Genomic DNA, 144,179 nt, shown 5'->3' on the forward strand with positions numbered 1-144,179 from the left:
AAGTTCTGGGTAGTGTTTCCAGGGTTAGTTAATTCGAGAACTCACATCATCAATCATCCAGTTTCTTTCCTCTCTTCTCTGCCATCTTCAGCTGCTGTCTTCAGGCTTCTCTGTCAGGATTCCAAGAAGCGATTGTATGAAATGTTAGTATCACATCATCAATAATCATCACATCCTATATCACAATGTCCTTTTTAAAGAGTAAAGAAACTTTTACAGGAAGTCCCCCAACCCTCACCCAGCAGATTTTTCTTCACATTAGAGCATCTAGAATTGGATCATAGATCCACTCTTAAACCAGTCAGTGACAGGGGTGGGACCCTTGGGAAGTAGAGGGTCAAGATTTTCCTGGTCCTTAAGGAGAGAGGAACTGACCATCAGAACGCAACTAGAACTCTCAACATGGAAGAAGGGTGCTGGGTGTCTCTGTGAATGTTCTTCCTCAGGTGCAAGTTGATGTGCAGAGAGAAACTTGCCAAAGACAGAACACGGGCTTGTTTTCTCCTCAAAATAATCTCTTCAGGCATGCTGAGGCTGTTCTTCAAGCAGTGCCATTGCCCATCCTATTGTGATGGTGTCCGCCATGTTGTCTTGGGGCCATTATTTCCCTCCAAAGATGCATCTCTTTTCAGATGTAATTAGCCCGTCTATTTTCACATAGAAAAGTGATACCACACACCAGTGTGTGATTACCTTTGACCAATGACATTGGTCATTACCTTTCTCTCATAACCCTACACAAATGTGTCCTTAGGGAATTACCTCTCACCCATTGAAGGACAACTTGGTGGGACTATACATCAAGGTTTCTTGCCCACCAGCTAAGGGGTGGCACGTGACATGAGCTAGGTCCATTTGACCCTCTATTTTTAAAATATATTTTATTAATTATGCCATTACAGTTGTTCTATTTCCTCCTTCATTCCCCTCTACCCTGCACACCCCTCCCCCACCATTCCCCCCTTTAGTTTACGACCACCACTTATTTATCTTTATAGGGGAAGGGAAGGAGAGAGAAGGAGAGAAATATCAATGTATGGTTGCCTCTCCTGTGTCCCCTGCCGGGAACTGGCCTGCAACCCGGGCATGTGCCCTGACTGGGAATCGAACCATGATACTCTGGTTCACAGGCCCGCACTCAATCCACTGAGCTACACCAGCCAGGGCTAAATATATTTTATTAATTATGCCATTACAGTTGTTCTATTTCCCCCCTTCATTCCCCTCCATCCTGCACACCCCCTCCCTCATTATTCCCCCCCTTAGTTTATGACCACGTGTCTCAAGTTCTTTAGATTCTATATTTCCCATACTATTCTTGCCTCCCCCCGTCTATTTTCTACCTACCATCTATGCTACTTATTTTCTGTACCTTCTCCCACCTTCTCCTTCTTCCATTCCCCTGTTGCTAACCCTCCATGTGATCTTCATTTCTATGGTTCCGCTCCTGATCTAGCTGTCCTCTTAGTTTGCTTTTGTTTTAGGTGTGGTTCTTAATAACTGTGAGTTTGCTGCCCTTTCACTGTTCATCTTTTTCATCTTCTTTTTCTTAGGTAAGTCCCTTTAACATTTCATATAATAAGGGCTTGGCGATGATGAACTTCTTGAATTTGATCTTATCTGAGAAGCACTTTATCTGTCCTTCCATTCTAAATGAAAGCTTTGCTGGATAGAGCAATCTTGGATGTAGGTCTTTGGATTTCATGACTTGGAATACTTCTTTCCAGCCCCTTCTTGCCTGTAAGGTCTCTTTTGAGAAATCCACTGACAGTCTGATGGGAACTCCTTTGTAGGTGACTATCCCCTTATCTCTTGCTGCTTCTAGAATTCTCTCCTTCATTTTAATCTTGGCTAATGTAATGATGATGCGCCTTGGTGTGTTCCTTCTTGGGTCCAACTTCTTTGGGACTCTCTGAGCTTCCTGGATTTCCTGGAAGTCTATTTCCTTTGCCAGATTGGGAAAGTTCTCCTTTATTATTTGTTCAAATAACTTTTCCACTGGTGACTGTTCCTCTTCCCCTTCTGGCACCCCTATAATTCGAATGTTGGAACATTTCAAGATGTCCTGAAGGTTCCTATGCCTCTCCTTATTTTTTTGAATTCTTGTTTGTTCATCCTCTTCTGTTTGGTCATTTTTTTCCTCTTTCTGGTCCATTCCTTTGATTTGAGTCCCAGTTTCCTTTCCATTACTATTGGTTTCCTGTGCATTTTCATTCATTTCAATTAGTTTAGCTTCCATATGTTCCTCTAGTTTGTAACTAAAATCAACCAGTTCTGTGAGCATCCTGATCACCAGTGTTTTGAACTGTGCATCTGAAAGTTTGGCTATTCCTTCATCGCTTAGATTTATGGGCTCTGGGGCTCTGAGTTGTTCTTGAGCCATGTTTTGATCATGCCTGTTAGGTACGAGGAGCGGAGCCTTAGTTGTTCACCAGTGTGAGGCCACCCAGGTCGCTAGTTTGTGACACTGTATGTGGGGGCGGGGCCAGAGAGGGACAATGGTGGTTCTCTCTGCCGCTTTCCACCACTGGGGCCTGCGCGGTCCGTCTCACCACCACTAGCTCTTGGTTTATCTGCGAGAATGTGGGACCAAGGTCCGCCCTCAGTGGGTCCAACACCTTGCGCCCTCAGTGGGTCTGCCCACTACTCCACACCTGGGATCTGCCCACGGCTGCTGGCGCACCTGGGTTGCGTGCAGGGTCAGTCTGGTGGATCTTTCCTGCCTGACCCCGCTCTGCTGCTGGCTCTGCCCCTCTTATCGGTTTGGCTGAAGGGTTCGTTGTTGTCAGACTTCCACATATTTCAATTTTCTGTGGTTTGGCTGCGTTTTTGTTGCTAAAACTTTGTTGTTTTTAAACTTGGTTGTGTGAGAAGGCGAAGTGCTTCCACCTACGCCTCCATCTTGGCGGAAGTCCAGTGACCCTCTATTTTTGATTTACAGGTTCACTGACAGGAGGGTGGGAAAAATGAGTGGAGCACATTCATTCCAGCAGCAGAGTTGAGTGGTTTCTGCTTTCAGATATCACGATAGATGAACCCTATGGCCACCACTCTGCCTTGGTTTTGAGCCTGTTCCTCTGGCCTTCCATTTGGTTCTGTGAGCTATCATTAATATCTTTGTAAAAAGATCTTTTTCCTGCTTAAGTTTCTGAGCTGGTTTCTGTTGCCTGCTGGATACAAAATTTATTATAATTCATAAAGTCACAGGATGTCTCAGCTGTAAGAAACTTTATAAATCATCTGGCTACACTCCATTTTTTAGCCGAGGAAACTGAAACCCCAGGGGTTGAGAGTTTTACCCGAGATCACATCACAGAGTTTGTCAGTGACAAAACTTTGAAGAAGACAAGGTCTCCTTGGCCCACGGGTCTCCTCTGCTTTTTATTTTAATCCCTTTTTGGTATAAACCACAGTCTCTGTGTCCATCTCTCCCCACCCACTACCCACTGCAAATCTCAATAGAGAGTAGTGACTTAAAACCTTCATTTTTTAATTCCAAACTGACAATTTGCTTTGTGCACTTTAAAAACTTGTTTCACAGATTGTCCTTTCAGAGATTTGGCATTTGGCAAAGCCAGGCACCACTTTATATCCTTATATGGAGCCCCGATTCTTTCCAGCTATCTTTACGTGTTTGGAAAGGATGTGGCGTGCTCTAGGGAAACATATGGGCTGGGGTTCTGACAGTGATTATTTACCATTTCTAAGTCTAGCTTCTAGCTGTGTGCATGTGGGGAGAACCTTCTGGGGCTCACACTAAAAGATATAGATGCTCTATGTTTTTTTTGGTTGCTATAGGGGAGTCATAGCTCATACAACCAACTGCCAAAATAGCCTGGTGTCAGAGTAGAGGGGGTTAATGATAATACCATCATACTTCAGCACTCGTTGGCTTCAGAACTCCTCAAACCTTGTACTCGTTGCATTTTGACGAGAAAAAGAATGTTCCATCACTCATTGCCTGCCTGGTACTCATTGGTTTCAGCACCCTTCGTGCATTCTGGAATGCATTAACCATGAATACCAAGGTACTGCTGTAGTACTAATTGTGTGCCAGCTACTATTTTAAGCACTTAGCAGTTTAGTTTATTTTTACAACACTGGTAGATAAGTACTATTATCATCATCCCAATTTACAGGTGAGGAAATTAAGGCAGAGGAAACTTAAGTAACTTGCTCCAAGTCACGCAGCTTTTAAGTGGTAGAGTTGAGGTTTCAACCCAGGTGGTCTGGTTTCTAAGTCCATACTCTTACTCTTAACTTTCTGTTCTGTTGCTTCTTAATCACAGAAATGCTCTCTATGGAGGTACAAGTATATTACTACTACTACTTCTAGTATCATTTTAGGAATAAAATGATTGTCCCCAGTGCCAACACATGGCTTTTCATAATTACTTCTAACAGCGGTCCTATATTATGACTCCCTTGTGCCCCAACAATGGTTGGAGGGTGTATACCTACAAACAACGATCTACCACAACTCTCCTACACCACTGCTTCTCCTCTCTACTCGTGTAACAAAGTATCTATAAAGACTCAATTATTTGAGGGTTGTAAGAATTGCACAGAATGAAGCTTTTTGCCCTGGATGCTCAAAAAATAGCATCAACAAGTAATTGTTCCATAGACCATTTAAAAGAGTTTAATTCTTTTAACTCATGTCCAGATCCCATGTAGTGAAAGATATTCATTCCAATCTAACTACACCCAAATATTGATGAGGAAAGGCTGTAAACTGAGTACCCAAAGAGTCCCTTTCTGCCTAGTAGGTTCAAGACACATTTTTCTACTTGAAATTAGCTAAAGGGAGACAGTAAATCATTTCTATTCCCATCCTATTTGGCAAACAGACCATATAGGCTTTATTTTTAAGCAGTTTATCATAATAAATTTCCAATATGTCAAAACAAAGTAACCATGCTTAATGATTACATTATAGTAAGATTTGCCTTAGTATATCATTCTTTATTCAGAGTGAAAAAAAGGTATTTAAAAATTGTCTATTTTATTACAGCTGTGTAAATAATAGACTAATACTAGAAAGTCCTCCATTATTCAGTAATTTTTTAATAGAATAATTAGACCAATGTGAGCAAAAGGAGTTCTTTCAATGGCATGTTTTAGTGGCAGAAATCTCATCAGAGGTGGAGGCCGCCTAGGCCGTGTCCTTAGGCCTCGGCTGCTGTGGCAGGGTGGTCAGTGGTGGGGGAGCAGTGGGGAGGACAGAGGAGGAGGTCATTCTGTCCCCCCCTGGGAACCAGTTGTGTGGGCCCTGGGAATGGAGGCCTCCCTACCCCCCCGGGACCTGGTTGGCCCATCCGTGCCCCAGAAAACTGTGTCAGAGACTTTGTCTTCCCTTCCTGCCTAATGCACCACCACAGCAGCCAAGCAGTGCTTGACCTCCCTTATCCTCTCAGTACCCAGGCTTGGTTTATCAGCAGGGTTTGTTTGTTTTGTTTTTCAGTGAAATCTAATTGTGGTTCATTACCTGTTAAAGCCTTAGATGGGCTCCCTTTTGATTATTAGCATATTGTTGAAATGGAGGTCTTTTATTTATCCTTTCATTTGTTAATGTGATACCCGCCTTATGCCAGGCAGAGTCCTATAGCAGAGACGGGCTACACAAACAATAATTGTGCACTCTGGGAAGGCCTAGGCTGGATCTTCACTCCTGAGAAACTGGTTTATCCATCTGTGAATTCCCAGACAGGTACTTCATATAGAAATAACCCAAGAAGCGTTTGTGAACTCAATGAATGTTGCCGTGGGAGCCCTGGTGAAGGGCACCCAAATCAAGGGGGAAGACAAGTGAAGAAGGACTTCCTGTCCCGGGTGGAAGGAACACATACAGAAAAGGGGATCTTAATTCAAGATCTATGTGTCCTCCAAAACACACGCACACAAGGGTGGCTCCTGACATGCAGGAGACAGAAGTAGGCTCTCTTTGCAAATAGTAATAACTATGCTCTTCTCTCTTTCAAGGACTTGCAGTAATTAATGGGTAAGAAATGAACCTTGTTAAGCTTGAGAATGCCAGCATTCTACAGGGGAAAAGTGACAATACTGTGATCTATTGTGATATTTTTCCACACTATATAATTTGGGCTTGTAACTGATTAACCAATTAAAGATTAAGCAGGCTGGCCTTAAAGGCTGCTGCACAACTGAAAGAATGATTTATTACACACAAGGTTACTGGAATAGAGGAGAAAGCCAGACTGCATCCAAAGGGACACCACTGTAGGTGGCTATAAACCGGTGCTCCAGATCAGGCTTCCCTGTTCAAGCCGGAGAAAATCGGCACCTTAAATCCCCCTTTGAGGGAGTTCCAAGGCACAGTTACAAACTAAAAAAATTGGAAAATTCCTTTAGGGTTTTAAAAAGTTTGCTAATGGTTAAACACACTTCCCAGAAAAATCTTTTTTCCCTTTCCAAGCATCCCCTAAATACCAGTTTTTGAATTGCTGTAGTAAAAGAAAATTGAGACACTGGAGGACTGTTGGAATTTTATTTCTTTTGGGGAGTTATACAATAGCTATTTAAAAAAAACAAAGATGAATTTCACTAAGGCACAATTTTATTTTGTGTTAATGTTACTATACAGTAAGTCCTCACTTAACATTGTCAACAGGTTCTATGACTTAAAGCAAAACGAGTATAATGAAAACAGTTTTATCATAGTCTAATTGATATTAGCAAGAGTTAAATTCTATGACATTTCGTCAACATTATAACAAAATGGCATTGAATCTAGCAATGTTATTGAAAGACCTGCTGTACTGATTTTAGGGATATTTGGTCTATGACATCACTAATACTGTTGAATCTTTGGATTCATACTGGTCCTTCATGGACTCCAATAAATGTATGATGGCAGCTGCATAAGTTAAATTCCCACCACATGGAGATGAGGGGGAACACAGTGCAAGGGGCAACCCATAAGGATTTCTGTGGGTTTTGCCCATGAGTTGATGAGGAATTGATGAAGGCACCTGAATTGATGGGAGAAATTGACAAGGGTGCCTGAGAAAGTAGGCTGGGACCAGACTGTAAAGGACCTTGTTTGGGGATTTTCCTAAATGCTAGGGCCCACCAACAAAGAGGAATAACCATATCCGAGCTCATAGAGTCTGTGCCAACACTACCATTCTGGGCAATTAGAAGGGACCTGACACAGTGCCGATACCAGGTTTCCACTGTAGGGGAGGAAAACTAACCTACCCTCCTGAGTTCTTAACTGAGACCCCTGTAGTAAAAGTTTAACAAGAGAAAAACTAATAGAAGTTTATTAACATGTAACCTCTAGGGGGATAACCTGGGAAAAATGAGTAACTCAAAGAGGTGGCTTAGAATTCAGGCATAAATACCATCTTCATAGACAAAAAGGTGGGGATGCAGACGCCTTGGGGGAGAGTAGACGATTTTTAGGAAAGATAAATGGGCCCTTAGAAAAACAAATGGGAGCATAATAGGCCGTGACAAAGTCTGTCTGGGTGTGGTGTCCACTTCCAGTCTCCTTTCCTGCGAGAACAGTCAGTCTTCCTTGGCCGAGAAAACTCCCGGGGAGGAGATCAATGACAACTGAGTTCCGTTTAGGGGATCTGTCTTTAGATGTGTGGGAAGTTCAGGGAAAGTCTCTCTCTGCGTTTACTGGTTTTCAAGCGCCTACGGCTCAAACCAAGCAATACCAAAGTAGCATATTTAAGGGGGGGCGCATGTCCTAAACTCCTACACTCATAGGGCATCGGGCAGCATATTCTGCTACCTTTGAGCATCTATTACACTAGTTCACAGGAAAGAAGTGAAGAAAACAAAACAAGAATGAGGCAATGGGGTGGAGAATGATATACAATGAGGAGGTAATTGACAGCACTAGGAAACTGATTGGGTGTTGAGGATGAAGAAAAGCAACAGCCGAGGGTGGTAGTGAGGCTTCTGGCAAAAGTAACACCGTGCATCCAACTAAGACAGAGAATGTAAGAAAAGTGGGAGAATCATGAATTCAGTTTGGACACGTTCGGAGTAAGGTTAGAGGGAGACTCAAATACCGAGGTATAGTTGTCTGGTAGGAAGTTGACTCTATGGCTGAAATTCTGGAGTGCTGTCAGAACTCCAGGTGGAAGTTTGGGTGTCATCAGCATATACGTGGGTGGCTGCAGAAACCATGGATATACCTGGTAGATTTCTTTGCTCAAACTGATTTATACAATTTTGGATGAGAGACATGCAAAGTGAACTTCATATTGAGCACTGGTTTATTTGGCAAAGTACACAACAGTTACATGTTTGTGGACTGATTGGATGGATATGTGGATGGATGGATGGGTGGATGGATGGATGGATGGATGGATGATTGAATGAATGAAGAGTTCATAAAAATCTATAGATATTCTCTTTTACTTTATCTCATGATTTGTTTCAGTATTAGCTCTGGAAAGAAAAAAATGTACGACTACCTCCAAGAAGCCAAAAGACAACACTTGGATGTCTGTCCAAATCAATGAGCCTTTCATTTTTTTTTAAGCCAACTAATTTCAGAGCCTCTGATGTGTTGTGTATTATTCTCATCAGGTCGCGGTACCCCAGCAGGGACTGACCAAGTGGTGCCTTTGCAGCAAACACAGATGGAGGTGACCAGCTGAGTGACAGGCTGGGTACTGTTGGACAAGCAAACATGTTATTTTAAATATGACTTTTCTTGAATAAACATATCTTTACATTCCTTGACAGAGACCAAATGTTTTTTAAAAAAAGAGGCATAGAGTACCAGATACTGGCGTGTTACACCTATGTCTTACATAGATGGTGATATTTCAGTCCCAGCGGCTGTAGACTACACCAAGCCTGTAAATAATCAATCATACCGCCATTGGGACATACAGGGCACATTGGCAACAAGTTTCCTGTTACCACTGATGGATGATTTTTACTTGTCCAGGGAAAGGTATTTCTGACCCTTCACGAGTCATTGAGGAAATTCTTAAAATGCACTGTTGTGGCCCAAAAAAGCTCAAATGTTTTTGCACTGCAGGCACCAAGTGATTTGGGCAACACCAAGTAAATCACAAATCTATATTGAAGCTCAGAAATGTCCTTAGGACTCAGATTCGTTATCTGCTGAGCCTTTTTTTTTGCTTTCCATTTATTACCCTCCTTTGAGTGACATGAAGCTTAGGCGTAGAGCAGAGACCTCAGTTCATTCGACCTTGACACATTTTTCGTGTCTACATTTCTGCCGTAAATTTGGAGACAGAGAGACAGAAATTGCAAATGCAGGTATTAAAATCCCCTTGTGCTCCATTTGTCAAGATAAACAGATTGTAAACTGCCTCTTGCAAATATGATATGCACCAAGCTAATAACGCTGAACCACAAACTTATTCATCTGTGTGGTGTTTTCCTCCAGAAGTTTCTGAAATTGCGTCTGTGTCATCACACACCCCAGAGCTGTTCAGGGTTAGTCAGAAGGTCAGAGGGACTATCTGGCCGACAGAGTTGGGGTCCTCCTCCAAGGAGAGAGAAATGACAAGTTTTTCTGTTTGTATCACTGCATCAGTCTTTACAAACCAGACATTTGAAATGCTTGGTTTGGGCTTTTCTGAGGAAAGCAAGAAGAGATTTGTAGTCATCGGAATTGTTTTAGAACCTTATAGGGACATTGATAAGAAAGAAATCCAAATCATTTTGATTCTTACCCCAACTCTAGCTCTTCTACATAAAAATAATCTGTGTATTTTCACTTTAAGTCTCTGGCAGGGCCCTATCTTCTTGTTTTCCTGATCAGAAGCAATTTTCTTTGGCTTCTTGTTTTAACGTTTAACATTTCAAGAGTCATTTATTAATATTTTCATTATAAAAATATCTAAATATTGCAAACCACACTGGAGTGCCCTTCAGTTGGTATGTCAAATTCTGACATTCTCTCTGACCCTTTCTGTCCTGCTCGAAAGCACTGTTAACAGTTCTGTGTGTATTTTTCCAGGTCTTCTTCAACTGGGGGAGTGTGCATGCATGCCCAGGTGTGCATGTAGTATATTTGTGTGTGTGCATATGTTATTTTAGGTAAATATACTACAAGTACCATACTGTAGCTTTCTATTTACAACCAGTGACACATCTTGGGCTCTGTTATTACAGAGATTTCATTTTACTCCACAACAAATTGATTTCTCACTCTCTCTCTTCCCCCACCTCTGTCTCTCTCTCTCTCCTTCCTTTCTCTCTTAAAAAAAAAACTCATGCTCTACACAGGTAGTAGAGGGTTAAAGATTTTCAGGAAGGGTAGTGATACACAAATGGGCTTCCCTGGCACCAAGCGGGGGGGTGGGAGGAGGAAATGGAGCTATTTTAGGAGCAGCAAAGGCACCTGTGAGACAAGGGCACCCCTGAGAGAAGAGAGGGGATGCTGTGTTGACGATGACCAGGAAGCTGCTTGATGCACGTGTCTGTGAAGCGGTGGAGAGGCCTGTGGTGAGAACAGCCCACGGGCCCAATAACCTTGCATGGCTTCCTTCCGTGTCTCTTTAGTCCCAGCTTGTTCTTAGTTTCATGGCAACAACTGAAGCTGATGACCAAATCTTTCAGCTATAAATCCACCTCCCAGCATTAAGAGAGCTAAACATACAAGTATTCAGATGTCTCCAAAAATAACACGACATATTCCTCTTTCATTAGAAGACTCTGTATAAATGTTTAAAATGCTAGCTAGTCAGGTCACATGGACCCGGGTTTGAATCCTGGCTTTGTTTCACTAGTTTCATAACATTAGGTGAGTTATATAATTTCTCTGGGTCTCAATGCTTTTCTTGTAATAATATCTACCAGAGTAGGTAATTATGGAAATGAAATGGAATAAAACATATAGATCATTCAGCATAGTGCCCAGCACATGGTAAATACATACTAATTATTATTATTTAAGTTTTTTGGATGGAATGTTTTCTGGTGAGGTAAATGGAGAAAGGATAATATAAATTATAGAGAAAGAGAAGAGGAAGAAGGGATATAGAAAAGAGAGGCAGGACTTTACAAGCAGACCCTGGAAGAGAGGCACTTAATGATTGTCAGAAAAAAAATACCGAGAGAGAAAAAGGATAAAGATGGCAGGGGTTCAAAGGCAGAGGCTGGGCTTTGCTCTCTGCCAAGGTTTCATCCATCTGGCCTTGGCTTCTACGCTGGTTTTCCCCTCCAAGTGGCAGCTCTGGAAGCCTGGTGCTGCAATGCAGGTCAGGGTGACATGGGGTTTCTGAGTCACCCTGAACTTCTGTGCTCTGGGAAGGCATGCAAGAAACGTCCTTGTTCTGCTTTTGCAGTAAGGCATTCCTGGGAGACTAATAGCAGAGACGGGCCTGTCAAGTGAGTCGGCAGTGACCACCGGTAGACCTAATCCTGTTTCTTTTTGGCTGACAGCTCATGCAGAGAAAAACACTCTTGGAGCCAGACAAGGTAAATGTAGCTTAAGTCCCAACCCAAAATCCCGACCTTGCATAATCAGCCTCTCTTCCCGGTCCACGGTGATCCGAGATGCCAGAGATACCAGAAACTCAATCAACACCTTTCTCACTGTTGGGCTGTAATAATGTAATCATTGCTGAAGGCAGAGTGTTCCAAGGGTGGAGTAAGTCAGATTATTTTGGGGGCACAAAAATAAATTAATAAAAAGAACAGAATGATGTCTTTCCCCAGTTTTGTTTATTTGCAGATATTGAATGGAGCACCTATTATAGATGAGCATGTGGAAAAGGAACATAAACCTGAATAAGTAATAAGATCTCTAGGAAAATGAAACAAATGGTTAACAAAAGTTTATTTTTTTTGTCTGAATCCACTCCTACAGCTTTCCTTATTCTAATCAACTACAAAAACTGGGCAAAATTACAGTTCTCGGAGGAATTTTCAGGATGATTCCTTCTGATGCGCCTATAGAAACACGAGGATTTAAGTACCAAGTTGGAGCTGGATCTGAATATAAAAATGTAGGGCACACTTGAGAGGAAGATCAAAGGGCAATTTTTACATTATAAAAGTTACCTTAACCCCGAAGAGCAATTGCTTTTATAAAATTAAATAGAGACTGAAGTCATGTATTATGCTCTACCCCACCTGTTCCGCACACACACACACGTACATAAAGTGTGTACACATTTATTTGGGGGGGGAGGAGAGAAATATGTTTATTTCACATTTTTGCTAAATTACTTCCCTAAGACACATTACGTTTTGGACTTCTGGGATGACTGTCATTAGAATCTGCCTGCTTTTGTTTCTAACTGAAGTGAGCATGGCTGCCTGTGTTGAAGGTGACTTTCCCCACAGGTGAGCACCTGGGGCAGCTGAATTCTAGACAGAAATGCTGTCATTTCTGGGTTCCGATATCTACCCAGTACTCAGCACTTCCCTTCAGGCTGCCTGAGGCCGGGGCTTCTTTCATCTCCTGTGAAGGCAGCTCAGGTCCCTGGTTCCTGAGTTGGAATAAGGAACACAGCTCAGCCCTGCCACTGCCTCCAGCTACTCACACCACTCATTTAACCATGCACTTGAAGTGCAGCCCAGTGTGAGACCCAGAGAAAAGAGAGACATCTGTTCTCAGGAGGAGAGGCTGTTTAAGACGAGACCCCTGCTTTCAGATTTGGGCCTCGATCTCGCCCTTTAGCAGCATGTGTATCAATACCCTGAAGGAATTTTCCTTGGACACATTTTTGCTTTGAGTTTGAAATAGGCTTTTGATGCTTTTTATTTAATAAGGCACAGGCACAGAGCTACATTCATTATTTACACTAGAACTTATTTTGCACTCGATGGAAGAAAAATCTGGCACGCTTGTTCAGGGTAATTGCACAGAGTGAAATGAACCCAATTTATATACAGGATTATTGAAGGAATAGAAAGCTTTCAAAGTAAGCCTGCTAAATCATTCATTCAGTAACTGCCCAACGTTTTGCCCAGATTGGTATCCTGTGCTTTGCCAGCTTTTAAAGCAAAGCAAAGAAGCAATTATTTAAAGTGATGGTGAAAACACAGTACTGAAAAGGAGAAATCCTGGATGGTGGATATATAGTGACTGAGTATTCTCTTTTAGTTCACAGGCCATGAAGCTAGCCCTGGGGATCATCTCTCAGCTCATATCTTTACCTGGCAACTTTCAATATTCAATTAAAACACATGAAAACGCAACATAAACGATGTCACCCACTTCTAAAAGAATAATTATCTCATTCTTCTACAGGTTTCTATTTTATTTTATGACTAAAATTTTGGTATGCACTAAATGGGTGCAGTTAGGGTTAAAGTCTAATTCTGGAAATCTAGCTTCCTTGAAATGATTTGTTTCTTTGGCATTTCCAGTGAATGTCTATAAATCTACCCGATGCTAAAAAAATCTGATGTGAAGAAATTGTGCAAGTCCTTTCCTCTCTGCTCCACACATAAAAAGTCTAAAATTTCTGAAGAGGTAGAACATTTTCATTAGTTAATTTCTTCTAGATTTAATAGCAGGAACATTTCAGGCAATCAAAAAGCAGTGAAAAAATCTTTAATTGACTCCTTGAATGGTGTTTTTCCAGACTGTAAATAAATTGTTTTGAAGTTTCCTATCTGGCCATTTCAGGGTTCACACCAGTGAAATACACAACACAGACAAAGGAAATGCCTTGTGGAACGAAGGCAGTCTTACTCCATCAGGGGAATAAAAGCAAATGCAAAGGGGGGATTTCCCACGCTTGGGGAAAGTATAGGCTTTATTTGTCCTAAAGAGAGCCCCTGGGAGAGACATCTTGCAACTGCCTGTAGGGGCATCTGAGAGAGAAACAAGATAGGGCACCCCACCCAGGGCAAGCATGGGGCCTTCAGGAAGAGAAGTGTCCGTGGACAATGCCTCTCCTGGCTGCAGGCTCTTCTGTCCAGCCCTCCCTGGATCAATATACCAGTCAGGCAACCCACACACCAGCATTTTCGGCCCCTTAGCAGCACTGATGATGTTTGCTACTGGTGAGAATGATCTGTGCATTCATAAAACAGCCTGATTCAGCTACAGTAGATTTAAAAATGCAGTCCTAGGAGTCTACTGAGTCGAAACCCCTTTGATTTTCTATTTGAACACTTCCAAGATTTGTAATTGTGCTATCGTGTATTTATGGTCATAAGGAGTCAATTTTAAACTAAATCCTCTTTCATACATATTTTCATACTCTAAACAAAGTTTGGGATAGAGTTAAGAAAGGGTGGGAAAATACAATAAATTGAAGAGTAGATGTTTTTAAAACCATGAATGTACCTTGTTCTTCAAATATTTCAAGGCTTAAGAAAATTTATTAGTATTTTAATGCAGTTTAAGAATTATATAAACCCTCTTTCAGAATACTTGTTTTTAGTGAAGTGAGATCATATTTTTCTATTGTGCACAAACAGGAGGAAGTCAATAAATGCTTGTTTCAAGAAGGAATGGCTCTAAAGAGATACTTATGTTTCCCTTTATTATAGCTAAATCTGTAAGTAGTGTTATCTTTGTCCATGACATTTATGTAACAAAACTAAGTTCAGTATAGGAGTTGACTTAAAGTAGTACTCTAAGAATAGAAAATTTAAAGGTGGAAATTTAAAGGATTAAAAAAAAAGTATAAGGTTTGCCCACGAATCTCCAAGTATAGCATGCCTGACCAGGAAAATGGCAGTATTTGTGAATGAATTTCAGATGAAAGAAAATTATCAATACAAAGCTGTGTACATTTAAATTAACACCAAGAAAACACAATTACTTGTAAAATAACCCTATACATGAAGAGAAGTGATCTTCTCTTTAAACTTGCATTCTCAATACTGTCTGTGCAAAATTGCTTGTAGTGTCCTCAAATGGGTGTCTGTGGCCAGATGCGTGGAAGACATCACCTTCAATGATACGTATATCAGAGCAACATGGCCTGCTGTTTCCTCTAATTGAACGGGGTCTGGCCAGCCAGCTCATGGCTGTGCTTCTGAACAACTGGCCTGGATGTGTGAAACCTGCAGAACAGGCAGCAGCAGCTGGAAAGCATCCTGGATGTATGTCGTGCTATTGCAGCCCTGAGAGGGGACAGAAATATGGTTAAGGGGTGTTTTCATAGTTCAATTCTGACGAATCTTCTGATATGACAATGTTCCCTCTCATCAAGCCCCACAATATTTTATAGCATTTTTCTTGTAACATTGGTGGCTTTTAGCAAATGTAAACACATCCCTCGGGATGGAATGTGTTTAGCTCTTAATGATCCATATTAACAGAGAGAAGAATTCACTCAAAGTGAGGCAAGCCATTTCCATCAACTTTGAGGACACATCAATGTGTTATTCACGACCTAATACGTCTAGTCATCACTGTTCCCTTCCCAGATAACTATCCTCACTGTCTTGAAATAACACAAAGCACAGTATGAAGAGGGCTCTAGTTTGCCCTAACTTATAGATGAGTGAGTGAGAACCATCTGCATAAAGCTAACTGGAAATACTGTGCATTATGTGTGGCAAACCTTGAACCCTAGCATCCTCCCATGAGCCTTGGTGCCTCTACTTGGTTTGCATATTTGATGTCGCCGGGCAGGTTCTGGGGTGCTCCAACACACAGCGGCGTTAGAGGGAGAGGCCATTTAGAGTTTCAGGCGACTAAAACATGAGGCAGTTCCACTGGGAGAGTGAATAAGTACTTGGCCTCATATTCTCCGTGACTGACACAGCAAATTAATCTGCTGATGCCTTCTGGGTGGCAGGGGAGAGACTTCCTTGTTCCATATTCTGCCTCTGATTGCTTGGGTTGCCTCTTAATTGTGTCTGTTCCCGGAGAACCTGCCCCCACACGTCTCGTCCTTTCTGGTTGACTCCATTCTGTACGTGGCTCTGTCCTATACAATAAATAACACCGGGGGCCACCACTTTGTTACTTTTTTGGTAATACCTCGGTAGTTTTCCTTAACAGTAAAGCATGACTCCTCAAAATGTTGCTCTGTATATAATAGGTAGCCCTCTCTTACCTGAAGTTTTGTAATTTCCAAATTTTGCCATTGACACCTACTGCAAACTACAAAAACCTACTGTATATGCATGGCCCATGTTGCAACTTAACTTGTTAGTCCTTTATGGCATCAGCTGGGTGCCCTGTGGCTACAGATATGTCTGCTTTGTATTATGTAGCCCCTAATGGAAGGCTCTTCCCCGCCAACCACAGGTAGAACGCCGTGCCTCCTGACTCAAGAATGTCTCTGAGCCTTTCTTACATCACTCTTTCTGGCAAAGCCATAGAGGTGTCAGGAAAGCCTCCTTCTCTACGCTACAATGTCCTGGTGAGTGGAGAGGTCACGGAGCAGTGCAGAGGATGGTGCCTCTGGTCACCGAACAGGCAGAGGGTCAGCTCCACTTGTCATTCGGCCAGTCTGGAGCTTAGACCCCGTGAAATAAACCACAGATTATTGCGAATGAAGGGAAGTGCCCATTTTTAGGAAAATCACAGTGTCAAATCTGGTGTCAAACTCAGCAACAGAAATCTGCTTCTGCCAGAGAAAACAGCACCAGGAATAGCATGCAAACTTTGCGTTTCTCTTTATCGTCAGGAATTCTTGGAAATTACATATTGTTGCTTCACAGGAGGGTTTACAGCTGGTTGAGCTCCACAAATGTACTCAAAAAAAGACTGCTGATGATATGATTTAGAATCATAGTAACACTTGCTGCCTGGGGAAAAAGCGTAGCTCTAACATTTGCTTTGATTCAGAAGCACGTTCTCCCTGGGGACACTTACCTCTAACAACACACTATTGATCATGGGGTTAAGGACTTCAGCCTTCTTGTCACTCTGCGGAATCAAAAGGATGAAATTGACAGATTAGGTGCTTATGCTGCACGGTATGCCACACGCAATGTCACACACCGACTCTGCTGAGGGACAGAAAGGACAGGAGAAGTGGAAAGGGTGCTAGAGCCCGGGCTTCCTACTTGCTGCGTCCCCTGGATGATCTCATTTAATTTTGACAGAAATCCCAGGAGGTGGGTACATAGGTACCACAACAACCATAATTTAAAGATGAAAAAACGGCAATCAGGAAGGCTGAGTAACTTGTTTAAGGTCACAAAGCTAGAAATTTAAACTCAGACCTTTTGCACTGTGGCAGACTTGCAGCAGGTCTGGGCTTAGGCTGAGGGGAGTGAGGCCGAGATGTAGCAGTGCAGGGCGGGGCCCGTCTTTACTTAAAATCGTTTGGCATTCATTTTGATTTTTTAAAATATTGCATTAAATATTTATCTAGATGACTGAAGTTGTTTCTTTTGGGGGAAGCCCCCTTAAATTCTGCAGGTGAGCTAAGTACTTTAATTACCTACATTAGTTCCAGGCTGGTTCATTAGTCTTTTTTCCCCCACTTCTTCATGTAAATGCAAAACATGGACATTTGGTTATAAGATGTGTCTTCCAAACCAGCAGCAAAATTAAAACAACCTTAAATGTAACTTGTAAACAGGTCTGCAGATCCCAGTTTTCGAAATGTAAAAATATGCAAAGCACAGAATACAGAGCCTGATATGAAGTAGGTTTTCAAAAATGAGAGCAAGCATCAGTATCATCATTATCATCTCCACCATTGGTCCACCCATCAACAGTCTTCTATCTAAAATGTTCAATCTACTCTTAGACAATAAATAATTAAAGGGACTGGAAATAGAGACGGCAATCTTAGTAGACAGTTTTCCTTACTGTACCCAGAAGGCTTTATGGTAAACAAAAGTACAATATGTAAATAAAATACATCTTCCCAGAACAGCCCCCTTTTACTGACATTACTCTACTGGGGAAACCATAATGAAATTTTGGTGAGAGAAAAAAATATTAAAAAGCCCAGTCATTTTAGTAAGTAACCAGAAAATCCATTATGGTTTTTGCTTTCATGTTTACTTGATCATCAATAAACCTCTAAAATATAATAAAAATGAGGGCAGTAAAATGCCATTAGTTTTCAGAATCAATGAGATGCACAAGCAATTTTCACAGAGTCTGGAGAGCAATATACACTCATTAGCTTCAAGTTATGAGTAATGGCCATTGTGGAGCACAGAAAGAGGGACTGGGTGTGAACGACTCATCACGGCACAAGATGAGGGGGGCTGTTGTGGGGAGAGGCAGCTCAGTGAGCTCCATTTAGACTTAGCTTTTCCTTTCTCCAAAATCGCAACTTGTGTGTTTCTGATTTTGTGCCTGTAAACATTTGTACACATGTGTACATGTACAGTTGACCCTTGAACAACATGGGGGTAGGGGGCTGAACCCCCAAACAGTCAGAAGTCTGTGGGTGACTCTTGATGCCCCCAAATCTTAACTACTAACAGCCTACTGTTGACAGAAAGCCTTACAGCTTATGTAAATAGTCAATTAACCCATATTTTGTACATGATATGTGTTACATACTGTATTCTTATAACAGAGTAAGTCAGAGAAAATAAAATTTCATTAAGAAAATCATAAGGAAGATACATTTACAGTATTTCTTGGAAAAAACCCACAGATAAGTGGATCCTGAGCAGTTCAAACCTATGTTGTTCAAGAGTCACACATGCACACACACACACACATACACACAAGCTCAAGTACGAAGCCTATCTGCTGAGCTTTGCTACTCAAATTGTGGACTGTGGGTCAGAAAAGTTGTTATCATGTGGGAGCTTGTCAGAAATGCCAGACCTACTGAATCAGAATCTGCATTTTAACGAGATCTCTAGGCGGTCTACTTGCATGTTCAGGTGTGAGAAGCTCTGTGCTGGAGCTACCATGTGTGAAGAAGAACGGAGAGCAATTCTGTGACTATTCCCTGGAGCTGCTCGAAAACCCACCAACATCCCAGAAGCCTGAGCTGGCAGCGTCAGGGCTAAACCCAGTCAGATGAGAACCTGAGCTGCCTGTCTGTCCTTGGAGACAGTGCTCCGTGCCTAGTTTTAGCAAAGGTCCTGGCCGAGCTTCTGTTTTGTGGAGCTACCAAGGAGGCCCTGGATCCTCCACTTTTGACAGAAGCCCCTCGGAGACCCATCTCCCTTAAAAAGGTGAAAAAAGAATCGGTATTACAATCTTACCCCAACCGTGGTTAAGGAATTTGTAAACTTCTTTGATAGGGAGGCTACTTCATTACACATTGCAGTAGTTAATCTGAAATTAAAAAAAAAAGTGGTTTGGGGATTTTCAATAAAGTAAAGTAATGTAACCATCAAGACAATCACTGACATTAATACCATAATCCACTTAAAAGAATGGCACACAAATTTGAAGATGCTTTGTAGGAATGTTTTTCTTAATAACTTTCCATGATTCACAAGCATAGTTTAATCTAATCCTGGGTTTCTTCGCATGCTTAACTGAAGATAAATCATCTAATGCAGCCTACCTCTTTTTAAAATCAGGACCTCAGCAATAGAATACCTGCCAGTCTCGAGGGCCACGTGTAAAGGGGTTAAGATTTTTGCCAAGTGGCTTTTCTCTAGCTTTTTGATGATTTTCAAATAAAAATGAACGTAGATTGAGGCACTATGTTAGGTACTTTTGTATAAATAATCACATTTAATCCTCACAGTGACCTTATGGATAACATTATTATTCCCATTTTATAGACTAAGAAAATGACACTTAGGGACATGGAGTATGGATAACTTGCATAGGGCATGCAGTGGGAAGTGACAGAGCTAGTATTCAAACTCAGGCATCTCATGATACCTTGATTGTTCTTATTAGATACTTGAAGAGAAAGATCCCATAGAATATGTTTTCAAGATATATCAAAACTCAAGTTTATTCCAGCCATTCTACTTCCAAGACTTTACCCCAAGAAAATAACACAAGATGGACACAAATATTTCACTAAAGCAATGTGTTACATTACAGATGATGATAAAAACTGAAAACAACCTAATTACCTAACAACGTGGGTGCTGTCTGATTTTCAAAAATAATATATATGACTTTCATGAATAGTGACTAAAATGCTATTAGAAAAATAATAACTCAAAGTTAAGAAAAGATGTAGTGCAGAAAATAGATGTAAGCTTTGTTCTGAGACATAGGGGTCCTTGTCTCAGCCGGTGCTTAGGTTTGCGGAGCAATATTCATCTATCTGGCCATCTGGCCATCTATCCATCCACCAGAACTTCTCTGCAGAATGGGTCAGGAGTAAAGCTAGGAGATGGCCCAGAGCCATTCTGCCTATGTTCTTAGGCATGTGGGCGGAGAGGCACTTATACAGACAGACGTGAGGTCTGAATACCCTTTGCTGTGCAGCTGGCTGAGGGTGATGATGGGGACTGCAGAGCAGAGGGAAGCCAGGAGCCAGGTCCTGCTCACGTCGGAACTTTAGCCCTCCCCTCTCAAGTCAGCACAGCAAATCTAAAACAGCACCTGGGTGTTTTCATCAGTATTTTGACCTTTTCCTATTTTGCCTTTTCCTCTTCCTTCTACACATTGAAGCAAGCAATATTCTTTTCAGGGCATATTAAAGATGGGAATGTAAAGTTCTTACATCTTTGACTTTCATGTGAATAGATATGAAAATCTAGAATAGGTGACACATACTCACAAGTGAGGAATTGCAATTGACTCGTATGGACTTTGTGGAAGATCCTTCCACTAAAAATTTTCTCCCCAGCCTATAATGCCAAATGCAGCGATGAGCAAAGACCAGTTAGCTACTGAAGTCAATGAGTGAGTTGAGATGTGTGTGTATGCAGCCAAGTATTTTTAGGAGGCTCTTATATTTGGCTCCTGTGTCTGTCTAATAATGAGATGATGTTCGGACCTGTGCTAATTTTCTATACCACAACACACAGCTAGGTGTATAAAAGTGAGTGGCTTATTTTTCCACTCTATGCCAATTATTTTAACAAACTCCATACCAACTATTTTCATGTATATAAAGTTACATACATACATTTTATTTCACTAGATAAAGTAATACTAACTTGTATGTATTCGAGAATATAACATACACCGGCACATGTCCGCATGCATGCAGTCTACAGTGAACCTGTAGCGACCATCGGTGACAGGATTCAGAGCATTCAGAGCTGAGAGAAGCCCCTGGGCACAGTGCTGGTGTGTCTGCACATTGTTGTGACGCTTGCTGAGAAGTCACATCAAGGTTTCCTTGCAGTATCTGTGTGGTGTGTTGAAAATGTGATTACCCTCAAAGGTCTGTACTTCCAAGACTTGGTCTATTAAAATAAACACTTACTGAGCTCTGAATGTTTTCCCTTAAATCTCCTCATAAATTCCTGAAATGTCTAGTTAATTATTGTTATCCTTGCTAACATTGTTCATTTCTTAAGACAATCCTTGTTCCTTAATGTGAACATAAACACTGGAATTATTTGACTTGAAATCTGAATCTTTAGTAGCCTGGGTGTGTGTGTATTCAAATGGCATATACATGTAAAATTGGAAAAATAAGAGTTTAAAATAACATTTACTTTATCAGAACTTTTGCTTGGTCCTGAGCTGGCTTTTCCTCTTCTTGCCCATGAAGAATTAACTCTGCTACTTTATGCAGCTGCTCAATACAGCGTGCTGTGACTTCTGCCAGGCTTTCGATGGACAGCATGTACACGTCCTGGAGTGAGCAAGTGCGAGAAGGAAAATTATTCACTGAGCAGATGCTTTAAAAAAACCCTGTGGTATTAAATATATATATAATTCTTTTAAAAAACAAATATGACCTGAAAAGTTTGCCCAATGATTCAAAGACGTGTCTAAGACTTTTCTAAGTGGAAGCACTGCCAGATGATGGGAGTGCCGCTGGGTTCCCCGGGACATGGCAAGCCTTAGTCACAGCTATGTCCCTCGTCCCCAGGGCAGTGCTGGGCACACAACAGGCAGGTGCTCCAGAAAGCGTGTGAATGGGTGATTGAATGGAATAGGCCTCAAGGGGTATTTTTCTCAAATGAACTAATTTTAAAAATTAGTTCCTCTAAAATTAGTATCCAATGTGAGATAAAATGATTGCAAACTCCTTTTTGAACACAGGCAGGATATAAATTATGCACATATATATTTATTAAACTAAACAATAACAACTACAGTGATAGAATTTTTTTGGATAAAAGCTTCAATTAGCTAATTATGAGGCATAAGGACATTTTATGGTTTCAAATTTTCATACAAGATGAAATTTCACCCTCAAGGTAAATCAACTATATTCCTTAAGATCTGGTGTTTTTTCCCCATTTTAAATTATAATTGTAGAGACATGAAGAAAAGCTACCACACCTATGCTAAGTCACAAGTTATCTTGGCATGGAGAAATTTTAGTGTTTATTATAGTAATACTCATATTTCTATAATAAAAATGAAATGGATTTTCCTCACTTAAAATTAGGCTGCTAATAAAATTAACATAATATTACTGCTCTACAGGTGAACAATGTAAAATAAATTTACCTCCACGGTTTTAGTTCTCCTTTCTTCCTTTTTGTCTTCTTCAGGGTTTTCCGGTTTCTCTCCCTCTTCTCCCTCCTTAGTTTTCTCCTCTGCCTCGTCCGTCACACCTACTGGCACGATGGGTTGGTCATCTTCCACCCAGTCACGGGCCTTTTTCATGGCCTGCGAAGGCCCCCCAGCCAAAGCAAGACATTTACTGTGTGAACATGGAGACCAAGAGATTCCAGTCTCCAGACCAGGATCAAGTTGCCCTACATGGTCAAGGCTGGTTCTCTGTGTATTTGAGGAACGATGGGGCAATTCTGTAAGCTCCTTCCAAACACCTTGCTTTCAGATGAACATAAAGTAGGAAAAGGGGACAGAAAGTATGGAGAGAACTATACAAGCCTGGAGGGGTTTAAAAAAAACCACTCTAACATGACACTCAGATAAGAAAAAAATGACAGTCACCTTGAAAGAGTGATAGTACATTCTTCACTTTTCATGACCAGCTATAGAAGAACCACAGTACTTTTTTAATATATAGGTTGGAGATTTAGCCAGGGTCATTGATAAAGCAAATTTCCTCATCCGCTACGTCCTCACGAAGCCCTCAGTGTTTCATGAACCTAATAACACACCACGCCGGGAAGATGAGCGATGGCTCTAATCTTCTCTCGCCGTGCTGGGTCTTCCAACCTCACGGGGGAAGGGAGTGGGGAGAGAAGGGCTGTTGGAATGACCAGGTGCTGCTCTGTGACTGGTTAAATTTCACAGGAGTGCCTGAAAAATTAAGTCTAAGCTGGACAAGTGTAAACCACCCTTCCTACCTGCTTCTCCCTGAATTTAGAAAGGAAGCTTACACATCGAACGTTTAATATGTCAGAGGGTCGAATGGCAAGTTGATGGTGTAGAGATCTGGGGACCCAGAACCCAACAACGCTGTCCCTGGTGCATCTGTATGGAGGCGCCCAGGTCTACCGACTACGTAAATAACCCGGGAGCCCACACAAGCTCCTGGAGCGCTGGCAGGTGCTGCTCGGAGATGAATGAGGCAATTTCCACTGTGTTCAGGTCACTGACCTGACAGAATCAGTGACCTCTTTCAGAGACAAAGAAATGACTCATCTTCCCTCCTCCCTGCCTCACTCTGCCCTTTCCTCACCCACCTTGATAAACGAGGGCCAACTCCTGCTGGCTAAAGAGAAGAAAGGGAAAACAAAAAGAGAGGGAATAGGACAAATGACACAGTTTTAAGTAATTAGTGGTCAGTGTCCCCCTTAAGAAACTCCGTGGCAAGACCTTGCACTAACTGGCAAAGCCTGCTGTGGGACAGGCAGAGGAACCCAGACACTCGCAGCTGGGATGCTCTGGACCACAGCTGTAGCCCCAGCACTGCAGGTGGGAGGGCACATGGGGCTGACCTGGCTGCCCTGCTTCTTTCTTTCTGCCTGATTCTGGCCTATCAGGAGGGGGAGGGAGGGGGGGAGGGAGGTGGCATTTGAAAAAGCCCCTTGGTGTTTCTTCTCTCCCTATGCCGGAGAGAACCACTGCTCTAAGATAAAATTCTATTTTGAGGAGAAGTGACTTGTTCAAGGTCATAAGGTAATTACTACCGAGTTGCAACTAAAACACAGGTCTCCTGACAGTCTAGCCTCTTCTCTACCATCACACTTCATTATGCAGCCTCCTTGGAGCTTAATTACTGACCGCAGACTTCCCTCCACCCATGTGATATTTGGGGTTTTTCCATTTCATGTGGATCTCCAGAATTTTATAACTCAGACCTTCCTCTAAAAGGCAAAACCCCCCATGCCAATGGTGCTGACCTTGTTGAGTTTGTCAGGCGTGGCTGCAACATGTAATTCAAAGAGAAGCTCTGTAAGCATGCTAGCAAATTCTCCTCCCTTTTCTTCTGAGCCTAGAAACAGAAAGTGACAGAAGTAAGAAGCACGATTTAGTTCTCATCTTTCAGAATGTGGCAGCTCCCCCAACCTACAGCCTGCCCTCCAGCTGCCAGGCAAAGATGAGTTTCGCCTACTCATGACACTGCAGAGAGGCAGCGTTCTGCTGCTGGGCGGGGGCTGCTGGGTGCAGGGGCTGCAGCTCACAGCACTGGCTGGGGAGCCCCAGGCTGCTCCGGAGGCAACGTGAAGAGAGTGGGGGACATACCTGCCTTATTTGCAGCTATACGCGGTCAGCAGCTATTCAGTGAAAGAATGGCTGAATGAACAAATGAATGCCCTTTCCCAGGCCTGTGTGACCTGAGACAACACTGCATTTATGACTTAGAGTCTTGTAAAGCCTAGCATTGCAACCCCAATGCCACCCAGGACGCCCTTTCCTGTCCACAGAGCCGCTGTGCTGAGGAAGCCGGGTTGGCCTCAATGGAAGAAGTGGGGTGTGGACTGAGCCTTCGAGAATGAGAAGGCATGAGTCACACACACAAAGGGAGAGCTGGGGGTGGATGGGATGGAGAGAAGTTGGGGTGGGGAAGAAAGAGAGAGACAGAGAGAGAGATTTCATCAAAAGCCGAGAGTCTCTCTCCGCTGGGCAGAGGTCTCAGTCTCATCCTCTCTAGGTTGGCAAAGTAAGAGGGACACATCTGAGCACCCACAAGGTCTCATTCCCAAACCGCCCGGCCCTTATTCCGTGGGAGGCAGTGTCACCAGGTAGCCTGCACCTGGGCTTCGCAGTGTGGGTTCCACCCAGGCTCCAGCATTTAATGGGTCTGTGGCACGAGGCCAGTCAAGGGGCTTCTTAGCTTCCAAACCCTCCTCTGCACACGCAGGGTAATAAAAGCCACCCCTCTCCTCTCTGGCAGTGCTGCAAGGACTGAATAATAGAACAAATGCAGAAGCATTTTGTAAACACTAAACTTTTATGCAAGGATACTGTTAAGTGCTACAAAGATACAATGTTAGGAGATTAAAAGTATTTAAGAGTAATCAATAGTAAATTAGGAATTAAGTACTTTGCACAGCCCCAGCTTTTAAATGTTCACTCATTTTATAAAACAGGAAAACACACCAATAGCTTCTGCCAAATATTTTTTAAAAATTAGAGAAAAATGGAAGTAGACAAAAACAGATGATAAAAATGTTGCAACAAAGAATACCTATTACTACAACTCTTAGTCTATGTATAAGGTGAGAAAACCTTCTCCAAGGCAATAAGACTAGAAAATAGCCTTTCCAAATCCCTTCCCAACAGTGGTAAACCAAATTAAAGACCCATGGTGGTGTGGTGAAATTATACTTTGCTGGGAAGACAGACATGTAAGTCAGTAGCTAACATTATTAACTGCCAGGGAGATTGATATTCAATTTATCTAAAAATGACAGTTTATTACATTTTTGGAGACCATTGAATACATTATTTAGGTGTTAGGAAGCTTTTAGGAATGTAAGTGCTGACTAGAAAAACACTGATGGCAAGATGGCAACGTTCTAGCTTCTTCCCTAATGCCTCTCCTGGATGGTCTGTTCCGCCCCACTGATACCTTGTAATGCTCCGTCATAACTTGATTGATTAATGGCTACCCTGTTACTCTCTTCCCCAGGTTCTACTTTAAGTGTTCGAATACCATTCCTTTATTAAATTAATTAAAATTAGTAGTAGTTTGATCCTCTGGCGATGCCCTTTGGGAAAATGGATTTGCTATGGGAGATCTGCTGAGGAGATCTGATCTACCATATCTTACACATGCTATTTATAACTTCAATTTTTTTTGTCAGATTAAAAAGAATCTCGATTTACTGAAAGTCTACACGGAGACTGGAGCACACTGCTTTCTCTTTGACAGGTTTGGATCAAGGTTTCTCCCCCAGAAGCGGCACTAGTTGGGGCAGCAAGCTGTCCTTGACCTTATGGGGAATTGGGGGTCCTCTCTTTATCCTTTATGAGTGAACCCCTAATAGGACCCTGGCCTACCTCAGGCATCAAGAAACTGAAGAGAAACAGCCTGGCTCTTTCTGGTGACTGTTAATCTGCAAGACAGGCATCTATAGTATTTCATCCTGAGTCCAGAACACTAGCTCCATGACCTTGAATGGCTAGCCTCATACTTTCTTCATTATTAACACAGAGACAAGGCCGTTGTCCTTTGTGACTTTGGAGAAATGTACAAATGCTCAAAAACATAATTCTCCAACAGTCTCTGTGATATTGGCCTCTTTCTATGCTTTAGTATAACTGATTCTTCCGTTCTGATGCAGTGAACATAAAGCTCATTAAACTGAAGGCACGTAAGGTCAGTACGTGGGGCTAGAGCGAGAGATCATATTTGAATGACAGTTCACAAACGCTTAGGATGATTCTGGCCTGAGCATTGAGGAAGAAGCATTGGGAGCACTTATGTTCAAGCTCTGGTTAAAGGCATGTAACAAACACACCTGGACACAAAACACCTCCAGTGACTTGACGGAATGGATACACATTATCACTGCTCTGTGTGTGGGTAACATCCAGGGCACCCATAAATAAAAGCTACAACTTACTACACCTTTACTGTTTTCCTGGCATTGTGTGAGCACCTTAAGTAACAATCACAGCTGACATTTTTGAGCAGTTCTGTGGGCCAGGCACTGTAACATATGTTTTTACATATACTGTCTAATTGTGATCCTCACAACAGCCCTTGAAAATATGTATCATTGTCAGTATTTTACAGGTGAGACACCAAGTTTCAGAAAGGTTACAGCACTTGTTCAAGGCTGTATAGCATGTAAATGGGGAAAATGTTTCAAGTGGGACCCTTTGCATGGTCCCAGAAGCCAGCTCGCCCTGTCCATGGCTGCTTGACCCTTGGGCATAACCCGCCAGAACGCCGTGGCTGTAGTGCGAGGTGACGGCATGAGTAAGAAATCACTGCCCGTGTACGTACCAAGTGCATTACTACATTCTGCTCCCAGACAGACAACTTTATCACCAAGCATGCCTATCTTGGAGACCATTTTCCCCTTCTCAAAGAAGCCTTGCTTCTCACAAAACAGGTCCCAGTGTGCTGGGGGCCACGCCACTGTCTGGCTGGAGGGTTATCGGGAGAGTGCAGCTGGCTCTGCTCAGTGATGGACAGCCTGACACGTAACGCCCTAGTGTTCTGTGTGCCTCTGCGTGAACTGTAAGTTTGAGGCAGAGCACAGGCCACTCACAAATACATCCTAACTGCTACACATATAAATTAAAGGAGAGAGAATTTCTTCTCCTATTGGAAAAGAAATCCACTGAAGGACCAGCCTGCCATCAACATCAATCACATGCAACAACAGCTACATGCAGATAAAAGAACGAGACATCAGGGCATGTACTCTATGCATCAGGGGGCCCTCCTCAGTGCATGGCCCCCCTTGTTCCTGGGACCACACCCAGTCACTGGTGCCTGTGTAGGGCCAGTGATGGTGCTGGACACCGGGGAAGTAAAGATGCCTCCGTCAGGGGCTCCCACCCAGAGAGAAAGAACTATAGGTGAATGTGACCAGCTCCGGCTGCTGGAGCAGGTGCATGGAGTGTTTTGGAAGTGGGAGGGGGGAGTGGTGAATGAAAGGATTCCGCCCTGTTCAGAGGGGTGTGCTTATGAATGGCTGCGCCGTAAGGATCACACCAACCGTTTGTCTCTCTATGAACTGATGATTTTCCTTTACCTTGCTCTTCTTGATTCTCTTCCTTCTCCATCTCTTTGGCTGCAAAGATGTCTTTAATGGAAATTAGGTCATTTTTTAAGAGCTCCAGCTTCTCTCCATCAAATGATGCCAGAAATGACTGAACCTGAAAAAAGAAGTAGGTCAGCATAACTGCCATTCTTTCTTCTCCTCAATACATTTACATGCAGACGTCCCCAGCTCTCCTGGCACTGAGGCAATTCGTGGTGTGGGAGGCAACAGTGGGGTGATGTGCCAATTAACTGTGCAACTCTGGGTAAGTTACATCAATTCCCTCGGCCGCAGTTTGTAAATGTTTAAAGGGAGATTCGCACTTCACTGAGGTCCTGGTGTGGTAATCGAGGCAATGGACTTGAAGTACATTGCACAAGTGCACGCAGCCTGTGCCAGGTGAGCGGTGGTGGTGGCTCTTCTGTGACAGTGACCACGGGCACACTTCAGTGTCAACCCAGCATTCAAACATCAGCTGCTCACTTATTAATTATGAAACCTTGGGTAATTTACTTAACCTTTCTATGCCTCAGCTTCCTGATTGGTAAAATGGGGACTAATAGCTACAGTCCCCATTAATATATAATAAAGCTCTATATTAAAGAGCTTTAATATAGCTCCTTATTAAAGTAGCTATAAATAGCACCTACTTTATAAGGGTGATTTGAAGGTTAAATGAAAAAAGGTACTTAAAAGTACTTACGGTGATGATGGAGAAATTATATATAGGCACACATATACCTATGCACATATGTACACATGTAAATAAACATAAATGAATAAATAAATAAATAAATACACACACAGGTACAGCTACAGTTGCTAGATGTGGGTTATTGAGCTGGTGTTGCAAAAAGACACAAAACACCTTTTTCTTCTCAGAGATTTTGTTGTCTAGAGGAGGTAGGCCCGTGTTCACCAATAAAGACATGGCAGTTGTGAGTGGAGGTGCAGTGGGGGCTCCACGGGGGGAGATGCCCACCCCCCAGGGAGGCGCGAGGCTGTGCAGGGAGACCTCGCAACCCCCGACGTCCTCCCTGCCCTGCTGTTCTCCCTGCCCATCGTCTTCGGATTCCCCCTTTCGAAATGATCCTTTATACACACTTCAACATTATTTGCACTGGTGGCCAGTCATGCTCTGTGAGTCTGAAGATTGATTTCAATTTCCAAGATGGCCGAAGTGCAGGGAGCACCACATGAAAAGTGAGGTGTGACTGTAGAATAGTAAGGCTTTTAATTCTTCATTCCGCAGGTCCGACACTTGCTCTGGAGGGAGAACCCGCAGAAGAGGCACCGTGCCCTTTCGAATGTTTTAATATTCATCGTGGTAGTAGATTCGCACAGCATGATAAGCAAGAGAGTTAGCAAGGGCATCGGGACGCCAGAGCACCACTTTCCTAAACGTCCATAATGCAACCGGCACCGGGGCTCTGGGCAAGCATCATCAACTCGAACCCATTAGCTGAGTCCAGCAGGTGAGAGCGAGTGCGCCCTGCACGGTGGCTGCTGCCCCTGCTTTTGGTACCGACCTGTTCAGACTCTGTTTCAGCTCACGCACTCACGTTTAGGCCCCAGGGTCCTGGACGTGCCCACATCATATTCCTACACTTCAAATGTATTTCCTCAACAGAACTGTTCTAAGGGTACAGCAAACAAGGTAATTGAATAAGTGTGTCAGAGTACAGCACCTAGTGAAAATGTACACGCACATGCAGAACATTTTTGTTTTCCTGAGTCTTCTGGAGGGTAGCCCCCCCCCCCCGCCCCGCCAGGAGTGACTGCAGTGGGGTTTTCTGCTTTGGGAATCCCCTGGAAGGGTTTTTGTAAGTGAAAGACTTTTGTCAGAATGTCTACTACAGCATCATTTTTGCTTCCTCCTGGCTAGTTCATTCCGTTATGCCCAGGCAATGTGCACTGAATCTTTATTTGAATCCAATAATAAAAAATAAGTAAATAGGCACTCCTCCATAAATATTTGTGGGACGCTGGCTATATGATTGACACTGTACTTAAGTGCTGTGGGGAACACCGAGGTGGACAGTCTGCCTTACAGGTCTTTTTCTTGAAAGGGGGCCCCGGGTGCTGTTTTGAAGGTTTTTGTTTACTGTTGGATTGGCCGAAAAGTCCATCACGCTATTTCCGTACGATGGCTCTAGTAAGTTGTCTTTAGTTTTATTTGGAACAATTTCAATAGATTGTATTGTAACAGCTCTCATATCAGCAGGCATCTAAAAAAACTTGCCAAAATTGGTGAGTTATTGTGCAGCCATTTTAATATTGAAAATGGAGGGAAACACACAACATTTTCGGTGTACTATACTTTATTATTTCAAGAAAGGTAGGGCAGGCAGGAGGGGCTGCGGGCTGTGAACAGGAGCCTGACCTTCCAGGTCATTACAGAGGTGTATTTGTCAAGGTTGGGTGACAGAATATATTTCCTTCAGCAGCCTGTTTCCCGAATTCCTTTCACTTTTAAATATTCGTTTTGTGTAGGGTTGCCAGATAAGATATAAGACGTTTAGTTAAATTTGAATTCTGGGTGAACAATGAATATATTTGTCACATAGCTGTGTGTCCCAGATATTGCACGTGACACACTTAAGCTAAAAAAAGTATTCACTGTTTTTCTAAAGTTAAAATTTAACTAGTTATTCTGGATTTTTATTTGTTGTATCTGGCAACCCCAGTACAGGTCCCCATTTGTATTCTTGCCAGAGGCCTGTGAATAGGAGGCCAGGCCCGGCAGAGGCACCAGATGGACAGAGCCTGGCTCCCGGCTCCCTAAGTGCAGGGAGGCTGCCTGCTGATCGGGCAGCCCCACCCTGGACTGTGAGAGGAGTGAGGATGACTGCTGGCTAATGGTCTCCACCCAGACATTTTTAGGACTGTTAATCACAGCACCCAGTAACTACCATGACCAAGCCAAGAAAAAAAATCTGTATTCCTTATGAGGAAAACTACAAAAATCTACTGGCTGGGAGGAGAAAGCAGCGTGCAGAGGGCAATGCAACCCTCCAAGGGCCTCACCCCCCTCCTAGCAACAGCACTTCTCTGGGGCTCTTTTCGTGGGACCTGAGGCTGTTTCTCCACTGGGACCCGCGATGGAACCAGCCAGAGCGAAATCTCTCTCTACCACCATGAGAGCTTCAAGGGCCCACGCTCACCTATAACGCTTTTCGTAATAATAACAAATATATATAACATAAGAATGCATAAAAACACAACATAAAAAGTAGAATGTCATCACCTTACAGAGGCATAGGCATGCAGAGATACATAAAATGTCAGCTAACATTTAACGAGTGCCCATTATGTATTAGGCACGCTGTGACCAATTTCCCATGGATTTCCTCTATTATTTTAATAACCCTATGAAGTAGGTTTTCATTCTTATTTTCATTTAATAGGTAAAGAGACTGAGGTAAGACAGATCCAAGATCACTGCAGCTACTGAGCTGCATTTCATCATGTAGCATTTGACCCGACACACAGGTTTTGTAAAGGAAACTGTGATTCAGTGGAAAAATGCGTTTCCTAAAACACGCCGTGCCAGATTATCGAATTCTGATTCTGTGGGAGTAATTTTATAACTCCGGAAATTGTAGATAGCTGACCACAGTATGAAACAATTGTCTAAAGACATGAGAATGGATTTTTTCCTGGTGGAGTGACAGCCTCCTGTGAGAAAACTGGGTGTGCGTTGTTTGCACATTTATTTCAAAATCGCTTTACTCTGTATAAATTTGTGCTTCTTTGGCTTTTCCTTTGCATCAGTTACACTAGCTGGTTGGTTCCTTCATTTAATTAATGAGCTCAATAAATTCTTTAACTAATGTTCATTTTATACCTGTGTACGACTCATGATTTTGCTTTAAAAATTATCTGTTACTGGTGAGCCATGCGATGGCTCATGGATAACTAAAAAGGAACCAAACACGAAGAGTATCTTGTAACTCGATAATCTCGTGGGTGGGGAGTGGGGATGTGGGTCTCAACCTTGTTTTGTTCTGGGTGCCTGTCATGTGGCTTTTGGCATCTTCCCCTGACTAGGTGGCCATGAAGACCGCCTCCGCCTCCTCAGAGTCCAAACATGAGACGAGAAGGCCTAGAGAGAGTCCGGATATTTCCCTCCCCCTCTGAGGCTCTCTTCCAAGTTCAGCTTCCTGTCTGAGCACCCCCCTCTCCCCAGCAAATGGCCCATAGCCCCTCGTAGCCCACAGCCTCTCCTGGGGGGTCCGAGGGTGCTGCCCTGGGGCCCCCACTACAAATCGCCCCAAGTATGGTCAGCCTGCATTCACACAAAAAAAGCCATACATACAATTAAGTGATTTAATAGGTTTGATGTGCTTAGAATAGTGACTATATAAGTGCCAGTACAAGTGTTTGCCAACTAAACACACCCGCACACCCCCCACATAGATCTTCCAGGAAATAAATCGCCAAACCCTGCTGATCTCTGCTCTTCATTTTTTGTTTCTTGGGATCACTGTAGGGGAGACGCAGCCATGCAGGGTTGCTGGGTAATTTCTCAGGTTTTTGTTCAGGGGCATTCCAACTAGAACTGTAACCACCAGCAAGCTAATCCTGCCCTTTGTAGTGCAGACAGTCTAACAAATGGGTGATTAAATACAATATATAAGTCATAATACCCAAAGTATTAAAACTCCACAGTCTGAAAGAAACATCAGCTGCTTTGTTTTCTTTGGGTGGGAAGGAAGAATGGCCTGCTAGGGCATCTCTGGTGTGTGCACTATGTCCCCGAAGGGAAGCGTGGGGCCGGGAGCCCGGCAGGCAAGCTTTCGAGCAGCCTTTTGCACCATTACATAAGTAGTGATGACTGTTATTTTGGTGGCTCTCTTGGGCACGGGGAGGAGAAATAGCTCGGCACACGACAGAGAGGAATTAACATGGAGCACAGGCTGTACAGCATTTGTGACCTTAGCACATAGTGATGCTCTAAAAATGAGATGTTCTAATGGCAGATTTTCTAGTGGCTTTCTCATTTAAGAAAACACATTGATGAAGATGTCATTTACAAAGACCAGTACAGACATACCTTGCTTTCACTTTCATTGGACAGAATTTCCAGAGCTTCCAGGTGTGACAGACCTTGATACTCGTCAAATAGCATCCCGTAGTGGGCAGTCCTCCCGGCCGGGAGCTGCTGCGCCAGTCTCTGCTTCTCTTTCTCCTTGGCCTCCCGTAACATCTGCAGAAAAACGCAAAGTTTGTACACTCTGTGGTGCCCGAAAGCCCCATTTCCTGGCTAAGACGTAGGCAGCGATGACAACTGATTTTGTATTTGTAAGAGTAGGTTCTAGTCATTTTGGAGGTTCTTTAAGAAAGGATGCTTTTGATTGATTCTACTGACAATTTTTACATAATATTCCACTTGGAATTTTACATGTTCATTGTGTACACAACAAAACAAAGCAAGAATTCTATGCCTGGGGAATAGGCCCGGAAAGAAGCACAACAAAAGCTCAACACTGGTTTCCACTGAAATGTTTTCCGTGTGTGATTAATTTTCTTATTCTCTGAAATGTCCAACTCTTTTCTAATGAGCAAATTTATGCGCATCTGAGTAGTTTAATCTGCCATGACAGCATTAATTGCAGTGTCTGCACCTAGGCAGACTTCACAGCTGAAGTAAATGGACCTGATTTTGTCTGAGTTGCTATATTTAGGATTGTGTGTGTGTGGTTATTAAACATCTTTGATGAAAAAAATTAATAGAATACAAACTCATAATGTATTTCTTACTAGATACTGAATATAAACAAGAATGTTGGTTTATTCGTTCTTAGGCTGATTATGAGAAATACGACTGTGAACAGAGTTGCTCTCCACGTTTTGTTGATTAACTAAAACAAATGAAAAAACAACAAAATGAACACAAGTCCACCATCACTCCCAGTTTCCTGCACTCACGTTCTTTGATTCTAAGCCTTGTTTATTTACTTCCTCATCCAGTTTACTGAGGCATGAAGTTTACAGTGTTTTTTAATATCTGTGAAGAGCACCATAAACCCACTGGCCACCATGAGGTCATACAGGGAAGACTATGTAAGAACAGATTTGGAGTTTTATTATGTGCCAATAAAACAGCCGTTCGGGGTCTTGAGGTTGTTGGCCCATAACCCACAGGGTCACAGACAGAATTCTCCCTCCTACTTGTATTTAAGACAACATAAGAGCGAGCTCTGAATTTTAAAGTTTTCAGGACAACTCCGTCAAACCTCTGGGGATTTTTAACACAATAAGGCCTAGTGAAGAATGCTGAGAGAAAAAACATTGATTTATTTGAAACAGCTCATATTGCTGTCGGAGGAAAGCTCTACAGATGGACCGCCAGACAGACGGACAAGTGGGTCCTGGAGCAAACGAAGCCTGAAACATCACTGGAGGCAGAAATGACGAAACCGCGGCTGTCCTACTTTGGGCACACCCTGAGAAGGCAGGGCTCTTCGGAAAAGGCAATAATGCTGGGAAAACAGGAGGCAGCAGGAAAAGAGGAAGACAAAACAGGAGGTGAACTGACGCCATGAAAGGAGCCACAGGCGGGAGTCTGCAGGCGCAGAGCGGGGCTGCTGAGGGCGGGACACTGGGGACGTCAGTCACAGGGTCACCAGGAGTCAGAGCTGGCTCAAGGGCATGTGCACACACACCCCTCCTCACTCATCTCACTGGGTTGGTGGTGGTAAAATAAAATAACCAAGTGACGTTGAAATTGCTTCCTTTGTCTACACCAACTTCCATCTCTAAATCTGTATTTTGGAATAAAGGGGGAAGGGCTGAGATGGAAGGTAAAGGGAAAACATCCTGGAATAATTAGAATTCACTCAAAAAAGAGGGGGGGAGTGAAATTCAAGTTGCCTGAAGAAGAACTGGCTTTACCCAGGATGTTGGTTGTATTTTCCCCCCTGGAGAAGCAAAGGAGATGGGTTTAAAGTGCGAGGAGTGATTCTGGAGTGGGATCCAAGAAACGTTCCTGAGAGTGTTTCACCGGGATAGAACACACGAGGAATTTACGTCGTGCGGGATGAGCACTTCCGGTTCCTACAGGTATCTAGTGTGGATTAGCAGAAACCTAACGGACTTCCCTGTCTCAGTTAATGGCAGCTTCATCCTTCCAGTTGCTCAGGACCAACACCTTGGAGCCATCCCTCGCCTCCTCTTTTTACCTCACACTCCACATTCAACCTTTCAGGAAATCAGGACAGGTCTTCGAACTTCACCCAGAATCAGACTTGTGACTACCTGCATGGCTCCACCCTGCTCCCAGCCACCACCTCCTCCTGTTCAAATCAGTGCCCTTGCCTCCTGTAGAGGCCGAGACACTGGAGCATAAATGCCCAGAGGCCCCGGTGCCGTGCTTTGAAATCCATCCCTCATCTGCACCGAGGTCATGCCTCCCATGACCCTCTCTGCTGGTCACAGTGCAGCAGGAACACTAAAGCAGACCTGTTCCCAGGAGACGGGGACCCCTTTGTCAGTGGACTTTGGCTGAAGGACTCCCCCGTGGCTCTGCTAAACCTTCCTTCGATGGCACAGCAGTCCAGGGTGCTCCCACCCGAACTTCCCTCCCTCTCCGTCACTGGGCTCAGACTTGCATCTTGCTCTAATGGCTCTCCCAGCCTTCCCGAGTACCCAGCCCCCAACTTTCTCTCACACAGGTGTCTTCGCTAATGAAATCCTGGCACGTCTAGGCCCACCTTGGCATCTGTCTGTGGGAGGACTTCGACTGATATGTATCCTCACTGGTTTCCCTGCCCTTGACCCTCCTCCCTACCCGGTCTATTTTGAACAGTAATTCTAGTCATCCTTTCGAAGTCAGATTTGCCTCTCTTCTTTTCAAAATGCTGCGATGGCCCCCACCATTTCACCAACAGTAAAACCAAGGTCTTTACAAACGCCCTCCATGCTCTGCCATCGTCTGCTGCCCACTACCATCCTGGCCTTGTCTTCAACTGCTCTCATCCCTGGCTCACTCTTCTCCCACCACATAGCAACCCTGTTGGTTTTTGTTCATATCAGATACTCACTCCTGCCCCAGGGCCTTTACACAAGCTGTTCTTTCTGACTGGAATGTGCTTTACTTGGATTTCTACATGGTCAAGCCTTTCATCTCCTTCAAGTATTTGCTCAGATGTCATCATCTATCTCCATGAGCCCCCCATTCACAATCCAATTTCATACTTAACTTGCCCCTCACAACCACATTCCTGATTACCCACATTCTGGTCTACTTTTTCTTTTTTTCCACAGCACTCGTTGCTTTCTAAAATACTAGGTAGTTTTACCATTTGCTTGCCTCTCTTCACTGGAAGAAAAGCTCCTGAAGTACAGGAATTTTTATCCATTTTGGTTACTAGGTGTATCTCAAGTGCTTGGGACCATGCCTGACACATACTGGACACTTAACATGCACTTGTAGAATGAATACACAAATGGAAATGAAAATTCAGAAGCAGGATAAAGTTGGTGGTGCTCTGGTGACCCAGTGAAGCAGCCACGCGAGTTGCAGGGGCGGTGCTCAAGTGTGCTCCGAACACCGGGCACTGCATGGTTCGCACGTGTTTCAGATGAGTAACCAGAACAAACACTGCAGACGGTCCATGCGGCTTCTTGGGTGACACATTTCTGTGAGTGTGGCCGCTCACTTTTTATCAGTAGATCGAATACAGATGCGATAAACACTGTGAAGGGGGCTCAGAAACTACGGTGACCTGGGAAGCTGGCCAGGTCCAGTTCTCCCTTTTACAGGGGTGTGAACTTTCAGAACTACGAGAAACTGATGTTTGTTGTGTGTAAGCCACCCCGTCTGTGGTATTTTGTTATAGCAACCTGAATGGACAGAGACAAATGGCATAAATGGAATAATCTTCAAGAAATTATTAAATGAATAAAGCCAGGTACAGAAGAGTGTGGCCAGTAAGCTACCGCTGGTTGAAAAAGTATGTACACACACACGTGCATATGAATGTGTACGTAGCTACATGTACCTTCATCTCTATCTACATCTCCATATCCATATGGTAATTCTGATAGACCCATACGCAGCTGATACAGTGGTTGTCTCCTATGTAAAACTAAGTGGCCAGGGCAAGGGGTATATTAGAAACTCAGTTTTTATTCTCTATTATTTTGTATCATTTGAATTTGAATGGTGTGCTTTAAAATGCCTAATAGAGCCCTGGCTGGTGTAGCTCAATGGATTGAGCACGGGCCTGCAAACCAAAAGACTGCAGTTCGATTCCCAGTCAGGGCACATGCCTGGGTTGCAGGCCAGTTCCCAGCAGGGGCCAGTTCCCGGCAGGGGTCACATGAGAAGCAACCATACACTGATATTTCTCTCTGTCTCTCCTTCCCTTCCCTTCTAAAGATAAATAAATTAAAAAATCTAAAATAAATAAATATCTAAAATAAATAAATAAAATTATTTAAAATAAAATGCCTAATAGAAGCCTTGGCTGGTGTGGCTCAGAGGATTGGGTGCCAGCCTGTGAACCGAAAGGTCACTGGTTTGACTCCCAGTCAGGGCACACCCAGTCAGGGCACATGCCTGGGTTGTAGGCCAGGTCCCCGGTTGGAGGCGTGTGAGAGGCAACCAATTGATGTATTTCTCACATATAGATGTTTCTTTCCCTCTCTTTCTCCTTCCCTTCCCCTCTATCTGAAATAAATAAAATCTTAAAAATGCCTAATAAAGAAGATAATTAAGAACATATTTATTTTACTGACGGAAGAAACACTTGCGGTACGTCATCCCACCTGCGACAAGGAAGCGGTCCTCTCCATGAGCGTCTTGGTCCGTCGGAAGCCGGGGTCGCTCTCCGCCAGCACAGTCATGGTTTTCTTGCCGATGAACTCCAAGGCGTCAAGCCCGCCCGTTAAGACGCTTTTCCCCTGTGGAGGAGACGACTGCCTGAGACTAGATCTTTACACTTTGCTCTTTCACAGCAGTCAGCAACTCCTGGAGGGCTCTATCTCCAAATATTAAAATCAATAGAAAGTCGCAATATTTTCATTGGAATTTATCATCCATTTAATCCTATTTTCTTTCCCTTCGAAGAGCACGCCATATAAGTTGTAGGACATTCAATGTTATTTTAAAAAAGGATGGTTGGGGGAAAAGCCAAAGCATATTTAGGATTAATTTTGCCCTGCTCTGTGTGTATGAATAGATATGTGTTTAAGACATGAAATTAATAGGTGACCCAATTGCTACTGTTGTTTGAAAATTTTTAATCCAAGTAACAGAGTTATTTGGAGCAATCTATTAAAATGTCCAATACTCTAGCCAATTTAGGGAATTCTTTAATGTAGGGCCCTGGGGGGTAGGACCCTCAGGCTATTTCAGATGGCTCTGAAGCACCTTCAGAAACTAGTAACTGCTGCCTATAATTAGCATATTCATGAAGTAAGGCAGGCGGCTTTCCATACCCTACTGGTTTCAGAAACTGTTCTATTAGACAGTAAGCCTCTTGCAAATCCCTTTGTCAGCCATGGTTTTCCTTATAAAAAAAAAGATTAAAACAATCAAGATTTACTCATATAAACTGTTCATATAAAGAGAACTGCTTAAATTCTTGCAACTTCTGCTCCTGCCTTCCACCCACACAACAGCGATTGCAGTGTGCACACATCTGTGCTTTTTCCCCGCCTTACGTGAGTCTTATACATCACCTTTTATTATTGTATGGTTACCTACATGCATTTTCCAATCTTCATAATTATCACTTCAAGAGCAATATTGAATTTCACTGAGTTAATGTGCTTTATCTGTTATTTCCATCCTGGACATTTAGACTTTGTTTTCATATTTGGGAGTAATCCATAGTCACACAATAAAGCAGATCTTAAAATACACCTACTGCTTTGGGAGCACTAGGGGACATCAGCAATTCATATTTCTGCGTGATTTATTTTCTCTTAACATTCTGTGGGGGATTACTTCAGCAGAGAATAAAGTGGGAAAAGGGAAGTCATAGGAATTTTGAGTAAGGGGAGACCTGTTGGGGGTGCTCAGATGTTGGGAAAGAGGAGTACAGCGTCCTCTAATCCATGATTTCACTTCCATGGTTTCAGTTACCTGTGATCAACAGCTGTTCAAAAACATTACACGGAAGATTCCAGAAATAAACAATTCACATGTGTTAAGTTGTGCGCCACTCTGAGTATCACAATGAAATCTCATGCCATCCTACTCTCTCCCACCCTGGATGTGCCTCATCCCTTCATCCCTTTGTCCAGCAGATCCACGCTGTAACCGCCTCTGCCCAGTAGTCACTTGGTGGTTGGCTGTCTCAGTTATCAGATCGACCGTGGCAGTCCCACAGTGCTGGTGTTCAAGTCACCCTTATTTTACTTAACAACGTCCCCAAAGCACAGGAGTAGTGATGTTGGCAATTTGGATACGCCAAAGAGAAGCCTGTTGGGAACTACCCTGCTTGGTTTCAGGAGCTGAAACCCCCCCATGGCTAAGGCTGAGGGAGCCACCTTTGGACCATAAGCCACTAAGGAGACAAAGCTTATCTCCTTGGCAGGAGCGCCGCTTCTGCTCCTTTTTCCATAACTGGCCTCCAATGCTTGGTCAGTTAGACAGTGATGGGTAAGATTCTCTAAGGGGGGAACCACCTAAGACAGGCACGATCATGTGGAGGCCCCAGGGAAGGACTTCAGGGGCTATGGAGAAAGGGGGTGATGGACCCTTGACCCCCAGCTTTGACAAAGCATGAGTCCTCAGTCTGTTTGCGAGAAGTATCTGAGAATTCCTTGGCTATCTGCCTCCTCTGCCTGACTTAAGCCAGAAAACAATGACGGAGGGTGGTTCAGCCCTGTGCTGGGAATGGCGGGCTCCCTGGGTGATCAGGCCTGAGAAGGAATATGTGAAACCCTGTGAGACCTGCTTCGCTGAGAATGCTTTTAGTTAAATGATAAAGGCCCAAGCAGAAAAAGAGTTTATGTTCCCAAAGTTCTATAGCCTTTTAGCTGACAGAACCTAATTTAAAAGAAGCCCTAATGGTTCTTTGCATACTATCTACTGTTTACTGCCTGACAGTGATTAATAAGTTGTACCTGAACTCCTGTGCAAAAAACCCAATAAAAGGCTGTCTAGGCAAGGGTCCGAGCGCTCTCTCTCTCTTTCTAAGAGAGAAAGTTTCCAGGCTGCTCCGAGCCTCTCTCCCCTGGAGAGGATGGCCAGGCCGTTCTGAGGCTCTCCCCGCTGGAGGGAATACCCATGCCAGCCCTTTTCCTCCACAGGACACGGTAGTCCGTGTGAATTTGTCTCATGTCTCATCCGTGACGCCGCAGACACTGCTGGTCAGTGCACGCGTCAGCAGCCATACTTCTTTCCAGTGAAAAGGAGAGTATGTGTAGGAAAACAAACAGTACACATAGGGTTTAGTGCTGTCCATGGTTTCAGGTATCCACTGGGGGTCCTGGAACACATCCCTCGCAGAGAAGGGCGGACGCCTGTACCAGAAGGTGGGAGAGGACACAGAAAGGAATGTGAGGATGCTGAGGATAAACTCGGAGCGCTTTGCACTGTAGCTCAGGGAGACCGTGAATTCAATTCTTATACCAGAGATATTGAATGAGCTCCTTCCCACCCCCAGCCCTACAAATTCCCCAGGGCATACCGGACTTGTACCGCTATTTGATCCTAAAACACATTTGCTGCTCCTCATTCGCCCTACTTAGTCTAGAGGTCCTAAAGAGACTAGGAGGGGAGCCATCCTTTTCTGCTTCCGGCTTGCCCTGGCCCGAAGCCTGGGTGGGACGTCCTCCTGCGCGTGCCCACCGCCCCTCCTCCTGCTGTGTGGTGCCGCATCTGCCCAGTGAGTTGTCCCCCCTCTTCCAGGATATTGTGTTCTCTCGCTTGTCAGCATATGCTCATCATCTAGCGTAACTCCTGGTACATAGTGAAGGTTAATTATCTTTTTAAAAAACGAATAAAAGAATGCACTGAACAGGAACTACATTTCTAGAAAAACTAGTTAGCTCGTTTTACATAGCGCAAAATAAATCTTTTCTTCCTGGCCCTGAAGACCCGATAGGTGCCTCAACTCATTTTTTTTTATTATTCATCCGCTCTGTTGCTGATAGCAAATTTCTTTAAGAGCTAGGCAGCTCCCCCAGTTAGGGGTGTGTGTGGAGAGGGGGAGACTTTGAGTTATTGGAGGAAGTGAGAGCAGAAATTGGGAGGTGAGACTGGGGGAAGAATATTGGTCTCAGCTATCTGGAAACACTTTAGAAACATCTCGGGGATGCTGTTCCTGACCCTTTACCAGCATTTATTTTTATTTAAATGGCTTATATAATGTTTCAGATGGAAGGCTAAGAAACACAGAGCACTGAGGGAAACCAGCCGTCTAAGAAAGAGCCCTCTTCCCCCCAACCAGACGCTGTCCTGGCAGCCGCTGGAGGTCACGGTTCTCCATCAGACCGAACAATGCGCCTTTTACACAGCAGCTTTCTAGTAAACATAAAACGCGTTTTGTTGTGTCCTTATTATTTTGGTTCCAAGGTGATGCCTTCTCTGCCGAAGAAAGCATCACAAAACCATGATCCAAAGCTATGATCGAGGCCATCTTTCCTCTAATGTGTCTAGGTCACTGGTAAATAGAGGTATCAAAAGAAGGCGCTGGGAGGTGCCAGGGCAACAGAGGAAGCGGCTAAGGACTTACTGTGTTGTGAACCACGTTGGTGATGGCTGACAGCATGCCCCGAGACCCCGCTGAGGGGGAAGTGGGTGGGCCTTCCGTGGGGCTCTGGTCTGCGGCTGCATCTGCTATCAAAGAGAGAAGCATCCTTTCAGAGCTCATTCTGCTGATCTGAAAGTTTCTATTTGTGCACATGGCGTAATACAGCCCAAGTCCAAGAAGCCCCCCAAGTAAATATGTCACTCACTTTGAGGGGCGCCATTCTCTGTGTCAGGTTGGGCCCCCTCTGAGGAGCTGGAATTCCCGCCATGAATCCGTAGAGTGGCCCCTGCTTTTTCCTTGACCGCTGTCAGTCCGTGACCTATCAGGAGAGAAAAACATGGTTCGTGGACACAGCAGAAACCCACGGCCTGCAGACGCCACAGCTCATCTTCCAGAGTTGTTGTAAGAAAGCGTGGGGAGGAGCAGCAGAGACTTTGCGCCCCCCGGACATGGGTGCGAATCCCAGCTCAGCCTCTGCCTAGTTCAGCGATCTTGGAGAAGTTTCCTGTTCCATCAGTGACTTGGTTTCTTCATCACTGTTGTGAGGGGCAATGGGAGAAACCTCTGTCAAGGGCACTCGGGTGCATTATTATTCCCTTGGGCTTCTCACACCGTCTAACGAGCAACCTGGGATTCCAGACCTTGGATATTATCTGTGAATAGCGTTCCCGCCTCACCCTCTTTTCTCTCTTCCCAACTCCTCCGGGCAGGTACACGCCACTCATTTTTTGATTCATTGCTGTTATTTGATTCTTCCACTGTTATTTGGTGAATTGAAATTAGTTGAGCTTTAACCTGCTCTTTCACTGCATTAGTTACTCCTTTTGCATGGAGAGAGCAGGGGCTGATGTGTCAAAATGAAAAGGCAGGTCAGCGGGAAAACCAGAGGGCACCCAGCAGCTCTGACTGTTGTCTGAGACAGTAATGGCATAAACACAAGCTGTGGGAATAGCCAACCAGGATTAAGGGCATTGGTCTCACTCCATCTGTACAGGGACAATGCCTCCATCTCCCAGACCTGGGACAGTGGATATTTGGTGACTATTTGATAAATATAGAGCTATTGTCTCATCCCTCACCCTACCCATAACACACACACATGCACACACACACACCCTTGGCTTGATAAATATTATCGTCTGCATTTTATTCTGCAGGGTTTTTTCACTCCTCCTTGGAGTTCCTCATGATGAGTTACCATGTTCTCGGGTGCCCAAACCAAACAGAAAGTTAATAGTCTACTGATGCTCCTAAGAGGCTGTTTGAGTCCTTGGGAGAGAGACAACGGGTGCTGCCACCGTCACACTCACCTCCACCCGAGTTCCCTGGGGGAGTGGAAGATGGCACTCAGGTCTGGGCGACCTCAGGCTGGTAAAACCCAAGGCAGTAGCAATGCTAATACCTGGGGGGAAAGTCCCAAGTCATGGCAGCATTTAGAGCCAAAGAGAAGCTCCTGGGCTCACAAGGCACTGTTAACATGACCAGCTGCCCCCGTCCTGAGTAACAGAAAGACACAGATGGACCCCAAACCCAAACAGTAGTACTGTATCAGTCGTCGCATCATCAGAGCTATTGTAACATAATTAGGACACTGATATTTACACGACACAGGATTAATTATATCCAGTGGGAATCGCCTGTCATTATACATGATCTAGAAAACCTGAAACATTATTTACGATGCTTACAACATTAGTCACATACAGAAATATATGTCTCTATTCACGTGCGGGTCATTAAATACAGTTAGAATTCATTGTTGAGTTACTTGGGAAAAAAAGATGCACTGTAACTGATAAAAGTAATACTTGAATTAATTCTCTCTAGCTTCCAATGAATTCCAAATATTTCAATGGGAACTTACTGGAGTTACAGTAACACATTTAAGTTATAGAACAGAATCATCTAACGTGTTTACACACTGAGTCCATATTCCTTGCCCTCTTTTAAAAACATATTCCTCAAATAGAAACAATGTATACCCAGATCTGAACCTATGATTCTCACCTAGATTTCTGAGAGCTAAAATCAAGGAACAAATGATTTGGAAAAGGCTGGCAGATACCTGCTGCAGCTTTTTCTTTGCATCAGCCATACAAGAAAGACGATCACACCTCCTGCTCTGAGACCACTCAGGGTTTATTAAACCTCGTTGTCATTATCTCCTCTTTCATCTTCTCTGCCCTTTGTGGGTTGGGGTCATGTCTGCCCGGGGAAGGATGGCTTCTCACCATCTCAGAACACAAATGATCACAGGCATGTATGCACAGGCTGCCTCTAGAAAAATCCTTTTGTTTCTGAAGGAAGTCCCACTTTTATGCACAAATAAATGGGATGTGTCTGTTTACCCGACATGACAATGGCTGCTACTCCAACTACACACACACACACACACATACACACAGAGCTCTACTGAGGTATAATTATACACCAAGATTGCACGTATATAAGGTTTCTCCAATTACATATTCTGCTAAGTAGTTCTTTTTCCCTAATTTTTTTGTTAGTAAAAGTGCACCTTCACTGCATTCCACTAGAAACCTAAAGCGATAGTTTTTTTATAGTAGGGTTCGCACTATCCACCACACCCTACTCAGAGGAATAACTTCTAAAACTTTGCTGAGTGTGACATCTAGTGCTCAGAGCCAGGAAGTAAAAGTAAGCAGTCGCTGTTGCCTTTTGCTGGGAGGGATCCAGTCTCAGACACTGACCAGTCCTACCCATAACAGAGAAAAACACCAGACACAGACAACGCTGCAGAGTACAGTTCTCAGATTAGCTTCTTCACGTGTCACCGCACACCCGAGCAGCCTCGCAGAAATGAAAACCCTCCAAAGTCCATGCTTCTGGAGACGGAATATCCTCTAGCACTTGACACAGTGCAATAGTGCCAAGAAGATAAGAATATTGTATAAATGCTGTGATACTGTACAATTTAAAAACAAATGTTGGGAGACGGGAAATTATCCTGCCATTCTGAGGGTGTGTTGTCCTAGATGCAGAAAGACAATAGGCTCAGACAAGGTAAAGCCTGGCCTTTGTCCAGGGTGATACCAGCCTAAGACATGACTACACAACATGACTCACTTTTAATTAAAAAGTTTTAATTTCAGACCATCCTATGTGGTTACTTTAGGTATCTGTGTTTATAAGGCCACCACACAGGCCTCCCTGAGCTTGGCAGGTTTAGCATGTGGCCCCTTTTTCATCTACAGGACAATAACACAACAGGCAACTACTGGGCCAAACAATATCATGACAGGCAGCTCCCTGGCTGAGTTATATTGCAACAGCAGCTATACTGCAACAGCTACCAGCTGGGCAATACCTCAACAGGCAGCTACTATCACAGAAGGCAACTTCCCTGCCGGGTACTCTCCCAAGAGGCAGCTGCTATCACAAGAGGCGGCTACCCCGCCAGGCACCGTCATGAGAAACATCAACTGCCAGGAGAGACAGCCATTACCACAACAAGCAGTGAGTATCACAAAAGGCAACCACTATCACAAGAGGCAGGCACTGTCGCAACAGACAGACCCTATGGCATAGAGGCCAAACAGGAGGCCACTATTGCAAGAAGCAACCACTATCACAAGACACAGCCACCATCCTGATAGGCAGCCAGTATCTCGAGAGGAAGACCCTGTCGGGAGAGGCAGCCAGTATTGCAAGAGGCAGCCAATATCACAACAGGCAGCCACTACCATGAGAGGCAGGTAGTATCTCAAGATGCTGTCTTGAGAGATGGCCACTACTGTGAGAGGCAGCCAAGATCACAAGTGGCAGTCAATTTTGAAAGAGGTTGCCACTATCTCGACAGGCGGCCACTATCATGACAGGTGGTTAGTATCATGAGAGGCGGTCACTATTGCGAGAGGCAGCCAGGATGGCAACAGGCAGCCAGAATCATGAGAGGCAGCCGCTATCTCAAAAGGCAGCTACTGTCACGAGAGGTTGTGTCTATCACGACAGGAGGGCACTAACACGACAGGTGGCTACTGTCACGAGAAGTAGTCTCCATCACAACAGTCAGTTACTATACTGAAAGGCAGTCACTTCCACAAGAGGCATTCATTACTATGATAGGCAACCCCTATCTCGAGAGGAAGATGCTATCACAACACGCAGCCACTCTCATGAGACAAAGACGCTATTGTGACGGGCAGCTACAACCGCCAGGGGCAGACATGATTTCCAAAGGCAACCACAGTTGTGAGAGGGCACCCCCAGGACAGGCCTCGACTGTCACCAGGGGCACCTACTATCGTGAGAGTTAGCTTCTACCGCAACAGCAAGACATTATCGCAACAGGCAGCCACTATTGCCAGAGGCAGCCACTATCCTAAGAAGAAGACATTATCACGAGAGGCAGTCACTCTCTCAAGGGACAGCTGCCCAGCCAGGAGCAATCATGAGAAGCAGCTGCTACCACAAGAGGCAGCTACAGGGGCCGGAGGATGTCATGACAGGCATCTACACAACCTTTCCCATCACAGGTCAGCAACTGCAGCAGGAATGCATGGTTATAATGCCACCCTTGGGGGAATATGCATGGCTGTCTTTTCAGACAAGGGAGACTATTTCTGATGGCTGTTATTCCCTGCATATGCTTTGTCCATGACTTACCCACTTTTCTCAAGTGGGCTGCACTCCATGTTCACCAAATGGGCACTGCCTGTCTTCACTCTGCCCTTCCACATGGTGATAACCCTGCACCTTTCAGCCACGGGTCTTTACCATCTGTTCTTCCCAACCACCTTGATCACATCTGAAACCTCAGTTTCCAGTGTCACCTGGTCTGAACTCAATGCCCTGCAGCTATTGAAATCCCTGCCTGGGGGTGTTGGCCAGATATATGGTTGTCACAGTCTGTGGACCGGGCTCACTTTCCTGGGTGCCATCCTGCTTTCCTCCGCGGTCATGTGCCTGCACGCTGCAGTGGGGTCACTGCTGGGGACAGCCACAGCACTCAGTCTTTCGGCTCCATTTAAGGACCTCTACTTTGGACTCTGAGGTTACAACAGCTCTCCGGCCTGCATTGTGATTGGAGGAATGTTCATGCCACTCACCTGGCAAACCTACCTCCTGGCTCTTGCCTGTGCCCTGTTCACTGCCTACCTCAGAGGCAGCATGTCAAACCTGATGACCGTGACCGGAGTGTCATGCTGTACCTGGCCCTTCTGCTTAGCCACACTGCTGTTCCTCTTGCTAAACACAAAAAAACCCCAGCATCTACAAGATTCCCCTCAGTAAAATCACTTATCCTGAAGAAAACTGCATCTTTTACCTACAAGCCAAGAAAAGGATGGTGGAAAGCCCTCTGTGAGCACAACCTGCCCCCCAGCCATGTCACATGTCATTTCTGACAATGGCCCAGGTGGCCTCCAGGGCCCCAGAAAACCACTGTTTTCCGCTAGTAACCGCTTTCCCACTAACCCACTGGCGATCTGTTCTTCCGCTCATTTTGTAGTTTTCTTCTCGATTTCAGGAACATCCCGAAACATGTGAGAGACACATCCATGTGCTCCTTCTATGGAATTTGAAACCCTTGTGGGGCGTAGGTACTAAGACTAGAATGTATTTATAAAGCCAAAATGCTCCAGCAGAAAGAGGAAGTGAGATGGGAGGTAATTATTGATATTTATTGATATGTTTGATGTTCCGTTGGCTAGATGATGTTAACAGTATTAAAAATTAAGCTCTATAAGCCAACTAAGCCTTAAGCAAATGGAATTCATGGTCACAAAATTGAAACCAACCCAGAATTCTCAGATAAGCAGGCTGGCTTGTGGAAATCAATGTCAGCTACACGTTCGGGCCGCGGGCACCGGGGCAGAGGGGCCGCTGATGGCTGAGCCCGCCCCCAGCTCCCCCGGGGCGGCAGTGGCGACGCTGCTGTGCGGTGCGGCACTTACGGCAGATGAACTTGGGTGTTTTCTCGCTGACAGAGAGGCAGTAGGGAGAAAGGGCTTTTGTCAGTTAAAATTATTCTGTATTGTTACTAAAAAGATCGCAAAGGACTTTTTAGGTAGAATTTATTATCTTTTTCTTGTAAGAATGTCCCCTGCAGTATGTATCAGTCCCGTATTTCGGAGCATGCAAGAAGTGAAACTGGAATCTTAAAGGTTTTTTCCTCTTTGGGTTTGTAGTGCTCAGTGCAAAATATACAGTTTGCTGAATCGATAAACATGGGAAGGGAAGTAAACTTACAAATAGTTTAGGGACAAGGTCACGCCTTCCTTCTCTCAGGAAAACAAACACACTTGGTTTCCATTTAAAAACCCTGTGACCAGAGCCGTTTGAAACCACGACTTGGCAGCAGCCACATATATTCCTGGAGAAAAATTAAAATTTCAGTGTTTGAACTGAAATCCCTCTGGTTAGGGGATTTGTGAAGTAAGACTTGGGGAGGGGGTGAGAAACGCGAGCATGACCAAGGATGAGCAGGAGGAAGGAGCCGGGTGGCAGCTGAGCGAGCCGGAGGCCTCGTCCGTCTCCAAGTCCATCTTTAGAACGGAGCCCCGCCCAGGGGCTAATTACACGCCTTCACCCTGGGTGCTCGCTCAGACTTGCAAATGAGAACATTTTAAAGCCTTGTACATTGTCTAATTTAAATGGTACTGGTTTTCCCAAGCTATTTTTTTCACTAAGCATTAGCCTAAAATTAAGTATTTTATGAGTTTTCTTAAAGAGCAGTTGAATTTTTCCTGTTGTTTATATAACAATTTTTTAATGTAAGAATACAAATAAATTATACTCACACACACAAAAATCAAATGTTAAGTGATTGGCTAATGTTTAATTTATCACCTACACTCTAGTGGAAAAGGTCCTAAATTTAGGAGTCAGGAGTCTTGCGGATGAATTTTGATTTCTTCATTTGGTAGCTGTGTGACCTTTGAGAGTTACTTAACCTCTCTGAGTTTCTGCCCTTGCGTCTTCTCTGAAAGGAGGATTGTAACACTTTCCTCCCATGGTTTTGTCAGGTCACCAAGGAGGAGTGTGAAACTTTTGGTGCGGCCTGATGTGAAGCACTTTTCATGTCCCAGGCCTGGGACTAAGTCATTTTATTTTTATTTTTTTAATCCTCACCCAAGGATACATATTTATTGATTTTAGAGGTGGGGGAGAGAGAGAAAGAGACAGAGAGAGAGAGGGAGGAACATTGATTAGTTGCTCCTATACGCTTCCTGGGAATCGAACCCGAAACCCAGGTACGTGGTCTCACCAGGAATTGAACCCACAATATTTTTGCGTACAGGATAGATGCTCCAACTAACTGAGCTCCCTGGCCAGCGCATGACTAAATATTTTCAGTTCAGTGAATTATCTCATTGAATCTTCTCAACAGTCTTATGAGGTAAAGGATATTATTACACCCATTTGACAATCAAGAAAACTGGGACCTGGTGATGTGATACCACTTGTCCCAGGTCCCAAAGCCAGTAAGCAGCAGCGGAGGTAGGATTTGAACCTAATCCTTCTGATTCTAGAACTCACATGCTCAATCACTATGTTATATTAAAGTTCTATATGCCATTTATAGTTGATTAAATGTCATCTTAGTTCATTTTTCTGTAATTCCTTGAAAATTAGATCTTTGTGAGGAGCTTCTTCATTTTAAAAACTTTGGTTTATGTTAAAATTAGCTTCACTTACTTTACCTTGACCAAACAGCAAAGTGAAGGTCACCCCTGCAGGGAGGGTTTGGAGACCTAACCCTGCCCCTTCCAGCCACACCTCGGACGGGCATAGCTTGGTGTTTTCAGGATCAGCCCTGTGCTGTGCAGGCACAGATCACAAGACACTGTGTGGTGCTTTCTTACACCTCCAGTGGAATTTTCCTTCTCAAAAAGCATTACAGCCCTGGATGGTGTGGCTCAGTGGTTGAGTGGCAGCCTGCAAATTGAAAGGTCACTGGTTCAATTCCCACTCTAGGGCTCATGCCTGGGCTGCAGGCCAGGTCCCCAGTAGGGAGCATGCGAGAGGCAACCACACATTGATGTTTCTCTCCTCTTCCCCTCTCTAAAAAAGAAATAAATAAAATCTTTTTTAAAAAGGCACTACAATTTCAGCAGGCCCTGTTCTTGAGAGTTCCACTGAGATCAAAACTATAATGAAGGGAGTTCTCCCCTTTAACTGCAGGATAAAAATATGTGTTGTAGGTGGGCGGCTCTCTGTGACCAAGTGATAACACAGCAGGGCAAGGGCAGTTCCGGGCAGCTGTCTGGATGCCTGGGTAGCTCTGGGGGTGCTTTCTGGGTAGCTCTGGGTGCCTGGGTAGCTCTAAACCTTATTTTGTGCATTCTCAGCACAAACCTACTTTTGCCCCGCCTTGTATTGATTGCATTTCAGCCTCTTCTATCAATGAATTTGAGATATTATAGGAAGTTGTAAGGAGCAGTTGTTTAGAAAAACACACAGATGGTACTGCTGTGCTCAGCTACAGCAAACTTCAGTGCAGCAAAGAGGGGATCCCCTTTGGGAAGCCCTTCCCTTTAGAAAGCCCTTCCCGCTCCATGATGATGGTCCATGTCTCCTCTGTCACCAGACTGCCCTTGGGGGTTGAAATTGACAAGAAGTGTTTCTGAACTGACAGTGTTTGCCTGGCCATCTAACAGAAATTCATTAACCCTTAGGCCATAGTCACAGATTATAAAGGATTGTGAATCCTACTTTCTATAGTTTCTCCTTTATATATTCATTTTCGAAAAAAAAGTAAAGACAGCAATGATATAAAAGAAAATAAAGAAATGTTATATAAAAAAATTAAAGCAACCTTAAAATGAGGGAACCAACCCCCTGCATGAGTTAGCGGGTGCCCTACTTGAGGGTCCTTTAGCATGTGGGACCAGCAGGAAGTGACCAAGAATCAATCTCCAATCATGACTCTTGAGAATTCTTATCTCATCATCAATGTCACATGAATTCATGTGACATTAATAGGGATTTACACAGCGAAGAGTTCTCATGTTAGTATCATTTTGAGAAGTTTGCCATTCTCTATAACGAACACTGTCAATATTTCTGGCAGCGCCGGCAGAAGGGTTTCATTAAAATGTGCAGAAGGAAAAAAACGTGTAACTTGGGAAAGGAGGCAGAGTGGGCAGTGGTAACTCTAAAAGGAAAACAGGCAGATCAGACGCGCCTTCCCCGCCTCAGGCTGTTGCAGGAGGTGTGCGGACTCATACAACTGTCAAAACTAGAATTTTAAATGAACATTTAGGTCTTTTGTAGTATCTAGGAATACAGCACTCTGTTTTGCCACAGAACTTTTACTTGGCAGAACAGTTTCAGCGTTGTCAACTTTCGTTTGATTATTGATTATCGCTCTTAGTCTATTCTATGAACGAGTCAGGTCTCTAAGGTGCTTGTGGAAAATCACACCTGGTTCTCACAGCATAACTTTGAAATTGTCATCAAAATCTTACTTTTTTACATTTCCCTTTCCCATTCTGGTTTCTGCCTGGATCTTAAGTAATAGTCATTTTTAAATGGAATTTTAGGAACTTGTCCTAAGGCACAGGTGACAGGTGATCAAGTCTTCTTAGAATGTGAAGACAGTGCAGCTGTGGAGGAAACTAATGCGACAGGTATGGCCTTTCTAAAAATAATTGTTGGCTGAGAAATGCTTGGTTTTACATAAGCACTGGGAAGTCAGTTTTTCTCGTTTTCCTTTAACTTTTGGGTCGGCATGGTGAGACAAAGACAAAATAGAAAAATACAGAGTAGCAAAAAGTCAGTCAATTGTCTGTATTTTTCCACTTAGCACAGTAGTTACAAGTATCTTTCTCCTTCTATGTGTAGCTACAGAATAGGGAATCATCACGTTCCAGAAGTTGGAAGGAACCTTAGAATTTGTCACAGTCCCCCAACCCCACTTTTCCAAATAAGGAAGCTGAGTCTCAGAGAGGTGAAGTGCATGACGCAGCCAGTTAGTGACAGTCTTTGTGACCACAAGCTAGTAGCAGTTAGGAACTGGTCTCAGTTCTTATGACGCCTGGTACAGTGCTCTTTCCAAGAAAGAACCACCTTCTAAGTGTTTCCATTTTTCAATTACTGTATTTTGCCATGTATAATGTGCGCTTTCCCCCCAAAATGTTTGAGGGAAAAATAAGGTTGCACATTATACATGGGTAATACTAATTCCCATGCAATTATACGTACATATAATTATATACACATATACACATATGCATAATTGTGTATATATGCATACATATAATTATATATGTATATGTATGTATACATATATAATTATAAACATGTATAATTATATGTATACATATATAATTATACGGGTAGTACATAATTATAATTATATAATTACAACGCAAATTATACATGGGATTTAGAACTAAAATGTGTGTGTGCATTATGCATAGAAGCACATTATACACAGCTAAATATGGAATTCTCCTGCCAACTCTAAACAGTTCTAACTATTGTGATGGCAGTTTTTCAACGCTGAGAAGTATTGGTGTCTGTTTCTAGTGCTGCACTGACAGCTCTGTGTTCTGTCACAGACTATGTGTTTTGCACTCCTGTCTGCAACTGGAACTACCCTGGGGGTAACATGAGGTTACTGCAATCAACTGCAGTGGAATACATGGTTATTTTCTTTTTTTATTTTCTACAGGCAATTTATAAACTTTCAAGAGCTTGTCTACTGCTCTGAGTGCTCTGTTTTCCAATAAGTTTCTTTGTCTTATGGTAATAAACTATTAACACTGCAAAGCCCTGGTGGATATTACACCTCTACATAACGGAAGGCGTGCCTAGCTTGCCGCTCTCGATTCAATACAGAACACAATCCAGGATGTTACCCATAACTTTTTCAAGCCTCTGTTCACAGATGGCTGAACCCTATTCCAACCCTGTTTCAGGCTGTGAGCCCAGCACTGGCACCTCTCCATTTGCAGCGCATTCGTGATCCCTATTATATTTTGGGAGTCCAACTCCCGACCACCACCACTTCCTGTTTCCAGCTTTGGAACCCAGGACTTCAGCCTCCCCTCATGCTACATGTTTTAGTTCTCTACCAGGTCCACAAAGATAGTTATCTAGTTGTAAAGTATATATTGGCATTATTTAAGCTACTATTATTGTGTAAAGTCACAGCACATCTGGACCAGAAATCTCCAAAATATGCAGCAGGAGCAACTTACGGGTGGTATTCAGTTACATTGCTTTTGTGTGCATCAGGGTCATGGTGACCAGGGGGGATGAACAAGTTCAGTCTCTGCTTTTCTAAAGATGGCTCCAGTTTGTCCAAAGGGACCCTTGGGGTGAGTGGCAACATCTCAAAATGTCTTCGATTTCCTTCGAGTGTCCTTTGACCATCGTCGGTGCAAACGAGAGAAAAATGTCGACTCAGACACTTCAGAATTCCATCATGTAGCCAGAGCCACAAAATGGTACTGAGTTTCTAGAATTGGTGGGATAACTGATGAGGACTTCAAATAGACAAGGGCAGTGGGGTAGGTGGTATGGAGAGATGGCCCCCAAAATTCTCGCCTCCTGGTGTTCACTCCCCGTGAAAATACCTCCTGCTCCCTAGAGTGTGCGTAGGAGTGTGAGTATAATGGGATTGTCACCCTCAAGATTAAGTTACATTACATGGCCAAAGTGAAGGGATTTCCACAAATGTAATTAATTAAGGTCCTTAATCAGTTGGATTTGAGTTCATCAAATAGAGATCATCCTTGATGGGCCTGAACTAATCAGGTGATCTTTAACATGCCACAGGCCCTTTCTGAAGTGAGAGATTTAGAGTCAGAAGGAGATTCTGTTCCTCACTTTAAAGGTGGACCTGAGGGAAGTTTCAAGGAGCTGAGAGTGACCAGCAAGAAAACAGGAATTGAAGCCCTACCATTGTAAGGAACTAAATTCTGTCAACAGCCTGTATAACCTTAAAAGATGACCCTGAACACAGGTGAGAATGTATGGGTTGACACCTTGACTTCAGCCTGGTGAGGCAGTGAGCAGAGGCCCTAGCTGTCTGGTGCCTGAACACCCGCTTGCTCCACAGGTGCTGTGCGCTCACTGGCGTGTGTTGCTTTAAGCTACTAAATGTGTGGTGATTTGTTAGCAGTTGAAACGAGTGCAAGAGGATATGCCAAACATCATTTTGATATTTTACAGGCCAATGTACAAATGCCATCCAATCTTGGAGGAACCATATCTCCCCCAACCACACAGAAGAGGGATAGTGGCAGTGGGGTCTCACACGGCGGTCACGCTCCTTCTTGGGCAGTTATCTCTTCCGGCTTTTCTGGATCAGTCACTGCGCAGAGCGCATGTATCCTTTCTACCCGCACCTTTTCTATTCGTGTTTGTGTTTCAGTGCTCTGCCGACGAAGTGCCTTTCATACACACTTCCAAAGTGCCTTTTACAGATTCTTTTAGGGGATAAGTTAGTTGTAGATTTTAAAACATTCAAGTGGAATGATAAGCACAAAGGTTTAATGGTATATTTTTAAAAACCCAAATCTTATATTTTAAGAGTCAATATAACATAGTGGCTTTTACGTAAAAAGCCGTCCTACTTGGTTCTCAACTCAGCTGCTCCTGACTTTGGACAAGGTCTTTGCCTCTGTGATTCAGCTTCCTTTTCTCTCAAATGGAGAAAGCAAGAGTACCTTCTTATCAGGTTATTTTGAGGAATAAATGTATTAACATATGTGAAGCACTTAGAACAATAAGCGCTAAAGGTATTTATTATCTCATGGGCTAATATTAAACACTGTTAGCACATGGTATGACTGAACTATTGTATCCTACTAGGCTTCTGAACTTTACCCATTCAAACGCAAGATACAGTGCTTACCTACTGTGGCAGATGCGGACGACAGCAGAGATTTGCCCCAAGAGCCCCAGCCTGCCCACGCCCCTCCGTGTGGAGGGGGATCCATAGCCTGTAGAAAAACCGATCAGTCATAGGTCAGCAATTCAGTTTATCCCTGAATGGAAAAACATGCATTGGTTTGAAACAAAGAGAAGTGTTTTGTTTCATTTTGTTTTTTAAATCACCAACAGCCATGTCTCACTGGCTTGCAGTTGATAAGGGTCATAAAAGAATATAGCAACCCACATTGCGCTATGCACTTTGGAACCAAATTGGTTACTAGTGGTGTTAGCTTCTGAAGGCTTGGCTTGAAGTGAGAAGAAGGGAGCTTTATGTTAATCAAGACCTCCCATGATCTGGAAGACAGGGGAGAAATGATTTAATATATTAGGGTACAGGGTGGTATGAGAAGGTTCAAAACAACTTTTGACTCATACAATTTTTATAGAACTAAACAACTGTGTTCCTCAAGGTAGAGTTAACTTTCAGGTCTCTGGGGTGGTAGGAGGAGCTTTGCTATGAGTGATAATGGGCAAAGCAACTACAAAAGCATCAATGAGCCTGGAGATGGTGGCGGCAACGGGTAGCCTTTTAAGGTAGACACCTTTCAAAGTGTCCATCCCACTCACAATGACCTCTGTAACCCTGTCTCTCTCTGTCCGTGGGCTTAGGAGATTCAAATTATTTTGTTTAGGTATTTGAATTGGGACTGAGAGGTGGGTTGCTTGAGTTGACTGTTTGAACAGAAGATGAAAACTCAGGTGGTGTAGGATGACCATATTCCATCTACCATGCAGACTAGAAATTGAGAGGAAGCAGAGTGAGCATAGTTTAAAGACATATATTCAGAGACGCCGTTTGAATTCTTCATACCTTCTTAGTCCCTGGTTCCTATTCCTCTTGGTGGAGTAGGCTCTGCTGCATTACTATCCTTGGGTTACATGACATTCTTGCATAGTGTGTTTATGTCTGTCTGTCTGTTTCTTTCTCTCCTTCCTCTCCACTGATGTATCCCCAGAGCCAAGAGGAGCACATGGCATATAATGAGTGCTTAATACATTTATTTGTAGAGTAAATAACTGAAACTCATCTGTTTTCTTAAGTGTACAACAGTTTCTGTTACTTGCAACCAATGCATTCAGATCCAATTAGTAAAACCACAGCTTTCTCTTACTCTCTAAAAATACATTCTAGAAAACAAGGCAAGAACACCTTACGAGTTGAAGAGTCATAGCTCCAAAAAGAAAAAGAAAGAAACTACTTAAGAAAGAAGTGAAAAATTCCTACAAAGTTTGAAGGTTCTATAACTCTTGACCCAAGGCTGGACCATCAGTGGCCTCCAGCTCCCTTCTCCCTGCTGCCTGTCATGCTTGCAGATATGACTGGACATGTGAAACAGTTTTTAAATTAATGAGCAATAACTGGGAAAGTTGTGCTTTTCATAACAAATTATACAGTTATGGCTAGTGCCAGCTCTTTCCCCCTTCCTTCTTCCTGTCCTGAATGTGGGGACAATGCTCAAAAGAGAAGCAGGTATTTTTGCTGCCATGAGAGAAAGGCCAGGGAATCCCAAATGCCAGTCCTGGCACTACTGAGCTACTAAACCAAAGTGAGTACCTGCCTATCTCCATTCTTTCTGTTAAGAGAGAAAAAACCAAATTGCTATCTTATAAACTATTATAAGTTGGATTTTAGTTACTTGCACCCAAATGCATTCCTAAATGATTCACTTAGTAAACATTAAACACTATTCATCCATGTAGGCTGTTGGTAAAGAGAAAAGGTTATGGAATTAAATTGCTCAGGTTTCAGTCCAGGCTCTGTTGTTTTGGGCAACAAGTTACCCAAGTCCTTTAAGCCACTCTTTCCTCCATCACAGAACACAAGGTATGGTAGGATAAGAACCAAAAGCCTCAGAGGTTTATTGTGAGTATTAAAATAAATAATTCTTATAAAGCTGTGAGCACAGTGCCTGGCACTTAATAAATGCTTCATAAATGCTAACTAGTAATAATAATAATAATCAATTACATTTTTAATACTAGGAAGTAAAAAGCTTTGAAAGTTGGGTGACATGTTGTTTCTGTTGGAAACAATGACAAGCCTGTTAACATATGTGGTAATACTCATGACTCATAACTATAAGCTTTCATTTTTGGTGTCTACATTGATTTACTTCATTTTGGCGATGGAAGCCAATGGCAATTTTATGCATCATGAAGACAGATATAAGCTGATGATGAATATCATTCTTTTGCAGGAAAAATCACTACCTATGTGATTAAGGAGAGTTAATACACTTAAGAGTGACAGCTTCTGACTCAAATTTACAATACTTAATATGTTCTGACAGCTGATAATTGAGTGGCAAATGGAAATAAGTGTGAAATGAATCTGGAACTTTTTGCAGTATAATAAGTGACTTCAGTTGATTTATTAATCAAGCTCCTTTGACATTGAGCTGTGACCTCCCGATCAGCTACACAGAATATTTATCAGTGGCAAATACTCAAATAACTATGTGTGCACATTTGATACCAAAATCACATAAAGTGAATGTTCAGCATGAATTATAAATCTATCTCATCATGAGTACTGTCTCCACTTTACATGGCTTTAATGTCACATACTTATGAGACTATAAAGTAGGCAGAGTAGATCTACTCATACTTCTATTGTTAAATACGGTTATTTTAAAGCTTTTTTCTCACCCTCATGCCATGTAATCCTCACCGCCTTTATCATATAGCTTCACATCCTGTTTTACAGAGAAAACAAGTCATCATATGACGACTCTCTAAACTCCCTGCCCCCACCTTATACAATCCCAGAAGAACAGCCTCATCTGGTACAGCAGATCAGATTTGGTGTGATCAAGAGGAGTCTCCAGAACTCAACAGAGGTCATTTAAACATCTGTAACAAACTTCCCAGGTGATTCCAGTGCACCTCCAGATTTAGGAAGCACTGCCCTCCAGGGCCAAATGGCACCAGCATCCCTCTGATTGCTCAAGTCAAAAACTGAGCGCCATCATGGACAGTAGGCTAAAAGGGGAAATAAACAATTGGAGCAAACTCTGCTCACCCTGAAGAGGTGAAAATCTGCTATCAGCAGGTCTTGGCCTATGTTCTCTCTTCTTTGCCTCCTTCAACAGCAATTTAATTTTATTTTTCTTTTTATTATTATTATATTAAATATTTTATTTATTTATCTTTAGAGAGGAAGGGAAGAGGAGGAGAGAAATATCAATGTATGGTTGCCTCTCCTGGGTCCCCTGCTGGGAACTGGCCTGCAAACCAGGCATGTGCCCTGACTGGGAATCAAACTGCGATTGTGTGGTTCGCAGGCCCGCGCTCTATCCACTGAGCTACACCAGCCAGGGCTATTATTTTTTATTCTTACCCAAGGACATTTTCTCACTGCTTTTTTTTTTTTTTTTTTTTTTTTTTTTTTTTTCAGAAAGACCAAGGGAAGGAGAGGGGTTGGGAGAGAGAAAAACATCAATATGAGAGAGAAACATCAATTGGTTGCCTCCCATACGCACTCTGGCTGAGGATCAAACCTGCAAGCTTTTGGTTACTAGATGGTGGTCCAACCAACCGAGCCACACTGGCCAAGGCAATAGCAATTTTATAACTTAAGCATTCTGCTCTTCCTTTTCTAGGGGGAGAACCTATTTGGTGGTAGTCTATGTTTTCCTTTGAGAGTATTTCTGGAATTCTTTACCTTCATAATTGTCCTTACGCATTGGCATTGAACAGTAGGGATGACATTTTTTTTCACTTTGGGCACATTTCTTGGTGTTCAGAATTTAGGGATGTTTGATCTAGATGGGATCTTTTAGGGGACAACTGATCAGTGCGTTATACGGTCCTATAAGATATCTGGGAATAAACATCACTCCTGATTAGCACCCAAGACAACCATCTCTGAATTGAGGCTGAAGACTTTCCTGACTCCTTAAGAGTAAATGTTCCACCTAAGGCTTCCCTTGTGCCTTTACTATCTAGCTATTCTACCTAGTGCTACAGGACATGCTACAATCACTGTAAATGGCACTGCCTTCCCCAACTAGCCTGTAGGCATCCTGAAGAGAGCCAACTACTCAGATACCCAGGCACAACACACGATGTCAGGGGACTGGCCGAGGCCTTCGAGAACCTGGACCAACATGTTGCATGGATGCTGTAGTGTGGATTCCTGTGGGAAGCCTCAAGTCAGTGGCTTCTAGTCTGTACATTGGAAGGGATGGGAAAGAGAAGGAGCAGCAAAGATGAGATACCTTCACTGAGGGCATAAACTGTGAGTGGTGTGACCCTTCAAAGCAGAGAGCCTCCAGCTGGCAGAACCACTGGTCTCTTCCTCTTCACTAGGTCCCCTCCTGGCCACACTGCCCTCCATTCCAAGTTGTGGCCACTGAGTGGCCTTAGATAAAGGTGAAGTGAATGATGCAGGCTTTAAGGAGCCCCATACACAAAGTCACTACACAGATGTAAACTACTTAGAGAAATATATACACATTTAAGCACATTATTACCAAATCTAGTGTGTCCTAGAAGATACAGGTTTATACTTTCTCAAATGACATTCTACCAGGTTTTTTTTTGAGCAGGCATTTTCCCATAGAAGTTTTTTAAAAGGAGTGATGAGATGCTTTTCAGCTCCGATATACCTGGGATCAAATAGGCTTTTGAGTTCAGCTGTTTTCTATAGGACCTGCCTTTCCTTGGGAAACTGTGTTCAAAATCCAAATAGCCAACTTGCACATAAACTTTTGATTAAAGGTTTTTTGTAGAGCCCATCCTTTTCTGGGATCAGAAGAGTCATTTTCATTGCTGCAAGATGACATCTTGTAAGTGTCCAACAAAGGGCAACTAAAAGAGCCAATGAGCAGTGCTTGAAGATGAGGCACAAAACTGACTTCTCATATTAACTTAAGAGAAAAGAATAGCTTACCAAAAGAGATAGCTGCATCACCTTTTCTGGGAATCCTTAAAAAGAGACTAAATTTGCAAGCACCTAGAAGGGTTTAAACACGACCCGGGTGAGCGCGATACCCTTTCCAAGCAGCCCTAACGGCTTTTCTGCCTTTCTGAGACCAAACACGCTCACAGGTGTTCCTCCCACAGCTCAGCTCCCTGAGCTCCCGAGGGCAACACCACACTCACAGGTCCAGAGCCCCAGTCCCAATGCTTGTACTTCCATCCAGGTACTTCTGTGGCACTTCCTTCTGAGGAAATGCTCGCCTCTGCAAAGTTCTTGAACGCTACCAGGGCTGTGTGGGGAGGGGAGGGGAGTGTCTGTTTGCCCATCAGCTCATCCTCCTACCATCAAGGTGATCTAGAAAATGCTTTCAAAAGAGGATCCACTCAATTTGCTCAAACAATGTGAGAAGGCAGAAGTATAGGAGCAGACTGACTTCTTATTGTGATATCTTTATCAATAAGCTTGTTATAATTCTGATAAGTCTGAAATTAAAATGTATAACCAGGCATCAGGAGCATATATATTTTTAATTAGTGGAACTTGTGTAGTTTCTTTAAGTCATCTCATGTCAGAATGGAGCGGCTAAGGTACAGTTTTCTTCATGGACAAGGGTATTTATTAACAGTGGAACTCATAATAAAAACTGGGAAGCAGTGCTCTCCACAACAGAGAGTGTGGAGGGAAAATGGGCTCCAGAGTTAGCTATATAGATATTCATAGATTCAGGAGAAATAAATATCTATCTTATTGGTTCTACTTCTCTGGAGGACCCAACTTAATACAAACTCTGGCATCAGTATCTTTGAAAGCTTTCCCAGGGTTGAAATGTTGAGCTAGGGTTGAGAACCTCTAGTGGGAGTTCTTAATCCCTCGTAGGGTCCATGGGTGGCTTCCAAGGGTCTGTGAACTCTGAATTCAGAAACAAAACTGTGTTTATGTTGACCATATCGGATCCAAACTTCTAGCTGACATCCTTGCAAAATAACTGTTTGGTTTTGTTTAAACATCTCCAGTCTTGGAAAACACTCACTTCCCTGAGAAAGCTCATTGCATCTTAGAACCGTTCTAAGGAAACTAAGAAGTCAATTTTGGGGGCCTGGGTGAAAAGGGTGAAGGCATTGAGAAGTACAGATTGGTAGCTACAGAATAGCCACAGGAATGTGAAGTACAGCATAGGGAATACAGTCAGTAACACTGTGATAACTATATTCGGTGCCAGGTGGGAAAGAAAAACATTGGGGGAACACTTTGCAAAGGGCCTATGTAACCACTATGCTGTACATCTTAAACAACTGAAAAACAATATTAAATGTAAACTGTAATTGAGACAGAAAAATTTAAAAAGTAGTAAATTTTGAATAAAAATCATAAAACATTAGTCAGAAGACTAGTGGTCTTCATGTGCAAATTTTTCATTTTATGGAGGAAAAAACAGGCACAGAGAAATTAGGTGTCTTGCTCAAATTAACAGACTTATTGATAGGTTGGAGAATGAAAGCCCAGCCCTCCTCTGCCCCATCTGGTTTCCTATTTAGTTCCCCTCCCTCACAGCATGCAGCAGAGTCCCTTCAAGGCGGTAACCTGAAAATAATACCTGATATCAAACTATATTACAAGGCCATGGTAATCAAAACAGTCTGGTACTGGCATAGGAACAGACACATAGACCAACTGAATAGAATAGAGAGCCCAGAAATAAACCCATGTCTCTGTGGTCAATTAATATTTGACAAAGGGGGCAGGAGCATTAAATGAATTAAAAACAGCTTCTTCAACAAATGGTGTTGGGAGATCTGGACAGTTACACAAAATGAACTTGATCACCAACTTACACCATACACAAAAATAATCTCGAGATGGATAAAAGACTTAAATATAAGTCATGACACCATAAAAGTCCTAGAGGAGAAAAGGGGCAGGATAATCTTGGATATTCCATGCAGCAATATTTTCACTGGTATGTCCCCTAGAGTAAGAGATATAAAGAAAAAACTAAACAAATGGGATACATCAAATTAGAAAGCTTCTGCATGGCTAAAGAAAACATCAGCAAAATGAAAAGGGAACCAACCATATGGGAAAACATTTGCCAGTGATACCTCAGACAAGAGTTTAATCTCCAAAATATATAAGGAATTCACATGACTCCACATTTTAATCCAATCCAATTAAAAATGTACAAAGGAGCAGAACAGACACTGCTCCAAGGAGGACGTACAGAGGGCCCAGGGACATATGAAAGGATGCTCAGCATCACTAGCCATCAGAGAGATGCAGATGCAAACCACAGTGAGATACCACTTCACACCAGTCAGAAGGGCCATCATAAACAAATGAACAAACAACAAGTGCTGGTGAGGTTGTGGAGAAAAGGGAACCCTAGTGCACTGTTGGTGGGAATGCAGACTAGTGCAGCCACTGTGGAAAACAGTGAAGAATTTCCTAAAAAAGCTAAAAAGGGAACTGCCTTCTGATCTGGCAATTCCACTGCTTGGGATTATACCCTAAGAATCCTGAACACCAATTCAAAACAACCCATGCACCTCCAAGTTCATAGCAGCATTATATACAATAGCCAAGTGCTAGAAACAACCTAAGTGCCCATCAGTAAATGAGTGGATCAAAAAACTGTGGTACATTTACTCGATGGAATACTATGCAGCAGAAAGGAAGAAGGAGCTTCTACCCTTTGTGACAGCATGGATGGAACTAGAGAATATTATATTAAGGGAGATAAGCCAGGCAGGATCTAATTAGGTTAAATAGAACCTAATCAACAAAACAGACAAGCTAGAAAAATAGAACCAGAGACACAGAAATAAAGAACAAGCTGACAGTGACCAGGGGGGAGTAGGGAGGGGGACAACCGGGGAAAGAAGGAGAAGAGTCAAGTGATGGAACATGTATAAAGGACTCACGAACAAGGAAAACGGTGGTTGGGGACAGTGGGAGGAATGTGGGAGAGGGGGGATGGGCAGGTCAGGGGAGAGTAATGGGGAAAAAGGGGGGGAACTTTAGAAAAATTTTTAAAAGAGGTGATCTGAGGTGGCATAGTTCTGGACAAGCAGGGCAGGGGTCTGCTCCCCCATCACTCCAGAAGGCAGGGTTGGAGGCGAGCAGCCACCTTCCTCCTTTCAGGCTGGGTGCCTCCCCACCCCCACCCATCCCCACAAAGATGGAGATGAAGATGCCAATGGTACCCAGCTCAGTGGTTGTGTTGATGGGCACAAGGTATCAATTGGGAGACAGTGGTCTTTCCCCCCAGAGAGACAGGTGCAGGGCAGGCACTGAAGGCAACCGGCCGTGAACACGCTCTGCCTCTGACCCCCTGGGAGGTGGGAAAGTGTATGAGGATCTCAATGTCTGAATGTGATCCGAATGTCTAAGATCTCCATAGTGGATCTGTAAATTTGCATTAAAATTTAAGTGACATTAAAGCAACATTGACTTGGTTTGGGTAGAATCAGGCTCATTAATAATTTGGACTCACGTTCAATATTACAATATTTTCCACTGTACTACTGAGTAGCTTAATATCTTATTGGGTTGTTTAAGATCTCTAAGCCTGGCTGCCTTGTTTATAAATTGAAATTAACAGCATCTATCTTAGAACCTCCAAGAACTGTTGTACGTAGTGAATTACATAACATATAAAGTAGCTAACAGAGTGCCTGGCACACATGATGTATCTAGTTATTGATGGCTATTATTATTATTAATAACACCATTATCAAAATGCAAATATATGCCTGGGCTGGTGTGGCTCAGTGGATTGAGTGCCAGCCTGCAAACCAAACTCATTGCCAGTTCGATTCTCAGTTAGGGCACATGCCTGGCTTGAGGGCCAAGTCACCAGTGGGGGGCACTCGAGAGGCAACCACACACCGATGTTTCTCTCCCTTTCTTTCTCCCTTTCTCCCTTTCTTCCCCTTTCTCTAAAAGTAAATAAATAAAGATATTTTTAAAAATGCAAATATAAAAAATATTTTAAAGATGCAAATACAATGACCAAATATTCTCAAATATTTCTTTTCTCACCACACAACACAGTTTTAATGACAGAGGCGATACCACACTATATTCTGAACCTCCAACACCACCCACAGAGATTGGCACAAATCTGTGCCCACGGTACGTATCAGTAAGAACTTAGGTTGAACGGAATCAAAGAAGCCACTCCTACCGGATTATTCTGTTCTCTCAGGGGTATTTCGGATCCAAGTTCTGCCTCGAGGCTGACAGCGTCAATGCATTCAGCAAGCACATCCTCAGTCACTTCTCCATTGAGTGGGGGGTCCATGGCACTGGGGTTTTGGGGCTGCTCAGGGTGCCCAGTGTCATCAGTCTCTGTACCCCGAATGGCTGCACTTTCATGCACCTCACCTCCGGGGTCAGCCAGGGTTGGCTCATTTGAAGTCCTCGCCGAATCACAGGGCACCTCTGCATGTTCAGGGGAAGAATCGCTGTTGGGCATCTCAGTAATTTCTGCTTTGTCTCCCGTGGCTAAAGTGTCACCAGCATCATCAGACATTTTTTTTTTACTACCTGTCAACATGATAACAAAGAAAAACTTTCTGCTTTAATCTCAATTGTCAAACTTCTGAATTTGAAGCCCTGAAAAATTAAATTATTAATACACTTTCTTCAACCAATAAGAAACTTGATGTAACCTTGGGGTAGACTGAGTCAATATCTCAAAGACATCCAGGTCCTAATCCCCAGAATCTGTGAATTTTACCTTGTATGGCAAAAGGGACTCTGCAGGTGTGATCCAATTAAGGACCTTCTATTGGGGAGATTTTCTTGGATTATCTAGGTGGGTCCTAAATGAAGTCCCAAGTGTCCTTATTAGAGAGAAGCAGAGAGAGACTTGACTACAAAAAGAAAAGATGGTGCGATGACTGGGGCAGAGATTGTACAGCTGCACCGTGAAGACAAAGGAGGGGCCATGAGCCAAGGAATACAGGTGACCGCCAGAAGGTGGGAAAGTCAAGGACATCATTCTCCTCTCAGAGACTCCAGGAGGAACCAGCCCTACCAACAACTTGGCATTAGTCCAGTGAAACTGACTTTGGACTTCTGACCTCCAGAGCTGTAAGAGAATAAGTCTGCGTTATAAGCCACTACAGTTGCTGTGATTTGTTACAGCAGCAACAGGAAGACTGATAAAACCTACAGTGCTGTCTTTTACCTTTCATGGATCTCTTGTTTGTTATGCGCGGATATGCATATGGTAACTAGGAGTATTATTTATATCTGTGTAATTGCTCATTTAGTATGACTTCATTGATTTTATTTGTAGCAGTAATGAGCATAGGCATAGAAAATACCCAAACGCTTATCAAAAAATACTTGACATTAAGCTCTGCCATGTCATCAGAGATTCAGATGGAGGAGACATACGTACACGTAAGTGGGCGTTGCTGGAAACCAGATGGTGAAGGCTTGGGCTCTGTTTGGACAATAGTTCAGACAGGGATGCACAAGAGCGAAATGGGAAGAAGTGCTGCGTTAAGCCAAATGAGGAATGTAGTCATTACAAAACAACCTGCAACTCGAAAACTCGTTATCTTGTAAAACAGTGCTGCTCAATACGACTTTCTGTGATGATGAGAATGTTTTGTGTCTGCCCTGTCCAAGGTGGTAGCTAATGGCCACATGTGGCTATTGAGCATGTGGAATGTGGCTAGTGCCACATTAAGTCTTTTAATGTAATTTTAAATAATATAAAATTTATTTTTACATAGGCATATGTGGCTCATACATAGTTTACACATGACTAGCGGCTACATAACTGATAGCATAGATCTAGAAGGTTAGTTTAAGATGATAATTTTTGGGGATAACATGAAGAGTGTTCCCACTACACAAGAAGCCCAGTCTCAGGTAAATCAATGGGTGTTTTTGTTGACCTCGGTGTTCACCAGTTGGTCAGATCTCAGGTTGCTGCTAAAACTGGGGAATGAGAGAAGCCATTTAACATCCCAGCCACCTGGTGAGGTAGGCCTAGAAAGAACTCAAGTGCACAAGCCCACCCTCTCATCCCCTCGAATAGCTGTCCTCTGGCTATTTCCTTTTCCTGCGAAGTTCTCCCCCTTGGTGAGTCCCCTTCCTTTCTGTTTTACACACCACTTTCATGTTGTGAGTCTCAAATATCTACCTCCAGTCCACGGAGACAGAAAGTAAATTAGTGGTTTCCAGAGGCTGAAGGGAGGGGGAATGAGGAGTGACTGCTAATGGCATAGATTTAATTTCGCAGGTGATGAAAATGTTCTAAAATTAGATAGTGATAATGGATATACAACAGTGTGAATATATTACAAACCACTGCACTGTGTCCTTTGACAGAGTAAATTTTGTGGTATATGAATTACATCTTAATTTACTAAGAATATAAATAATATATAGTGTAATATCTTAGCGATGCTGCTATAAAGAAATTCTACCTCTGGAGTAGTTCTAATGGCCAGTTGGACATCTCTTCTTGTCCAAAAAGAAACCTGTGGTCTTACCACTGACTGGATCTTCCTTTTAATTTTTGTATTCCATTTAATGGCACCCACATTTTCCCAGTTTCCCAGAATAGTCTAGGTTGGGGGGGCGTTCTGTCAATGAGTATTGTCAGTGCCTTGTTCAAACAGTAAAGAATGATCCAAGGCCACTATACAGAAAAGGGCAGTTACTGTGGTTTGTGGGAGGGGAGTACCACAGAGGGAGGGCACTTGAAAAGTTTTCGTCATCTGAAAACTTACAAAGTCTCTGCGAAGCCTTGTCAGGATTGGCTTAGGATGGAGGTTGGTAAACTGTGGCCTAAAGTTTTATCGGAATACAAACATGCTCATTTGTTTATACACTGTCTATGGCTTGAGTAGTTGTGACAGAGACGATATGGTCCACAAAGTCACAAAGCCTAAAATGTTCACTATCTGGCCCTTTACAGATAATGTTTGCTGGCTCACAGCCTAGGACTCTGCTTGACTGCCACGGCCTAAAGCAGCTGGTCATAGACACTGCATATTTATTTCTTTGTAAAATAATTTGAAAATCCTTGTCATTAATCTGGATTATTAAGAAGCTCCAAACTATCTCACTTTTCTACAATATAAGCAGGAACACAAACCTGGTTGTGACAAACATTCGTGGGCAAATAAAAAGCATTATGGACACTTTGTTGTGTGTACTTGGCCCTAAATGTGTTATGATACCACTCATAATGCTAAAATACTTCAACACATACCCGGTGATGTGTGTGGGTTGTCACTTACGCCCTGCAATGGCTGGTTAGCACCTGAAGTGCCCTATTCAGGCAGATGCTCTCCAGAGGTCTTTAGTTAGCATTTCACCACCTGTAATTGAGAGCTCACCTCTTGAGCGGGTCCAACTTTCGCCCTCTCAGATAGGTCCTCCACGGTGTGCTAATCACCATAAGGAATATTAGAAATCATTCTTACTGATGAAATAGAAATGGGGCTTAAGATATGTGGACTGGAAAAAATAATGTACAGGTTCTTTTTACCTTTCCATTAACAGGACATAAGGGTTTACTGAGCCCAGCCGCTTATTGGCCTGTGGAGCAGAATTTTTCTAGTTCTCCGGCTGATTGCAGGAGAACACCAGAACCTGAAGCGGACGAGGTCACCTGAGTCCTCCCCAGAGGCCTGAAAGCACAGAGGTAGGACTTCATCAAGCTCACAGGAAAAGCTGTGTAACAGAACCCAGTTACTAGTATATTTGTGAGCGAGCGGCAGAACTCTTCCTGAAAACTCCGTAGTGACATCACTCTTGGTAGGGAGGTTGCACAGGAGGAAACCTACAGACCTCACCCACCTCTAAGAGCCAAAATGCCTTAGGTCAGTTCACCTCAATTCTAGCAAAATTGCTGAAACAAAACCTCTCATCTCTGCATTTGCTCTGCCTTCAACCAACAACACGAAGCCATTCCTTTAGAATACAGAAGAAGTCAGCTTGATGGTGTTGAACTGATACTGCTAAAAAGTATTTATGGACAACTTGTACATTTCAGAAAGAGTATATTTTTTACATCTGTTTATATAGTAAAAATGGTACCTACACTAGTCAGCCCTCCTTTAACTTCCAATTATACACATCTCTGATCTATGTCCTTTCACCTGTTACAGGTGTACCTTTTCCCCTAAAGCAAAACGAGAGAGGTCTTTTGCATTTGTTTTGGTAAACTTTTACCTACTGTGGATGTTCCTATGACCAGAGAGAATTAATCATTTTGTGCCCTTTTGTCTGTGATCATCAGAAATCATGTGTTCTAAACACGCAGCCGTTTCTGAGCAGTTACTGATGGAGTCCACCAGGACCTCAGCCACCCTACGCTGTTTCCTGGGACAGCCCCCTCTCAGCCTGGGGGCCCCAAGGGCTGGCAGGCTTCCACATCTCTCCCGATTTATGGTTTAGAACATTGATCGCTGCGGCTAAGTCTGTGGCTTTTTGATACTAGGGAGGCTCAACCCACAGAAACAAGGGGGCTTCTTTAGTGAACTCCAAGGAGAGGAGAGGCAGCATATAAAGAAGCCTTTGTGGGCTGGGAATAAGTCAGTTTTTTTCATGTGTAAGTTCAATCATACCTAAAATGCTCCCGGAACTATGCTAGATATTGGAGCAGCAGCATCACAGTTCCAAAAATAATGTTAAAAGAGGACATCATTACCATCTTTCAGGAAGTGAATAATCTGTTTATATTTTATTCCTAATCAGTGAAGGTGCAGGGAATGAGTTCAGCTAACACAAACTAGTTAAGTGATGATGCAAAACAGCATATCAAATAAGGAAAAGATGAACTAGACCAACTTCGTGCAAGGGAGAACCTTGAAAATAGCTTTGGTATGGTTATTTAGGCATGACGGAATAAGAGTACAGCAAAATGTCCAGCATCAGAAGGGAATTCTAGAGATTCGGGATGGACACCTGTGCGGCCGGGCCAAGAGGCCACATGGAGGAGTAGTGAGGGTGGGAAGGACGGTACTGTGAGGTGCGGGGAGTTGTGCTGCGGTCCCACCGTCCCTCTGTGTGCACACAGCTCACTCATTTATGCTGGGCTTCCTCATTTCCTCCCCTGCAGAGTGAGGGTGGACAAAGTGATCCGAACGCTTTGTTCTCGAACACCGTCCTGCAGGACAGGGACAATCCATGATGACAGAGAAAAAGGAGGACAAGATCGCAAGTTTTTCATGAATCTAAATTTATTAAATGTAAAGGACTGCCTTCATCTTGCAAGGTTAGACTTCATGCTTTTCTTGGTATTAAAATGTCTTCCATTCTTATGAAATAGTGGTATAGTGGATGGATTTTTTTAATGGCTTCCTTTGGCAAAATAAGAATTTGGTAATATAATGCCCTATGTGGAATCACTTTCCCCAATTAAAAAAAAGTGCTGGTCATTAAAGGATGGGGGACAAACACTCTGGATGAGAGGTTCTGAATCAGTTTGTAAGAAAGACTTCCTGCCCTGGCTGGTGTAAATCAGTGGATTAAGCACAGGCTGCAGACCAAAGGGTCGCCAGTTTGATTCCCAGTCAGGGCACATGCCTGGGTTGCGGACCAGGTCCTGAGTGGGGGCCATGTGAGAGGCAACCACACATTAATGTTTCTCTCCCTCTCTTTCTCCCTCCCTTCCCCTGTCTCTAAAAATAAAATAAATAAAATCTTTTTAAAAAAAGAAAGAAAGACTTCCTCTGACAAAGACACATGTCCAAGCCCCGGGCTCTTTTCCCTCCAGTGTAGTCTCCTTGTGTCCGCCAGTTATTTTTCTGAAACAGACGACAACTCTTTCTTTCCTGCTTAGAAAGCATTAGGTTTAAACACCTTTGCACAGCATCTGTGGCCCCTCACAGTCCAACTCCAGACTTGCTCTGCTCCTGCATCTCTTGTCACACCCCACACTCCTGCCTCACCTGACTTTCCATCGGAGGAGCACACACCTCCCTGCCTTTGCCAAATCCTCCACCCAGCTGCTCTGCCTCCAAATGCCTGCCAAACTCCCATTTGTTTCTCCAAGCCTAATGTCATCTTTTACTCAGAAATTGTCCTTAATTTGCCCTTCGCCTTCCAAATTAATTGCCGTCTCGTCTATGTTTTTGCAATACATTTGAGATTCTTCTATTGCATTTATAAGGAGTATTTGTTTCTATGTCATTGTCTTCTCTAGGAGTGTGACCAACAAGCACCTAGCTTGGTTTATTACCCTCAAATGGTTACTGAACTGAACTATACTGTTCGGTATTGATTAAAGAGAAACAATGTTCAGTTTAAGCTGGTCTTATAAATACAGTAAGTGATTACTTATATAGACTGAATCCACGAGATTCAGGAAGGCCCCCTCCCACCCTCAAATTCCTTCTGCACTGGCTCACTTGTGCCTCAAACTCCACCCTGACAGGTTCATTCCTTTGCTTAAAGTTTGCAGTGCACGGAGGTTAGCAGATTCTTTCCTGAGCTCAGTTGTTGGTGGAGGACAGGAAGGAAAGAGCATGGAATGAACCTACGTGAGGCAGGAAAGGGGCCACAGGGAAGAAAAGAGGGCAGAAAGAGGCCTATAAGGAGGAAGGCAATCCCATCCTCAGTTTCCTCAGGGGGGGCTGAGGTCTCCTGGAGCTCAAGAGACATTGATTTTAAAAGTTACCTGTTTTTATCCCTCAAGATGTGGAATACAGTAGGGCACAGTTAGAACCCTCACGGCCCACGCAGAGATGTCTTCCTACTCTTGGAAAAGTCAGGGAGGTTCAGGTGCCTGCTCTGAGAGAGCTAGAAATACTCACCAGGGGAGAATACGAGAAGACGGGGTGGGTGGGGCGGGGCTGGGCTGGAGAGTAGCAATCAACCCCGGGAGCTGTGCATCAAGGTGGTGCCAGCTTAGGATGTAGGGGAGGGTGCATCCGCGGGGACAGGGATGGTGAGCTCGGATGGGAGTGGGAGGTCAAGGCCTGCACTGGGTTTCCCAAGTCCAAAGGCAGGAGCACCGCGGGATGGAGGCCTCTGCTTACCAGGTCCTCCGTGCCCTCCGCTGCCTGGACCCCGCAGCCTGCCTGACTCCTACCTGGGATGCTGGGGAAACTTTTTCAGTTGCACTTGGTGCTGGGTGATCAAGGCAGGCTCCGCGGAGGTTCCCGCCGGCCGAGGGTGCAGACCCGGAGAGCGGGCGTGTGGGTGTGTGCATGAGCGTGGACCCGGAGCGACACACACTCACACACACACACTCATACGCCCGCACCCACGCAGGGCCCTCGGCAGCTCCGGCCGCGCCTCCCCGGACTTTCACCCCCAAGCCGGATCGTCCCGCGTCCCGCGCCCAGTGACAAGTTCTCGCCGACGGTTTCTCACTAACACAGCGGGTGGGATGAGGGGACCAGAGCGAGGAGCGACAGCGGGTTTCCCCACCACCCCTCGTCCCCGCTGCCCGGGAGAAGGGGACGGGGAGAGGGTGCCCCGGGATCTTACCGCTCGGGCTGGCGAGTGCGCGCTGGAGCTCCGGGCGGGTCCCGCCCCGCCACGTCGGCAGGGCCTGCGGGGACGCGGCCGGAGGGCGGGCCTGGAGGGGACTCGCGGCCGAGCGCCCCGCCCCTGGCTGGCCCCGGGTCGGGCCTGCCCCGCGTGCTCCTCGCAGGCCCAGGAGTGCAGCTGGGGGCTTCGGTACCCGCTTCCCCGGGCCTGGGAGGGTCCCAGCTGCGCTTTCACCCTCCCCGAGAAACTTGGGTTTTCCAGCTTTGTTCCTGCAGCGAGAGCCGGAGGGGCGTCCGCCCCACGCAGAACGGGTCTCGGCATTCGCTGGATCCCTTTCCTTCCTTTTTACAAGTGCCCTGAGGAGTCCGCCGAGTTGTGCTGGGAAGGGGGGCCTGAAGTTCAGCGAAAGCTTGCGGTCTGCAGACTGTGCGTTAAATAGCTTTCTCTGACTCTGTTTGTGGGAGTGCGGTCTGATTTTAAAACCGAGGGACCAAACAAACAAAAGCACTTTCTACAAGGTCTATTTGGAAATGTGGGTCAAAACTCAAATCCGTTAGCTTTGGCCCCGCATCTGTGAATGTGTCCTAAGAGTCGAATGTGCAGATATGTTTATTGCAGCTGTTTACACCGGGGGAAACCGGAAGCAGCCTGTCCCACAATAAAGGGCTGGTGGAGTAAATTAACTCCCGACAGTCAGGTACACTGTAGCCATTACGAATTATGTCTGCAGGTCGGATTCACTGACATGGGAGGAAGGCCATATTGGAACATTAAGTCAAGGGCAGGGGAAGCTGAGAAGAGTACCCGCTTAGTATAAATAAGCCTATTCTTGTAAAACTACGTATGTATTTTATAATCTTTAAAACAGCGACTCTTTCTGAGTTCTGCAATTGTGTTAGCAAATTGTGTTCCAGGTGGGACAGGTGTCTTTTGATGTCCTATGGACAAAACGTTCTTGCCCGGGGGACAGCTCAAACCTTTGCTGCACCTGCCCCTCTCTGCTGTCCCAATCAGACCGTCTCTTTTGTGGGACTGGTTTCCTTTGCTCCTGTGACCCAAAACAAAAGAATATTAATCAAGCAATCCTAGCAGCAAGTTTTGTTGTTGACTGTAAACTGTGCCCTTTTGCTCGAATGTTGTTGTTTCCAAGCCCACCAGGTTTTACTTCAAAACTTTTATTTTTCTGCAACTTAAAAGTTTTTTTATTCTTTTAAAAAAATCTGGAGTGAAAGAGGACTTCTGGTCAAGATGGAGGCATAGGCAAAAATGGCTCGCCTTTTTGTACAACCATATCAAAATTACAACTAAAATGTAGAACATCACTCAGCAACATCATAAATCGAGTTGAACGGAAGTCTGGCAACTACAGAGTTAAAGAGGCCACACCCATCCAGACTGGTAGGAAGGGTGCAGGTGCAGAACAGGCTGGTCCCTCACCCACACGTGGTGGATATAATTTTGGGAGAGATATCTCAGGAGTGAGTACTCCCAGCCCCATACCAGGCCCCCCAGCCTGGGGTTCTCATGCCAGGAAGATGAGTCCCTACAACTTCTAGTTGTAAAAACCAGTGGGGATTGCGTTGGTGGAAGAAACTTCTGGAGCCCCAAGCAGTTCCTCTTAAAGAACTCGCACTCCAGGACGGACTCACTCAGACTCCCTCCCTCCCTCTGGGCTCCTGCACCAGGGAGGCTGCCTGAAGGGCACCAGGGTGTGCAGGGGGAGGCTGAGGTATCTGGCATGAAGGTGAGCAGAGGCCATCATCCGTCTTCTGGGCCTTGCCCCCACAGAGTCAGCAGACTGATGTCATATCTGAGACTCCATCAACCTGGCTAATGCTCCGGTTGCCCTGCCCTGGAGGTCCCCTGAGACTCCAACCCACCCAGTTTACAGGCCTACCCCAGCTGCTTTTCTGTATGGATGGCTCATGTTTCACAACTTCCTAAATCTTCTCAAACAAGCAGCAGGTGGCCTCAGTGAGCCCCAGGCATGGCAACTAGTAGCCTAGATGCACAGCTTGGCTATGCCTGGAAGTCTCCAAGCCCAGTAGAAGAAGCTGCCATATCGGATTGCTTTATAACTCAGGCAGGGTGGCCCTGGGAAAAACGCAGGTGGGGACTGATCTTGGCCTGCACCACCTGGGAAACCCCAGGGCCAACACACCTAGTGTACAGGTACAGACCACATCAAAGCACTGCCACCCTGCCACTGCACACCTGATTCTCCTTGGAGGGCAAATTTGGTGGTAAGTGGTCACAACCAGTCCTTGCAGATGACTGGCCTGGGTTAACTCCCTCCCGTTGATCTGCCATCAGCAACCAAGGCTCAACTACAAGAGGAGGGTGTACTCAGCCCACACAAAGGGCACACTTTGAATACCCAGCTTGGGTGACAGGGAAGGCTGACACTGGAACCTATTGGACACCTACTACCTTAGGCCATGCTACCAAGACACAGAGTCAAAGCAGCTCTATCTAATACATAGAAACAAACACAGGGAGGCTGCCAAAACAAGGAGACAAAGAAACAAGGCCCAAATGAAAGGACAGATCAAAAAACTTCAGAGAAAGAGCTAGATGAAATGGAGATAAGCAATCTGTCAGATGCAGTGTTCAAAACACTGGTTATAAGGATGCTCAAGTAACTTAGTGAGGACCTCAACAGCATAAAAATGATCCAGTCAGAAATGAAGGATACACTAACTGAAATAAACAGTTTACAAGAAAACAACGGGAGAGTGGATGAAGCCAAGAATCAAATCAATGATTTGGAACACAGGAAACAAAAACAACTGTTCAGAACAAGAAGAAAAGAGAATTCAAAAAATATGAAGATAGTGTAAGCAGCGCATGGGACCACTTTAAACAATCCATCATTCACTTCATGAGGGTGCAGAAGGAGAAGAGAAAGTGCAAGAAATTGGAAATTTATTTGAAAAAATAAAAAAAGAAAACTTCCCTAATTTGCTGAAGGACATAGACATGCAAGTCCAGGTGGCAAAGAGAGTCCCAAACAAGATGGATGCAAAGAAGCCCACGCCAAGACACATCATAATTAAAATACCTAAGGTTAAAGAAATGGGAGTGGGTGTGTGGGAGAATGGGTGAAGAGGTGAAGAGATTAAGAATGGTAGGTACAGAAGAGCCATGGGGATGTAAAGTACTGCATAGGAAATGGAGCAGCCAAAGAATTTGTACATATGACCATGGACATGAACAAAGGTGGGGGGGTGTTGCATGAGGGAGTGGGGGTGCAGGTTGTAGCGGGCAAAGAGGAAATATTAGGATAATTGTGATAGCATAATCAATACTATGTAATTAAAAAAAGAAAATCGAGAATCGACCCTTGGACTTGGCAATGTGGAGGTCGTTGGTAACCCTGATGAGCGATTTCTCTGGAGTGGTGGGGAAGGAAACCTATTCGGAGCGGGCTGCAGGGGATGGGAGAAAAATAATCAGAGGCAGTGAGTAAAACACCACTTTTCCAAGGAGTTCTGGTATAAAAAAGAGGAGAGAGGGAAATGTTGTAGGTTCAAAGGAAAGAATTTATTTTTGGCTTTTACTTTTAGAATATATTTTTAAATATGGGGAAATTGTAGCATTACGTGCTGACTGGAATCGTACATTAGAGACAAATGATGATGCAGTCGAGAGTCTGACTGCGAAAGTGGCTTCCTTCAGTGGGCGAGCAGGAGTGGGGTTAAGGGCTCGGCAGGGACGACCTGGCTCTTGACACAGGGAGTTTACTCAGGAGATAGAGTGGGTTGGCTAGTAGAGTTTGGGCAGGGGGCGGGGGACGGGGGATGTGACTAAGATCATCCACATCCTCAGATTCCCAGTTACTACTTACAAAGCAAAGCTGGACTGTGGAAAAGGCCGGTGGGAAAGAAAGTAAATTCAGTTGGAACATGGTGTTGGAGGAGAGCTCCGCAGATGCCCTGGACTCCCAGAAAGACGAACGAGTGCGTCCTAGAGAAAATTAGGCAGGAAACATCCCTGGAGGCTAAAATGACAGCATTGAAGCTGTCCTGTTTGGGGCACATCGTCTTTCCCAGACAACAGCGCCAGGAAAACAGAGGGCAGAAAGGAAAGGGGAAGACCAAGAGGAGAGGGATTGACTCCATGAAAAGAGCCGTAGGCAGGAGTCTGCAGGAGCCGAGCAGGGCTGCTGAGGATGGGACACTGGGGACGTCACTCAGTCGTAGTGTGGTCATAGTGTAATGGCATGTAACACACATGTGGAAATGCTCTTCTGGTTGCAGCTATTTCTTCGTGAAAAATAAAGCACCATCAGCAGCAGCTGGGAGGGTGAAGGAAGGAGGTGTTGGAAGTGTAAGAGAGAGCAGGAGGTGTGAGGTGAGAGGGGGAGCGTCCCTGGGCTGGGGAAGGGGAGTGGGACAGGTAGTACTGCTGCCCCCTCTGGAGGTTGGACCCCGTCATGAATGTTGAGTGTGACAGTCATCATCAGTGTGTATTTTTCCAACCACATTCAGCTGCTCAGGCTTGGTGTAGTCCAGTGGCTGGTTGGATTTAACCCAGGTTGAGGAGAGAAGAGTCAAGGAGCTGCGGGTGAATGCAGAGAGATGATTGAAAGGGTGGATCATGATCTTTCAGTCCAGTGCAGTGGGTAAGGAATTGTTGGCACCAGAGGGAAAGAGTTGGAGGTGGCACCTGGAAAGTGGGATGCTGGCAAATGAGACTATGGAGAGGGGATATCCATTGGTAATCATAATACCTGGGTTATAATAGGGGAGTGCAGGGATGAGCAGCTTGCAGGGAAAGATCATTAGGAGAGGGAATATCAAATACCTAAGAAGCCAGGGGAATGAAAGAATGTCTACATAGCTATTGAAATCACTAGAGTTACGTACGGCAGGGGTGGTATTGGGCTTAGACAGTGAGCGGCACTAAAATATGCATGAGGGTGTGATGAGGTTCTGTGGACCACTGCAATCAGGAGGGGTAGGTTTCAGAGGTGCAGGGAGGAACAGTGATCTGGAAGTAGCAGCTGAGAGTTAAGGATGGCTCTCTCTCCTCCAGGCTGTGAAGTGTGAAGGATGCAATTGAGAAAACAGGAACCAGTAGAGGGTGATGTGTTCCGGACTGGGTTTTGGTCTCAGGAAACTGCTCTGTCTCAGTCTGATCCTCACTGTGTTGGAATGGAATCACGTGAAGAGCTTTTAAAATAATACTGATGTCTGGCGCCATCCCACACAATTTAAGTCAGAATCTCTGGATGTGTTTGACAGCTGTTTTCTCACATTCATACCAACGTTTTGATGTTGTTAGATGCTTTCATGTTTTTGTCCATCTCAATGGTGTCTCCTGATTCCCTTAATTTATATATCCCATATTTAATAAGGATGTTTCCTTATCATACTTTTGAGATATTTCTATTTATTTTTCTGTTATTCATCTGTTTATAGTCTTTGCTAATCCTCCCATTGGACTTCTTAGTTATTTTTATTGATCTGTAGAAATTATTTATATATTTTGTATATCAATCTTTTGGGATCAGCCAATCCCAAACTTTGGCTGATTCTTTCTAATGCAGCAGATAATTTGGGTTTAATACCAATATTTAATATCTAAGTTATCAATCTTATTTTATGTGGTTTGTGTATTTTGATAATTTTTATAAAGTTTGTTTCAAACACTAATAATACATTTTTTTCCTAGAGAAAGAGAAAGGCAGCTCTGTCTGTGTTCATATTACACTGTTTTCCTTCCCCCACCATGATGCCACTTCATTTCATAAAGAAAAAATGCATGAAATAGTAATGTATGTGCATATTTTTAAAATTCAAATGGAGCAAAAGAGCATATACAATGGTAATAAAAATACGTCTCTCCCTTGGCTCACTCACTCAAAGTATCCTCTCAGAAAAAATTATGCGTATATCAGCATATGTATGCAGACCCTTGTGTCTGCCATGAGGAATTCCCACAAATTGCGTGGTTTAAAACCACAGAAATTTATTCTCTTAATAGTTTTGGAGGCCGGAAGTCCAAAACCAGGTGTTGGCAGGTCTGCTGGGTTCTGGGGGTTCCAGACATTTCTTGACTCGAGGCTGCAGAACTCCAGTCTCTGCCTCTGTTTCCAGAATGGCCTGCTGCTCTCTCTCTGTCTTCCTCTGAGTGGGAATCTTATAAAGACGTCTTATAAAGACATCTTATAAAGATGCCTGGTGTCTTATAGGCACCATAGTGTAACGCTGGAGCACATAGACACAAGAGATAGATTGCATCTGGGTTCAAAGCCCAGCCCCACCTCTGACCAGTGGTACAAGCTCAGACAGTTTACTAACTACTCTCCCCTGTCTCCCTTGGGTGGGAATAATGATAGTACTTGTCTCAGCACCTTTATGCATTAACACTTGTAAAGTACATGGAACAATGCTTTGCAAGATCACCTATGCAGATGTCTTATAGACCAGATTTTACACAAATGCAGTCACACTCTCTATACTGTTCTATACCTTACTTTTCTTCATATCATATCCCGAAGTCTTTCCACCTCAGAGTATAACAGCATAAGGCTTGCACAGAATTCCAAAGCTCCTTGCACAGTCATTCTAATGACTCCTCTTCTGTATCAGTCCCTATTGCAGCCACTCTGTATTCATCATCTTTCCTACCAGTCAGAAGATACCTATCTGGTGGATGAATAAAAGGAGTCTCTGTGAGGTTAAGCAACTTTCCCAGCCAGGGCCACACAGTGGGTACCCGGCATTGTGAATGTAGCCAGCCTGTGCGGCCTGTGTGTTGGCCATGCCCTCTTCCACGTTACCTGACTTTTGTTATCTTTGTAAAGACATTTCCTGGAATGATAACAGCTGCAACAAGAATAGTCTCCTGTTCCTCTAAACCAGCGTGATGACGCAATGCCCTAAGGCAATGCAATGCTGTGTGTTAAAGGCACTGTGCGGCGTGACCACATCTACAATGATATGAGCATGCGCACGCACAAGTGTTTGTGAAGTCTTCTTAAAGACTTCAGTGTGGCTTGAAATTTCCTCAGAACCACAGCCGGTCCCGCTCCCCTCCTCCTGTTTCCACAGATACTCACTGCTCTCTTGCTGCGTCCTTTTGCAGGTCCCACAGAGACCCATCTACTTGCTGATGCAGCCTAGAAGACTTCCTGTTATGTTTGGTGAGTAAGGATGAATAGTAACAAGCTGGTCTTCCTTTCCCTCTGAAAGCAGAAGTGATCCTTCCCAGATGTCCAGCTTTGTCAATTGTCAAACCGTAGGGTCTTCACTGGTTTTTTTGTAAGATGAGGTAAATGTCAGACAGTGGGATTAATTACGGAATGATTATTTAACTCCAATGTTCAGCTCTTTACAGAATGTCAGTTAAGTGGAAAGTGTCAAGAGTAGGGACTTTTGGCTGCCTGAAATCTCTGGTTAACCAGGCACCCTCTTTTTGTATCAGCGCTTGTTTACATGGAGAAAGAGTGAAGGGATAAAATGGAGTCACTATAGTCAAGCTGCTAAATTACCGAAATCCAGTAGGTTTAGACATGAGGAAAGGAGTCTATTCTTGTTTTAATTAGCCTGAGAACTTGGGCCTTTTCTTTCTTCTTGGGAACACTCTGGGTTTCGGTCCTTCTCGTGTTTCCAGTTTCTAACTCCAAGACCCTTGAACAAACCTGTGTCGTTTACTCCTAGCCAGAGCCTCCAGACTCCTTTTGAGTCCATTTGACAATAGCATCCTAAAATTATTCCAAATTCCCTGTAGAAAACTAAAATTTTAATTAGTCCTATAGGATCTCAGTCTTATTTATTTCTAGAATCTAGAATTAAAGCCCCTAAGAACACTGAGTGTTGGTCAGAATGGGGGGGGAACAGGATGCATTTCCCCCCAGGTATACAAGTGTGTGCATCAACTACTAAACTTTCCTTGAAAGGCGACTTAAAAAAATCTCGGACCTGAGCTTATTTTATTTTAACATACCTCATCCAGCTAAGATAGTGCTCCAGAATTGCTCAATAATGTAGTTGCAATAACTTTGGAAGTGTTAAGTGCGGTGATAATAGAAAATAGGCAAAGTTCAATAAGTTTCCGCTCTGGTGACAATTTCATGTATAGGCTGCAAACTCTTACAGATAAATACTACCTCAGAAACAGCTTTCTTCACACTGAAATTGTCACAAACTGCTCGCTCATATGATTTAAAAATCTGATTACTGTTTCAGTCTGTAACCCATAGAAACCTGCTTACTCACAGATTTGAACTGTAACCTTTGAAAGGGCAATTCTCCAACAGGAGTAATTCCAGGAAGGTCCAACAGATGGCCCCACACCGTTTCTATGGTATTCAAAGGGCTTTCACTTTGTCAGTCACTTCTTTTCCTGCATTTATGAGTTATTTTCTCTTCTCCTGAAAAAGAAATCTCGGTAAGTAAGCAGGCTTTTGTGGCTTTTTCAAATTATGACATAATTACTTCAAACAAGGAAGAAAATGCTAGCGATTGTATAGGAAATATGTAACTTTTTTGGACATTTTTGCAAGATGATTGATTTGAAGTGTTTTTATTTTAGTGTTGCACACGTCCTTTTAAACATGTAACAAAGATAAAGATATGACTATCATGAAAAGCACTTGTAGTCATAGTTAAGGAAAAATACTAACCGATGACATTTATTTCTTCTGCTTTTGTTTACTACCTTTTGTCTTTTCACCTTCTCTAGTTCCTTTTTTCAGTAACGAAGTAGTTTATGCCACTGATACAGTACCTGTCACATATGATGCGTCTTTATAGCAGACAAGAATATTTTATCTCCCCTGTCATGTGGTTCTATAATTGCTTGTTTGTATCTGTCACTAATATATTAGCATTTGGAAAGCAGGGATTATGCCGGTGTTATTCATATTTATATCCCCAGTGCCTAACGCCAGCCAAGTCCTGGCACGTAGCACACTCTGAATAAACAGTTGTGTGAAGGAAATGGCAGGGACTGACCTAGGACTTGCCTTTCTCTGGGTCTCTCACCCAAACTTTAGCAAGCATAACAATGCTTCTCTTGCACACTTGTTGACTTGATTATGGTGTCTCACCTCCAAATTTTTCTTATCTTCCCTTATAATTTTAATTTTCATAGATCCTCTCCACTGTGGCTTTTTTTTCTTGAAAGAGAGCTTCTTCCATATGTCTTTTGTTCTCCCTCTTTTCATTTGATGCATTAAATAAAAAGAAGAAACATCTTTTTCCTTTTTATCTCTTTTTATTTCCTTTTAAAAAAAGTTATGAACTTTCCAATCATCCACTCTCATCTCCCTTTTTCCTCTCCTTTATTTTTTCTTAACTATAAAAGCTCCTGGCTGGTTTGTTAAGTGTATACACTGGGAAGTGCCTGAGGGCATAAATGCCCCTGAAGAAATATTGTGTTTGGGGGGCGGGGAGCTGTAAAGGCAGCCGATCAGCTCTCCACCACTAAAGTACAGTTCCCGGAACACAGCCGCCAGAGAGGGACTTCTAGGTAGGTTCTCATTCATAAATGCCTATTATATACAACATGTGGAAGGAGTTCTCTCTATATACAATTAGTACAAGCATGTTTCTTTGAATATAAAATATTTTTACATTAGCTGTATTTTAAGACAAACCTTTTTTGATGTATAAAGATGTTCAAAATTAGAAATTTTGGAAACACACAAAAGCATAAGAAAGGAAATTAACTTTATGATTCAGAGATCCAGCGATAACTACTGCCTGCATTTGATGTTTCTTCCCATTCTTTCTTTCCCTAGGCTTTGAATATGTCAGGTTTTAATCATATTTTACAAAATTAGAGTCCTACCACATGTACATTTTTGTATTCTTTTATTCATGTAACAGTACATTGTAGACCTTATTTTTTTTCAGAAGTGCAGTATTTGAGACTGCATGCCATTTCACGTTATGAGTGTGCCATAATTGGTTAAACCACTTTCTACACTAGACACTATCATTTTTTCAACTTTTCATTATGTCATGAGCATCATCACAGTAGTATTTTTAAGCATACCTCTGTTAATTCCTTTAGAAGACTATTCGGAGAACTGGGATTGCTAAAATAAGGGTAAACGAAGGTGTGAAGAATTTGTATAACTGACCGAATTGCCCTTCAGAAAGGTTGTCTAATTTTTCATTTCTGCCAGCAAGTAGTAAACGATAGTTGTTATTTCTGCCTCCCTCTTCCACTGGCCAGGACTCTGGTGATTATATTAGGATATTCTTCCCATTGTCAGGTCAGCTGATTAGCAACCTGAACTCCAGCTGGAATGTTCATTCCCTTTTCCCATGTAATAGCAATGTTCACAGGTTCTGGAATTAGGGGGTGAACATCTTTGTGAAGCTCGTATTCTGTCTATCGTGTCCAATCTGTGTGTGAACTTCAGGCACTTCTCCTGGTTTCAGTTCCCTAAGAACTTTCCTTCCTGCTTCTGTGTGTGTGTGTGTGTGTGTGTGTGTGTGTGTGTGTGTGTTTCGTCGTTTGGGGGAGTTAGGTCAGAGGAGGAGGCTGGTGCGGGTGTGTACCATTCTGTCGACTCTCATAAGTCCAATTAAAAATGTGATTTTCTTGATCCAGAAAATAGTTATAACATTTTAAAAAGTGGTTGGAAAAGTTTGTTTTGTAGTGAGGAGTGTGACTTTAATATTTGCTTTAGAGTATTTATTAAAAAATTTATTTAACCTAAGAAACAGTTCATTTTAGTAAAGGCTCCACAAACACTGGGAATTTAGACATACAAAGTTCTCTTTTAGGAGTTACAAAGTTTGTAAATCTTTGTTTAACTAATTATTTTATTCAAATCCTCCATTATGTTTACTTCTTGTGAATTGATCTAATTACAACCCAGAGAACTACACTAAATAATTTCACTGTCAATGTCTCCTTGTGTTTTTAGCATTCGTACCTGGTAAATTTTGATGCAATATTATTCAGTGCATAAGTGTTCTTATCAGTTATATTTTCATCGTGAGTGATTTATTTTTAGTCATATAAAGTAGTAGCCTCCCCTATCCTGTTGCCCAGATTCTCTGATACTCTGATCTAATGGAGTTTTATGTATACAAACTGTAATTCCCGATGAATACAGCTACAAGTACCGTGTATGGCTTGTGCGTCTCAGAATGCAGTGCGCCCCTCAAGTTCCTCCCTACCTCTCGCCCAGTTCTTCTTCTGTCTTTATTGAGATATGACAGACATATAACACTCTGTAACTTTAAGGTCTACAATGTGATAATTTGATAACATACATACTGCAAAATGATTACCACACCAAGGTTAGTTAACGCATCAGTCACATCACATAATTACCTTTTCTTGTGGTGAGAATATTTAAGATTTCCTCTTCTAGCAACATTCAAGTATGTGATACAATGCTGTTAACTCTTGTCACTGGGCTGCACCTGAGATCCCCAGAACACATTTGTCTTGCAGCTAGAAGTTTGTACCCTTTGACCACCATCTCCCCATTTCCTCACCTCCCAGCTCCTGGCAACTACTTTTTTTTGGCTTTTTTAGATTCCACGTATAAATGAAATACTACAGCATTTGTCTTCCTCTGACTTATTTCACTTAGTGTAATGCCATCAAGGTGTCAGGGTGGTACACACATACACATACACTTGAGATTTGTCTGGGAAAGTCCAGCCATTGTTAATATAACGAGAACGGTTTGTAACCTGGCAGCCAAGGAGACTGGAAAGCACTTGTATGAACAATGAGGACTTCACTGTACTAGTCAGTGGGGGCGGTAGACGCTGTTGCATTCAAAATGACTGAGTGAGTAGAGCAACAAATCTGTATCCAGCTTTGCGTTAAGCTTGAACATTCCTCTGCAGAAACTGTTTGGACGATTCAGAAGGCTTTTGAGGGTGATGCAACGAGTGCAGGGCAAATAAAAGTGTGGCACAAATGTTTCAAAGATGGCTGAGAATCTGTTGAAAGTGACCCACATTCTGGAAGGCCTGCACCAAGCAGAACACCTGAGAATGTATGGGCTGCAATCAACAAAGACCAGCCACTGACAGTGTGAGAACTAGAAGCTGTTGTGGGGACACAAAACCACTGTGTCCCAGATTTCGATGCAGGACTGTGGCATGAAACGTCTCGTGGCAAAATTTGTTCAGCAGCTTCTGCTCCCAGGGCAGAAGAAACATCGTGCTACAGTTGCTAATGACTTGACATTTACATAGAGGGTCCAGCAGAAGCAAGGCCTGAAGTAAGGCCTGCTTGAGTGTGGTTGGAAGGGTAATAATATGGGTATAATAACTTATAGTTTTACTTTGAACATCTCGCCTAAAATGTCATATGATGTCCTTGAGTGTGATATTGTTACATTATAGAAGTACATGCTTATGATTTTGAAATAAAAGATTTTGTAATAAAAAAGGAGCATTATTTGTGCTGGACCCTGTATATATATATCATTTGATTTGCCCATTCATCTATCAATGAACACTTAGGTCGTTTCCATGTCTCATTGTGAGTAATGTGTCAACAAACATGGGGGTACTCCGTCTTTGACATAGTGATTTTATTTCCTTTAGATATATACCTGGAAATGTAATCATTAGATTACAAGATAGTTCCATTTTTATTATTTTTGAGGAAACCCTTTATTATTTTCCATAGTGGCTGAACCAATGTACATTCCCTAAAAGTGCTCAAGGGGGCCCTTCTCTCCACATCCTTGCCAACACTTGTTATCTCTTGTCCTTTTTTTCAATCCTCACTGAAGGACATTTTTTTCATTGCTTTGAGAGAGAGAGAGAGAGAGAAATATTAATATAAGGAGAAAAACATCAACTGGCTGGACCCCCTACATGCCCCAACTGGGGACTGATCAGGGTTGGAACCCGTAACCTAGGTATGTGCCCTGACTAGGAATGGAACCAGCAACCTTTCATTTTATGGGACAATGCTCCAACCAACCAAGCCACCCAGCCAGGGCTCTGTTGACTTTTTGATAATGGCCTTTCTAACAGGTGTGAGGTGACATTTCATTGGGATTTAGATTTGGATTTCTCCAGTGATTAGTGATATTGAGCATATTTTCATGTACCTTTTGGCAATTTGTATGCTTTCTTTGGAAAAATGTCTGGTTAGGTCTTCTGCCAATTTTTAATTAAATTATTTGGTTGTGTTTTTACTTTTTTTTGCTATAGGGTTATATGAATTCCTTATATATTTAGGATATTAACCCCTTATCAGATAATATGGTTCACATGTGTTTTCTCCCAATGTGTTGGTTGACTTTTCATTTTGTTGATTGTTCCTTTTGCTTTGCAGAAACCTTTTATTTCAATGTAACTGTACTTTTTCATTTTCATTTTTGTTGCTTCTGTTTTTGGTGTTAGATCCAGAAAATCATTACCAAGACCAATGTCAAGTTTTCTTCTAGGAGAAGAAAGTGTTTACTTCTAGGAGTTTGGTGGTTTTAGGTCTTAAGTTTTTATCCATTTGGAGTAAACTTTTTGTGAGTGGGATAAGACAGGGGTCAAACTTTTCTTCTGCACATGCATATACTGTTTTCCTGACACCAGTTATTGAAGAGACTATCCTTTTCCCTTTGAGTATTTTTTATTTTCTTGTCAAATATTGTTGACAGTTTATGCATGGTTTTTTTTCTGAGTGCTCAATTCTGTTCCATTGGCCCATGTGTGTCTTTTTTAAAAATGTGAACACCACACTGTTTTGATTACTACAGCTTTGTAATAAAGTTTGAAATCAGGAATTGTGATGCCTCCAGCTCTGTTTTGTCTCAGAATTGCATGATTTTTGGAAGGTTTTTAGTGGTTCCAGAGGAATTTTAGAATTTTTTTCTGTTTCTGTGAAAAATATCATTGGAATTTTTGTAGCTATTGCATTAAATCTACAGATGGCTTTGAGTGGTATGGACATTTTTAACAATATTTTTTCTTCTGACCCATGAACACAGGATATTGTTCCATTTATTTGTGTTCCATCAATTTCTTCAAAGTCTTCTGTGTTCAGTGTATAGGTCTTTCACCTCCTTCGTTAAATTTATTCCTATGTATTTTATTCTTTTTGATGTAATTAAATAGGATTGTTTCGTTTATTTCTTTTCCAGGTAGTTGTTGTTAGTGTATAGAGAAACAACCGATCTTGTTTGGTTTTGTACCCTGCAGCTTTACTGAATTTGTACATTAGCTCTAAAAGTTTTTTGGTGGACTCCTTAGGATTCTCTACATGTAAGATCACATCATCTGAACACAGAGGTACTTTTTACTTCTTCCTTCCCAATGTGGATCCTTTTTGTTTCTTTTTATTGTCTAATTGACTCTGGCTAGGACTTCCCATATAGTGTGTTGAATAGAAGCGGTAAGAGCACTTCTTGCTCAGCTGTTGCCTGAGTGTCTATCCTTGTGTGAGGAGGACCTGGAGGACGGTGGCCTAGAAGGGAAACTCAGTGTGGTGACCAGCCCACATCAGTACCGTCAGGGGGACAGAAAAACTACTTAATTACCTGGTGTTGTTCACCCTTGGTGAACACAGAGGCAAACACAGAGAGGGTTGAAACGTGTTCAGACATCCTGTCAGGGAGTCTGTTTTCCCAAGACAAAGCTTGAGTGCACTGCACTTCCCTTAACACAGCTCAGTTTCTTTTTCATGAGTGTCAGTGTTTTTCAATCTTGCCATTAATTTTCCATCTTTCTCTATTTTAGGTGGCAAGGTGTTTTTCAAGTGTTTCTGTGTTTTCATGGTTATTTTGGTGAACAACTGGAAGAAGCTGTATGGGAGGAGTGGGTGAGAGACTTTTAACCATATGCCATTTTAAAGTTTTTTGTATTTAAATGTTTTCACATGCCATTTTAAAAATTGAAGTATAACTGGCTTTTAAAATATGCCATTTTGTGGGTAGAGGTCCTGAATAGGCACTTCTTCAAAGAGGATGTACAGATGGCCTAGAGACATATGAAAAGATGCTCAATGTCACACTGACCACCATAGAGATGCAAATTAAAACCATAATGAGATGTTACCTCACACCTGTCAGAATGGCTATCATCAATAAATCAACAAATAACAAGTGTTGGTGAGGATGTGGAAAAAGGGAACCCCAGTCCAGGGTTGGTGGGAATACAGACTTGTGCAGCCACTGTGGAAGATGGTATGCAGTTTCCTCAAAAAATTAAAAATAGAATGCCTTATGACCTGGCAATTCCACCTCTGAGTATGTATCTGAAGAAACCCAAAACACTAATTTGAAAGAAGATATGCACCCCATGTTGCAGTGCATTTTACAATAGCCAAGGTATGGAAGCAGCCCAAGTGCCCGTCAGTAACCAAGTGGGTCAAAAAGCTGTGATACACACATATGCAGTGGAATATTGTGTGGCTATAAAAAAGAATGAAGTCACCATTTGCAGCAGCATGGATGGACCTAGAAGGTAATTAAGCTAAGTGAAATAAGTTAGTCAGAGGAGGACAAATACCATATGATCTCACTTACATGTGGAATGTAAAGAATAAAGTAAATGAACAAACAAAACAGAAACAGACTCAGAGAAAGAGAGAACAGACTGATGGATGCCAGAGGGGAGAGAGTTTGGGGGATCGGGTAAAAAAAGGTAAAGAGATTAATAAAAAAGGTTTTGGTTAAAAAAAGAAAAGAAAAGCAGTGGCCCGGTCCATGTGCAGTCATAGCTCTACCACATTACAAACTCCATGAGGTCAGGGGCGTGGCCTGCCACCAGTGCCTAGAACAGTGCCAGGCACGTAGTAGGCACTCAATACATATTTAAATAATTTTATCATAAAAATAATTTTACAGAAATGATATGCCATTTTTTAATGAAATGTTACAACCCAGAAGAGTGCTTACTCTTCCAAAGAATGGTGAATTGAAACATGCATCTAACTCCCTTTCTATTCCAGTGCACCCTCAGGTGATGAACAGTGGGTCCTTTTGTTAATAACACTGAACAACAGCTAGTCAAAGTCTGCCCCCAATTATTCCTGCTACACAAAGTTGCGCTTGTGTTGTTGCCTGCTCTTGTTCCCTGGGGGCTCCTGGATGGTTTTCTAAAATCTTGCATGCAGTCCAGTGACTCTCAGATTTCCAACCTTTCGTCCTGGTCACAAATACAGAGTCTGTGGGCTTGCGCACCTGCCTCCACCCCTCAGCCAGGTCATCTCCTTCACCAGTTGTCATGAACGTCAGTGTCTAGGCCATGTTGTAGTGCAGTGAGAAGTCCTGGCTGCGGAAAACTGGTCTTTCTCACACACAGCAGCTTTTAGCCTGACCTGCCTTCTGACTCCCTCAGTGTGCTTATTAACATTTACCTGTCTTTTCCTGTTTGCCAGCTGTAGGGACTTGATGTTTAGCAGATGATCAAGCGCTGAATCCTATCTCTCTGAATGTGCTGCTTCTGGTCTAATGTGAGTTGGAAAAATACATATCCATTTTATGGGAATCATGAATAAAGAAATAATTGAGATTTTGTGTTTAGTAAGTAGAGGTTTGAGAACAATCTTTATAGGTCTTAATGTATATTATATTTCTAGAATTTGGATGCTTATCAAGATGCAAGAACAGCAACAACCTCTTGGGGCCTAGCCACTTCCACACCATGACGGAGGACAGAAAGACTACTGTCGGAAGCTTCCATTTTGTTTACATCGTAATCTTAATAGTTGGAACCACAGTCCAGGTCTCTGATGAAAGTGAGTTTGCAGTAAACAAGTCAAACCAAGGCCTCACTCATGTTCCGAAAGGCCTGCCACCCAAAACCAAAGTCTTAGATATGTCTCAAAACTTTATAGCTGAGCTCCGCCTCTCCGACATCAGCTTCCTCTCACAGCTGAAAGTTCTCAGGCTTTCCCGCAATAGACTTCAGTGCCTTGATATTAGCATTTTCAAGTTCAACCAGGATTTGGAATATCTGGATTTATCGCACAATCAGTTGCGGAAGATATCCTGCCATCCTATCACCAATCTGAAGCATTTAGACCTCTCATTCAATGCCTTTGATGTCCTGCCCATCTGTAAGGAATTTGGTAACTTGACTCAACTGAATTTCTTGGGATTAAGTGCTAAAAAGTTACAACCATTGGACCTGCTACCAATTGCTCACTTGCATCTAAGTGGCATCCTCCTGGATTTGGAAGGTTATTACGTGAAAGAACATGAGACAGAAAGTCTTCAAATTCTGAATACAAAAACACTTCACCTAGTTTTTCACCCAAATGATATCTTCTCTGTCCAAGCAAAAATATCAGTTAACAGTCTGAGATGCCTACAACTGAGTAATATTAAGCTGAATGATATGAACTGTCAAGTTTTTACTACATTTTTATCACAACCAACTCGAGGTCCAAATTTACTGAATTTTACACTGAACCATGTGGAAACAACTTGGCAATGTTTGGTCAGAGTTTTTCAATTCCTTTGGCCCAGACCTATAGAATATCTCAACATTTACAATCTAACAATTGTTGAAAGCATTGATGAAGAAGAATTTACTTATCCTGAAACATCTTTGAAAGCATTGACAATTGAACATGTTACAAACAGAGTTTTTCTTTTTTCGCAGACAGCATTATACACAGTGTTTTCTGAGATGAACATTATGATGTTAACCATATCAGATACACATTTTATACATATGCTTTGTCCTCAAACCACAAGCACATTTAAGGTCTTGAACTTTACCCGGAATGTTTTCACAGATAGTATTTTTCAGAAGTGCTCCACTTTAGTTCGATTGGAGACATTGATCTTACAAAAGAATGAATTAAAAGACCTTTTCAAAGTGGGTCTCATGACTGAGAAAATGCCATCTTTGGAAATACTGGACTTGAGCTGGAATTATTTGGAATATGATAGACATGACCAAAATTGCACTTGGGTTGGGAGTATAGTGGTGTTAAATTTGTCCTCAAATGTACTTACTGACTCTGTGTTCAGTTGTTTACCTTCCAGGGTCAGGGTTCTTGATCTTCACAATAACAAAATAACAAGAATCCCTGAAGATGTCACCAGTCTAGAGGCTTTGCAAGAACTCAATGTTGCTTTCAACTCCTTAGCCCACCTGCCTGGATGTGGTAGCTTTGGCAGCCTCTCTGTACTGATCATTGACTATAACTCAATTTCCAACCCATCGGCTCATTTTTTTGAGAGCTGCCAGAAGATTAGGTCCATAAACGTGGGGCACAATCCATTCCAATGTACGTGTGAGCTCCAAGAATTTATCCAAAGTATAGGCCAAGTATCAAGTGGGGTGGTAGAGGGTTGGCCTGAGTCTTATCAGTGTGACTACCCAGGAAGCTACAAGGGGACCCTACTGAAGGATTTTCATGTGTCTCCGTTAACCTGCAACACAGCTCTGCTGATTGTCACCATTGGGGTCACTGGACTGGTGTTGGCTGTCACTCTGACTGCCCTCTGTATCTATCTGGATCTGCCCTGGTATCTCAGGATGGTGTGTCAGTGGACTCGGACCCGGCGCAGGGCTAGGAACATACCTTTAGACAAACTGCAAAGGACTCTGCAGTTCCACGCTTTTATTTCCTACAGTGAACACGACTCTGCCTGGGTGAAGAATGAACTGGTACCTTGCCTAGAAAAAGAAGATATACGGCTTTGTCTCCATGAGAGGAACTTTGTTCCTGGCAAGAGCATTGTGGAAAATATCATAAACTGCATTGAGAAAAGTTACAAGTCCATCTTTGTTTTGTCTCCCAACTTTGTCCAGAGCGAGTGGTGCCATTATGAACTCTACTTTGCCCACCACAATCTCTTCCATGAAGGATCTGACAACTTGATCCTGATCTTGCTGGAACCCATTCCACAGAACAACATTCCTAGCAAGTATCACAAGCTGAAATCTCTCATGACACAGCGCACTTATTTGGAATGGCCAAAGGAGAAGAGCAAACGTGGACTTTTTTGGGCTAACATTAGAGCTGCTTTTAACATGAAGTTAATACTAAACACTGAAAACAATGATGTGGGCATGTAAAAAAGAAAAAGCCAGGAAATCCAACTTAAGAAACTCCCATATACATGGATTCCAATGAACATCATGGTGTTAAGCTATTGCCTAAACGGTGCCCACATTCTCTGTACGTGCTCAAGAAAGACAGAGCGAAAGCCATGCTTCATTGAGCCCAGAAGCAGACTGGGGCCGAGGTGCTGCCCAAACTTGCCTGTTCCAGATAGCTCAGTTTGTTCTGGTTGAACCATTCTGTTTCAGATTGAAACAGTCTTGTGTGGGTTAAAGACTCAGTCATTCAAAGATCCATCCTGTCCTCCCCTTCCCCAAATGGGTCTGTGTGAGCAGGAGTTGATGGGGCTTCGTGGTGGCAAGGAAAGAGTCAACCTCACACCTGTACGCAGTGCTCCTTCGAGAGCCCTGTGCATCCTTGCTGGCCTCTGGGTGAGCTCTGTCATCCTGCTCAACTTTAGGGCTTGGGGAGAAGTTAGACCAGATGTGGAAAATAAAGACAGCTTTTTTTCTTCACATCTGAATAATCATTAAATTTTTGACCTAGCTACATGAATATGCAGTAGTTTGTGTATATGAAAGGAAATACAGCCTTAGTCATAGGCTGTTGAGGCCAAAGACATGGGTTTACCTGCTTGACAATATCCTCTGCCACCTGCCCCCACCAAAGAAATGAAAAAACCTTAGAGCCAAATTTATTTGTAACTGGGTATTGTATAGGACATTTTGGCGCATTAAAATTTTGAAGCATGCCTCAAAGCTAACAAAAAGCACATTTTAGACAGAAATATTAGACACAGCTAGGTTGGACTTATGGAAAAACATAGCAGAAAGAGACCAGTAATCCTCAGCTCATTTTACCATTTACAGAAGTCTAGATTCAAAAGAGTGAATAGGGATTCGTGAAGTGGAGGTGCTAGGCCTGTGGGGAGATTGCTTTGGATTTCTTCCAAAGGCAAACGAGAGGGTCTCTGAACACAGTAGAAGCATAGTCTGGTGTCCACCGCCCGAAGGCTTGCTGGGCAATGGGAATGCACGGTCAAGGACAGCGGACAGGTGGGGTGAGAGCTCCTGGAGGAGCTTGACAAGTGTCTCCTAGAGTTGGTGCCAGGGTGGGCAGTGAGTATGGAGATTGGTGAACGATGCTTTACACATAAGTGCATGATAAATATTGAATAAATGAACCAAGTGCTTCCCACCTGGAGAATTCAGAAGGCAAAAGGTTGGCTTGGGCAGCCTGCAAACAGCAGGAAGAGGAGAGGAAGGAGAAGTGATTGTAGTCTGCCCTCCCATTAGTTGGCATGGCAAACTTCCTGCAGGCCATGTCGACCATGGAAAGGGCAGTGGGATGAAGTTGTCATGAGGGGACCTCAGCCATCTGGGCAGCTTTTTGTACAATAAAGGGACTATAGAGGCCATGGGACGAGGGGGAAGAGGTGTTGGTGGGGATGGAAATGGCTGTTAGAAGTCAGCCAGAGAAAGCGCCATTTGCACCAAGGAACTGTGCAATGTGGGGTTTGTCCGAAGGTTCTGAATAACCCACAGGTGCCTGTGAAAGAGCCAACATTTGGACTCCGTCATCATAAGAGGCAGAGGCCCGGGGCCTGGCTGCCCTGTCCAGCAGTTAGCTTCAGAGAGATTTGCTCCTCTCTGTCCACTGCACGCTTCCCTTGCGGCAGCCTGGGGACATCCAGAACGTAGAGAAGACCGAGGAGATGGAGGAAGGGTAAAGACGCTGACCACATTCCTCCCCCACTTCCCAGCAAGGAAGGCCTGAGCCAGGGCCAGGCAGACTTTTGAACTGGGTGTGAGATGGGTGTTAAATTGGACTGGCTTGGACATTTTAATGCATGAAGTACAGGTGCATTTGCTAAAATGAGACTTGTCACTAAAATCAGTGGAGTCTGCCCCAAATTCAGAATAGATTCTGAAAGAGAGTCCACAAAACTTGGTTGTAAGGCAGCAATTAAAAGGAAAAGGGAAGCCCTTTCCTTATGGACTTACTCAATAGACCAGTTTCACAATTAATCATTGTCAAGTAATGAACCTTGGTGAAATTTTATCCAAGCGGTCTTCATCCTTGCCCTCCAGGAGAGCACTGAGTTTCCCCGCACAGACCCTCTCCCAAACAGGGAACTTTCCTCAGCCTCTAGCAGACTGTTTCATAAACTAAAAAAAAAAACACCAAAAACAAAAACACTAAAAAACACCCCAAACAACAGCGAAGTATGTTACACATTCTAAATGATCAAATATTTTATTTATTTTTAAAACACATTTATTTATCAGTACCCTGTAACCTTGCAACTCGGGGATTAGTTAACCATACCCAGTGTGGCCCAGCCTCTCGGGGGGAGTCCTTGCAGAGATGTTCTTTTTGATGGACCATAAATCCAGCTGTAGGCCATAATGGCTGCTGTCTTTGTCGCCCAGGAGCACTCTGTAGAAAGACTGCTCTCCAAGCTTGCATTGCTTTCAAGAGCCTCTGTAAATTCTTTGCAATAAGTTAGAAGGCCTTCTTAATAACAAAGGTTCCACAGTCCCTGATCTAGCTTCATAGGATAGGTCTCCCAGTATCAATTTGAGAAGAGAACATATTTAGCAAAAGGAATACATCTTAAGTTAAGTAATGCCAAGTGAAGAGCTTTAGGCCAAGGCAGATTAAAAGATTTAACAAGTTTTACCAATTGAATTTTCCCTATGTTGTCGGTTTGTTCTATAAAACCAGAGGACTGGGGATGATAAGCACAATGACGATACTACGGTATCAGCCAAGTGTTGCATGGCTGGTGTAGAATTTGTCTAGTGAAATGGGTTCCCCTTTCCTCAAGGGACTCTGGGGGTTTTCTGAGCAGCGAAACTCCTTTCTAGAAGTAATTTAGTAACTCCTGTAGCTGTTACCCTTGGACATGGAAATCCTTCTCCCCTATATGAATATACATGGATCATCATTATACACTTTTATCCTTGAAGGAGGGCAACTGAATTGAAATGCACTTTCCGAACATCAGGTAGGCCTCATTTGTCTTATTTCCCCCTTTTGTAAAGAGACATTCCCTTTGTAATTTCCTACTAAAGCATACCAACACTATAGAAAAGAAGAAACTTTTGTCCCTTTAGCAGTGACAGAAAACTCAATTTCCAAATCTGTATCAGCATACTTGAAGTTAAATGAATCCATTCCAGTCTTCCTTTGACCATGCATGAGACTTCTTTTCAAAATTCCATTTCTGCAAAACTTCTACAACATACACAAAGTTTCTGCCACTTTGATAAACCATCCATCTTTTGTCCTCTTTCCTTGTTGCATTTACTTTAGAACAAAATTACTTTCTTTTCTTTCAATAAAAATACATTTCCATTCCTCATACCTTCTTTTACCAAACACACACCTTACTCTACACGTGCAGTCATTTCCGATCACCATAAAATCCTAATCAGGCATTGTCGCAGGTGTCTGGATCTTTAACCGAGGCATCTTGCCTGCCTCTGTTATAAAATGACGCATTAAGGTTTCTGCCTTGTTACCCTGGTTTCCCACCTGCTCTGAAAGCTCCAAAGCTAGAGAGCAGCAGACAACTGCATTTCTTTAATTAAACCAACACCCTTAAGGTGGTTTTTCTTTGCAAAAGGCTAATCCTACATCATGTGCGCTTGAAAAGTAATTGCATTAGTTTTTTTCCTCCAATTTGTATGAGTGCTCCTTTGCTTTAAGCCAATTAAACAGGGCCCTTTTACAGTCCCCATTAGACTTCACAAATCAAAGTTTTTCTCAGGACCATCTAACAGTATCATATCTATAACAGACATACGTAGACATGCATAGACACACAGCACAATAACACAAAACCCAAAAGAAAAACTATGGATCCCAAAGCAAAATGATGGGCCCCAAAGATCTTAAAAGGGGAAAATTTTCCTGGGGGGAAGACTGAAAAATGCCTGCAGTGGCTCCTGAGTGTCAGATGGCTGCTGCCCATCTGGGGTCGGAGGTGGGAGGGAAAGGTAGAAAGTAGGCAGGGTGGTAGGCGAGGGGGAGGGGCTGGAAGGCGAGGGATCCGCTGGGGTTGTTTTAGTAAAACCTGGTTTTCTCTTGAGTCGCATGTGCAAATAAAGGTAAAAGGAGATTTCCAAGGATCCTCCTTTTGTTCAGGTTTCACCAGCACAGGTTTCCCTCTGTAAGGCATTTACCTAATTTAGAATTCTTTTTTTCCTAAGGGAGGTAATAGTAGCCTCTTGATGTCACTTAGAGCTCCTAAGGCACAATTTAAAAAAAATCTTCCCCCACCCTGGCCACGTTGGTTGGAGCACCATGCCGTGCACCCAAGAGGTTCACATTTGATCCCGGGCAGGACACTCTGCTGGGTGAGGGTTTGATCCCAGTCCGGGTGCATGTGAGAGGCAACCGATCAGTGTTTCTCTCGCACATCAGTAAACGATCAAATATTTTTAAGTGGTTTCAATATGTTCTCCCTAAAATATTGTTGACATTGAAAATACAGAATTTTGACATTTTAAACTAGAATGAAATAAAACCTATGTTTTGGCTGCATATGGAAATAGCCACACGTTGTAGGCATATGAAAGTTCTATCATAAAAAGTTGATTTTTTTAGATAAATATTTTCTTTCTCCTCTGTTGAATTTTTCCAGATACCAACTTGAGAAAGGGGGTGCATGTTTCAAGGATATCAAGGGATCTCCCAGAACCAAAGGCTGAGCTCCAAGAACGTTTGGAAGCAGAGACAGTGAGCTGCCCCAACTTTCTCTGTCTAATCTTTCTACCTGGATGAATTAGCTGTGACGGGGGTAAGGATGAGGATCGAGAAATTGCCCGCCTCATGACCACTATCCAGAAGGATGGTGTATTGGCCTGTTAGGGCTGCTGCAGGAAAATACCACAGGCTGGTGACTTAAACAACAGAAATTCATTTCTCATAGTTCTGAAGCCTGGAAGCCCCAGATCCAGGGGTCGGTAGGTTTGTTTTCTGCTGAGGCCTTTTTCCTTGGCTTGTAGACGGCTGCCCTCTCATTGTGTCCTCAGCCTTTTTTCTGTGTGCCCACACCTGTGTGTCTCTTTTTCTTCTTATAAGAACAACAGTCATATTGGATTAGGGCTCCACCCTTATGCCTTCATTTAACCTCACTTTAAAACCCCTATCTCCTAATATAGTCATATTCTAAATTACTGGGATTTAGGGCTTCAACATAAAAATTTTGGAGAAGACACAATTCAGTCCATAACTGATGACTATGTAGATAAATTAAAAAATGTTGTGGCAGAGATTTTTAGTTGTAGCCAATATTCACTCTCTCTTTATTTAACACTAGACTGTGTGAGCTTTATTAGGGCAACTCAGCTAGAGATTACATTTCCCAGCCTCCCTTGCAACTTGATGTGGATATGTGACTAAATTCTGGGCAATCAGATGTAGCTGGAAGCTAAGTGCTTGTCTGGGTCACATCTCTAAGAAAAATGGGTCATGTCTTTCCACTTGAAAAGGGGTAAGAATTGGAAGGAACCACCTAGTCCCTGGAGGTGAAAGCCCGTTGATGACATGCCCTCCTTCTGCCATTTTGTTCAGCTCAAGTCAGCCCCTCTCCATGTCTTGGATGGCCCACCTGTTATGCGAGAGGAAGGTAAACTTCCACCTTGTTTAAGCCACTATACTTTCAGATCCCATTGATATAGCATCTCCATCCGCACGCTCATGAGTACAGACATTTACAACACGCGGGCAGTGGTACAGCCTTTGACTATTTCCTGACTACACACATGTGCAGACGGGGCAACCTGAAGCAGAGCACCTGCCATCCTGACAGAGCCACCAACATCTCTCACCTGTATGATGATGTAACCTCCCCACCAGCCTCCTTGCTTTTACTCCTGCCTCACACATTCTCTCAATAGCAGTTGGAGAGATTGTTTTGAAGGTGTAAATTATAGTAAAATTAATCATTCCTCTGCTTACAACCTGTTAAGGGCCTCCCCTTGCAGTTAGAACAGAGGTCAAGCTCCTCGTTGGGACCTGCTGCCGCAGTCTGCCTTACTTCCCCCCTGCATCTCTTTCCTCTCTCCCCCTTGCCCACCACGCTCCAGCCACAGTTGCCTTCTGGCTGTTCCCCCCGCGATGTACCGTATTGATTCCCACCTCTGCCACTTCTGCTCCTGGTACTTGCACTGAGATTAGTCTTTCTCGGGAGTCTGCTTAGCTTGTTCTGGACCTTTGTGTCTCAGCTGAAATGTCACCTCCTCCGAGAGGCCCCCTGTGATTCCCAATCTAAAGGAGCATTCCCTCCAGTCACTCTCTGTCACATCACTGCCCATCACTTGGTTTTCTTTACAGCAGACATCTCTCCATGAAATTATCTTGTTTGCTTGTTTTCTGTTTTCCCTCTGCAAAAATACATAGGCTTTGGGAGAATAAGAGGCTTCTGAACCTTGTCTGCGCCTTATCCCCAGTGCTGAGAACAGTGAGTGACCCATTGCAGCTACTCAGTAAAAACTTGCTGGATGCATAAGTAGCTCTGAATGGCCATGAGTATGAAATGTCTTTAAATTCCTCACTTTCATCTTAAAAACACATACAAATAGAGCATCCCCTCCATTCAGTAGATCGGACCTTCACATGCCCCAATCAACTGCCACAATTCAAATAGTTTGCCTTAATGTGTTTTCAGTTATTAACACCTTGATGAGAATAAATTATTTTCCTTAATAAGGTGATAGGTTAGAAGAAATGGGACGTGGCAAAGATGATTAGGGAGGGCTGGTAGGATGAACGCTGTTGCAAGGCTTTTGGGCAACCCCGGGGCAGTGCAAGGGTCCTGGGCCTGTGGCTGGGAAAGCCCTCCAGGGGGGGTACACGGTGGGTGCAGAGTTGGAAGTAAAAGCGCACTGTGAGCAACTTGGTGGCTTTGCTGGGTGTGTTTGTTTTTATGGCTCCCATAACAAATTACCACACACTGGCTGGCTTAAAACACCAGGAATTGATTCTCTCCCAGTTCAAGAGGCCGGAAGCCTAAAATCAGGGTGCCCACTGGGCTGTTTCCTTCTGGAGGCTCTGAGGGGGGAGCATCCTGAGCCTTCCCCCCAGTTTCCCGTGGTCGCCAGCAGTCCTTGGCATCGCTTGGCTTGTAGCTGCACCCGTCCAATCTCTGCCCATGTCTTCTTGAGGCATTCTCCTCTGAGTCTCTGTCTTCCTTCTTTCTGTCTCTTATAAGGACACTCTCAATGGATTCAGGGCCCTCTTTAATCCAGTATGAATTTGTCTTGATCCTTACCATCATTATATTTGCAAAGACCGTATTTTTAAATAAGGTCACACTTTGTGGCTTAAGTGGATATGAACTTTTTGGAGGGGTGGGGTGTTATTAAACCCTGGTGTTGGCATGGCTGTCTCTGATGACCTGGAGACTCAGCTGGAGGTGGCAACACACACACACACACACACACACACACACACACACACACACACTGCCCGGGGAGCCAGAATATGGGAAAAACTGATTGGGAAGTCAGGAGTGCAGAGATGGGAGTAACGGGCAAGGAGAATAGCACGCGTGGGTGAGAGAGAATACGGTGACTGGATGCCTGGGATGTGAAGGGGAGAGAGTGCGAGTTTAAATGAGAAGGTGAACACAAAGAAACAATATGGGGAAAGGAGGAAGTCAGTTTTTGTTTAGTTTTCTGGAAATTAATTTGATTAGAAAGGAATCAGAATAAATTACAGGCAGTAAAAGAGACTTGAAAGGCTTTCTGAAGTCACAAGGCTTTCTGAGGGTTTTTAATTAGAGTTAGCTTATGAGGCACCTCAGTGGTGTCTAGTCTAAATAAGACTTTGTTTTTATCTTCCTCCAGCCATTCCATCAACTGGAATCTGAAATTCTCCCCTTCTAACCCTTTAATGTATCTTGAGCAGATTTTACACCTCTCCAGTTTTTTTCTGAGGTATTAATAGTGCAATCTAATATGTTGAATCCCCAGCTCCACCTAAACTCCTTGCCTTTCCCCATATCAGAGGTTGGGCTTCCAGCTCAGTGCTGATGTATACACGGGTGGGGTGGGTGTCGTCAACCTGGAGTACACACCCCCTGCTCCTCCCTTCCCCACATATAGCTTTCTGATGTGGAGACCAGGAATGGGGGGTAGGAAGGCCAATATTCTTTTCAATGATTGTGTTGGTTAAGGTACAGGCTAAGTTGGTGAACAAGGAAGCAGGGACTTTTCAATAAAATAGAAATTTCTTTCTTAAATAATAGTAGGGAGGTCTCTGGTAGGTCGCTGTCTGTACTCTACAAAGTTGTTCATGGGTTTAGGTTGACCAGTTGACGGTGTTTCTCATAGCCTGTTTTCTCCTCTGGTCTCTGTTCTCCTTTACATGGATTGGCAGGGATGAATGAAGTCCTCCTGTGCTTTCTCTGAGGACTCAGACCCAGGAAAGCTGAGGTGCAGCTGTAGCACCTTTTCCAGGTGCATGACCTCACAGTCTCTAATTGGCTATTAGCAAGCCTTACTCCAACAGAAATCCCCGGGAGAGCAGATGTCAGTCCCTCTGTTCACAGACAAGGCTGAACTTTCCAGGGCCCGTGTAAGGTTCCCTACGGCTGCTCAGACAGGGACCACTTTCGGCAGGAGTTGGCAGTCCTGCACATTTCTGCATCAGAGCAAGTATCCATTTGGGGACAGAGGTGTCTAGTCCCCCTGTCCAGTGTCCACGAGTGATTCCGTTGGCATTCTCTCTTCACGTGGCTTGGGAAGGAGGGGAAGTCACCTTTCCCCTGGGGCACAGCCTTACACGTCATGAGCACTGGTCTCCCAAGGCTCCCGCTGCCCCCCCGGGCATTCTCAGGTGGCTGGGAAGTGCGAGAGCCAGGTGTCTGGTTTGGCGGCTTTTTAGAATGCCCTGAGGGAGGTGTTGGGCCCCAACCGCCGGCATCTGTATTAAAAAATGGGCTATACATTTCCTGGTTCTCAGTTTTCAATCCAAAACATAGGGAAAGTTCTAGTCAATACCACATTACATAATCAGAGCCGATGATCGGAAAGGGGAACTGAAGTTGTTGGTAAACTATCAGATTACATGACCGATGAGCAACTTAAAAACCCTAAATCTGAATTAAATGATCAAAAATATATGAAGTAAAATAACAGAAAAAAAGGCAGAGAATAAATCAATCGTATGGTGTATGTCCATTCGTTCACAAAATCTACTTCATGAAAATACCCTGAGGAAGTAACTGCTCATGCACACCCTAAGGAACTACACGCACAAGCCACTTTTTGTGCTGTTTGTAGTAGCAAAAGTGGAAAAGAACTTAAGTACCCAGTAAGTCTGGTTAAATACATTCTTACTAAAATACTTCAAAAATACATTATAAAGAAAATGGACTATTATTCATCCAGTACCAAAAGTTGTAGATGGACATTTCCTGGCATGAAAAGCTATTTATGATGTGTTATGGATTGAGAAAAGCTGATTACAGAAAGTACACACGGTTCGATGCTGTGTGTGGGGGAGTGTACACTGGGACGAACTCTCTGGACAGCAGCTTGGCCTGCCCGGGAGACTCTGCCTCATCGCCACCAGCCTGACTTTCCAGGATGGATCTCCATATGGTGAGGTTCTCATGGATTCGACGTTTTTCCTTTTATTTATTTATATTTTCTGATTTTTACTCAGTAAACACTTATTACTTGGATAGTTAAAAATTAAAATAATGAAACAAAATTATGTTTGGGAAGGACACGTGCACATATATTTATTCGACCCCGTGATGGAGAAGAACTTTGTAAACCTAACATCAACGTAATAGTGCTCTGCGGGAGCTGGAGGGGACAGGTTTGTGAGAGTCCACTGTTAAATGCAGGGTCTGGCACAAATAACAGCCCTTTTTTATTACAAAATCTTTTATTACAAAATCATAAGCACGTAAGTCTGTAACCTAACACTGTCACACTCAAGCACATCAGCTGACATATTAGGTGAAATGTTCAAATTAAAACCCGACCACAAACAAGCCAAAAAACTGTAAGTTATTACACCATATTATTGCCCTACCAACCACACTCAAGCAGGCCTTACTTCTGCCAGACCCTGTATTTAGGATTTTTGCAAGCCTGTCGGTTGGTAGCTGGAAATCAGCTACAGCGGAAATATATACACTGCCCATATCAACAAGCGCAACAAATCAGGCTTTCTTCTTGGTAACCTGGTTCACCAGCACCAAACTAAATGGCAAAGATAGCAACAAAAAAGTCAACCAACTTGTTTGTATCAAAATGTATGCATTTTTGGTTCAAAAGATCATGAAATATAAAGTAAATGATGGGGGGAGATATTGGCAAAAAGTTTGACAGAGGGTGAATGTCAGTAACATAAAAGAAAACATGAAATTAACTAGTAAAAACATAACCCTGGAAGAGAAGTAGGAAAATTTTGTGAATGGTTAACTCACTAAAGGATACAAATTGCCAATAAACATGAAAAACCATCCTAGACATCTATAATAAAAAAAATTAAAATGAAACAATACGAGACAGCACTGGCTATAAAACAGACAAATCTGTAAAATGTTACTTTTGTGGAAAATGTATGAAACACGTACTCTGACACACTCGTGGGGGCAGCTGGATTGGGACAAACGGCACGGAGAGCACTTTTTTCTGCAGTGCGCATCCAGGGCACACTCCAGGGGGTGTCTGGGGCTGGGCCCGTGGGAGGGCACAGCTCAAGGGCAGGGTGTGTCTTTGTAGGCTGATGATGAAATGTTTCTAAATGGGTCGTGGTGATGGTTGCACAACGCTGTGAATATACCTAAAGCCACGGAATTGTACACTTCATTTTAATTTATTTTTTAAATCACAGAACTTTTTTGATAGAGATTCTATTGAATTCTGAATGGAAGCTCAAATTCAAGAATAAAGTATATATTAATACTCAAATGTAAAAAAGATTGAACAGTTATAATATCTTATGTCCTTTTGCTGATAGTCGCACAGAGTCAGCACAGAAAATGTCATCCAACTTGTGTACAGAAAGGTCGCCCTTCTCAGAAACAGGGAACAGAAATCTCTTTTTGTAAGTTCCTCTGCCTGCGTAATGTTCTAGAAGGAAGCTCGTTTCCGAGGTCGACAGACCCGAAGTCAGCAGAGAAGGTCTCTTAAGAAACCCATCAGCATCTGTGATGTCTGTTTCCACAAGTATTTCTTTCAAATTAGTTTTGCTATGCACTGTGCTGTCCTAGAGTCCCAAGTACAAATTGAGTTCCCCTGTGTTGTAAACACTACGCAGATTTTCTGCGTTGCTAAATACGTGTGCTGGGATGAAGGACGTTTATGGTGTTTTATAATTTCTGGTCTTGCAACCTGCTCTCTATGTTTTGAATTGGTGTCAGAGCCGCTAGTAACAGATTGGTGAAGAAGCTTTGATACACTTGATAACTATTTACGCACAGCGTGATAGGATCTGCTGGTGATTTTCTATCACTTCTCTGAGGACTCAAAGTGCCTGTTTTTTGCTAATTTTTACAACAGGTTGCTGCTGTTTCTGTGACCTGACCCAGTGCTCTCTGTCTCAGGTTTGGGAAGAGGTCGATGTCCGGATTGTGTCTCCTCCAGGTTGCCGTTGCTGACACCTTTGCAGGCATCACTCCCAGCTTCTCCATTTATTGCATATTAATGCAATAAAGTTCAGAGGAATTCAGCTAGCATTTCTTAGCTTCATTTGCCCATTTTTTGTTTTGTTATTTTGCTGTTATTTTAAAAGACAAGAGTGGATTCCTTGGGTGTGCTGGCAACAACCCAAAGCAAGTTTGTCAGACTTTACCTGAGAGTAGAGATTGTCAGATAGCATGCTCTTCACAGGAACATTTTTAAAAATCACTTTTTGAAGAAAGTTTGACCATATCAGTGGAAAACAATGTGAGCACCAGAGTTACTCTGACAACCAATTTGTTTCTTAAAAAAGACCCAATTAGTACACATATTCTATTAGCATGTGAATGGTCTTTCCTCTTTATGAATGAGTTTAAGCAAAACTTTGACCTTGACCCCTCCCTCTTTCCACTCTGTCACTTAGGAGTGGTCTGATCAAAAGGCAAGAAGAGAGCAAAACAGCTGAAACACACCCAGACCGGCACGCCCACCCACTCCAGCGAGGCTACAACCATGAGCGTTTTGGAATCCGCCAGCACCGATCTGTGGGTTATTAACACCACCTCCTTCAGCTGGACAGTGAGTCGACTGTAGCGAAGTACAGAGCCACAAAGATAGGATTCTGTTTTAATGCTGGCCTATCAAATTAACTCGCAGTCCATGTTCTACGCATGAATAGGAGAAAATAGTTAAGGTTGACACTGCAGTGTAATTTCAGCTGGCTCCAATAGATGGCATAGAAGAGCTCTGCTCCCAGCATTAAATCTGGTTACCAGTGAAATACATGTTTGAGGAAGTACTTCACTTTCCCACAGACCGCCAGTGAGACGGACCAGCAGACTGTTTCGGTAAGTGATATCCTTTTCAAATTATTATTTTATAAAAGAAACTAATGGCACAAGCAGTATTTGGACACAAAAGTCTCAGTCTCCATCATTAATTCCTGGGTGTTTTACTAAGTGGGTTATTTCTGATATATATGTGCTGCAGTTTGAACTAACATTTGTTTGTTAGTTCCTTATCCTAAGTCAGAGAAAGGGTTTGTGTGTGTGTGTGTGTGTGTGTGTTTGCTTTTTTCCTTGAATGACACCTCATGTCAAGAATGATTTGTTTGCAAGAGATATATTTGAGTCAGGAGATGAATATTTGGGTCACACACATTTTTGCATTATTTTCTCATGGAGTTGCTACCTGTTGACTTCAGGTGGTATCACTCTTCATTCGGCCCCTCTCCATCTCTTTGCCATGAGAATTCTGATAAAAATGGGACGGGGTGGATTACTCCTGCAGGCAGTGCTGTCTTATGACTGCTCTGCTTTGCTCAGCAGGTTTATTTGTCTCTTCTCTGGGTGGCTTCCACAAGCTGTTCTTTTGTTTTCTCGGGCCACTGAAACTAGTCTGCAGTGCTCCTGGCCAGGTGGAGCTGTAGGTTTTCAAAACGTTTCCCAGGTTTCACCCAATTTGATCGAAAGAATTGAAAGTGAGTGCATCTTTACAAAAAAAAAAGTCACAAAACCACATAGGTAACAAATCAGAAAAGCTCTTGAACTTGTTCCCATCTTTTCAGCCTGTGGTTGATAAAGAGTTGGTTGGCCTGAAGGCTCCCTTAGTATTTGCGGACTGAAGTCGGCAGCTGGATAGACTGTGTGTTCATCGGTTAAGACAAGTCAGAGTCCTGATTTGATGTCCCCAGTGTCTCCAAACAAAGGTAATTCAAACAAATTGATGCATCATATCATATACTGGGAGGCTAAACTTACTACCTCACAGAAACTAGCAGATACATCTAGTGATACTTTCAAATTAAAACATCCTTCTACTAATCAACTTAGCAAATAATCATTCTATTTGGTAGTAAAAGAGTTTTGAGATGCTAATATATATGAGATTCAGCGCTGGTTATTAGGACTTTAATCTGAAAATCTTGATTTTCACTGATTTAACAAGTTTTATATATATATATATATATATATATATATATATATATATATAAAAAGATCTTGTAAGTACCTAAGGCTCAGTTTCTCGTATGTATTAATACTTTGACTCCTTAATTACAGAAACAGTGATGGTATTCTGAGTACTTCAAATTAATTACTATAAATGAAAGAGCAAAGTGAAAGTTGGGCAAATAGAAGATAGCTGAATCAATTAATTTTGCTAAATATAAAGCCAAAGCCAAGTTTTCACTAAATGCTTGGGGACAGACAGTTTTACAAGTGTAAATGTTTGTGGTGATTGCCGTTGTTAAGAAGGAAGACAACTTTGGTTTTGCTTACAGTGGGGTCACTGTGCGCCAGGTCCGATGGTCCATGGCACAGGCACGGGGTCTTCTCTCCCACCCTTGTCTCTCTGGTCACTCTCTGTACACCAGGCCTGACTGTACTGATCGCTGCCTTCTTGAACTTGGAAGCCAGAATTGGTCAGTCAGGCATGCTATATGGAGCGTTGGTCAGAAGGCAGAAAGATCTCCAGTTTTGAATTCTGGCTTCGAATAAGTAAAGAACCTCATTTGAGCATTAAGCCCAAGCCACATTTACTTTGACCTACTTTTACCAGATAGTTCTGTTTGGAGATATTAGGCACCGGTCCAGGCAATAATTGAATATTATTTTGATTCTCACTTAAGTACTTATCTTTGTATGACTAGCTCTTTCAAGAAGTCTGCGAGGAAGAATTGGGAAATTTCTGGGACTTTCAGTCAAATACCATCAATGCCAAAAAATGCCACGTTGACTTTGAACATGCATTTTAATGTGTTAATGTATGTGTCCTCTTTCTTGCACAGAGTCTTCATGAGTGGTGATGGACAGGGCGCTACTGGGCCCTCTCCTATATTAAGAGAAAGCAGGGTAACAAGGGATCCTTGGGCGCCTCTACAAAAGGGTAAGTCCAAGCAATGTTTCAAAAACCAGATACCTTTGCACATCTAACTTAGAGAAATTTTTCAATGCAGGGTTGCTTCTGGGACCTGAATTAGAGTCAGCCTTTGATATCCGTATAACAAACCCCTCGGGTGCTCAAGTTTCTTATATATTGTAAAATGACATAGTATTTACATATAACCTAAGCACATCCTCCAATACACTTTATATCATTTCTAGATTACTTTTAAACCTAATACAATGGAAATGCTATGTAAATAGTCACATTATTGAGGGAGTAATGACAAGGGGGGAAAAAGCCTGTATATGTTCAGTAGAGACACAACCATCTTAGGCTTAACAATGTAGTGCACACCAGAAGTAATATAACATGTTTTAAAGGATATTTTTGATCTGAGGTTGGCTGAATGCGTGGACACAGAATCCAGGACTAGAGAGGGCTGACTGTATTTAGGTCCTTCTGTGCTCACTGAGAGAGGTGAGGGGATATGTGAAGAGGAATTTGACTTTGCTGGTACAGTTGGCTTGCTTGTCTAACGCAGTCTAAGGGATTTGGAATAAGATCCTTGCAAGATCTGTGTAGCCACATAGCACCAGCTCAGAGTGTCCCTAGGCAGGGAGAAAGGTATCACTCTCTAGAGTTCACCCCAACACAATTCCCTCTGGCCTTGTGTGACATTGAAATAGTAGCACCAAAATAGTCTCTGAGATATACCCCTACTTTTGCTGTGTATAATGTGTACTTTTTTTTGCTCAAATTTGAGGGAAAAATAAGGATGTGCATTATACATGGGTAGTACTAGTTCTGTATCTACATGTTTTTAATTCTTTTATTTATGCATATGTATCAAGAGTGTAACTCTAAAAAGCAATAATGATATCTATATACAAAACGATACCTTAGAATGTGATAATCAATTTTCTATATAAATAAAAAATTGAATTAAAAAATTAAAATGGAAGATTTTTTCCCCTACAAGTTTGGGTCAGAAATGTGGGTGCACATTATACACAGCAAAATACAGCAGTGGGCTGATAACTAGAGCAATAAGCATGACCTGGAACAAAACACTTTATAGAGAATAAATACATATTAGATCGATTAGTTTAAAAAGTTCTCTGAACAAGACAGAGGAGGAAACTTCTTCCATCCTCAAGACGCCTCACAGCTCACTGTCCCCTCGTCACTCTCAGAATAGAATCCAAGCTCCTGGCACCGACCTGCCCCCTGTACAGAGTTGGCCCTGACCCCCATCATCCTTGCTCACTCCGTGCCATAGCACTGAGCTCCCCTCCATGCCTCAGCACCATGCCCCTTGCCTCTCCCTTCACCAGAAATGCTTCCCCTTCTGCCCTGAGATCTTTATTCTGGTTTCTACCCCAAGGCCATTTTTTCAGAAAGGCCATCTCTGACTAATCCACCTGAAAAGACCACCATTAACCACGGTTATGTACCTGCCATTATTCCTGATTCATCTACCCTGTTTTACTTTTCTATATAGCACTTATCCCTACATGATTTTACATTTAGTCATTTATCTATTTATTTTCTGGTTCCCAACTAGGTGATAAGCTCCTTGATAATTAGAATTTTACTCTGTTTGCTGCTTGAGCTCCAATTCCTAAAATATTGCCAATAGGTTGTCAATAAATACTGACTGAATAAATAGATTTTTTGAAGGACCATTTATGATGATCTAATTAACTTTTGAATAAACCAAAGTCAGGCCTTAAACCATATACAGATAAAAAAGCTAATGTAATAAGGGTCTGAATTCAACCCCATGGGAAGAAAACCGGTGAGAAAGTCCTAGGAAAGTGTACAGTAAAGGTACACCTGGCTTGAATTCCAGGTGATCTTGGGAGGGTTGAAGCTGAGAGTCCTTGTGGATATATAAAACCATCTGTATTAGATTTCTGTGGCTGCTGTAACAAATTACCATAAAGTTGGTAGCTTAAAACAACAAAAATTCATTTTCTCATGGTCTGGAGATCATGGTCTGGAGTCCAAAATCTAAGTATCAGCCGGCTGTACTCTCCCCGGGGCCTCTTCCAGCTTCCAGTGGCTTTTGTCATTCCTGGCCTTGTGGCCGTATCTTTTCAACTTCCACCTCTGTCTTCATACAGCCTTCCCCTCTGCATCTCTGTTGTCTGCTCTTGTCAAATACCCCTCTGCCTTTCTCTTGCAAGAATACTTGTCATTGGATTTAAGGACCACCTGGATAATCCAGGATGATCACCTCAAGATCCTTAATTATCTCTGCAAGACCATGTGTCTCAAATAATGTAACATTCACAGTTTCTGGAGATTATGACATGGTTAGGAAGTAGACGTATCTGCTGGGGGTGGGGGGCACCATTCAAGTCATTGCACTCTAGAGGTAGTATAATTATGTATCAATATGTATATTTCCCTGGTTTTTGATTGTGTGATGCCAAAGAATGCCACCTTCATTTTATGAATCTCTAGTTTAAAATGGTTAACGTCAGCCATGCCTAATGTAATGCAGTCATTGAATGTGGGTTTTTTCTTCTAGGATCTGTATTAACATGCTCTGAAGAACAGCAACCATAATGTCTAGTGGGACAACATGACAGAAACTAATTTTACCATCTTCCATTTTGTCATCATCTCCATGTTAATACTTGAGATCAAAATCCGCTCATCTGATGGAAGTGAACTTGTAGTTGACAGATCAAAGAGAGGTCTCATCCGTGTTCCGAAAGACCTATCCCTGAAAACAACGGTCTTAGATATATCACGAAACAATATATCTGAGATTGAAACCTCTGACATGCTATCACTATCAAAGCTGAAGATTTTGATAGTTTCTCATAATAGAATTCAGTCTCTTGACATCAGTGTTTTCAAATTTAACAAGGAATTGGAATACTTGGATTTGTCCAACAACAAGTTGAAGAAGATTTCTTGCCACCCTGTTGTGAATCTCAAACACTTAGACCTCTCATTTAATGTATTTGATGCCCCGCCCATATGCAAAGAGTTTGGCTCCATGTCTCAGCTAGAATTTCTGGGTTTGAGTGCCACACAGTTACAAAAATCTGGCATGCTGCCAATTGCTCATCTTCATATCAATAAGGTTTTACTCGTCTTAGGGGACCTTTATGGGGAAAAAGAAGACCCCGAGAGCCTTCAAGAGCTTAACACAGAGAGTCTGCACATTGTTTTCCCTGCAAGAAAGGAATTCCACTTTATAATGGATGTATCAGTCAGCACGGCAATAAGTCTGGAACTGTCTAATATTAAATGTGTACTAGATAACAATGGATGTTCTTATTTCCTAAATGTTCTGTCAAAACTTCAAAATAATTCAAGATTATCAAATCTCACTTTAAACAACATTGAAACAAATTGGTATTCTCTCATTATGATGCTTCAGTTGGTTTGGCATTCAAGCATAGAGCATTTCTCAATTTCTAATGTGAAACTACAAGGTCAGCTTACTGCCACCAATTTTGATTATTCAGACACTTCATTGAAGGCCTTGTCTATACACCAAGTTGTCAGTGATGTGTTCAATTTTAAACAAGGTGACATCTACAGAATATTTTCAAATATGAATATCCAGAGTCTCACAGTGTCTGGCACACACATGCTCCACATGGTTTGCCCGTCCCAAATGAGCCCATTTCTGCATTTGGATTTTTCCAATAATCTCTTAACAGATACAGTTTTTAACAATTGTGGAACCTTGGCTAAGTTAGAGACACTTAGTTTACAAATAAATCAATTAAAAAAACTTGTAAATGTAGCTCATATAACAAAAAAGATGAAGTCTCTACAACAATTAGATATTAGCCAGAATTCTCTAAGTTATGATGAAAGTGAAGGATATTGCTCTTGGACTATAAGTTTATTAAGTTTAAATATGTCTTCAAATAGACTTACTGACTCTCTGTTCAGTTGTTTACCTTCCATGGTCAGGGTTCTTGATCTTCACAATAACAAAATAACGAGGATTCCTGAAGATGTCATCAGTCTGGAAGCTTTGCAAGAACTCAATGTTGCTTTCAACTCCTTAGCCCACCTGCCTGGATGTGGTAGCTTTGGCAGCCTCTCTGTACTGATCATTGACTATAACTCAATTTCCAACCCATCAGCTCATTTTTTCAAGAGCTGCCAGAAGATTAGGTCCATAAACGTGGGGCACAATCCTTTCCAATGTACGTGTGAGCTCCAAGAATTTATCCAAAGTATAGGCCAAGTATCAAGTGGGGTGGTAGAGGGTTGGCCTGAGTCTTATCAGTGTGACTACCCAGGAAGCTACAAGGGGACCCTACTGAAGGATTTTCATGTGTCTCCGTTAACCTGCAACACAGCTCTGCTGATTGTCACCATTGGGATCACTGGACTGGTGTTGGCTGTCACTCTGACTGCCCTCTGTATCTATCTGGATCTGCCCTGGTATCTCAGGATGGTGTGTCAGTGGACTCAGACCCGGCACAGGGCTAGGAACATACCTTTAGACAAACTGCAAAGGACTCTGCAGTTCCACGCTTTTATTTCCTACAGCGAACACGACTCTGCCTGGGTGAAGAGTGAATTACTGCCAAATCTAGAAAAAGAAGATATACGGCTTTGTCTCCATGAGAGGAACTTTGTTCCTGGCAAGAGCATTGTGGAAAATATCATAAACTGCATTGAGAAAAGTTACAAGTCCATCTTTGTTTTGTCTCCCAACTTTGTCCAGAGCGAGTGGTGCCATTATGAACTCTACTTTGCCCACCACAATCTCTTCCATGAAGGATCTGACAACTTGATCCTGATCTTGCTGGACCCCATTCCGCAGTATTCTATTCCTAGCAGCTATCACAAACTCAAAACTCTCATGGCACAGAGAACTTACTTGGAATGGCCAAAGGAGAAGAGCAAACATGCACTTTTTTGGGCTAACCTAAGAGCATCCATTTGTGTTAAGTTGATGGAGCAAGCAAAAGAATAGATCACACGTATATCTACAAATATTCCTTCTTCACTGTGGCTGTTTTTGGAAGTTCCAACAATGACTTTATTTGGCATGAACATGAATCCAAACATGACTTTGAATTTATGAAATAGATAAAAATGTGTATTTTTCAGGTTCCAAATGATGATTTTTCATCATTTATGGTAATAAAAAATGAAGTGATATAATTTTGATATAAACCATTAATTTCTAGCCCATGGGGGATTCACTTGTTTTCACTTGAGTTCACTGAATTTATTACATAATCAAGAGAAGCACCTGTTGGAACAACTTCAGTGATATATGTGTTTCCATGTCCCAGAGTTAATGATAGAAAACTCCTTTCTTTTTACACCGGTAGCTGGGTTTGTATGGTATATTTCCTTAGCTATTGGTGCATTTTTCATTTCCACTCAGCACTTGGCTCTATGTGTTGAAGGCTGCTTATTGCTAATGCTAGAGACACTCTCCCTGAAGGGCTTTCTTTCTGGCCATGAGAACCCACTTGGCCCACAAAATGGCAATTCAGAAGCACTGGAGATTGTCCTTGGAAGCAGCCCTTAACCAATGTCACAAAGAGAATTGGCAGATAAATACCCCAACTTTCTTGCCTATTTAGAGGGGGTAAATTTGGGGGTGTACTTTACACTCTCCCTGAGTTCCCCAGGATGGTAGAATTCTGATTCCCCATGCTAGAAAACAACTTGATAAAGCATTCTTTATTGGGTTTCTTTTTATTATCTCATATCCTCATTCCTCCAAGCTGTTTCCTGGGATCAGCTCTGAAGTAAATGACTTGTAAGACTACATCTGGGGCATCCACATCAAAAGCATTCTGTATCTCAGGCCAAATGAAAACTTGGTTTCCTGTGGCTGGAGATCTTGCTGAAACTCTAGTTGTCTGCATTGGCATGCACAACAGCCTTTGCTGTTTTGGTTAGGAGAGGAATGTGTCAATGTGGACCGCTTCTGTACGTATAGCATCCTTGTTTGTGGGGACTATGAAACTAGGGCATGGGCCAATTAAAGCAATGCAAGAAATGAGCTCTATCTGATATTTTTCCAGCTCTATTTTAGCAGACATTTTTCATACTCATCAAATATTTTCTGTCTACCCTTTGATGCTGGCAGCCTGACAGCGCCTTGTCATAGCTGCCTCATCTCACACTTCATGCCCATGGCTTCACCTATACCACTGCACAGGATGTTTGTAGAAGCTTGCTCAACCATTCTGGTATATGCACAAACCTGGAAGTGCCATAGATATCTCTGAGAAGAGCCTTGACCATTTAGATATTTCTGTTTTATTTTGGGGGTAAAAGGAATGAGGCATAGTTCAGTGATGGATTTTAGCTAGAACTATTGTGGTGATCATTTCACAATATACACATATGTCAAATCATTAGGTTGTATACCTGAAACTAATAAATATGTCAATTATATCTCAATTCTTTTAAAAAGTCCACCACCACCACAACAACAAAGGAAATAAGTGAGGCATAATCTACATCATTCCTCAAAGAGTCCCCAACAGGACTGAACATTACATAGGAGTAACCAGATCAGCCACTCAGTCTTGGATTGGCTTTCTCTTCTTCCTTGTTTCATTCTTCTTAGTTCCCTTAATCTAAAGCACTGAGATTACATCTTCAAACAAATGATCTACACATAAAGTTCTTGTCTCAGTCTTCACTTCTGGGAAGAGAAACAAGAATTATATGTGTGTGTGTGTGTGTGTGTGTGTGTGTGTGTGTGTGTGTGTGTGTGTATCTTCTTGCCCTCAGAAATTTAGACTTGATCTGGATATTCATCCAGATAACTAGAATAAAAGTCAAGGAAACAATAATACACTTAGATTGAGTGAAGAAAATCTTAGAAATAATGTTTCTTCTACTAGGCTTTGAAAGAAGACTTTAATTTAGAATTTTTCAATGTGTGATAAAGAATAGGAAGTCCATTCTAAGTAGAGAGATGCAGATAAAAAAGACAGGAATACCCAGCTCTGTTCTGGGATGATGTCGCAATTTGACTGAAAAATGAAAAATGACAGTGAGATATAAGCATGGAAAGTCAGATTAAGCCCTGGTTGGTGTGGCTCCGTGGATCGAGTGCTGGCCTGTGAGCTGACAGGTTGCTGGTTTGATTCCTAGTCAGGGCACATGCCTGGGTTGTGGGCCAGGTCCCCAGTTGAGGACATGTGAGAGGCAACCAATAGTGTATCTCTTATACATTGTTGTTTCCTTTCTCTAAAAGTAAATAAATACAATCTTTTAAAAAAGGAAAGATTAAGATTATATTATCAAGGGTCTTGAATTTCAAGTTATGAAGTTAAAACTTGGAGATATAGGAAAGTCATCATTTAAACTTCTATGAGTAATAATAGTGAAAAGAAAATTAAAATCATGAAGTATATGCTAAAAATATATGAACACTCTAGTTCTGTAATGGAAGTTGCAGACAGAACTGGATTTTCCTGTTTTCTCTAGGCTGATTGCACTTCCTGTATTGAACTTCAAGATTTCAAAACCAAGTTTCAGTTGTCCAGCACCACTTGTGTGTTAGTTTGCTAGGGCTGATATACTGAAGTACGGCAACCTAAGTGGCCAAAACAACAGAAGTGTATCGGCTCAAAGTTCTGGAGGCTAGAAGTCCAATAGCAAGATGTTGGCAGGGTTGGTTCCTTCTGAGTGGGAGGGAAGACCTGTTTCTCATTGGCTCACAGAAAGCTGTTTTTCCCTATTAACTCTTTACATCATCTTCCTTCTATGCCTGTCTGTCTCCAAATTTCCCCTTTTTATAAGAACAGTAATCATTGGGTTAGAGTCCACCCTAATGACTTAGTCTCAACTAATAACATTCACAGTGATTCTATTTCTAAAAGGTCACATTCTTAGGTATTGGGTTTAAGATTTCAACAAATAAATTTTCAGGGACAGAGTTCAACTCATTACATCTTGCAAGTCTAAAAAATATCCTTAAATGGAGGCCTAAAGTCAATTAAAGTTTATGTAACAAACTCAAGATTTTGAGAAGTTAGATTGATCGTATATAAAAATATTTTATCTCAGAAGTGGTTTTAAGAAATCTGGGAGGAAGTTGAAATTGTTTTGGTAGAATCTCTTATCAAAGAGTCCTAAGTTGGGTGAAGATGAATTCAGGTCAATGTATGGACAAATATATATTAATGAAAATAAAGTTTGCACAGGTAAATTAGAGGAAATATTGCAGAATGGGTAAATATGCAATCTTTGATTCTGAATGTCTTGGTTTCAGTGCTAGCCCCATCACTGATTTGTGGATGACCTCAGACAGTCACTCAAGCTTTCTAAGCCTAGGTTTCACTATTTGTAAAATGTAACCTTAGAGTAGCTAGCCAAGACCTTTAGATTTCCAGGTATAAATTAAAGACCAGGGACAATATGTCCCCTAAACGGCAGAGGCCACATGGCAAGCTTTCTAAGTGGTTTTGTTGAAGCCTCTCTTCCTAAGCCTGAGGTGAGGAGCACATACACTCCCCCCGGTCTCATATTATTGTTAGGAAAATTAAATGAGTTAATGTATGTAGTGTGCATGGAACAGCGCCTTGCACAAAGCAGAAACAAATGTTAAAAAAACAACAACAAATTTTAGCTATGATGATGATGTCCTAATTACTACGACTGTTATTATTATCACCTTCTATTATCTTATGCCACCAAATGCGAAGCTGAGCTGGAGCTGAGGTGCTAATCTGCTAATTGTGTTCAGTCTAGACTGTCCTGGACTTTCTAAGATGAAATGAAATCAGAAAAGAGACAAAATTTTCTACAGAAACCTGGAAACAGCTCTGTGTTAAAATGAACAAGCAAATGAGCAAGCAAACAGAGATTTGCAAAATGGCAAATGGGGAAATAACAAATTGAGCAGTAAACTGGTAGCAAATATCACATATAATATTCTCTTTTTTGTTTTGTTTTATTTATTTTTTAAATATATTTTATTGATTATGCTGTTACAGTCGTTCTATCCCCCCTTCATTTCCCTCCACCCTGCACACCCCCTTCCCCACCATTCCCCCCTTTAGTTTATGACCACGTGTCTCAAGTTCTTTAGATTCTATATTTCCCATACTATTCTTGCCCTCCCCCTATCTATTTTCTATTTACTGTCTATACTACTTATTTTCTGTACCTTCTCCCCCTTTCTCCTTCTTCCATTCCCCTGTTGCTAACCCTCCATTTGATCTTCATTTCTATGGTTCTGCTCCTGATCTAGCTGTTCTCTTAATTTGCTTTTGTTTTAGGTGTGGTTGTTAATAACTGTGAGTTTGTCGTCCTTTCACTGTTTATCTTTTTTATCTTTTTTTCTTAGGTAAGTCCCTTTAACATTTCATATAATAAGGGCTTGGTGATGATGAACTCCTTGAATGTGGTCTTATCTGAGAAGCACTTTATCTGTCCTTCCATTCTAAATGAAAGCTTTGCTGGATAGATCAGTCTTGGATGTAGGTCTTTGGATTTCATGACTTGGAATACTTCTTTCCAGCTCCTTCTTGCCTGTAAGGTCTCTTTTGAGAAATCCGCTGACAGTCTGATGGGAACTCCTTTGTAGGTGACTGTCCCCTTAGCTCTCTTCCAAGACAACGTAAGGATACTTCTTAGAACTTAAATCTGTTAGTCCCCTCCCCCAAAGAAATCAAAGCATTGGAAAATATGTTAAGGGACTTTCTAAGAAATTAGAGCAAAAAAATTAATTGTCAATGCAAGAAGGAAAAATAAAGACCTGAGCTGGGAGATCCATGGGTGTTCCAGAAAGAGAGAATGGAGGGCAAGACATTATCAAATAAATGAAACAAAGGCTGGCTGGTGTGGCTCAGTTGGCTGGGCACTGGCCCACAAATGGAAAGGTCATCGGTTCAATTCCTGGTCAGGGCACAGGCTGGGGTTTGGGGTTCAGTCCCCAGTTAGGGCACATACATAAGGAGGCCAATCAATGTTTCTCTATCACAACAATATTTCACTTTCTCTTTCTTCCTCCCTTCCCTTCTCTCTAAAATAAAAAAACAAAAACAAAGAAATTCCATTGGAGGACATGAGTCTCTTAACTGTGCCCAGAAAAATTAATGCTATAAGGCACCCTCTCATGACATTTTAGAACACCAAGGACAGTGGCCCTAAAAGCTTTCACACAGAGAAAAGCACACATGAAGGGTCAGAAACCAAATGGCGTTGCACTTCTCAATACAATACTAGAGACTAGAAAGTGATAGAGCAATATCTTCAAAATTGTGTGGAAAATTATTTACTACTTAGAAATTTAGATTCTGCCAAACAGTTGTTCAGATATGAGGCAGGGCATTTAAGTTCCATCTCCAATTTGAAATTAACACACTCTTTCTTTGGAAACTACTGGAGGGTGTGTTCCACTGCAGCAAGTGAAAACCGAGAAAGGAGATGCTCGGTGTCCCAGGGAGCAAGTGGGCTGCGGTATGAGAGAGGAGCAAGGACTTTTCAGGGCGGTGGTAACTCATGAGCAGAGGATGTCAGCTCGGCAGCCACCCTGGAGAATACCTCGTCCATTCTGGAACAGGATCATTTAAAGTTTTTGACTTGAGAGATATTTGAGAATGTGGGGAAAATTATCATAGATACAGAGAAAACTAACAAAATAAAATACAAAGCAATTTTTAATGAGAGAAAAGCTGAGGAGTGTAATCATTGAGCATAGTCATAGTACATAATGTAGTTTTTAGTGATATATGTACATAGGACATATGTACATATGTATGTACATAGGACACATAATGTGCACATATTACACATAATATCCTATGTGCATATAACATGTGTACATAGGACATATAATATACTGTATTTGCTATGTGTAATGTGCATGCACATTTTTGTGCACATTTATACACAAGATTATTATATCATTATAGCCATGTTATGTAGTCATGATACCCATGTATAATGCACGCCCTTATTTTTCCCTAAAAATTTTGGACAAAAAGGTACACATTATACCTGGTGTGAATTATATATGGTGAATGCTGTGTGGCAATTTAACCAAAAGTAAGACAGAGCTGTTTAAAAATGTGAATGATTGAGTTAGAAAAATATTTATTTATTTATTTAAAAATTTTTCTAAATATTTTCCTGATTTTATTTTTAGAGAGAAGGAAGGGAAGGAGAAAGAAAGAGAGAGAAACATTGATGTGCAAGAGGTACATTGATCCTCTGCCTCCCACATGCCCCCCACCAGGGACCTGGCCTTCCACCCAGGCATGTGCCCTGACCTGGAATCGAACCTGTGATTTTTTGGTTCACAGGCTGGTGCTCAACCCACTGAGCCACATCAGCTAGGGTGAGAAACAAGGTTTTAAAGATATGAATGACACCAGATATAGTTGGTGTTTTGATGAGTATTTAACATTAGATTCTCAAAAAAAAAAAAGTCCATGACAAAGAATTAACATTTTCCCCATGACTTCTATAAGTCGAGAAAAATTAACTAAACAATAAAGTTCTGATTTGCAGTGTTTGCCAATTTCATGCTGCAAATACTCCCACCATAGTCAGTTTTGAGGGACCAGTGAGATGTCACTAAAGGTAAAATTTGGAGCAGTTGCACCAGCCATTGTATAGTGTTTCCACCATAAAGATACAATAGACATCAATAATCCCAAGAGCATAATAACAGTAAAATAATTAGGAAGTGCTGAGTTTTAAGTGCCTATGCCTTTTGTTTTTTAATATAGTTAATTGCAAGTATATATAGTTTTATTTTTAATAGTGGGTGTTTTCAATAACTGGCTCACAAAATTCTTGAAAATTAAAAGTGGGCTCTCAGGAGATGCCGTAAGCTGGACACAGCAGACCACTGGATATATTGGAAATATTGAAATAAGCATGATTCAGTGTGTAACTTTTTTATATTGAGTCAAAACAATGGTATGTGGCTTGGAGGCAAACAAGGAAATCCAGGGAGATTCCTCATGCTTGTGTGTCTTACAGGATTAAGTTTCTCCATGACTCAGTCCAAGATAAACACCAAGCAACTCATTGATAAAGTTCTGTTAATAAAGTTACTGGTACCTGCATGAGAAATTCACACTTTCGACCTTTCCTTTTCTCTTTTTCCTTTGCTACTCCCTGATTAGCTTACACTTCTTTTTCCTTTGCCATTCTCTGCTTAGCCTATAATTTTTTCTTCCTTTTTTCTTCATTCCTTTCCTCTCCCTTGCCTTTCATCCTAATTTTCTCCATCTTCTTTTTCCCTATTCTTCTCCTGTGTTTTTGCTTTCTCTTTTTGATCTGCTATCCTTTCTGCATTTCAAAACGTTGCACTTTTTCTCTTCCTCTTAAATCTTTCTTTATTATTTGCCTAGCCTTCCTCTTCTCACCCCCCATTCCACTTCTAATAATGTGCACTTTTTCTGTCTTGTCCCTAAAGCCTTTGGGATAGTTTCTGAGGACACAGGTCCTAGTAGATTTCTCTACAACAGTATCATTCACAAAGTGAGCAGGGCCACTTGACAAAGGAAGAAGGAGCTGGAATCAGGAGGGGAGGAAATGAGAAATATTAATATTTGGGACCTCTGGGCAAGATGGAGGCATAGGTAGATACATTTTGCCTCCTTGCACAACCAAAAGAAGGACAACTTATTAAAAAACAACAACAAAAAATAACCAGAACTGCCAGAAAATTGCACTGTGTGGAAGTCCAACTACCAAGGAGTTAAAGCAGAAACATTCATCCAGAGTGGTAGGAGGGGTGGACACAGGCAGCGAGGGTGGGGAAGACTCATGACAAGGTGGTGGCTGGAGGACTGGAGCAGGTGAGGTGGTGGCTGGCAGACCTGGCAGTCTCACATTTGCATGTGGATAAACTGGGAGGAATAACTGGGGAGTGAGACAGACTGCATAACCCAGGGTTCCAGTGGGAAAATAAAGCCTCAAAACTTCTGACTATAAAAATCGATAGAGATTGTGATGGTGGGAGAAACTCCTAGCCTAACAGGAGAGTCCACTGGAGACACTCACTGGGTCCTAGAATGTACACAAACCCACCCACCGGGGAACAACAGCAGACGGACCCAGTTTGCTTGTGGGTAGTGGGGGAAGTGTCTAAAAGCTGCCAAAAGCTGAGCAAGCAGCACTGTTTCCTCTCAGACGCCTTCCCCACATACAGCTATGTGGGTTGACCCACCCTGGTGAATACCTAAGGCTCTGCCCCTTACTACATAACACACCAGTGACGACAAAGAAATATGGCCTGAATGAAAGAACAGATCAAAGCTCCAGAACAAATACAACTAAGTGATGAAGAGATAGCCAACCTATCAGATGCACAGTCCAAAACACTGGTAATCAGGATGCTCACAGAAGTGATTGAGTATGGTTGCAAAGTAGAAGAAAAAGTGAATACTATGAAAAATGAAATAAAGAAAAATATACAGGGATCCAATAGTTAAGGGAAGGAAACCAAGACTCAAATCAATGATTTGGAGCAGAAGGAAGAAATAAACATTCAACCAGAACAGAATGAAGAAAAGAGAATTTAAAAAAATGAAGAGAGGCTTAGGAACCTCCAGAAGAACTTTTAATGTTTCCATATCTGAATCATGGGGGTGCCAGAAGGAAAAAAGGAAGAGAAAGAAATTGAAAATTTATTTGAAAAAATAATGAAGGAGAACTTCCCCAAACTGGCAAAGGGAATAGACTTCCAGTAAGTCCAGGAAGCTCAGAGAGTCCCAAAGAAGTTGGACCCAAGGAAGCACACACCAAGGTACATCATAATTACATTACCTAAGATGAAAGTTAAGGAGAGAGTCTTAAAAGCAGCAAGAGAAAAGGAGACAGTTACCTACAATGGAGTTCACATAACAATTTCAGCTGATTTCTCAAAAAGAAACCTTTCAGGCAAGAGGCCTGAAAGAAGTATTCAAAGTCATGAAAAGCAATGTCCTACATCCAAAAAGACCCTATCCAGCAAAGCTATCATTTAGAATGGAAGGGCAGATAAAGTGCTTCCCAGATAAGGTAAAATTAAAGGGGTTCATCATAACCAAACCTTTAGTATGTGAAATGTTAAAGGGACTTATCTAAGAAAAAGAAGATCACAACTACAAACAGTAAAATGACAATGAACTCATAATTATCAAAACTGAACATAAAAAAACCTAAGAAAACAGCTAGAACAGTAAGAGAATGACAGAAATGGAGATCATGTGGAGGGTTATCAGTGGGGAAGGAGAAGGGGAGAAAAGCAGAAAAAGTACAGGGAATAAGTAGCATGAATAGTAGGTACAAAATAGACATGGGGAGGTTAAGAATAGTACAGGAAATGGAGATGGTAAAGAACTTATACGTACGACCCATGGACATGAACTAAGGTGGGGGAATGATGGTGGGAGGGTGGGTACAGAGCAGAGGAGAATAAAAAGAAGAAAACGTGGGAAAACTGTAATAGCATAATCAATAAAACGTATTAAAATATTTAGCATCCCTGGGGAAAATTTCATGGGTGAATTAGAGTTCCAGTTCGCTGGCTGATTGTAGGACGGTCATTTATTAACAAGGTTCTAGCTCCATCTGGCCAACACGAGAGCCGCCCGCCTTATGTGGGTACTGAGCGCTTGAGCTGCAGCAAGTCTGACTAGTGTGGTAACACAGACATTGTATGAAGGAGGAATATAAAGTATCTTAATAGTTTTTTATACTGAATGCCTGCAAATATTTTATGTAGTTTCTACAGATCAAATAAGTGAAATAAAGATTTTACACAGATTAAATAAAATGGAATATTATTAAAATCAATTTCGCCTATTTCTTTTGTATTTTTTATATGATTACTAGGTAGTTTAAAGTTACTTCTGTGGGTGACATTATCTCTACATTCCGTTGGATGATGCTGCCGCAGCCCTTGATCATGACGTGTCTACCCAGTCTCTGCAGTCTGTCACTAGGTTTCCACCACAGATTTCAGATGATTCACTTTTTTTGTTCAAACTCAAATTTTCTCCCCTCCTATACTCATCAAGAGTAGCAAAACTATTTGAATTTCCTAACCATGTGAGAATTTTGTTACCTTTTATTCATTTTTCAAAACTATAATTCAGCCCTGGCTGGTGTGGCTCAGTGGAATGAGCGCTGGCCAGCAAACTGAAAGGTCATTTGTTCAATTCTCAGTCAGGGCACAAGCCTGGGTTTCAGGCCAGGTTGCCAGTTGGGGGTGTGTGTGAGAGGCAACCGATCGATTTATCTCTCACACACTGATGTTCCTCTCCCTCTCGTTCTTTCTGAAAGTAAATCAATAAAATCTTTTTTAAAAATAAAATAAAAGGAACCAAATATATACATACGATTCATTAAAAATAGCCCGGGGCACTGTTTTCTCTTACTGATATAACTGAACAAGAGGAGCTTTGCTCAATTAACACAGGCTTCGTACTAAACTGTGAGCAGGCTTCAGCGGTGTGGAGAGAAAGCAGGCTCAGTCCCTCTCTTCCACCAGGCAGGCAGTCTTGAGTTGTGTGACTGTCCTATCTGCCTATCCAGGTACCTGGACCTTATCAAGGGCAAGACACAAAATAGGCCAGAAGACTACTTGAGAGTCCATGGGTCTTGTGCCCAATAGGGATGCTCCGTTTTTGGATGGTGATTCAAGGACCCAATCTGATTTCTTGCTTTGAGGGAAATGCCCTCAGGAAGAGCCTCTGCTCTGCCCATAAGTCGTGACACAGAGAAAAGGCTATAGAAGCAAAGGCAGCAGTAAAGAGAAGCTAAGGGTAGAAAAGAGAAGCAGGTTGAGAAAGAGGAAGAGTCAAAGAGAAGTCGAGTCATAACCAGAATAGAGACTAGCCGCTGCTCACTTTGGAGTGTGCAAGAAAGCCAGGTGGTAGCCCCTGTCCCGGGTTGCCATTGTCCCGGGGCTCTGTGAGGACTGGCAGGGTGCTGAGGCGCTGCTTCCTTGCTCCCTGTAGTGTCTTTAAAATAAGTCTTCGTCCGCTTGTGGTAACCCAAGGCTCTCTGTTCATTGCAATTTATATACGGAGGAAGAAATGTGGCAGGCAGGATTCTGAGATCAGGAGAAGGCCTAAGGGGAAAATGTATGTGTGCTTGTGTTGTGTGTGTGTGTAAGAGAGAGAGAGACAGAGAAAGAGAGAGAAAATTATCATGGCAGGTATCTCGACAGCTCAGGGTAAGAAGAGAGAAAAAAGGAAGTGAGGGGAAAGAGGAAAGATTTTTTGCGGGAACAAAAAATTGCATCTCCAAGTTACGAGCACATATGGTTCTGAGCTTCCTATTCTTATTGCTAGTTGAAAATAAGGATTAAATTTTTTTATTGCAAATGAGGGTGGAGGGAATAGTACATAAGGTCTTGCACACCTGGACTAGTGAAAACATTGCGGGCTTTGGAGCCAGACAGACTCGGTTTTGAATCTGAACTCCATCTCTCACTGGATGATGACCTTGGCAAGTTATCGTTCTCTCTGAACGAGTTTCATTATCCGTCAATGGGAATTATATATAACTTCTCTGCAGTCTGTTATGAGCATTAGCTAGTATCTTTTATGTGATACTCTTTGCACTTAAGTAAATGCAAGCTAAAGTGGTTATGAACATGGTAACATAGAATCCTACTTTCTAATTTGGCTCAACTCATTTTTGGCAAATAAACTTAAAAAGAGATAAAAGGAAATGTCTCCATCCACTGATAGCGTAAAGTATGTAAACATGTTGGACTCTGGGAAAAAATTGTGGTTTTGGACACAGAAAACCTCAGGTGATTGTTTTTCTTCGAGGGTGATTGTTCTTCTTTCTACGAACATGCTGATCATAATGGTTTGAGAATTTCTGGAATAAAAGAGATTTTAGAGCCGAGTTCGTCAAACAAGCGAGGACTGCCCTGTCCAACATTCCCGATGCGTGTACCCGGCTCCTGTTTTCTTGTGTATGCGGTCATGTTTGTGTATGTTTATCTGGGCAGCAGACTGTTTTTGTTATGTTTTTTTAAAAACAGTTATTTAGGGTATGATTTCCCCTAAAATATGTGTAGAAATACACTTATGATATTTTGACTTAAAAACGTTATTGTCAAAAAATTCTTGTTTTTACAATGTATCCCTCCACAATTTCACATTTACATAAACCAATTTTATCATTCATTTTAAAATTGACCATTCCTCCTATGGACAAATCCATTTGGAAATTTTCATCTTCACTAGTAATTCCCAGCTATGTCACCTAACTCTTAAGTATAAATAAAACCTCAAAAAGCATTGCTTTGAAAAAAATGATCTGCATTCTACAACCTACGTAAATTATGCCATGCTTGTCTCACCACTTTGTTTAGAGACAAGGCCTCTGTTACCCCTCGTCCCCCCCCTTTCCAGTCTGATTCCTAAAATGATGAAGCCGCCATTCCTGTTCTTTCTCAGCATCACTTGGTCATGCCCCCGCAGTGTGATGGGCGGGGTAACTGATCTGAACCTTACAGGGAGGTGCCATCAAAGTGCTCTAAGATGCTCTGGGAGATGGGATGGCAGGTCCACAAAAGAATTAAACACAGACTTGCTACGTGACCCAGCAACTCCACTTCTGAATGTATACCCAAAAGAATCGGCAGTAGAGTCTTGAGAACAGATTGTTCATATACCCACATTCATAGCAGCATTATTCACAATAGCCAAAAGCTAAAAACAATCCAGCGTCCATCGACGGGTGAATGAATAAACAACATGAAGCATATACACACAAAGGAATATTATTCAACCTTAAGAAAAAAGAAAATTCTGATTTCCTTCATGGTTCAACATGGAAGAACCTTGAAAACATTATGCTAAATGAAATTAAGCCAGTTACAAAAGGACGCATAGTGAATAATTCAACTTATATGAGGTAACGAGAGATGTCAGATTTATAGAGACAGAAAGGAGGATATTGTTTACCGGTGGCTGAGAGGAGGGGGAACCGGGAGTTATCGTTTCATGGGGTCAGAGTGTCAGTGTGGGGTACTTATTCCCTGGGTAACCTTGGGCAAGTCACTTAACCTCTGGGTTTCAGCTACTCCATTTGTAAAGTTGGGATAAAAATGGCCACCACTGTGTTTATTTGGGTTCTCTCTCTTCTTTTCTTGATGAGCCTGCTTAAAGGCTTGTCTATTTTGTTTATCTTTTAAAAAAACCAGCTCCTGGATTCACTGATTTTCAGAATTGTACTTTTAGTCTCTATATCATTTAATTCTGCTCTGATCTTGGTTATTTCCTTCCTTCTACTTGCTCTGGGCTGTCTTTGTTGTTGTTCTTCAAGTTCTTGTAGGCATAGGGTTAGGTTGTTTGTTTGAAATGTTTCTATCTTTCTTAGGTAGGCCTGTATTGCTATGAACTTCCCTCTCAGGACCGCCTTCACTGTGTCCCATAAGTTCTGGGTTGTCATGAGTTCATTTTCATTTGTTTCCAGAAACTTTTTGATTTCTTCCCTGATTTCATTCTTGACCCATTTGTTGTTTAATAGCATGCTATTCAATCTCAATGATTTTGAAATTTTGGGGTCTTTTCTCTTGGGGTTGGTTTCCAGTTTCAGTCTCTTGTGGTCAGAGAAAATGCTCGGGATGATTTCAATTTTCTTAAATTTGTTGAGGCTCACTTTGTATCTTATCATGTGGTCTATCTTTGAAAATGTTCCATGCACATTTGAAAAGAATGTGTATTTAGCTTCTTTGGGGTGAAGGGCTCTATATATATCAGTTAAGTCCATTTCATCTAGGATGTTGTTCAATTCCACAATATCTTTGTTGATTTTTTGTTTGGAAGATCTGTCTATTTTTGACAGTGTGGTGTTAAAATCCCCAATACCTATTAAAGTACCAATGACATACTTCACAGATGTAGAACAAACACTTCAAAAATTTATATGGAACCATAAATGACCCCGAAGAGCAGCTGCAATTTTGAGAAAGAAGAACAAAGTAGGAGGGATCACAATACCTGATACCAAACTGTATTACAAGGCCACTGTAATCAAAACACCCTGGTACTGGCATAAAAACAGGCACATAGACCAATGGAACAGAACAGAGAGCCCAGAAATAAACCCAAATCTCTATGGCCAATTAATATTTAACAAAGGGGGCAGCAACATAAAATGGACTAATAATAGCCTCTTCAACAAATGGTGTTGGGAGAACTGGACAGCTACGTGCAAAAAAATGAAACTCAAGCACCAACTTACACCATACACCAAAATAAATTCAAGGTGGGTAAAAGACTTAAATATAAGCCATGACACAATTAAATTCCTAGAGGAGAACATTGGCAAGAAAATCTCAGATATTTCACGCAGCAACTTTTTTACTGATATGTCCCCCAGAGCAAAGGACATAAAGGAAAGAATAAACAAATGAGATCTCATCAAAATTAAAAGCTTTTGCATGGCTAAAGAAAACAGTATTAAAATAAAAAGAGATCCAACTGTATGGGAAAACATATTTGCCAATGATACTTCAGACAAGGGTTTACTCTCCAAAATATACAAAGAACTTACATGACTTCACTCTAAGAAGACAAGCAACCCAATTAAAAAGTGGGCAAAAGACTTGAACAGATATTTCTCCAAGGAGGACATATAGAAGATCCAGGGACACATGAAAAGATGCTCAATTTCACTAGCTATCAGAGAGATGCAAATTAAAACCACAATGAGATACCACTTTACACTGGTCAGAATGGCCATCATAAACAAAGCAACAAACAACAAGTGTTGGAGAGGTTGTGGAGAAGAGGGGACCCTAATCCATTGTTGGTGGGATTGCAGACTGGTACAAACACTGTGGAAAACAGTATTGAATTTTCTAAAAATAGACCTGCCTTTTGATCCAGCCATTCCACTGCTAGGATTATATCCTAAGAACCCTAAAACACCAATCCCAAAGAACCTATGCACCCCAATGTTCATAGCAGCACAATTTACAATAGCCAAGAGTTGGAAGCAACCTAGGTGCCCATCAGTAAATGAATGGATCAAAAAATTGTGGTACATACACACAATGGAATTCTATGCAGCAGAGAGAAAGAAGGAGCTACTACCCTTTGCAACAGCATGGATGGAACTGGAAAGCATTATGCTCAGTGAAATAGACCAGGTGTTGAAAGACAAATACCATATGATCTCACCTTTAACAGGAAGCTAAACAACAAAACAAACAAGCAAGCAAAATAAAAACAAAGACACTGAAATAGAGAACAGGGGGACAGTGACCAGAGGGGAGAGGGGAGGGAATTTCAGGGGAAAGGGGAAGGATTTACGGGAACGAGTATAAAGGACACATGGACAACAACTAAGGGGGGTTGGAAATGGGAGGGAGGTGGGAAGCACTGGGGGATGGGCTGGGATGGGAGTAATAGACAGAAAACTGTACTTGAACAATAATTAAATAAATTTTCAAAAATAGCCACCATTTTGTTGGGTTGTCAAGAAGATTGAACAAGGTAATGTATGGGCAGCGGGTAGCTCCTGGCCAGGCAGCTAAGAAACACTTGACAAATGGCAGATGGAAAAGATCTGGAGGTGGGTGGGGATCATGGTCGCACGACAGTGTGAACGTGCTTGGTGGCACTGCACTTAAGATGGTTAAAATGGTACATTTTATGTGTCTGTATTTTACTGCATTTTTTTTAAATGCTCTGAAGCCCTGGCTGGTGTAGCTCAGTGGATTGAGCGCAGGCCTGCGAACCAAAAGATCGCTGTTTGATTCCCAGTCAGGGCATGTACCTGGGTTGCAGTCCAGTTCCCAGCAGGGGACGCACAAGAGGCAACCGTACATTGATGTTTCTCTCCCTCTCTCTTTCCCTCCCTCTCTAAAGATAAATAAATAAAATCTTTAAAAGAAAAAAAAAGGTTCTCTGAGATTATAACCAATTTATACAACCTGTACTACCACGGGGATGCAGTAGAGGGCAAAGGAGTTTCAGCGTCACAGAAAAGCTTGGTTCAGTCACTCCCACAGCCCCTTCCGCCCAACCGCAGTGGTTCATTCACACCTGTGGCTCAGACAGGGCGGCTGCAAGCCTGGGACTGAGAGCTGTTAGCTTTGTTTGTGGTAACGCTCCTGAAAAGGCAGTGAGGGCTGCAGGGGCCTTCCCTAAAGTGGGGGTCATGTGAACTCATGTACATGGGAGAAACGCAGCCTTACTCAGATTTCTAGTATTTGTTATCTTGCCTCATTACTCTGAGGATTAATGATCAGTGAAAGACCTCAGGGCTATCGATCTGAGGAACTGTCTTGAAGACGCGTGGGGTTTGGAGTTTCCTTTCGCTGGTTGCTGGTTAAACCTGGCCAGTCTGTCTACGCAGAGTGGACGGTCCCAGGTGTTGTGGTGAGTTTCCTGCAGCTTTAATTTTCTGTAATGCGTGTTAGTGACATCTGCTGTTTGACTGTTTAAAGCATACATGTTGCTCCTTTACCATTTAAAAGTTCTGCACGTGTGTTGTATGTCTAAAAGCAAGGGCACATCTTGTGGATTTTGCACAATGTGACCCTCACTCAGTTTCCTCTAGAAGTGCAAAGTGACCAGAGGTGGCCATGTGGCTGCTGTAGGGAATGATTGGGGGCATCTGGGCATTTGATCCCCAGAAAAGCTTTTTCACAGACCACCTGCGCTAAGCCATAGATTATTAGAGTTCAGTGCAGTTTCTGAGTTTTATTTTAATTCCTGTGAATGTGTAACTCTCTATGCATGTAGGCAAAGTCCTCTGAACTCTGTGACATCTAGCAGAGTGTCCCATAGCAGCCACATACCACTCCTGAGAGAGGCACATGGGGCGGGAAGAGAGGAAGAGGCCCCCATGGCCCTGATGGTGGAATTGACCTTGGTAATCAACTCCCAAACTACTTCATTTCAGGGTTCAAAATGCCTTCAGCTTGGATTCTGAAAGGGACTAGACAGGTGTGGGTTCAAATCCAAGCGCTGTCACTTACTCACTGGGTAACCTTGGGCAAGTCACTTAACCTCTGGGTGTCAGCTACTCCATTTGTAAAGTCAGGATAAAAATAGCCACCATTTTGTTGGGTTGTCAGGAGGATTGAACAAGATAATGTATGGGCAGCAGGTAGCTCCATGCCAGGCAGATAAGAAACACTTAACAAATGGCAGTCATTCTTACTCTCCTGTTGCAAAGATCACTCAACATTCACCGAGTTTTTAAACCCTCCTCCATTTTTTTTGCTCATCATTGGGAAAAAGAAATTAGAGGATTAGATATTCTTTGACAAAGCGCCAATAGTCATTTCATGGTGCCCTCGACCGGGACTTTTAAATCATACTCTATTCAGGAACGTCATTCTGTTTTCACCTGTTTTCAGCATAGTAGTCACGGCAGCAGGAATATACTACTAATAATAAATATTACTTATTGGATGGCTAGTTCATGAAAGGTTTATGTCCTACACTTTAAAATATTGTAATGAAATGCCATAACGCCCACAGCTTGCCTGAAATAGGACCTTTTTATTATTAAGAGAAGTTTAGGGAGAGTTAGTTCCTCTCCCTTGTTTAGAGTGAGTTCTGCATGAGGTTGTGGTATTGGGCCTGGAGAAGAGGTGGGTAGCACATGGAGGCTCTGACCTCTCAGTTCGGGGGATTTCAGAGAAAGCAACCGGGTTAGATTCTGCCGCATTTTTCAAGGGCCACAGCTCTCAAAACACCCGGATCAGCTAATGGCTGTCCCTGCTGTCGTCCTGCTATGCCATCCTGCAGCCTCAGACAAAGGGGAGAATCAGTAATACGGATTTGGTCTCGATGACACATTTTTATATTTTGTTCACTGTGAATGTCTGCATTAATTTTAATTTTTTAAATATTATTTATCTTGATTAATGAGTGATTTGATGGCCCTTCAAATTTGTGCCTGAAATCACCCTAGTCTTGGCCCTGAGAAGTGCTACCATTTGGTACATGCTAGCCACGATAACAAGTGACTTACATACATTCTTTTCTTTTATGCCTCTTCACAAAACCTGTTTTACCGATGAGAAGCTGGAACTCTCCAGCAGTTAAATAAATGATCTCAGCTAGTACAGCCAGTGAGTGGCTAAGGTTGGACTTGAACACAAATCAACCAGTCCCTTACACTAAACTCATTCCCGAACCATCATGCATTGCATCGTATCAGGAATTCACACCACCAGTTCATTCATTCAACGTGTCTTTTTGAGAGCATATTATATACCACTGTGTGCTTAAAAATACAAAGTGAAATCATTCATTCATTCATATATACATTTAAAGAAGTATTTGCTGAGCATGTGCTGTGTGCCAGGCTCTATCTTATGTGCTGGGGATACGGCAGTGAACAGGACAGTCAACTCTTTTCTCTCCTGGGCATGAGAAGTGGGGGAGATAATCAATAAACAAATAAATGAGCAGAAGTTTTAGATAGTAGTAAGCACTCTGTTTTGTAGAGGAATTAAAATAAAGTGATATGAACTAAAAGCAAGTTGGCCACTTTAGATTAGATGGTCAAATCAGGTCTCTTACAGGGCATAAACTTTAGGCCGAAATCTAAATGACAAGAAAAAAAAACAACCAAGAAAGGACTGGGGAGAAGAGCACTCAACCCCAGGGGAGAAGCTAGTGCCGAGGCCCGAAGGTGGAGGAAGTGTGGCGTGTCCGGGAACTAAAGAGGGGCAAGTCGGCTAGAGTGTAGAGGCAGGAGAAGCGTGATGTGATGTGAGATCCCAGAAGGAGGCCAGAGCAGCTCATGGAGCGTGTCGTAGTCCAATGTTAGAGGTGAGTCAGGCCGCAGGCTGGCTGCTGTCACAAAATACAGTGGCTTAAACCAGATTGTGCTCAATATGATGACTCAATCCATGTTGTTGTAAGTAATTGAATAAAATCTAAATTGGGTGGCATTTGCAGACTTACTCATTAGGTTCCTTGAACTGTGTATTAGGAGACTTTAAAGAATCAACACCACTTAGTGAGGTATAGTTTCGTTGCGATTAAGGTAGCGTAACGCACTGTGAGAACACATCAGCCCTGACTCACCCTGGAGTGGCTAAGAGCCCAGGCTCTGGACTCATGGCAGTAACTCTGCGATGGTGGTGAGGCTGGTCTTTGACTGCCATCTTCCGTGTCTGTAAAGGGGAATAAGGACAGCACCCACTGTTGTAAGGATCAGTCTGTGTAAGGTTAGTGTCACTTAGCTCAACGAATGCTAGCTGTCGTTACCGCCAAAGACAAGTGGCCACTGTGTCATTAGCATGATAGAGTCCACCTGGAGTGGAGATGCCACCAGACTTGCCAAATTGATATATATCTAATGATTCGTCAAAGGGAAACAAGTTATTCTTGTCCTCTTAAAAGTGGGTAATACATTAAAATCATGGTACTGGGAACTGATTTATTTTACTGGATTCCTGAAACCTGGAGGATTATCACAGACATAATGTTACAACATAGAGGCTCTTTTTATATTCATAGTTGTTCTTCCATTGACCACCAGATGCTATAGTAAATATTATACAAAAAGGAGATGACCAAGGACTACCTTGGATGGGCTGGAAGGAGTAAAAATAGAGGAAATATCTTAGTGCCAAGGTGAAAACCCTGGGCCCGTTCCAGGCCACATCTTCTCAATCCCACCCCCACCGAGGGCCTCCCACAGCCCCTTTCCACCAAGCACACGGTGGGCAAGGACTATCAAAGTCAAAGTTTTCTCTTCACCGTCGTGTTCCTAGGTGGTTGAGCATCTCTGTGTTCAGTTTCCTGTTTTCAATGAAACACTTTTATAAAGTATTTTCATTGTTAAGTTACCTAGAGAAATATCCGCATTTTCTAGAATGTCTTCACAACAACAAACAGACAAACAAAACCCCCAAACTTGAGGAGTCTCTGGAGACAGAAAAATCCAGATGAGAGCGGGGCAATATTTCAGGTGTCCCGTTGTGTTAGTTCTGCCAGTTCGGGCCCTCACCGCACCGGCAGGGGTGCGTGCACTTCCGCTCACACACCGTTGCCCACAACCACGGTCTGCAAGAATAGCACAGTGAAGTCTCGCTACGCAACCTGGAGGGTGCCCTTTGTTCCTCCTGCTTGTCTGTGGGAGTGACCAGTCTGAGGTTAGACTGAGGGTCGGCGTGTTTTGGACACATGCAAGTTAGAGCAGGAAAACTCACACCACTGCTAACTACTTTTCCGTGGTGTTTCCGAGTGCCTGGTGTGGGAAGACATAAAGTTGAAGAGTTTACTACTTTACTATTAGAATCCAACCACTTCTCAACACCTCCCCCACCACCTTCTTTCTTGCAGGAATTACTTAATATTACTTAAAGCAGACCTTCCCTGTCAGCCTTGTGCTGTTCCAGCCACGTCCACCCAACAAGCAGAGGACGCTTTAAAACAGGGGTGTCAAACTCATTTTCACCAGGAGCCACATCAGCCTCATGGTGGCCTTCAAAGGGCTGAATGTAAATTCAGGACTGTATAAATGTCACTGCTCCTTAACAGTTAGGCGAGAGCTCGGTGCTGCTGCTGGGTAGAAACAAGGTGCCGGGCAGGATAAAACAGGGGGGAGGGCCGGATTTGGCCCTCCGGCTTGGTGTTTGCTGCCTGTGCTTTGAAATGTGTCTCAGAACCTGTGACCTCTCTACTCTAAATCCTCCACTGATTTCTTATTTCAATCAGAGGAAAATCCAGAGTCCTTACAAGGTCCGACTGACCTTTCAATTCACTTCTCCAACTCCAGTCTAGGTACTCCTCACATTTCCCAAGCACGCTGTACACCAGGCCTTTGACCTTGTACTGGCGCTTCTCTCTCTCTTCAGGATACTTCTTTCCCCCAGACAAGGGGCTTGCTCCCTCACTCCCTTTAGACCCCTGCATGAAGACCACCAAATCAGAGGGACCCTCTTTGACTGCCCTATGCAAAATATCACCTTCCCCAGTCACTCTCTATTCCCTTTAACTTAAAGTTATTTTTCTTTCTAGTCCGTAACACTACCTCAGATATACATGTATTATTCTGCTTATCATCTTTCTTTTCTTAGCCCTTCCTAAGATGTTAGCCGTGTAGGAGCAGATGTCCTGTCTGCTCTATTCACTGCTGCATCCCCAGTGCCTAGAAAAGTTTCTGGCCAAGTAGGTACTGCATACATGTCTTGAATCACGAACGCTGGGAGAATCTCAGGTCTCCGAACACCTCTGCTCTGTGTCTAATCCAACAACTTGAAGCCTGCCTCTTCTCAAAACCCTCAGAATTCTGCACCCATGAGTTTCCTCATCTGTAAAATGCAAGAAATAGAACTTCCCTCAGAGTGTTGTGATAAATCAGTGAGGCAATGTGTATGAAGGGTTCAGTATTTATCTTGGCATGTAGAAAGCCTCCGAGAAATGGAAAATGTTTCCATCTTCATCGTTATTATTGTTTGGCAGGGACTCAGACTGCTTTTGCACCAACCCGAAGACATATGAAGGCGTGAAGACGGGGACCATTCTGTTTACTTCTATGCTTCGGGCCTTCCACGTACGTGTTGTTCGAAGTCAGATATTAGCTCCAGGGACTCTCTACTTCCACAAATTACAAAGATTGAGGAACACCCCATGACATTAATGTAGGGGGCCCACAGTGTTAGGTGATAAAAATTACTTTCATTGAGAACTTACATCCACACTAAAACCTGCACACAAATGTTCATAGCAGCTTTGTTCATAATGTCCAAAACTTCGAAGCAACCAGGACATCCTTTAGAAGGTGAAGGAATGAATAAACCGTGGTACATCTGGACAAATGGAATTCTATTCAGCACTAAAGACAAATGAGCGACCAAGCCATGCAAAGACATGGAGAAAACTTAAGAGCATATAACTGAGTGAAAGAAGCCAATCTGAAAAAGATGCGCACTGGATGATTCCAACTAGACATTACAGAAACGACAGGACTGTGGAGAAAATAAAAACATCAGTGCTTGCCTAGGTGTGTGTGTGTGTGTGTGTGTGTGTGTGTGTGTGTAGATAAAATGGCAGCACTGAGGATTTTTTTTAGGGTGGTGAAAATACTTTGTATTATACCATAATGATGGATACATGACATCATACATTTGTCTAAACTCACATGATGTACAAGAGCGAACCATAATGTTAACTATGGACTTGGAGTGACTGTGATAAGTCAGTGTAGGTCTATCAATTGTACAAATGTATCACTCTGGCGGAGGATGTTGACGAGGAAGGAGGCTGTGCATGTGTGGGGGCTACATATGGAAAAATAAGTCTCTGTACCTTCCCTTCAATTTTGCTGAGGAACTTCAACTGCTCTTAAAATAAAGTCTTTAAAAATTGCTTTGGATTTTTTAAAGCCTTCAGGCTATCAAGAGGGAATGTGAGAGAGGGTGTTGAGTATGTCCTGGCAATACAGTTCCTGAGCTGAACCAAGAGACAGGTACTTCTGCCAACTATTGTATTCCTCCCTTCTGGGAATCCTGATGTGTCTCCATGATGGAGATATGGCATAGTAACTGGCTTGGAAATCTGTGAGCCAAGCTCATAGATCAAGTTCGAAGAGTCAGGATACATGTTGGGACCCTATTTCAAACTCTTGGTGAACATAGTCATATATTGACCTTAAAAAATTAAAATCTTACAGGATTTAACAAACCACATAACCACTTAACATTATTTGCTGTCCTTCTAGGATTTTGAACTCCTCTTCATCATTCATATGCGGGAACCAATGATGAAATCCGTGGAATCACAATGAGACATCTCGGAAGCGTTCATGTGCTTTGGGGCATCGTCATGTCAGTGCACGTCTGGGCTTCAGAGCTGCCGGAAGAAAGGGAACTCACGACCAACTGCTCCAACTTGTTTCTCAGAAAGGTTCCTGCAGACCTGACCCCAACCACGACCACCCTGGATTTGTCCTACAACCTCCTTTTTGAACTCCAGAGTTCGGATTTTCGTTCTGTCTCTGAACTGAAAGTTTTGATTCTGTGCCACAACTATATCCAAGAGCTGGATATGAAGACCTTTGAATTTAACAAGAGGTTAAAATATTTAGATCTGTCTTACAACACACTGAAGACTGTGACTTGGCACTCTCTGGCAGGCCTCAGACATTTAGATCTTTCTTTCAATGACTTTGATACTATGCCGATCAGTGAGGAGATTAGCAACATGTCTCACCTGGAAGTCTTAGGTTTGAGTGGGGCAAAAATACAAAAATCAGATTTCCAGAAAATTGCTTATTTGCCTCTAAATACTGTTTTCTTAGGATTGAGAACTCTGTCTCATTATGAAGAAGGCAGCCTGCCCATCTTAAACACAACAAAACTTCACATTGTCTTACCAGTGAACACAAATTTCTGGGTTCTTTTGTGTGATGGAATCAAGACTTCAAAAATATTAGAAATGACGAATATAGATGGCAAAAGCCAATTTGTGAGTTACGAAACTCAAAAAAATCTTCCTTTAGAGAATTCCAAGACATCTACTCTGTTACTTAGTAACGTCGATTTACTTTGGGATGACCTTCTTTTTATCTTCCAGTTTGTTTGGCATACATCAGTAGAATATTTCCAAATTGAACACGTGACTTTTGGAGGTATGGTTTATCTTGACCACAATTCATTTGACTACTCAAACACTGTAATGAAAACTATAAAATTGGAGCATATACGTTTTAGATTTTTCCATATTCCACAGGACAGTGTCTACTTGCTTTTTACCAAAATGAATATAGAAAACCTGACAATATCAGATGCACAGATGCCTCACATGCTATTCCCTACTTATCCTACAAGATTCCAATATTTAAATTTTGCTGATAACATCTTAACAGATGAACTATTAAAAAACCCTATCCAATTGCCTCATTTGAAAACTCTCATTTTGAAGGGCAACAAATTGGAAACACTTTCCTTAGTGAGTTGTTTTGCTAAGAACACATCTTTGCAGTTCTTGGATCTAAGCCAAAATCTGTTACAACATGAAAATAATGAAAATTGTTTTTGGCCAGAAACCTTGATCACCATGAACCTGTCATCCAACAACTTTGTTGATTCTGTTTTCCAGTGCTTGCCCACAAGTGTTCAAATACTTGACCTGAATAACAACCAAATTCAAACTGTCCCTAAAGAGATTATTCATCTGCAGTCTTTGCAAGAGCTAAATCTTGCATTTAATGTCCTAACTGATCTTCCTGGGTGCAGTCATTTTAAAAGACTCTCAGTTCTAAACATGGAAATGAACTTAATTCTCAGCCCATCTCCGGATTTTTTTCAGAGCTGCCCCAGAGTTAAGACTCTCAATGCAGGAGGAAATCCATTTCGGTGTACATGTGAATTAAGAGATCTCATTCAGCTTGAAAAATATTCCAAGGGCATGATGGTTGGATGGCCAGATTCCTACGTCTGTGAATACCCTTTGAATCTAAAGGGGACTCAGTTAAAAGATGTTCACCTTCCCGAATTATCCTGCAACACGGCTCTGCTGATTGTCACTATTGTGGTGGCCATGCTAGTTTTGGGGATGGCCGTGAGCTTCTGCTGCCGCTACTTCGATCTGCTCTGGTATGTCAGGATGCTGGGCCAGTGGATGCTGATGTGGCACAGGGTCAGGAAGACAGCCCAACAACTCAAGAGAAAGGTCCAATCCCATTTGTTTATTTCCTACAGTGAACAGGATTCTGCCTGGGTGAAGCATGAATTGATCCCCACTCTAGAGAAAGAAGATGGCTCTGTCTTGATTTGCCTTCCTGAGGGAAACTTTGACCCTGGCAAGACAGTTACTGAAAACATCCTAAACTGCATTGAGAAAAGCTGTAAGTCCATACTGGTTCTGTCTCCCAGCTTTGTCCAGAGTGAGTGGTGCCATTATGAACTCTTCTTCGCCCACTACCCGCTCCTGGATGAAATTTCTCATCGCATAATCCTCATCGTACTGGAGCCCGTTCCACTCTACTGCATTCCAACCAGGTATCCGAAGCTGAAAGCCCTCATGGAAAAAAAAGCATACTTGGAATGGCCCACGGATAGGCGTAAATGTGGACTTTTCTGGGCAAACCTTCAAGCTAATATTAATGTTAATTTATTAGAAACCAGGGACACGTGTGAACTACAGACATTCACAGAGTTGAATGAAGAGTCTGGAGGTTCTGCCATCTCTGTGATAAGAACAGACTACCTTTGAAACCCCATTCTCCCTTAGGGGAATGGGGGCCCAGATGCACTGCTGGGATTTGAGTTGATACCACCTTTATGATGACAATTTGGCAATATCCATTGAAATGAAAAAATGATCGTTCCCTCATGTTAATTCCATAAAAGTGTTCTAAGAATATGTCCTACAGAAACAGAGGTTTGTAAAGGTTTGTGTAAAAAGGCATTTGTCTGCCAGTTCGATTCCCAGCCAGGGCACATGCCTGGGTTGTGGGCTGCGTCCCCATTTGGGGGCTTGAGACGAAACCGATTGATGTTTCTCTCCCTCTCTTTCTCCTTCTCTTCCTGCCTCTCTAAAACTAAATAAATAAATAAAGGATTTTATTTATTTATTTTAAAAAGCATTTGTCCCAGCATTGTTCATAACAATGAAAAATAGAAAACAGCTCAAATGTCCACAAAATAAGGATTAATTCCATAAATTATAATACCCTAATGCAATAGAACATTACCCAACCATTTAAAAGAATGAGGTAGCTCTATATTTACTGGTATGGTGAAAATTCTATTAATACGGTGGTTTATTCAGTGAAATAAAAGTCTAAAGGAATCCGTGTCAGTACTTTGATATATAACAGTGGTTTGAGTTTGGGAGGTTGGACACCAGGAGCATTTGGTTTCTATGTTGTATATTCCTATGATGTTGGAATTGCTTAGAGTGAATCTGTATTATTTTATTAGAAAAAAACAATAAAGATTATTTTTAAAGCCTATTCATTTTGTTTGATTCTTCCCTTCTAGTCTCACAGACCATCGAAGGAAAATCAGCTTTCCTGAATTTTGCAAAATTATATTTGAAAACGTTACTTCCCTGCCTAGAAAAATGTCTGTGGCTCACTCACATGATGAAGGAAGAAAATGCCGAGATCGTGTAAGGTCTGACACCACTATTCTCTCACCTCCTTGCACCCTATCACTGAGCCCTACCGACTTATTGATCTCTTCCCAGAACACACCATCTACTTTTAGGCCCCCAGTCTGTAGCACAGGGGGGTCCCACCCACCAACTGTGGGCTGCATGTAACCCAGGATGGCTGTGAGTGGAGCCCAACACAAAATTTTAAATTTACTTAAAACATTATGAGATTTTTTTGTGATTATGTGCTGCAATGTATTTAATGTGTAGCTCAAGACACCCCTGCCGAGTCCGTGGTGTTGTGACTGGCTGTGATACCTTTTCCCCTTGCTTATTCAGGAAATCTTACATACCCTTCAAGGCACAACCCAAATGTCAACTCTTTTTTGAAATCTTCTTCACTTCTTCCCCCAAACATGATGCTATTTGATTAACACTTAATCGTAACACTTCAGACATATTTCTGTCACCAAACTGATCATATACGCTTTAAAGTTTCCATTTCTCACTAGATCAAAGGCTAGGACAGACTTCCGTCTGTCCTTGTACCAGCCTCAGTTCACTCAGCCCCTGATTCAGAGAAGGTGTTCAGTGAATGTTGAAATGGGTGTTGGGTTAACTGAGGAGCTTAGTGGGCACTTCACAGGCTTCAGGACTGATAGTGGAATTTGAAGGCAAATTCTGAGGAGCTGGACAGGAAGATCGAAGGAGGGGAAAAAGGGGAGGAATTTTGAAAAAGAAAAGGGGGGGGGGAAGGAATTAAATAAAAAAAAAAAAAAAAAAAAAAAAGAACAGGTTAAAGCCAGGTGAGAAGACAGAGAATCCAGAATTGAAGGATCCCTGAGGACAGCTTGAGTCAGATAAAACGTGATACTATCTGGTTGCTCTTGACCTGTAACTACATGTTTTATCTCATTCTGTCTAATAAAGCTCATCTCCTTAGCAGAGTAAAATTGGGTTCTACATCTGCTTTCTTTCCTTATAGTGTGGTTTCCTAAATTCCTTAGGCTAGTAGTCATTTGAAAAATTGTACTCAAGACAGTCAACCTGAACGTATAAGGAGACGGCTGGGTGTATCTGTCTAGAAGCCAGGATGAGCTACCGTTTGTCCAATGGCCAATCTACTCTGAGAGGCTCAGGTTCAGAAACCACAAGGCTGTGTGTCTCTCCTCTTCCTGCCAAGTCCAAGGTCTGTTGGAGAAGAAAAAGCCCAAGGAAACCACAGTGGGGTGAGGGCAGAGAAGGGGCGGAAGGGCTTTCCTCCCAGGCTCTCAGCAGCTGGGCTGCTGATAGTTAAGTAGTGTGATTCATACGTGATCTCTGGAGGAGCCACACAGATACCACATGAGGATCTTGTAAATGTTGAGTACATTACTCAGTGTGTGACTCTTACCTTTAAAGATTAAGTAGTAACATGCAAAGTAGGTAACATTCACCCCGAAGTCACCAGTAGTTAAATGTCACCAGTAATATGGTATTTAAAATAGAAATACTTTTATTACAATTCAAAAAAAAACCACATTAGTCTTAGTTCTCAGCAACTTTTTGTTTCAGCAACTGGACTACCCTTAAACCTTACCTCTCTGATCACTGGACTCTTCCTTCTCAGAAACTTGGATACCATGCATAAACTAATAATGTGCTTGGTTTTGACTGTTGTGACTCATAATAAGAGAAAACGAAGTGTACACGGGTTTAATTGTGGGGTGCGAGATACAAGTAGCACCTCGCCTCAAACAAGCCTGATGATATACCTTTCCCCAAGGAATGTCAGATTTCAAGAAGTGACCATGATGTTGATAAGGACGTGGATATGCACAGGCAGTAACAGAAGCCAGTGCGACAGCTTTGATATTGTTCTTAAAATGACTCCAGATCTTGAAAACTTGCAAGTTCCTATAATAACCTTGCCATCGGTCAGCCTAGAGCTTCTTCCACTTTCCCCCCAAGGACGTTGCGCTCTGTGTCAATATGATTGGAGTCTGTCTGTGAGTTGTTTACAGGCCCTTCCCAACCACTGTGCGTCTGTGCAGATCAATGGCGGGATTTGCTGGATGACAACAGATCAGTGTAGATACGTGGCACGGAGGACGAAGATGGGGTGGTCAGTCCTCCAGTTCCGAGGGACTCAGGGGGAGAAGGACAGAATCCTACATCTAACTTAAGGCAAATGTTCCTAAAAGATTCAACTCCTTTATCTATTATAACAAACCAGTAAAAAAAAAAAAAAGCATAAATGAAGAATAGTTAAACCGAGGGAGAATTTAGAACTTTTCAAGTATTAATTCTTACATTCAAATTTGGAAAATGAGTCTTTAGAATTTTAAATAAGTCGCCTACACCCATGGCCAAACATTAGTTTTTTAACTCCTCGATAAACAGTTGTGGATTTCCTTCCAATCCACAACTAGGTGGCCTTTATTTTTTTTACATTTGGTTTTATTATCTTCATCACTTCATTTCCATGGTCAAGATCAGAGCCCTATACTCCCCATAATCATCTGAGATCTGGACTCCGTCTGCAGTCTCTCCACACTACCAGAGCAGCCTGCGTCTGCCACAGAATTCACACCCCTAAAACAACGTTCTCTCAGTGACACATGACGAGGTGGCTCCTCAGAGCATCCACCCTTTTTCCCCGAGGCAGACGTGTTCTCAGTGTAAGGAAAAAGAATAACAGGGAGCCTGATTTCCCGGATGTTTTGAGGACATCACTGGTATGCTGTTTGGAGATGCTTCGATAGTCCTCGAGGTCAGTTTTTCGCTGGTGTGCTGCTGGTGTGGACATGAGTCCTCCACCAGACTACGCGAAGGTCTGATAGTGCCTTCAGAAGTCCCCACGGCGGCAAGCGCGATGAAGACCTCCTCACTGTGGACAAGGAGGTGGTCTGACCTGGACATCTAGGTCAACAGCTGGCTGCTGACACTCTGCCCCCCTCACAGACAGGCCATTCTGGAGCTGCTGAAGTCCTTCTCGTTCACCTGCATGAGGACGAAGGTGCAGCCAAAGGTGGGATTGTCTGGCATCAGGGTTACAGAGGGTAGGTGGGGCCTTCCTGCCAGCACAGCTCTAGACAGCAGCCGCAAGTGTCCTTCTTCACAGTGACAGGTATTTATCTTCAGAATGCGCCTTGTTAGTGCTGTCCGAAGTGGCTCAGTGGTAAATACTAACAATGCATACACATTCTAAGAATTACTTAAAAAATTTGAATGAAATCTAATGAGGTGGATTCTAAATCTATTCATATTTCCCCAAAACATGTCAATATGACCTTTGCCTTTTGAATCTTTGCTCCAACCACATTTCCAGTGAAGACTTCCTGGGTTACCTAGTTGAAAATGGTGGCACTCATTGTCCACCTTCCTTGCTTTTTATTTCTCCGTAGCATTTGCCACCTCCTAAATGACTGGATCATTATTCTGTCTATCTTGTTTCTCCTCTGTCTTCCCCCAATGGAATGCAAACTCCTTTAGAGAGGAGATTCTCCCCCGTGTTGCTCACAGATGTTGTCCCCAACTCTGCCTGGAACAGCGACCAGCATGTAGTCACTCTTCAAGTCTTTTCTGAAAAAAGCAGAATTTGTTTGTGGACCCTTCGTGGATAAGGCTGCCCACTTCAGTGTCAACTTGAGTTGTCGTAAATCAGGGCTAGCCCTGACCAGTGTGGCTCAGTTGGCTGGGTGTTGTCCCCCAAAGCGAAAGGTCACTGACTTGATTCCCGGTCAGGGCACATGCCCGGGTTGCAGAATTGGTCCTGGTTGGGGCGCATATGAGAGGCAACCCATCGATGTTTCTCTCTCACATCGAAGTTTCCCTTTCTGCCTCCCTTCTCCTCTCTCTAAAAATAAACAAATAAAAGGCTTTTTTTAAATGTTAAATCAGAGACACATATTTTACTCCTTAGGAGAGTTCCTCACCGTCAGTAAGTGTATGGTTGCGTACATGTTCTGGGAGCCGTCATCACCGGGTTGTCTCCCCAAACCCCTCACCTTCAGCTCTTCTCTTCGTTTCCTCCTGTTGGGATCTGCTTGATCTCGGGGATTTGCTGTGAGCAGCTTTTGCACTGTTTCGGGGTCTGAAGATTATCTGAGTCACCACAAATGGGGTTTTGGGTTCCCACACCCCTGGGCTTATTGTCGTCTCAGCCTTTGAAGAAGAAAAGGGGAAGTTCTGGGCCCATGCCTCAGACCCCGGCTACTGCCCCAGCTCTTGGGACCCTCCTTGAATTTTCTAAGTCCTTCTTGGTGCCTGGAACTGCCAGGACTGAAGGTGCTCTCTGAGCAGGATGAGTAAGATCCGGACCCCCTGGCCTCCATTTGCCTCCTGTGGGGCAGTTTTTGGCCCGACACCTTGCACATAAGGTCACCCAGGTATTCTGAGGGGCTCTGAAGCTCATACTATGGGGTCCTCTCAGAGACTGGTGGTTGGGCCCCCTTTGAGGTAGACATTTAGGCAAACAGAGCATTCCTACTGGCCAGAGCAGTCAGGATCCCCCGAGACTGAGTCACCAACATGGCATTGACATGCTGATTTGGGGTGATGCTCACAATGAACACAAGATGATTTTAGGGGTCTGGGCTCCCAACAGTTTACCACCAACTCCTGGGCTTGAGCCACCTGTGTGGACCTATGTCCATCTGTTTTGATTGTGGAGTCACCTCCTGTCTATAGCACCTGAGGATGGCAGGTACGGCAGCAGGTGTTCTTTACCCTGTGGGCCCCTCATCCCCCAGCCTTGGCATCCAAGGTGATAACTGCCGCTGCTGCGGCTCTGTGCCACGTGTCACGTTGTTCTTCAAGGATGGCTTTCAGGACTGAACACCAATGGGCCTTCCGACCAATGTCCTCTCTTGCCTCCCATTGATGCACTGACATGGTGCTGTCCCTGTCTTCAGCCGTGGCGATGAGGGACAGGCGTGTCCCGCAGGAGTGGGGCCGTGCCTCTCTCATCACACTCCCTGCTGGCAGTGGAGTGTGGAAGGCAGGGATTCAGTCAGCCTCCGAGGGGCCCATTCTAGGAATGCAGTGATTAGCACCTTGGGTCCAAGAAAAGACACAGCTGGAATATGCCTTATTCTGTGTTTACCCCATAAAATTCTCAATGGTAAGCTTAACAGAACCAGAAAACAAACACTGGTTCACATTTTCCTGTGTACTTTGGGGAACACTTGCATGAGGGAAGCAGGGTACCAGCCTTTGGGAGGGAGTCATTAAAGGCGGTGTGGGTGAGGGGTGCAAGAGCATAGGTGATGCTGTAACCAGCATCACACCTGTGCTGTTAGGGGACAGGGAGGCGGGGTCTGTGCTGTTTAATGAAATGGTTTCTGAAGAGCCACGTCCTTGAGACTAATTATAGCCCGGCTACTATTTTCTCCTGGTGGGACATAAAAACTAACCAGGAAGAGTGCCATGGGCAAGATAATGCCTGGAGATGTGGTTTCTGGGTTTGAACGGGGAGAGGAGGTGCTTGGACTCTGCATATAATTCTTCAGTACACCTACCGGACCACACACAATGCAGGAGGCACCCTGCTCTGCCCAGCTTCATTCAGAAGTCACCAGACCTCACATAAATACATTTGGAAACCACGTAGAATCAAACTATTCATGCAGACAGAAGCCCTGCACTACCAAACATCTTTTTCTGGGGGTCTGGACACCTTGGAGCAGCTCTGTGAAGAACATCCTGGCTCGTGCAGCCAGAACGGACATGGCTTCTTATTTTTTTGCAGCACAATGACTTGTTTCAGTTTCAGAGTAAGTCACTGGCAGCAGGACGGTTTGTCTCTACTGCTAATTAATGGGTAAAGTGGAGAAATTCAGGGGTAAAATTGAAGGGTCTGATAGACTGATGGATGGCAGAGAGGAGGGGCACTGAGGGATTCGGTGAAAAAAGTGAAGGGATTAAGTAAGAAGCACAAAATGGCAGTGACGTGATCATCCTGGGGATGTGCAGTATGGCATAGAGCGTATAGTCAATAATGTTGTGATAACTGTGTTTGGTGCCAGGTGGGTACTGGCGATATTGGGCAGAGCATGCTGTAAAGTGTGTGACTGTCTAACCTCTATGATGTACACCTGAAGCCAGTACAAAATAACATTGAATGTAAACTGTAATTGAAAAATAAAATACAAATTAAAAATTGATGAGTCTGATGGATTGAAACAGGCAGATTCTAGTGCCACAATATTATAAGGTTATTGTAAGTTCCTCTTGTGGTTTTACGAAAAAATTGAAAGAAGAGTCATTTCTTATTTTATGTCACATTGTGTTAAAGCATCACATTTCCCTGGCTGGGGTAGCTCAGTGGATTGAGCACAGGCTGCAAACCAAAGGGTTGCCAGTTCAATTCCCAGTCAGGGCACATGCCTGGGTGTGGACCAGGTCCCCAGTAGAGGGCGAGTGAAAGGCAACCACACACTGATGTTTCTCTCCCTCTCTTTCTCCTTCCTTTCCCCTCTCTCTAAAACAAACAAACAAACAAACAAACAAAATCTTTTAAATTTTTTGAAAATAAATATGACGAATTTAATATAAAAACTAAAGCACCACCACATCAAGTTCCGTTCTCCGAACAGAGGAAGTGATGTTGTTACTGGTGCCTGGGAACTTTCTAAACCCAGTGACCTGAAGTGTCTGACTTCCTGGCAGCAGTACCTTTGGCCCTGAGAAAAAATAAATCAGGAAAAGGTTCTAGAAGGTGCTGTACTAGGTTAGCTCTGCTAGTCGATGAGGAACAACTTCTTTTCATTCCTACACTCAGTGGTCCTGAGGCTACCCAGTGACCCATCCGCCTTCAACCTCCTCCTAGTTCTTTTATTTCTGGAAAAATGATAACAGCTCTCCTCGATGCTGTTTTTACTATCCTGGCCTTGTATGTAATGATACAAATTGCTAACCCTTCTTGAAGATTCTATGTGCCAGTCACAGTTCTAAGGCTGTCATGAGTTATACTTGTTCATTTTCATGCCTGTGCCTTAAATTATATTCTTCTTTTCAGGCAACAGAGAAGGTACCCAAGGTGCCAAAAAGTTAAGGTTTTCATGGCTAGCGAATGACGGAAATCCCAGGTTATAGAGCCTGCTTTCACATCTGCTCTGCTCTGCTGCCTCCCAGGAGCTTCATAATTAACTACCGGTTTCTTTCATATTTACAGTCACCCTGGAAATACTTGTTCTTGCTAAACCCTACTCTTGGAGGGAGGTACCTTTTTGAGAGCCATCCTCATCAGTGTGTGACCCAATGCTGCCAGTCCTCACCAGCCTGTGGCTACAAAGAAGACACATCAACATCAATGACCCCAAATTCTTGTCTTTGTCCCACCTGCTTAAGCAGAACTTTTGGCCCTCCTGCAAAGGTCCCCGAGAATATTTCTGTAAGAGCCAAAGGAGCCTCGCTTGTGCCCACATGTTGTACTGTCACCTACACTGACCATGGGGTGCCACCATGGTTTATTTCACTTCCGCTATCTCAGGTGGCTACACCTGGGACCTTGCAAGGTCCTTGAAAGAGCCTTGCCCTGTTGGCATTGCCAAATAAGGGTGCCTTCTAGACAATGCTAATGGCCATGCTAACGGTGCTGTCTCGCAGTAATCCCCAAGTCCCTTATCCTCAAGGTGAGGAGCCATACTAAGTTCCATGTAGCATGTAGGTTCAAAACCTCTCTTCTCAAAGCTGGATGTTAACATCTCAGCATTCCAGAGCTGCAGGGCTGGGTTCGAGAGTCTCGGTGAAACAGCATGCTCACCACCACGAACCATCAGGAAAATGCAAATTGAAACCACAACAAGGCACCACTTCATGCCTGTCAAAATGGCCATTATCAAAAAGGCATGAGCTTATACACATTGGTGAGGATGTGGAGGAAAGGGAGCTCTTGTGCTCGGTTGGTGGGAGTGGACATCGGTGCAGCCAGCAGGAGGGAGATTCCTGGACAAAATTAAAACTAGAACTGCCATACAATCCAACAGTCCAACGACTCCACTTCTGGGTATTCATCCAAAGAAAACAAAACATGAATTCAAAAGAAATGCACACCTAAATGTCATTGCAGCATTATTTATAACCAAAATACAGAAATAATCTATGTCGCCCATCAATGGATGGTGGATGAAGAAGGATGGATGGATATGTATACACACACACACACACACACACACAATGCAATATGACTCAGCCATAAAAAAAGAATAAAACCTTGCCATTTGTGATGACACGGACGGGCTTTAAGGACATTATGCTAAGTGAAACAAGTTAGACAAAGACAATCCCCTAGGGCCTCACTTACATGTAGAATCTAACACCAACCTCGTCTGAGTCTGACACAGGGCTCAGACTCAAAAACCAAAGAGCCCCGCCCCCCAAACCAAGCCCATAGATACAGAGAACAGACTGGGGGTTGTCAGAGGTGGGAAGTGGTGGGTGTGGGTGTGTGGGGGTGTGAAGAGGATCAAAAGATACAAACTTCTGGTTATAAATAAGTCATGGGCATATAATGCATAGCTTGGAGACTACAGTTAATAATATTGTATGGCATGTTTGAAAGTTGGTAAGAGAGTAGACCTTACAAGTTCTCATCACAAGAAAAAAA

General features: G+C 42.8%; 4 protein-coding genes and 1 pseudogene across 15 annotated transcripts; 4 read left to right on the forward strand and 1 right to left on the reverse strand.

Moving 5' to 3' along the window:
* Nucleotides 1-11,686: 11,686 nt before the first annotated feature.
* Nucleotides 11,687-71,118, reverse strand: FAM114A1 (family with sequence similarity 114 member A1). 2 transcript variants are annotated; one of them, XM_053672421.1, is made up of 14 exons: nucleotides 71,065-71,118; nucleotides 63,782-64,143; nucleotides 54,595-54,682; nucleotides 41,971-42,084; nucleotides 41,748-41,851; nucleotides 37,828-37,962; nucleotides 33,110-33,262; nucleotides 28,045-28,168; nucleotides 24,232-24,323; nucleotides 22,424-22,585; nucleotides 21,457-21,596; nucleotides 19,078-19,150; nucleotides 16,763-16,816; nucleotides 11,687-15,057 (listed from the first exon to the last, which is right to left on the reverse strand). In XM_053672421.1, exons 2-14 carry the CDS (start codon nucleotides 64,127-64,129, stop codon nucleotides 14,956-14,958), a joined length of 1,689 nt encoding a protein of 562 aa, XP_053528396.1. In that variant the 5' UTR covers nucleotides 64,130-64,143; nucleotides 71,065-71,118; the 3' UTR covers nucleotides 11,687-14,955. The 2 variants fall into 2 exon arrangements, with proteins under 2 accessions (XP_053528396.1, XP_053528397.1); XM_053672422.1 differs by lacking the exons at nucleotides 41,971-42,084; nucleotides 54,595-54,682; nucleotides 63,782-64,143; nucleotides 71,065-71,118 and having other exon boundaries at nucleotides 41,786-41,848.
* Nucleotides 46,266-47,091, forward strand: LOC119043871 (urea transporter 1-like; annotated as a pseudogene).
* Nucleotides 71,119-78,051: 6,933 nt separating the features above from the next.
* Nucleotides 78,052-94,768, forward strand: TLR6 (toll like receptor 6). Of its 10 annotated transcripts, XR_008392830.1 has the most exons (5): nucleotides 78,164-78,217; nucleotides 85,746-85,827; nucleotides 87,388-87,462; nucleotides 87,589-90,461; nucleotides 94,682-94,768. XR_008392830.1 is itself a non-coding variant. In XM_053672372.1 (2 exons), exons 1-2 carry the CDS (start codon nucleotides 78,187-78,189, stop codon nucleotides 90,042-90,044), a joined length of 2,487 nt encoding a protein of 828 aa, XP_053528347.1. In that variant the 5' UTR covers nucleotides 78,052-78,186; the 3' UTR covers nucleotides 90,045-91,565. The 10 variants fall into 10 exon arrangements, 1 of the variants encoding a protein (XP_053528347.1); XR_008392829.1 differs by lacking the exon at nucleotides 87,388-87,462; XR_008392833.1 differs by lacking the exon at nucleotides 85,746-85,827 and having other exon boundaries at nucleotides 78,200-78,217.
* A 9,712-nt stretch (nucleotides 94,769-104,480) lies between these two features.
* On the forward strand, nucleotides 104,481-110,580 carry TLR1 (toll like receptor 1). Its single transcript, XM_037140357.2, has 2 exons — nucleotides 104,481-104,570; nucleotides 107,107-110,580. Exon 2 carries the CDS (start codon nucleotides 107,161-107,163, stop codon nucleotides 109,531-109,533), a length of 2,373 nt encoding a protein of 790 aa, XP_036996252.2. The 5' UTR covers nucleotides 104,481-104,570; nucleotides 107,107-107,160; the 3' UTR covers nucleotides 109,534-110,580.
* A 14,987-nt stretch (nucleotides 110,581-125,567) lies between these two features.
* Nucleotides 125,568-135,438, forward strand: TLR10 (toll like receptor 10). Of its 2 annotated transcripts, none has more exons than XM_053672500.1 (2): nucleotides 125,568-125,896; nucleotides 132,210-135,438. In XM_053672500.1, exon 2 carries the CDS (start codon nucleotides 132,272-132,274, stop codon nucleotides 134,702-134,704), a length of 2,433 nt encoding a protein of 810 aa, XP_053528475.1. In that variant the 5' UTR covers nucleotides 125,568-125,896; nucleotides 132,210-132,271; the 3' UTR covers nucleotides 134,705-135,438. The 2 variants fall into 2 exon arrangements, with proteins under 2 accessions (XP_053528475.1, XP_053528476.1); XM_053672501.1 differs by lacking the exon at nucleotides 125,568-125,896 and adding an exon at nucleotides 129,857-131,492.
* Nucleotides 135,439-144,179: the final 8,741 nt, after the last annotated feature.

This window comes from Artibeus jamaicensis, unplaced genomic scaffold, assembly GCF_021234435.1.
Source record: "Artibeus jamaicensis isolate MK-2021 breed Jamaican fruit bat unplaced genomic scaffold, CSHL_Jam_final contig_76, whole genome shotgun sequence".
NCBI lineage: Eukaryota > Metazoa > Chordata > Mammalia > Chiroptera > Phyllostomidae > Artibeus > Artibeus jamaicensis.

Bases quoted from the DNA above. Each gene is read 5' to 3' on its own strand.
- TLR10 (XM_053672500.1), top strand. From the start codon at position 132,272: ATGAGACATCTCGGAAGCGTTCATGTGCTTTGGGGCATCGTCATGTCA.
- TLR1 (XM_037140357.2), top strand. From the start codon at position 107,161: ATGACAGAAACTAATTTTACCATCTTCCATTTTGTCATCATCTCCATG.
- TLR6 (XM_053672372.1), top strand. From the start codon at position 78,187: ATGCAGCCTAGAAGACTTCCTGTTATGTTTG. The intron at 78,218-87,588 runs GTGAGTAAGGAT...TTATATTTCTAG, and splicing joins AAGACTTCCTGTTATGTTTG to AATTTGGATGCTTATCAAGA.
- FAM114A1 (XM_053672421.1), bottom strand. From the start codon at position 64,129: ATGTCTGATGATGCTGGTGACACTTTAGCCACGGGAGACAAAGCAGAA. The intron at 28,169-33,109 runs GTATGTCTGTAC...TTCTTTTTTCAG, and splicing joins CCAATGAAAGTGAAAGCAAG to GTTCAGTCATTTCTGGCATC. The intron at 24,324-28,044 runs GTAAAGGAAAAT...TTCTGTTTCTAG, and splicing joins AGAGAATCAAGAAGAGCAAG to GCTCAGAAGAAAAGGGAGGA.